At 39.9% G+C, this 144,179-nt stretch overlaps 1 protein-coding gene across 3 annotated transcripts; it reads left to right on the top strand.

The window, feature by feature from the left end:
• Positions 1 to 24,354: 24,354 nt before the first annotated feature.
• On the top strand, positions 24,355 to 113,946 carry NR3C1 (nuclear receptor subfamily 3 group C member 1). 3 transcript variants are annotated; one of them, XM_080920092.1, is made up of 9 exons: positions 24,355 to 24,468; positions 27,731 to 28,942; positions 86,709 to 86,875; positions 90,915 to 91,031; positions 93,353 to 93,628; positions 94,502 to 94,646; positions 98,221 to 98,351; positions 101,325 to 101,482; positions 109,857 to 113,946. In XM_080920092.1, the coding sequence occupies exons 2-9, from the start codon at positions 27,744 to 27,746 to the stop codon at positions 110,007 to 110,009; spliced, it is 2,346 nt and encodes a 781-aa protein (XP_080776218.1). In that variant the 5' UTR covers positions 24,355 to 24,468; positions 27,731 to 27,743; the 3' UTR covers positions 110,010 to 113,946. The 3 variants fall into 3 exon arrangements, with proteins under 3 accessions (XP_080776218.1, XP_080776219.1, XP_080776217.1); XM_080920093.1 differs by lacking the exon at positions 24,355 to 24,468 and adding an exon at positions 25,207 to 25,525 and having other exon boundaries at positions 86,709 to 86,872; XM_080920091.1 differs by lacking the exon at positions 24,355 to 24,468 and adding an exon at positions 25,207 to 25,525.
• The last annotated feature ends 30,233 nt before the right edge of the window (positions 113,947 to 144,179 follow it).

The following is a 144,179-nucleotide window of genomic DNA, read 5'->3' as shown; positions in this document are numbered from 1 at the left end:
AAATACATGTGCAGTCTAGAACATCCACAATAGTGTACTCTAATTTAACACTCGGGAGGTTCCAGAATCATAGATGTTCCATTACAAAGAAGTTGCATGTGGTTCCATTTCACCTCCATTTGCAATAGGAAGACTGAAGAGACACAACCCCTGATAGTCTTCTGCCTCACAAATGTGTCCTTGACACTGGCAAATTACTTAACTTTTTGTGCCTTCATTTAGTAGTCTGCAAAACAAGGATCTCTCACTTAACTGTAAATTTCTACCCAAGGATGAGGCATTAGCTTGACCATATGATGGAGATGTATCACTAAGCCAAATGAATCAGTGCTATGCTGTCAGAACTGCTGTTTAACCCTAAAACTGTCGTTATTCATGACTACACATCTTGGACAAATTAAATCACTCCTCTTTTCCTTAGTTTTCTCATCTGTGATGTAAATAACAAATGCTTCCCATCTCAGCGAGCATTACATAGAGCAATGTGAGTAGCATGCACCAGCTGCAATAACCATTCTTTATGATTTAGAAGTGGATTGGGTACAACATTAAATGGTTGAGAGTCATTGGCTCCCCACTGAATGTTCTTTAAGAACTGTGGTAGGACAATGTCTGCAGCATGTAAGTGTAAGAACAATCAAAAATACAGAAGTCACCTTAGCCAAAATGCCAAATCAAAGTAGTGAAGTCAGTGTTTTGTAAAATGTGTACCCCAAAGTCACAAGCCCTGCAAAAGTGAGTTCCAAGCATCTTCAGTGGTCATGGGAGTATGATAGTCAGGATGGTTAGGGAATTGAGGATTTCAGTGCACACACACACACACACACACACACACACACACACACACACACACACCAACACAGCTTTTATTTTTCAGCAAAAGTTCTTAGCTAAGGAACAAAGCCATTCCTTCTTCTTGGACCCTCAACCAGACCTCATTTCCTGGGTTTCATTAAATGTTACCATGTGCTCATGTTGTGGGCCATATGGTTTCTGTCTATATGGACTAGTTCTGCCATTCCAGTTTGAGAGCAGCCACCTGAGATGGATAAACACATGAGTGTGCTATGTCCCAATAAAACTAAAAATCTTGGCTGTGGTTTGCCAACTCCTGGGTGAGAGAATAGTAAGCCAAGGGTTGCACAGTGAAGCTGAAAGACATACAGGAGCCAATCAGGAGGCATCAGTGGGATCAGAGCACCCCTTCAATTTTATCCCCAGAGCCAAAAGAAGCCTTTTAGAAAGGGGTGTTACTCAACCTGCAGCTTTCACTCACCACGTGGCCACTTGTTGTTCCTTCCTGTGTGGAATCCCCTCCGAAAGTTCATGAGATACCAGCCTAAAGGGGCTTCACAATGTGACATTTGTCCCTTTGGTGAACTTGCCATGGCTGAGGCTTTCACCCACAGTAAACTAGGAACCCTAATCTGTGGACATACAATTCCTGTTCTCTGCCAGACTTATACTCCAAATTCAAGTGACTCTATCTTAGGTTAAAAGCCCAATTTACTAATTCTCTCTCTAATTTATTTTATAGTTAGTTGTTGTGGCTTTATTATGATGCTTTATATATATATATATATATATGTGTGTGTGTGTGTGTGTGTGTGTGTGTGTGTGTGTGTGTGTACATCATTGTACTTTGCTCAAATAATTTTCTATGACAAACACAGATGCCAAATTGGAGCTGTCTATTTTCTTATTTATAGCATAAACTCCTTAGAGAAACACTAAAAGCAACTATGGTGGTTAATTTTTATTATTATTTGTAGTACTAAGCCCAGTATAAATCTATCTATGCAATTACTTTCTTTAAACCTTTAAATAAGTCTAATGAGTCAAAACTATAGCTAAGTCCTTTTCATAATTAAAGAAAGAGACTACATAACTTCAGAGCACAAAGCTAAGAGCTGGAGGCATATGGTAATTAACCAGAGTCTGGCATTTAACCAGTATAACACAGCATCTTATAAGAAAAAGTTCAAGCAGCTAGGGAGGTAAGGAGAAGGCAGGTGAATCCCTTTCTGGTGTCTTAAGGACATAGCCTGTTAGATCCATTTCTGCTGTGAATGGTACGCCTGCAGATCATTGGCTCATAGCATCCTTTAGTTATAATGCTATTCACTGCCATATTGATCATAACTTCCTCACTAGCAGAGGCATTCCCAGATAGCTAGGTACATAGCTCTGTGGTAGAGGCTATTCCTAGCCAGCTCTGCATCCAAACCAAGCCCTGCATAGGAACAAAAGAAAAAAAAAAGAAAAAAAAAGGAGTGCCAAAATTCTATAATCACCCATCTGGTGCTGAAAGGCAGCTAGAATCAGGCAGTATATGGTCATTTATGTTTGTTTGTCTTTATCACTTAGAACAGTGGTTCTCACCCCTCCCAATGCTGTGACCCTTTAATATAGTTCTTTATGTGTGGTGACCCCAAACCATAAAATTATTTCTGTTGGTACTTCATAACTGTAATATTGCTATGGTTATGAATTGTATGGTAAATATGTGATATTCAGGACATCTGATATGTGATATGTAAAAGGATAGTTCAACCCCTAAAGTGGTCGAGACCCACAGGTTGAGAACCACTCACTTAGAACAGTATATTAAAGACTTGTCTCTGCATCTATGGATCTAGAGCATCTTGCTATATGAACATTTGTTTTCTCAGTCATCACCTAACAGATATTTAAGTTATAACCATTTGACTGAAAGGAATAATGTCATCGGGGACATCCAAGTATAATTTTTTTTTGTTTTAAAATGTCTAAGTTTACTCAAGAAACTTTGTTTTTATACTTAAAATTTTTTTTTGAAAATTTTATACATGGGTACTGTAGGTATATCATTTCTACCTTCCCTCTCTCCCTGCCAACTCCTTCCAGCCTTTCACACTCAAATTCATGACCTCTTTAATTATTATTACATATATGCATAATCATACACATATGCATTCTATGCTAGCTAGCCTGATGTCAACTTGACACAAGCTAGAATTATCAGAAAGCAGGGAACCTCAATTGAGAAAACACCTCCCTAAAATCCAGCTGTAAGGCATTTCTTAAATTAGTGGTTGATGAGGGAGGGGAAAGCCCATTGTGGGTGGTGCCATCCCTGGGGAAGCAGACTGGGCAAGCCATGGAGAGCAAGCCAGTAAGCAGCACCCCTCCATGGCCTCTGCATCAGCCCCTGCCTCCAGGTTCCTGCCCTGCTTGAGTTCCTGCCCTGACTTTCTTCAATGGTGAGTGGTGATATGGAAGCCACATAAGCCCTTTCCTCCCCAGTCTGTTTTGGTCATGACATTCCATCACAGCAATAGAAACCCGAAGACACATACATACAATTTTTTTTGTTGAGTTCATTTAGTGCTGTTTATATGTTTGTGTGCTTAGGACTGATCACTTATGATTAGATAACCCATCAATGGTCTTGTTTCTAGAGAAGATTAATTCTCCCTCTCACAACAGCCATTCATTGCCTGTAGCTTTTCATCTAGAGGTGGAGGCATGAGAGAGTTCTGCTGGCAGGTAAGCTAGCATTTGTCATTGTGAAGATCTTGTTTGAGCAACCATATTGTTGAGAGTTTAAGGATGCAGCAGCTTTCCTGTCATGTATGAAAGATGATATCTCACAGCAGATATTCTCATCCCTTTGGATTTCATAATCTTTTAACCTCCCTCTTCTATGGTGTTTCCTGAGCCCTCAGAGTAGGGTCTTTGTTATAGATGTACCAATGGAGTGTGTTATGGATGTACCAATGGGGTATGTTATGGATGTACCACTGGGGTATGTTATGGATGTACCAATGGGGTGTGTTATGGATGTACCACTGGGGTGTGTTATGGATGTACCACTGGGGTGTGTTATGGATGTACCACTGGGGTGTGTTATAGATGTACCAATAGTGTGTGTTATGGATGTATCAATGGGGTATGTTATGGATGTACCAATGGGGTGTGTTATGGATGTACCACTGGGGTGTGTTATGGATGTACCACTGGGGTGTGTTATGGATGTACCACTGGGGTGTGTTATAGATGTACCAATAGTGTGTGTTATGGATGTACTACTGGGGTGTGTTATGGATGTACCAATGGTGTGTGTTATGGATGTACCACTGGGGTGTGTTATGGATGTACCACTGGGGTGTGTTATAGATGTACCAATAGTGTGTGTTATGGATGTACTACTGGGGTGTGTTATGGATGTACCAATGGTGTGTGTTATGGATGTACCACTGGGGTGTGTTATGGATGTACCAATGAGGTATGTAATGGATGTACCAGTGGGGTATATTATAGATGTACCAGCTGGGATTGGGACCCCATGATCAGTTGTTCTTTGTTTTTGACCAGGTTTAGATTTCTGTAATGCTCTCCATCTGCTACAAAAGTAGGTTTTCTGATGAGTGGTGAGAGCTACCCTTATTTATTGATGTAAAAACACATATTTGGTGTGGTCAAAAATTACAACAGCTTGAGAAAGCGTCAGAAGTAGATCAGTCTCTAGGGTCTATGACCTCACTAGCTATGGGTAGTTGGACATGTTTATAATACCAGACACAAATTCTCTCCCACTGAGCAGGTATTGAGTCCAATTAGACAGTTGTTGGTTACCCCAACATATAAATGCCACCATTGTTCCCTTGGGGACATCTGGCATTGTTGTGGTTGGTTGGCTTTGCATCTAGGTAGGACTATTAATTGTTCTCTTCTTGGAAGCTTGTACAGCACCTTCTGATACTATGAGAGGGAATCTTCACAAAGAAGACTTCCAGGTCAGATCTAGCTTAACTCCTCCAAGTCCTGTTTATGGAGTATATGTGTCTTTAGGAGTAAGGCCTTACCTTTTTGTTCTGGGAGGCAAAGAAGGGCAATGGCACTAACCGATATTGTTCTGGAGTTTCTCAAACTCTTCTTGAGATCATATAGTGACTCTGTTTAACTTTTTGAGGGAACTATACCATGAGTTCCACAAGACTGAGCCATTTTGGAACTCTGTTATGACCATGGGAGAGTTGTATTTCTCCATATCCTTACCAACACATTATATTCCTTTTCTAAAACTATGCCTAGCCTCCTGGATATAGAATAATACCTCTTGTGTTCAAAGCTAATAAAGTTATACATCCTTTAACATTTTTATATGATTGTTAGTCATTTGTTTCCTTTAAGGAACTTTATGCAGGGCATTTGTTGTCCTTTTACAATTGAGTAGCAACAGTTATATCTAAGCTATATCAGGTATATGGTGTGCAATAGTTCCCTCATTCCGTTGGCCAACATTTTATTTTTCTTCATGATATCCTTTGAAGTAGAAAAAAATCTTTAATTTTAATAAAATTTAGTTTGGCTATTCCCTTGTTTTTCTGTGCTTTGGTATCAGTTCTAACCATTATTTGATTCAAGATCAAAGAGATTTGTCCATATGTTTCCTCCTAAAAGATTTTACAATTTCATCTGATCACTTAAGCCTGCAACCCACTTTGAGTTTACCCTTGACTGCTCTATTTTCCACGTGCTTGTCTAATTATTCCAGCATTGTTTATTGGGAAAGATTGTGTGTCTTAGCATATTTGTCAAAAGTCAGTTGAGCCAAGACATATATTTCTGGACTATAATTCTGCTCTATCATCTAAGCACCTGTTCTCATGCCACACTATTTTGACCTGTGTAGCTTTGTAAAAAAAAAATTTACAAAAATTAAAAGTTGTTAAGTATCAGTTCTCCATTTTTTCTCTTCAAATATTATTTATTGTTTTGATGTAATAACATATTAAGCCAATAAGTCAAAAATGAAGCTGCAACTTAATAAAAAAGGCGATGTTAGGAAGACACAGGGACCCCTACTTGCTTTGTAGTGATTTATTTTGTGAAATGGATTGGTTTCCTCTCCCTCTAGCTCTGAAAGCCAAAGTAGCTTCTCTTTCAGAGTCATCTTAAAAGTGAGATTGGGACAAGAGGCAATCAAACACTTGGTCACCCATCTAGTGAATAGTTTCTACAACCTGATCTCTCAGGCATGTTCTTAGACAGTAAATCACACAACCTCAGAAAATGACTCCTGGACTCTGCCCTTTGGCAGGAAGTTTGAGGTGGAGCTTGGATAGCTACACTTTAAGCCAACTCTCAGGAAATCAGTGTTTAAGGGATGGTTATGAAAAGTCACACAAAAGTTAAAGCAAATCAGGGAAGAGGGAAGGACTTGAGATCCTTCGAGAGATCTTGGGGATCTTGAAGAGAAATGATAGTGAGGTGAAGAGAAGACTGTACTGGTTAAGGGGAGGGGTGAAGAAAAACACAGGGTTTTGGCAGCTGACAAAGAGCCAGGCCATTAGTGACTACTTCAGTTCCCTACCGTGTCCTTTCTAATGTTACCTGAAACCATGTCACCTGCCCTGCAGGAGCATGAACGTCTTCCAAGTTAACATCACTGCTACAGTTTAGGGAAGGCTGGGAGTCCTATGAGCACGTCAGTGATCCCTCAAAGCAAACAACAAAGACCTAAGAGTGACCATTGACAGTGTTCTGTGTCAGGATTCATACTAACCCCATCTTCAAACAACCCCAGGTATATAAAATATGTGTACAGGCCAAACATGTGTGGATTTGAGATCATAAAGAAAATTTCAATTCTCTGTATATACACATTTCTGTATTTTATCAAAGTAAGCAAATTTGTATGCTAATGAGATGAGTGAGCTTGTTTCTACATAAATAATTTAACCTTATCTTAGTATTTGATACTGTTGACTATAGAACATCTTCAACTTTTAGAGCTGATCAATATTTGGATTTTATATTCATCAGTGCTAGAAGAACCACTTTGCATAAATGTAACACAAAGTATGTTTAGTACCACTTCAAAAATTTTTGGAAAAACCTGTCCCAATCCCAAGTTGAAACTCACTGGATACTTTCTGTGAAATTCGAGTAAGTAGTGTAAGCAGCAAGCTTAAAAACCAAATATACAGAATACAACCCAAAATTAGACTGATTAATTATACATTATACGTGCTGAGGCATTATGGTAGAGAAATAGTAAAAGTCTTTGCTTTAACTAGATTATTATGTTATACAAAAAGATAAAAGTTGAATAATAAGGGCAGTCTGATGTAGAATGCAGCATTGTCTCAAAACTTTAGCCAGGATGCTTTAGATAGTATTGTCCCTATGTGTGGTATGTTTAGAAGCAAGGCTTTGGTGAAGTCATGAGACACAGTATGGGTAGGTGCCAGCATGTTGCATAGATTCATTGCGAACTTGATTTTGAGTTTTTGGTCTTCAAGCAATCAGAAATTTTTCACTTTTGCTGAATTTTCATGGCCTCCCACTCAATTACAGGACTGCATGCAGGACTGGGATACAGTTTGAAAAGCTCAGTTGTAAGCACTCTACGGTTGGGGAGCTGACTGGATCCTGACTGTGCACATCTGAGACAGACGCTCTGTTTTCCCTTTCTTGCTTTTTGAGCTAAAGACCTACATTTGAGCAGAAAATGGCCACATGCTCCTGTATCCTAGCACTATGGGTGACAGAGGCAAGAGGATCCTTGTGGCTTGCTAAATACTATCTTAGCTCCAGAGAGATTCTGTCTCAAAGGAGTAAAGTTGATAGTGATAGAGTAGGAAATGTGGCCTCTGAAGCCATTTGCACAAGTTCCCACACTTACCCACACACATGTACAGTCAAGGCACACAGACACATACACACACATGCACACGCACACATACATTTCCATTCTTTTGACAAGACCATTTGAATAACTGTACCAAAAATTCTAGAAAACTTTCTTTTTCAAAGATGGTAAAATGGGTAAAATGCCAGGAGGAAATGTTTTTTCAGGTCAATGAGAATGCTCCTGATGGTTCTTATTTCTTGACGGTTATTGGTAAATGACTGATGAATAGCTTATTTCCAAGGCAGGACTCTACCTCAGGACTGGCTGACACTTGGATAGTTCCTCGTGTTAATGAACTACCCTGTGTACTTGGGACACTTAGCAGCATCCCTGCTGTATTAGTCACTTTTCTGTCTCCATGATGAAATTCCATAACAGACTACAAGCAACTTGGAAAGGAAAGGGTTTACATTAGGCCACACTTAGTAACTGTGGAAAGTCAGGGCAGGAACTCAAGGCAGAACCTTGGAATTGAAGCAGAGGCCATGATGTAGTTTTGCATACTGACTTGATCCTCCAGTTTCCCTCTGATTTCTCATACAACTCAAAGCCTCTTCCCCAAGATTGCCAATACTCACAGTGAGCTGGACTCCCCCTCCCCCAATAATCACTAGCTAGGAAAATGCCCCACTCATAGGTTTGCCTATAGGGCAGTCTTGTTAAGGAATTTTCTCAATTGTGGGTCCCTCTTCTCAGATAAGTCTAATTGGGAAAGATGAACATACATGTGGCAAGGACTTTTCTGCTGAGTCATTTTTCACTTTTAAGCTGAGTCATCTCATATTTTTCTGCTGAATCATCCATGTTTCTTTGCTGAATCATCTTGCTGGCCTTTTTTTTTTTTTTTTTTTTCCTATTTTCTTTTTACTCATATTGCTTCAAGTCCTTTGGTGTTATTAAAAATGTTCTTAGGGACTATTGAAATAGTTCTGCTGTTAAAATTTCTTGCAGAGGATTCAGATTCAGTTACCAGAATCCACATGACTACCCTGAACTGCTAGTAACTTCAGTTCTAGGGAATCTGACACTATCTTCTCTGTGAGTACTTGCACAAACACAGTGCACAGAGATACAAGCAGTACATACACACACACACACACACACACACACACACACACACACACACACAATCTTTAAATACAACAAAGTGTGTTACCAAGATATGAATATGTCCTTGTCCTTGGAAGAAAGAAAAAGAGACAATAGGTCTGGTAGAAGAAAACTAGTAATACTACTACTGTTACTTTAACAAGTTGTTTCTGAGTGTCCTACTAACATCAGCAATGTCACTTATAGGTCACAACAGCCCAAAAGAGAACTGATGCAGAAGCTGAGGTAACTAGGCACAGGTCATACCTGGAGAAATATGGGAAACCTGGTTCCTTCTAAGTTTACTCTCATCAGAGACAGCTCTGTGGGAAATATTCTGCCTTTCCACCTGAGCTTTCCTACCTTTAGCTTCAGACTGTGGTTGCCCCTTTCCATCCAATGAATAATGGTCATCTCATTGATGTCCTCTGTCTTCCTCCTCCCACCCTAGTCTCCTTGTTTCTCTGACTATTCTATTCTAAGATGGTCTCAAGAATAGGGATGTACTTTACTTATCTTCATCTTCAGTGCCTTCATGAGGCAAATGGTAGGAAGTAATTGGATACTAACCAAAGCTCTCCACCAGAGGTAGGAAAAGGGCATCATTATAGTTGGTTCTTTGTATCAATAAGTTCGGAATCTATGGATTCAACTAAACAGGCACCAAGGAAAGTGATGGTGTTTAGGAATACAGGAGATTGTTCAGTTGTAAAGTGCTTGCTTCCTGTGCTCAGGACCCACTGGTTTAAACCCTTACAGCCCATATCAAAGAACTGGGCATGGGGCCTGTAATCCCTGCAGGAGAGAGAAAACCAGCATGGCAGAATCAGCCAGTCCCATGTTCAATGAGAAACCCTTTTTAAAAAAATAAGGAAGACACTCAATATCGACCTTCAGACTCCACACACATGTGCACACGTACACATACACACAAATACACATGTGTACACACACATTTTTACATACTTATAAACCCATATACACATACATAAGAAAAAAGTACCAGACATACATATTGTTTTGTTGTTATTCCCTAAGCAGTGTCTTATAACAATCCCAAAATATCCCCATTTAGTTTCATAGTAGTACTTTGTAGAAAGGACTTGAACATTTGGGGATCCACAGAGAGCCCTAGGGCCCATCTTGTATGGATACAGGAGGCCAACTGGACTGGCTGGTTTTGTGTCAACTTGACACAAGCTGGAGTTATCACAGAGAAAGGAGCCTCAGTTGAGGAAATGCTTCCATGAGATCCAGCTGTCAGACATTTTCTCAACTAGTGATCAAATGGGGAGGGCCCAGCCCATTGTGGGTGGTGCCATCTCTGGGCTGGTAGACCTGGGTTCTATAAGAAAGCAGGCTGAGCAAGCCAGTAAGTAATATCCCTTCATGGCCTCTGCATCAGCTCCTGCTTCCTGACCTGCTTGAGTCCAGTCCTGACTTCCTTTGGTGATGAACAGCAATGTGGAAGTGTGAGCTGAATAAACCCTTTCCTCCACAACTTGCTTTTTGGTTATGATGTTTTGTTCAGGAATACAAACCCTGACTAAAACAGCAACCGTACCTCTAGATGGGTTAAGGACAATAAGAAGGGAAAGTCCAGAGACCTAAGCAGAAGAGAAAAGTCAACCATCAGAAGAAGGAAACATGACTTAGGATCATGCAGTGAGTGGACAGTCAGAAGAAGCACAGAGACCTGTCTTCACATCCAGTGCAGTGTCCACGCCACTGTCCAAACTTGGACTTTGCAGTTAAAGCTTTTGAAGCCACTGATAAAAGTAAACAAGTGAATCTGTGGATTAACAAGTCATCAACAATAAATTCATACAGGTAAATATTGATGTCTGAAGATATATCACTATGTATCGTGTGTAACCATTTAATGAGGAATTAGAAATGTTGTTCATTTTAGTCTTTTAGTTTCATTCTCTGTGCTTTTATTTCTTTTAGCTGTAGAATTTTGACGAACTTGCATTTTTTTTAAGATATCTGTTTTTATTTGCTCATGCTCAGTTGGATGGTGAGATCTATAGTAATTGTAGGTTTCATAATGATCAAACTGCACAGAGATGTCACATGTGTAGCTTGTAGACTTACTGGGCTGTATGGTTCTGACTGGCTTGGGAAAATCATATAGGGAGAATTACAATTCCTAGTCAGTGTCTGGCTTTCTTTTATGGAATCCTCAGCAGGTGCTCAGTAGCTTCACATCACAGCCCATGATATGAAGAGGGAAGGCTTAGTGTGAAGGAAGCTGATGATGTGCACGTGTGTACTTATCTAAGATATGTGGTGCTGGTCATTGCCCATTTTGTAGGGATAACAGTGGCTTTACTCTACATTGGGCAGAACCAACAACTGCTAAAGGCTTTGTAGGAAATTTCTTATTTATTCTGCTACAAGTATCTTTTAAGGCAAATACTCTTGCTACATGTATGATAAGATAAGGAAACAAAACACTCAAGGAAGTGAAATGATTTGTCAAGGATACACGTTTACTAGGATGAATAGTCTGGAGTCTTCAGATTGAATTGGAGCTGTTCATAAGCAAATAAATGTTGAGTGATTATAACTACCTTATCATTCATACCATAAACTTCTGTTAGAGATATAAGGAAATATAAAGTTTATGTAAATAAAGTATGAATGGTGTTTGCATAGAGATTGCAGATAGAATTAAACTGTGGTATTGATTTTCATATCAGTGGAGATTTCAAGCTTTGGTTTGAAGTAAACAAATGCTACTGTTTTATTATATAATTCCTGTAGATCAAATCTACAGATAAAGTATAAGTCAATGTGTTATCAAGTCCTCTGCAAACAAAGCGATAAAAGATAATCCTGGAAGGACACATACAGAAGAAGAATAACTTGAGGGTTTTACAGAAGCTAAAGAATCCATTGGCATGAATTACAATGGGTTCGTTTCTCCTTTTTTTACTTGAAACAGGCCCCTAATGAAGGAATGTTACCTGTATGATTTCTGTTTAAAAGTGAAACTTTGAGACAATTGAAGCCAGAATCAGAAATTTAACTTCAGAATGAAAGCTCCCCATTGGTATATGTTCTAAATAAAGGAGCTTACCCATCTCACTCAATTAATCATTAAGAGGAAACTCTATACAACCTGAGGTCATCTTCAATGCCCAGTAACCTTGGCCTGCCTCTCTGCTCCGGTGGTAGTGGAATGCTTGTGTTCTACACCACTGGTCTCTGCAAACAGCACTTGTTTAGAGGTAAAAATTTAGATTTAACTCCAATTGGCTGGGAAAAACAAAAATTGCTTACAGGAAGAAAAAGAGAAGAAACAAGATAAAGGGAAAGGGGAAAGAATAAAAGCGAGGAAGCATATACTTTTATTCATTGAAGTATGTGACACTCACTCACGTCAGAGATATCTGGACTCAGGATACAGATATTCAAACTAGATGATGAGGATGGTATCTGTCTTCCATATTTCCCTTTCTTCTCTCTCTTTTCCTATTTATTCCAATGGTGTCTCTAGGTGGTGACTCCAGATGGTCCAAGCTTGCAGTCTATCTTTTGTTTTTATTTTTGTTTCACTTGCAATTTTTTTAAAGATAAATTTCTAAGTAGTCCCAGAAGGCATAGAATAAAGGTTGATTTGCCCCTACCTTGTACCCATCTCTGCACCAATGTCCTGAGAAGCCAAGTACTACTCACATTTGAAAGATGGTCATAATACCTCAAACACATGGAATGAAGTTATGATGCTTTACAATGAAAATTTTGGATCAGATGCCATATGTAGAAAGTAGATTCTTGGCAGTAAAGCAAAACCATCTCATCATGTAACAATGGTACCCTGGCAGGTTAAAGTTTGCTTAGCAGAACCATTATGCTGTTCTTAAATGATCTCTCATATTTTTTTTCTTAACCAAACTCAATAAACTAATTTTCTAGAACTTATTTTTAATGTAAGGTAGATTTAGGAAAGACATGACTAAAGCAGGCACAGGAATGTTCAGGTAGAGCTTGTTCCACTCTATTAAAGACTGTCCAATGGAAGATTCCAGTAACAACAACAAAAATCTGGAATGGACAAGTTTTTCCCTAAGTGTGGCACATTGGCTACTTAGTCATTGCATGAGCCATAGACTAGTTATTTACTACAGAAGTACTTACATAATGAGGTAAAAGTATAAAAACAAGGATATTCATCTTAGTATGGCTTGTAATCATGAAACTTGAAAATAATTTACATGTATAGTAATAATGCATTATAATACACTATGCCACAGTTACCTAGAAATATTGACATAAAACCCCAAGACATTTAATAAAGTTAAAAATTCATGTAATAAAACTTCACTTTTCTTCAAAAGAAAAACAGGTTAATCAGGTAAACACTCTTGCTAGGCAAACCAGGTAAACTGAGTTCAATACCCCTAATCTGTCCATATAAATATGGTAGAGAGCCACTTCACAGAGTTGTATACACTCATACATGCACATGGGCACACATACGCACAAGCACACACACCCATCATGGCACATATGCCTACACTTACACACATTCTCTCTCTCTCTCTCTCACACACACACATATACACAGTAATATTCTTTAATTAAACTATGGAGGTACATATGTATGAATTCATGCAAGACAAAAGGCTTAAAGAAGTATTAACTGTACACTATTTATGCCTGTAAATTGGGACTAGAGAGGGGAGCAAGTTTATGTGTTATTCTCTTCTACATGTCTGGGCTCTTACAATAAGTTTTTATCACTCACTAGTACCCATTACTTTAAACATTTTAAGACAAAAATGACACCTAATGTGATAGTTTGTCCTCCTAAGGTACCACTTTGCTTAGGTGCCCCTCGTCTGCATTCTAGACAGTTATTTTCATAACTCAGACCACCAGCCCCACTCTCTATTTCCTCCACAGATCAAGTCTAGCAAGAGATTACAGGAGAAAAGATATTGCACATCATTTGTAATAAAAAAATACCAACTTATAAACCAGATATGGATCTACTAATACAGCAGCAAGAACACAAGAACTATTGAGTCACCTCTCTTATCTCCTCAGACATATAATGTAGTCTCCTACCATTTCCAGAGAGGATTCAAGCCATCTCATAATAAAGGTGATGTCAGTATATAAGTGATAGATAGATAGATAGACAGATAGACAGACAGAAAGATAATCTACAGATACATGTTATATAAATAATCTTTGTAGGAGGAATATAACTGAGTCCCTACCCACTGATCACAGGAGGCTGTTGGCCTGATAAACAGAAATATGTGTGATGAACTCACACTGAGAGGTAAAATAGAAAAGGAAAATCAGGGCCAAAGAAAGAATAAAAATATGCTGGACATCATTCAATAACTATTTGCTGATGATAATTATAGGGATGGAAAACCCATCAAGCCTATGGAGCTAAAATTAATCAGCAAGTATTCACAGACTGCCTCCTGCTTCTATTACTGGTTCTGGCTTCCTGCCTGTCTAGTGCCAAGGCTGGAGACATTTGCATGACATTCAACTTATCAAGACAGAGGAGCAGAATGGGCTAGCCGAGACTCATAGCAGCATCTGAACCCCTTAGGTCTGTTGAAACCACAGTCAATCAAGACAAATTCTTTCTGTAGAAGACTATAACGCTAGTTTAAAATATCACTGTGTGACTTGAAAAAAGCCCAGTTAAATGAAAGCACTACTGTCTAAAAGCAACAGCTCATTTGTGTAATACCTGAAATTTCAGAGTACAAATGAACATCTGATTTTTTTTTCCTTAAAATCAGGATGAAATTGATAGCACTTATAACTACAACTTTCCTTAGTATTTAGGGTTTTATTTACATTGTGGCAAACATTTTAGGTAAAATGTTAAGTGTGGTGTTTATGTCACTGTTTTATTTGTATATAAACAACAATAACTGCAAACTGCAAAGATGAACATCTGTTGCTTTCTGCATGCGCAGCATCCTTTTATTCCTACTTTTAAAGTTCCAATGATTATGAGATACCTCTGTTTGCTTTCCTGTATGTATGTATATATTGTATGTATTTATGTATGTATGTATGTCTCTATCTCTTTCCTCCCTGTCTTCTTCCTTCCTCCCTCCCACTAACCCCTCAGGAACTGGTACCTGACGGTTTTGCCATGCAGAATATACATGCTGTTTGTTCCTTGGTCATGGTTATTGGCTCATGTGGCCCAACAAAACAATAAAGACTCTTTTCAGGAAGAGGACAAGAGAGATCATTGCTAGAGAGGAGAACTCTTTGCTGCTGTAGAACACATTAATATAGGTGTTACTATCCACCAGGTAGAGAAAACCCTTCCCAAGAATAAAACCACAATAGGAAAATGAAGCTAAGAGATAGAATTCAAGTGCTTTTGACATGATGTAAGCTCTTGGCTCATATCTAGCCATGCTTGAAAATAAATTTTGTATGTAAACTATACATACAACTCTTGCTTAAATAGTTGTGTGTCTTATAAATATATATGAAAATGTCCTCATCGAATACTAATGGAAATCTTCTATTATGAGTGTCTCTCAATGAGAAATAGCCAAGCCACTTGAATGAGATCCATCTCTCAAGCCAGTGATGTCTGCAGGCAACCCTGCCTGTTCCATTTCTGTGTTCACACCAACTCTCCTACCTCTGACACTCTGGTGACTTCTTGCATATCATAGTGCCCACGCTTCTACTTCCACATTCCTACAAGTCCACAGTGCAGGACAACAACTTGTCAATCTCTCAACCTCCATTTTCTCTATTTTAGTGATTATAGTACAATATTTTAAATTGATGAGTATTTACATACATTGGTTTTGTAGACATAATAATTGAACCCATAATCATTTTTATGTTTCTGCAGCCTTAATATTTAATATTTGTTACTTTATTGAAGCAATGAGTACAAGCATGAATGGAAGAGAAAATTAGCTGAGAAACCCTCTTCCTTTTATTAGATTAGTTGAAAAGAAATTTAATTATGCATTGTTGAAGATTAAGCCTTGGTCTTACATGTGATAGGAAAGTGCTCAACCACTACATTACTCTCATGGTCTGGCCTTCTTCCACTAATATTCTGTGATTCATTGAAGTCCCCTATAAAGTATCTAATTACCAGAAAACTGAAGTAAACAAATTAACATATCCAAAGGAATCTTCAAAGTGCCAGCCTTTGCTGATAAATAACTGAAACTCTTTCTTAGGCCCTTAGAGTCTTAAGGTGGGTGAGTGAGCAGTCAGTTTTTATGTGAAATATTTGTACATCTTAAAATGCCATAAAGTCAATAAATTTTCTTATGTATGCTAAAATGGAAACAAACAACCTATAGTTTAGTTAAAATGAATAAACCAAGGAACATCATGACAGGCTGCCAGAAGTTTGTACAGAACTGTAAGGTACAATAACCATGTAGCTTCTGGCAGGGTCTTTTTTTTTTTTTTTTTTCTTTTGTTTGTTTGCCTTATCTCATAGTTAAGAAAAACTGGGAATAACTACAAACAGCTTAAAGATATAGCACTGTCTGTGCATTCCCTGGAGACTTTACAGCCACAACACGCCAATGCTAGACCAGAGATCTGAAATCTGAAGCAGGATCAAAGCACGGGGTGAATTAATAACTCCCCAATATATGCAGAAATCAATGAATTTCTAGAGGAGAAAGAAAATAAATATGTGAGTCCCAGTTTTGACAAATTGAGCTTCCCCTTCCTACCCATATGTTAAGACAATTTTACAACTAAGAAACAAACCTTTCTCTATGCGTGTATGAAATTCCAGAGCTTCCAATGTTCCTTCCTAATTGCATGCCTTCCTTGGACTTCTTTCCTATGCCATCCCCCACCTGCCCTTCTTAGATGTTGACAGACAGCACCCATCCCGTCCCTCAATACAAACTGTTTTTCTGGTTTCTTTTCTTTTTTTTTTTTTTATTAAAAATAGATTTTTATACAATATATTCTGATTACGGTCTTCCCTCCCCCATCTCCTCTGAGTCCCTCCCCACCTCCATTCCCATCCAGATGTTTCTTTTATAGTGACGAGTTTGCCCTATGTTCATCTTTTAAAGGCTTTCTTATTTTAGCCATTCATATCTGTTTTCACTTCCACTGCCATTTTGGTGAGAGTGGGGAATCTGTTTTTATAAACTCATTGATATAAAGGACGTGCATCACACAATTTATAACACATAAGGTACAGAGTATTCTTTAAGGGAAACTTCTGTATGGCTAACTGATTTTCAAAAAATGATCTCAACAATCTTTTCCTTACTTGTGTTGAGAGCCAGCCTATGGTTCAATACAACGTTTTTTGGTAAAGTCAGTCTACAAATAAACATTTCATTAATATTCAGTTCAGCAAAACAGATAGATACTGTTAAACTTCTAACCTGATTGCCAGCTGATATTTTTGTGCTAGTGAATGTGCCAACAGTAAAGCAACAAATATATGTATTAAGGCTAAAATCCTCCGTGAATATGAAGCAGAGAATGGTTTTTAAGAACTGGAAAAAATATTCATAAAATTACATATTTTTGAATTTTATCTTCATTGTCAAAATACCTTCTAGCACTGACATCTGGATATCAATTAAACAAAGAGCTGGTTTATAGTTTTTCCAGTCTTTAGGGTACAAAAAACTTCACCATGGTTGACTCCAAACTACCAAAATAACACTTCTGAATGCTGAGGCTAAAAGTTAATATACTATAACACACCAGAAGATGCCTATTATATTACAAACATATCAATAATAGTGAAATAATCAGAGAGCAAACCTTTCCTGAGCATTTAACATTGCTGTTGAAAAGTTTATCTGTAAATTTAGAAATTATTTTTAATAATGATGATGATGATTAGTAACTAACAAAATCTTTGAAAAGTTAACAGGCAGCTTTCACAAGCTTGTATAGCCAGTCCTAACACAAGTTGGTACTCCCTTGCCTAAAACTCTATTGTCCTGTGCACTGGAGATCACACACCACAAATAAAGAGGGGTAAAGATAATTGGTTTCTTTTGTTGCAACTTACTGATGATCCAAAACTTATGTCTCTCCTGTTTTCTGAATAATTCTTGCAGTTTGAAGTCTTTCAACATGACTTCCTGTGAGATGCATGGGTAGATATTACCTTCTGCTACAAACTGAAAGGTTAAAGGACTGGCTGAAGCTCATTCAAGTATGTAAATTGTGTTAGGTTTCAAATGCAAACCTTAGGCTGAAAATTAAGCAAGGGGAAAGAAAAAAATCTAATATTTATACTATTTTATAAAATGTAGCAAATGCCCCCTGCACGAGCTTAGAATATGATATGAAGAACTTACAGATTCTGCCCCTTTAGAAGAGCTCAACTGCCTGTGCTTGTTTTAAAGTACCCTCTTACCGTGTCTTTTTTAAAATCACCCATGCTTAAATATAGTTTAAAACACTTTAATAAACCTCAGCTTTGCTTTTAAGATAATGAAGTGTGTATAAATCTGTCCTCCAATTTAGCTTTAAATAAAACAAATATATACATTAACTAAGTAAAGGAGGTGTAAGAACCAAAACGGAAGCAACACCTCTTAAAACTGAGCTGAGTAATGCCACCAACAAATGGGGCAGACTGAGACACTGTCTATTAAAGGAGCATGGGACAGAAGAGATTAAATCAGAAAAGGAAGAAACCTAATGACATAATGGCCAGCCACAAATGCCACAAATGACAAACAATGTACGTAATAATCGTTGCAATTATTCGGTGTGCTAGCTGTAATGTCTCCAAGCATTGAAAACATTAGATCTCTTTATGGCAACATGTATCTAATTTGTCAGCTGATGCTTTACCTCCTCTTTAATCCCTTATTGCTTCAACCCAGTTCTGCTAATATAAAGGACATAACTTTGATGAAGACAACCACAAGCACTTAATATACAGGAACAGAATATGGTATCTTAAGTTGTTTATGATGAAAGCAAAAAAGACAAAACAATTTTAAAAAGAGGAAAAATGTAGCTTTTTCATGCAGCATTTTCAAATTCCCACGTTAATTGTAACAAGGAAAAGAAACATATACCAAAGCAGAACTGATTATAACAGTTTGATATATTTGTGTGAGGTTTTTTTTATATGTATATTTCTTGTAAATGGAAATGATAAAGCACACAGAAATGGAACATTTTAATTTACCCGGGTTTCCCTGGAACCGCTTCCCTGTAAAGCCTAAAGATTGTGTTTCTCAAAGTCATGCTGCTGCAGAGGCATTTAGTAGCTAAGATTGATTCAGGAAGTTCTGACGCCAACAAAAAAAGTTGTATCAGATTGCCATATTTTCAAAACTATTCATTAACAAGAAAATTTATTTGGCTCCAACTTACATTTAATATCATAGTTAAGGGAATGAGTGAAAATCCCAAAACAAAAATACAAGCTGAGCCATGAAAGGGATCATAGTATAGAAAAATGAATTTGAAAGAAGTGTCTCTTTGTAAGAGAATATACATGGCAACCAATAGCACAGGTGGCCCTGGAGTTGCTGTGTGGAGTCTTTCCTTGAGTCAGATTTTTTCAGTCAAAGGTCACATCAATTCATCCCAATAAGTAAAAGTTATGTAGTCTTCAGGCGACACTTAGCCCTGGTGTCCAGGCCGTGGTGAACACAGAGCCCAGGTTACTCCAGACCTTTCTCCTGAGACCCCTCAAGTGTGTTTTCATACTGAGGATGAAACATGAGTCTGAAAAGGAGTCATTCTTTTATACCATCTAAATGCAAAGATGCTACAAGCAATTTCAGCCAAGTGGTGTGCATTGAAGATACTTCAAAAGACTGAAGAATCACAAGCAAGTAAAAATCTAGTTAATTCTATAAATGCCTTTGATATCATTCTCTACATTTTTTAAGAACCAGAGAAATTTGAAATTAAAATGACTAATAATCATTAGGGAAATTTGAAATTAAAATAACTAATAGTCCTTAAGGATAATTGAGCACATAATATGCCTCATGAATTTATATACTTCATATATAGCAAACTTGCTTAATCTTTGTAATTTAAATTGCTATTATTTTATTCCCACGTTACAAATCGTCATAACTAAGGTATAGTGAGTTAGGGAGCTTGCTCAAGGTTATAGACCTTATATAGAATCTATATTAGTCTATATTAGTTCCAGTACATTGTGAGACTATACCACACAGGAAAAATGAAATGGTACTCATAAAAATGTTAGACAGTCATTCTAAGGTGAGGTAAATAAATGTTCAATGATGGATTTTTAGTTTCCAGAAACAAAATGTTTGCAAGTTATCTATTTTGATGATTCTCTTGCATTCAATTTTAAATAATTGACCTTATTAACTTTAAATTCAAGATCAAGACTAATCACAACTTCTAGAAGGCTTTGCCTTCTATAAAGGACAGACAAAAGATGGTAGGCTTAACAGCAAAATTGGACTTGTATATATACTAGAGAGCCACTGAATATGCTGGATCAGGATCTTTGTATGATTTGGTTAATGTTTGAGGTACTGACTTGACACTACCGTTTGGATTGTTTCACTGAGAATGGAGATAATCAAACAGGCAGAAATGAAAATCTTAATACATCAAGTGCTATACAAACGCTTTCCTTGTTCCCCTCCTCCTTTTCTTTCTTTATTGCTGCTGCTTCTTCTTCCTCTTCTTCTCCACTTCCACCCCGTGTGTGTGTGTCAGGTGTATGCATCTGTGGGGGTCCATGGGGACCAGAGGAGAACTTTGGGTGTCCTGCTCTATCTTTCTCTATCTTACTCCATTAACAAGGTCTCTCATTGTATCTTGAACTTAGCTAGAAACCAGCAAACCCCAGTGATTTTTTTTTCCCTGTCTATGTGCAAAGGGTTGGGGAGGGGTGGGAGAAATTACAAGTACCTGATGCCGTAACAAAATTTTTATGTGGGTTCTGTATGACCAAAATGAGTTTTCACTTTCTGAGCAATATCTGCAGCCCAAATGCTATAGAGATGTAAATGGTGATTTGGTTGCAGCTCAGGCTTATTAATATTTTGTTTGTCATAGGGCACAATAGTTGATACATATTCATTAATTCATTCAATTAGCACCCACTGAGCATCAATTATGCACTGGCTAAAAAGTGCTGAATAGGAAGGCCGAGTCTCTGTCTTCCAGGCTCATATTCTAGTAGAGAGAAAGAATATAACAATATGCACACAACAAATGAGCTATCATTGTAACATATTGTGCAGGATATTGTAAAAATACAATGTGTTCTAGCCATTTATGGGTAAAGTGTGCTTGGAAATTAAAATCCTTGAAAATAAGTATAAAGATTTTGAGCTATGTTCATAAACTTTTTATTAAGTCTCTTAACTAAGTCAACCCGAAGTAATATTATGCCCAATATATGTTGATTAATTGACTCAGAACTTTTATTATAATTCTGTAAAATATTACCTTAAGCCTGCTAGATATGGGCCTCTGTTCCAAGGATATAACATAGTGAAAAGGGTATATCAGGTTTTTGTTGGATAAAGTCTGAATATATCAGTTTTATTCCTACCTCTTCTTATGAGACAATAAAATACATTCTCTCTGAGGTGGGGATTTATCCTGTTTCTCACCTGGATGCAATATTACCTTCCTAGGGCTATAGATGAGTAATCACTGTGTGAATGAATTAAGAGTAATGTATAAAAATACTGAATAGTGTCTGGTAGACAGTAGATGCTTAATAGCTATCAACTATAATAAGAATTGTGTCATCAGAATTTTAAATTTCAGCTGTGCACAATGAATATTCCTTAAAAAAACAAAAAGACATAATTTTGTTGAAGTTTACCACTTAAATTCCATGAGTGCTTAAGTCTTTCAAGAATTGGTAATGCTCCTTTATGTAAACTATAAGCTCAATGAGGAAAATCTCTTTTAACATTAGCATTCCATCCTTAACACTGAGGGGCTGTGTGACACTGGATCAAGCTCTGTATGCTTCAGTTCCTTGTACTGACAAATCAAGTAGGGATAACATGTCGGACAAATTTATGTCAACTTGACACAAGTTAAGGTAAAGTAAGAGAAGGAAAGTTCAGTAAAGAAACAGCCTCCATAAAATTGGGCTATAGGCTAACCTATAGGACATTTTCGTAATTAGTGATTGATGGGGGAGGGGTGAGTTCATTGTGGATGGTGCTATCCCTAAGCTGGTAATCCTGGGGTTTATAAGAAAGACGGCAGAGCAAGTCAGTAAGCAATGTTTCTTCATGGCGTCTATATTAGCTCCTGCCTACAGTTTCCTGCCATTTGAAGTCCTGTTCTGACTACTTTTGATAATGAATCGTTTATATAGAACTGGGGATGAAATAAACCATTTCTTCCCCATGTTGCTTTTGGTTATGGTGTTTCATCACAGTAATAGTAACCTTAACTAAGATAACTAGTGACATAGCTCATTGGCCTTGTGAGCACTAGGCCATGTGATCCTAGAATGTGGGATCCCCAGAATTTCCCAAGAAGTAAAATAAAATATCTATTTTTATTCAACACTTCCAGAAAACTGGGAAGAAGTGTCAATGGATGTTAAGCAAATCCTTTTTGTAATTATTTTTCTTACTGTGTAGATATAATTAATTATTGAGAGTTTTACCATATCTTAAAATAAATGTGATGGATTAATGCGTGAAATGTTTTTCTATTGAACTAACAGACTAAGGCAGAGTTAGACCACTAAACAGAAAAAAACAGGGGGGAAAATCTTATTATTGTTCAATTTAAAATACTTGTAACAGAAATTTAAAGCTTTAAATGAAGTATTCTCCCACATTAAGAATTATTGAGCATGCAAATAAAAGGGTGGGGGACAAGTGAGAATTCTTGTAAAGTCACAAATTATTCAAAAATTAAAGAACACCTACTATTTACAATTCAAACGTTCAAGAAAAAATGAAGTAGATTCTTTCGATGAGTAATTCAGCTATTTAGGTCTGTGGTATGAAAGTATACATAAGAATATGAATATATATGTATGTATGTGTATGTATGTATATATGCACAATTCTTAGTTCTTTTTAAAAGGCGATCATCTGGTTTAAGTTTTATTGTAGGATTGAGTACCCCCCCCCCAACATGCACACACATACAAACAGAAGAATCTGTTAGAAGTCTGGGACCAAATTCATCTCGTATCCCAGTACTTGAGTCACAGAAGGTGGGAAATTAGCCAGCAAGAAAAGCCGAGTCATAGGACTAAGTTCTCAGTGTCCACTATGAGCCTGGTTGGCTCTCTTCTCAACTTCAAAGGTTTATTTTTTGTTTGCTTTCTTTTCTTTTCTTTTTTCAACACCAAGTGGCTCAAGGACTCTTCATAAACCCTCTCCTGAGGAGGAGGTCTACACTGGTACAGGTTTTCCTTCTTGAGGTATCAAGCTTCTGCTCCTTTGCCAAAATGGTGGCCCCGGATTCCGATGGAGGTAGCGACTGTGCAGCATCTCTGCCCAAGGGGCTCGCTTACAGCCACGTTCTCCCCGTGCAAAACGGACGATACACTGGGTGGCCTTTAAGCTTTCCATCCAAGAAAGGGCGACTTGCGTTTGACGCCAAAGACCACCTTTGCCAAGATGGTGACCGCGCGGCGTCACTGCTCTTTACCAAGATGGCGGCGAGGGACTTCCGGCACGCGCTTCCCCAATCAGGGATCTCCGAGAGGTCAGGCAGAGGAGACCGCCCTTGGAGTCGAAGCGCTGCGCGAGCGGCTGCAGCGGAGCGCCGGGGGAGGGGGTGAGGTGGAGTCACGGCCACCTCCGCTCTTATCAGAAGTGCCAAGCGCTGGCACCTGCGGGGGAGCAAAAGTTACTTCCTCATACCCCAAAGCAACACCGCAACACCTTTCCCCAAGTCCCCCAAACTCTATGGCGCGAGGTTGGGGGCATGGTCCTGGCGTCGCCCCAGTCTGCCCAATGCAATGGGCACCCGAGGGGCAGGTATGACAAGGTGGCAGAGTCATCACACGCCCCTCTCCTGTCCTAGGGAGATCGGACACGTGTTTCTTTTGGAGACCCGGGGACTTGTATTGGGCATAGCTGGAGGGAGCTAAACGCTGACGTTTTAAAGATACACGTTTTGTTTTATTTGGAGGGGCAGAGGGGTCCCTGGAACTCAGAAGGCTGAGCAAGGCACAGAGCCCGGAGCAGCAAATGTCAAGATTCGGGGGAGGGGCCTCCGCGAGGAGCTTGGATGCTGGCCCCGAAGGGGGTGGAAGGAGAGGTCAGGAGTTTGGGGTAAGAGGAGGTCGGACTTTGCCAGCAACTTACTATTCCGTCTGCAACTTGCTTCTAGGCCTACACACACCCCCTCCCGCCCCGCAAGGCTTCCTTAATCACATTTTTTTTTTTTTAAGTGCAAAGAAACCCAGCTCGCTAAGAGGGTTTTGCATTCGGCGTGCAACTTCCTCCGAGTGTGAGCGCGCTGGCAGGCAGGGAGGGAGCGGTGGGGGTTGAACTTGGCAGGCGGCGCCTCCTGCTGCCGCCGCCGCCGCCGCCTCCTCTCAGACTCGGGGAAGAGGGTGGGGGACGATCGGGGCGCGGGGGAGGGTGGGTTCTGCTTTGCAACTTCTCCCGGTTGCGAGCGAGCGCGCGCGCGGCGGCGGCGGCTGTAGACGGGGGCCGCCCAGACGATGCGGGGGTGGGGGACCTGGCAGCACGCGAGTCCCCCCCGGGCTCACAGTATGTATGCGCTGACCCTCTCCTCTACCCTCCCCTCCCCAAACCTCCCCAGAGGGCGTGTCTGCCGTCCTGTCCCCGAGAGCGGCCAGGGCTCTGCGGCACCGTTTCCGTGCCGTCCCGGAGCCCCTCTGCTAGTGTGACACACTTCGCGCAACTCCGCAGTTGGCGGGCGCGGACCACCCCTGCGGCTCGGCCGGCTGGCTGTCACCCTCGGGGGCTCTGGCGGCGGACCCACGGGGCGGGCTCCCGAGCGGTTCCAAGCCGCGGAGCCGGGCGGGGGCGGGAAGGAGCCCGGGGAGAAGAGAAACTAAAGAAACTCGGTTTCCCTCCCAGGCCAGGTCGGCGGCACCCGCTGCCGCACTTTTTCCCGTCCCTTGGGTGGGGAAAGGCGAAGCCGCGCGCGCCCCGGCGGAGGCGATGCCCTGAGCCGCCGGCTTGCGGGCGCCGTCGGGGCCGGGCTGGCGGGCCCGCGCGCTCGGCGAAAAGAGGGCGAGGGCCGCGGGCGCCCTTGCAGTTGCCGACAGTCGCCAACAGGTTGCACCGTTCCCCGCGGCCGCCGCGCGGCCCCTCGGGCGGGGAGCGGCCGGGGGTGGAGTGGGAGCGCGTGTGTGCGAGTGTGTGCGCGCCGTGGCGCCGCCTCCGCCCGCCCCTCGCTCGGTCCCGCTCGCCTGCCGCGGCCGGGCGGCCCTTTCGCGTGTCCGCGCTCCCCCCCCCCCCTCCGCCTCCTCCATTTTGCGAGCTCGAGTCTGTGCCTGGAGCCCGAGTCGCCGCCCGCCCGTCGGGGACGGATTCTAAGTGGGTGGAACAAGACGCCGCAGCCGGGCGGCGCGGCGCCGGGACAGGGGACGCGCGCGGGAGACGGGAACGGCGCGGGGGCCCGGCTTGTCAGCCGGGAACGGGTGACTTTCCGCACTAGGGGCTCTCCCCTCCCCCATGGAGAAGAGGGGGCGACTGTTGACTTCCTTCTCAGTGACACGCGCGCCTCCCGCGTCCGCACGCCGACTTGTTTATCTGGCTGTGGTGGGAGCCGCGGGCGGGCGAGCGCGCGGGTGCTGAGGTGAGCGGGGGCTGGGCGAGCGGGCGCCCTCGCCGAGGTGAGCCGGACTGGGCGCGCTCCCCGAGGGGCTCGGCAGCCGGGGCGGCCGGACTTGGCAAACTTTTGCCAGCCCGGGGTTGGGGGTGGAGGCTGGCGAGGGCAGGGTGACGGTGACGAAAGGGCCTCGGCGGTGACAGCGCTGGCGCTTCCTCTCCCCGCACCGCCATCCCTGGCCCAGCGCGCTGCCCCGCCGTGGAGCCTCGCGCGCCCCGGCGGGAGTCTGGCGTCCTTTTTGGTTTTGCTTTTGCCGCAAGCCCTCCGGTCTTCGCTGTCCTCGGGGCGGCCGGGACACCCGCTTTTCCTGGGGGGGAAGGCAGAGAGGCGTCTGCGACCCGCGGGCTCAGGGAGCGCGGCTGTGGGCTGCGGGCTTGTGGGGTGGATTCGGGGCTCGCAGCCTGCAGCCCAGACTTCGCCCGCCCGGCCTTATCTGCTAGAAGTGGGCGTGCCGCAGAGAACTCAACAGGTCTGGACACATTTCTCCCTTCACCTAGCACCTTTCTCCCTCCTTCTCCCCCAACCCCACCCCGACAACTTGGGCACTAGCTTTGGGGCATGATTTCGCGCCTGACTTTTTCTGAGTGGTTCCCCTTTAGAAAGAGACCCTCCCTAGCCGCAGCTTTTGATGCAGCGATTTTTTTTTGACAAGTGCTACTTTGACATTTGAGGTTGGAGGCTCCGTAATTGCGGCCTTACCACTTAAGACCCTGGGCATGGTTCCTGCGACTAATGTCACTGGGTTATTTACAGTTTTAACTGGAGGATAAATGTCGCTTAAGGGAGCATCTTGTTTTATGAAATGTTGTTATGGTTTCGGACTGGAAAGGGCAGCTGTCAAAACCGGTATGAAAATTCACTAAGGTCTATTATGAATGTTTAGAGATCCCTATCAGAGGCATAGGACCCCGGTTCTGAGAGAGAAGCCCTGTACAGGGAAGAATCCTAGGGCAGGTTCCACCCCCTCTCCACGTTCCTCGAATTTTCCTTTCAGAGAAGATGGCCATACTTAGTGTCTTGGTACAGGAAAAGTTTACCATTTTATGGGAGAGGATCCCAAATATATTTGTCTTTGCCAGCCTCTCAAAACAGTTTGATTATTAATAATGTACTAGTAATCTGGAGGAATACAATAAATGTTTAAAACTGCAGAGAAAATTATTCTGAGCATTTTCTCGAATGGGCTTTATTTGACTTTATATGTAATTCACAGTCCAGTTGTTTGTGGGGTTTTTTGTTTGTTTTTCCCGGTATTTACATATTTGGAAAGAAAAAAAATCTTCAGCTTATAGATAAAATATTTTGTATTGAATATATTAAACAATTTTTTAAAAAAGGAATATAATTTGGCAAATCTTGGTGTTAGGAATTTTAATAAGCTCTGCTCTATTAAGCTATTTAAATAGGCTAAACTTGTAGTGAAGAAGCCAGTACAAATTCTACTCTGCTTTTAAAGACGTACATTTTAGGCTATATTATTTCTTATATCCAAAGTTGGGAGATAGGTGATAGTAGACAGGCATATTTAATTGGAAATGGAGTTTCAAAGTAAGAGCCTTTCCCTAGCCCTACAAGACAAGCAGCTCGGCACTGTTCCCACCCCCAGCCACCAAATAAAATGTGCATAATTCTTCAAGGTTTAAACCTGGAAAGGTTTAGATGAGTGGGGATTAGCACAGGTGAAATTGTGAATTATGTAGTGTGTAAACAATTATATGGTAGCATTTATTAAATGGTTTATGTATTGGTTTCCAGAAAGGCATTCACTCTTAATTGAAAAGGGTCGGAAATGTAAGGATCATGCCTTTTAAAAAAGTTAAATACTTTGACATCAATTTTGAACCTTTACAATAATCACATATAACAAATTACAATCCCCATGGTTACCAAATGCGTGCATTTAGCGAGTGGCAGGATAAACAGTCAAATTCAATTTGATTCAGTGTAACTTTGTCATAGCTGTGTGTGCAAATGAGCTGCCTTGTAGCTGGGAGCGGGGGTGGTATAGCTTTATTTTAGAAGACAGGAACCATTCTTCTGATAATGGAGACTTTGATTTGGGAGTTACCTAAAGGGTTTATTTAATAGGCTGTTTCTTACTAATCGGATCAGCGATAATGTGGTTTTATAGCTTATTATGTCTTTTTTTTTTTTTTTTTTTTTTTTTTGTAGTTAATATTTGCCAATGGACTCCAAAGAATCCTTAGCTCCCTCTGGTAGAGAAGAAGTCCCCAGCAGTTTGCTTGGCCGGGGGAGGGGAGGCTTGATGGACCTTTATAAGAGCCTGAGGGGAGGAGCTACAGTCAAGGTTTCTGCGGCTTCGCCCTCAGTGGCTGCTGCTTCTCAGGCAGATTCCAAGCAGCAGAGGATTCTCCTTGATTTTTCAAAAGGCTCAACAAGCAATGCGCAGCAGCAGCAGCAGCAACAACCAGATTTATCCAAAGCCGTTTCACTGTCCATGGGACTGTATATGGGAGAGACAGAAACAAAAGTAATGGGGAATGACTTGGGCTACTCACAGCAGGGCCAACTTGGCCTTTCCTCTGGGGAAACAGACTTTCGGCTTCTGGAAGAAAGCATTGCAAACCTCAGCAGGTCGACCAGCGTTCCAGAGAACCCCAAGAGTTCAACATCTGCAACGGGGTGTGCTACCCCTACAGAGAAGGAGTTTCCCAAATCTCACTCTGATCCATCTTCAGAACATCAAAATCGAAAAAGCCAGACTGGCACCAACGGTGGCAGTGTGAAATTGTATACCACAGACCAAAGCACCTTTGACATCTTGCAGGATTTGGAGTTTTCTGCTGGGTCCCCAGGTAAAGAGACAAACCAGAGTCCTTGGAGGTCAGACCTGTTGATAGATGAGAACTTGCTTTCTCCTTTGGCGGGAGAAGATGATCCATTCCTTCTGGAAGGGGACGTGAATGAGGATTGTAAGCCTCTTATTTTACCGGACACTAAACCTAAAATTAAGGATACTGGAGATACAATCTTATCAAGCCCCAGCAGTGTGGCGCTGCCCCAAGTGAAAACAGAAAAAGATGATTTCATTGAACTTTGCACCCCCGGGGTAATTAAGCAAGAGAAACTGGGCCCAGTGTATTGTCAGGCAAGCTTTTCTGGGACAAATATAATTGGTAATAAAATGTCTGCCATTTCTGTTCATGGCGTGAGCACCTCCGGAGGACAGATATACCACTATGACATGAACACAGCATCCCTTTCTCAGCAGCAGGATCAGAAGCCTGTCTTTAATGTCATTCCACCAATTCCTGTTGGTTCTGAAAACTGGAATCGGTGCCAGGGATCTGGAGAGGACAGCCTGACTTCCTTGGGGACTATGAACTTCCCAGGCCGATCAGTGTTTTCTAATGGATATTCAAGGTAAGCTAGCCCTTTTCTGTTTCATAAGAGTAAATACATTTAAGATAGTTTGATGGACTTTAGAATTCTTTTATCAGTATGTGTTCTCTAGAGGTTCGTATCCTTTTGCAAATAACTCGGTACAAATGGTCTTTTGAGTGTATAGGCATGTTAGACCATCACTGCAAAAGTACTTTCGGTGTTTGGTTAAATGCTAATCGTCTTTCATTAGTCAGTATTATTTGAAAATTAAATCAGAATCTGTTGAAGTAACATTCATCTGCACGTGTCTAAAGTAAAACTAATATGAAATCAAGAAAATAAGATGTCTAGACATATAATACGTTTACTGTGCATATTAATTGAGCTGTTTTAGAATATATTAGTACAAGAAAATGCTTGAAGTGTTTCCTTTCAGTTAGAGGGTTAAGAACTGGAAGTAACAGTGAGTATTCGACCTGAACTTTCTGTGTTTGGAAACTGTTAGAGCAATGCAGTGCATAGGAACCTAGACCATGGCATTAGAGTTGCCTAAAGCAGACAGTTGGTGTCTGCTCTCTGGCCTCTGTAAGGACGGAGCTGGTGCATGACACTTTTGAATACTCCTGCAAATGCTCCAGTAGGTAATCATGATTAGATTTTTCAGGCTTCGATTAACAAGTGCCCCATGTCTCTCCTTTTTTCTCAGTCAGTTATAAAGGACACTGGCATTTCTGTCTTACCTCACAAAGGTCCGTTAGAATGGAAATACTGGGGGGAAAATGTGTAAGTTAAGATAAATGTGCTGGTAGGCTTAGGTTCTTCCCTGTACCCTCATGTACAAGTCATAGAAATGCTGGCTTCTGTATCTATTTTAGGTGTGAAAAAAGAAAGCGTGGATTGTAGTGATGTAAGACAGATTGATCACTAGGGTTTCGTTTTGTTTTTGTAGAAAACAGAGTCTTTCCTCATATGTAATCCCGTCAACTTTTTCCTATTCGTGTATTCACTTCCCTACTAACCAGTCCTTTGAGAAGATTTTACTTAAATTTCGTAATCCTTATAACTCCTTAAACTTACTTTTTTTCTGAAGGTTATCCACACACTGACATACAAAAAGGTATCTCTTTCCTCCACATGTACAAAGCTTTTATTGGGAAAAATTAGATTTAGGCTATGATCTGTTTTTTTAAATAGCATAATTATATCTTCTCAAAAGGGAAGAAAAGTCACCTTTTCTGTAATGTGTCCTAGGGAGGGAAAGTTAATATTTATACTACCTATCAGTTAGTGACTATTACTCTTTTCCTTGATAATTAGTTGTCCCTTCTGGGGGAAAACTATTGCAACATTTTAACTTTCTGAATTAGGGGTTTAAAATACTCTCAATAAGGAAATTTAAATAGCTTCTTATTGCATAAAATGCGTTTTTCAAATATTAAGAGACAGTCCGTGTTTTATATTTTCTAATCTTAAATTTTTGACAGATTTCATGTGGTTAACTTTCATAAAAGGATAATTATAATTACTTGATTATCTATAGAGAGCTGTTAAATTGATTTATAAACATGTGATTACACAGGAAAAATAATACATTTAGAAAATTTCTTGCCCTGAAAACTACCATAAAACTTCACCTTTTATTATAAGAAAAAGTAATGGAACCCAAATGTAACTTGCATGCACTATGAATTTTCATTAAGCCTTCTAACTTCTGGGATGTGAATAATAAATCTTACCCTTAGATCATTAAATTATCTTAATGCTTTAACTTTCACACTTAATGACATCTAAAATGTTCATGTTCTCGTTGGGTCTCTGCCCTTCCAGAGATAGGCAAGTCCATGATGATGCGCCACTTGAGAGATTCTTTCATGTCCAGGAAGTGATTAATTTCATACTGACATATGATTTGGATTCTGATCACTAACTCTCTTCTCCAGGCAGAATACCTTAACGGGACTGTGGGCGGTGCTTGCAGTTTTACACTTACACGGAGAAAGGCCATTACCCAGAACAAAGCCTCACCCAAATAAATTTAGACAATGTTTCCTTTCTGACCATTATTGAATTCTTCTATTGTTTCCAAGCTCTGGCAGAACTGAAATTGGTTGCTCTCTATATATGATGCAGTGTAGTTGCCAAACATTAGCTATGGTCAGTGACCCTGAGTCATCAGCCACTAAGTCAACATGCTGAGGCCACAGCTTGATTGAATACTCTCTGACTTCAGAGAACCAGGAATACCACTAGGAACATTGCTTGGAATTTTTAAAGAAAGCACACATTTCTATTTGAATTCTTAAATAACTAAAGTGTTTTCTCCCAAGAACATTAATAAAAACTATTTTATATTATATTTGAGGGAGAGGGCAATTTCTACAGCTGTGTCAGTATACCATGATATCAGGCTAGCATATTAAATTGTGAAGTTAGGACTATCATGATTAAGAACTTTGTTTTGTTTTTAAGGTTTGCATTCATTAATTGGTGGTAAAAACAAGGTAATGGTTACTGATTCTCAGATCCATTCTTAGTCAAATGAACTTCCAAGTCTAAGGGTACAAATTAAAATTCAGTGAGCTTAACATAAACATAACTAAAGCAGACACATTTCTGTGCCATTTGACTTTCTGCATTAATTGTGTACATTGCAGAAAATAAGGAAGAGAACAGAAGGGTGTCCAGTGGAATTAGAGTTTTTAGGGACACTGTTGAAATTCTGTTTGCAAGTTGACCCTATCCTGAAAGGTGGAGTGATTAGAGAAAGGACTAATGCAAGATGGACGTGTATGTTCAGTCTCGGGGGGGGGGGGGGGGGGCTTTGGTGATTGGGATTTAATGAAGATGTTAACACTGGAGTCACTTTGGACTTCTCTCATTATTGGTCAGATCTGTGTCAAGTTTTATAAAAGTAGTGAGGTTGAAAAATTCTAGGAGTATGGGCTAAGTGAAACACATTTTGCCCATCTCTCATTTTGCTTATTAACCACAGGCTGAGTGTTTTCTGCGGAGACATTGTATAGGGAAGAGGGAAACTAGCCTTTTACTTTGAGAGAAACTCATTTAATGTCTTACCTTGTTCCCTGCCTTCTAAAGGTTCTGACAGTGGGTGTTCCAGTAGTGTTTTGAGCTTACTGTTTCTTGATATACACTTATATAAATGATTTCTGGATGTGATTTGCTTTTGAGTATATACTTATTTGCTTATATATTGTTATCTTTATGGTAGAATCACATCCTCTTTTTAATGATCTGTATGACTGATTTTAAGAGAAATTGTGTAAGCTGTTGTGTATTCAGGTGTGTCAGATTAGTATTGGAATGACTAATATAGGGATATAATAAGGCTTAAGTCAGCTCTTAATGAAATTCCTGTAATATTTCTTTGGCTAATCCTTGTATATTTTTAATTAACTATTTAACTTGTATTCATAATGCTATTTTATTTTTGTCTATTTCTGCCTATAAATTTATTTGCCCATTTCCATGTATTATTGAATGTTTATGTTTATGAAGCTTGTAACCTGTTCTGAAATATACTTTATTCAAATGAGGATGAAACACAGGTTGCAGTAGATGGACGAACAGGAAAGCTCACTGTAGAGGCCTCTGAGACTTCCTGAGGAGAGAGATTGTATTAAGTGGTATTTTTTTCCATGAATGCCAGTGTGAAAGGCTAAGAATTAAATTCTTGGTGAGTTATGTAACCCTCAGTGCACTCTAGCCTGGTTATATTGAGAAGCCTTCATTTAGATTTTGGTTAGATCTACAGCATAATTCTTCAAATATACTTTTCTCCTTAATAGTTGTACATATTTAATTATTATGAGGTTTTAGACTCTACTGTGTCATTAAACAGGCTTAATTGGTTCATGTTGAGCAGTGCTTACTGTTCTGAAGCCATCTTGGTAATATTTTTGCCTGAAGTGATTGTCTAATACAGTATGGATAGTTACCAAATTAATAAGAATTTGTTTCTGTAGTTCTGAGGTGTGCAGAATATAACTTGGTAAATTCTATTTTATAAAGAACTTTTAAAGGACTTTTTTGTTGTTGGAGTAAGCTATACCCAGAAAAAAACAAAAATCAAACCCTCACTCCTTGGTCTTTACAGAAGAGATCAATTAATTATTTCTGTGTGTAGCTTCGTTAAGCCAACTGCTCTCATTTCTCCTACCTTGGTTTTGTATTTGTCAAGTTCTCCTAAGAGGGGACATATTTTAAAACAAATCTCTAAAGTGTTTCCTTGCTTTCTTTCGCATTATGTGATGACTATTGTATTTGGGTGTAACCTTTAATGATTAAAATTTTTTATACAAGGTTAAAGGAAGCTAGTGGATTCAACCCCTTGTCAGTGGGGGAGGGACAAAGAGAGAAGCAACAGAGGCCTGTAATAGAAGGAGAAACATAATTTCAAGGACAATTTCAAAAAAGCCATTTGGATCAACTGTTGCTCTTCATCTGTTAAAAGCCAGTGCAGGATCAGGAATGATGGCAGTGATGCTGTCTCTGGAAGAGCTAAGAGCAACAAAGAAGCAAACGTTCTGGTTACCATGCTTCTTGTGATGTTTTATCACCGAAGTAAAGCCACAGTGTACAGTATGCTTTGACTGATGCCAAGATTAATATTCTTCCATTTAAGTGGTTACTAAAGAAAATGTAATGACTTGAACTTAGTTAAAATAATCACTGTGCCTTATGTTGCTGTAACCAACCATTTCATAGGTCATAGTGCACTTTTACGTATACCTTCCATGCCATAGCCACTTCCTATTTCATAGTGTACTTTTACTTTTAATTACTTCTTTATGAACTATTAATGACTATGCAGTACAACTCTTTCCATGTGTTACATGCTTTTCTGTTAGTATAAATTACTAGATTCTGTAAGTACTAGATAGCCACTTAAACTATTTATATTGCAATAGAATCCTTAAAACCAGTTATTTTAAATGAAAGGGTGTCATTCTTTAACTTACTCTCTGAGCCTATTTGAATATTAATAGTCTATTTTGGTTGAGCTATGTGCTTAAACGTACTTATTTAGAGTAAGCCAGCTATTAATTTTAAGTACTTCAGAATACTTTTCTTAATTTAGCAAGCTTCAGCAAGATTTATAGTGTCTGTAAGGCAATGTGTTTAATTAGGTACCACTTATTTTAGATTTTTACCATTCACATATGGGGGCACACATATTGGGGTGGGGGAGAAAGATTGAATTATATGATTTACATGCTTATACATTTTCCCTTGAATTTTTATTTTTGTTAGTAATTTGAGAGTTTAATAAATATTTTGTATTTGAAACTTACAGACTCAAAGCTTTACTATGTTTACTTTTAAAATAAAAAATTAGCCTTTATTCTAGTTTATTTCATAAGTTTCCATAATAATATTTAGCCATGGCTATTATGAAAGTATATTTGATAGCCAAATTTTGAAAGCTATTGTGAAATGATATCCAGTTTAGTACATGATTTATTATCTTCTATTGGGGCAATGCAGCGACTTATGACCTTATGATTGTCACATGAACATTAATGCTTAACTGGTGTGTTATGGACACTTTTATGTTGTCTTATTTTTAGGTTTTGTTTTATAATTGGGATTTCAACATTCTTTAATTTTAATTTGTAAAATTTGGTTCCTTTTCCCTGCATCTCTTCTAAACAATTTGATTTGGATATTCAATAACTGTAATAGTAGTAAAAAACAACCTGGGTTCTAAAGCTAAACTGAACCAATTTATGATTTTGGGTAGCAGTGTGTTTTGAAATCAAAGATTCTTTCCCTATGTCAATTTTTATCAAAACATCATTGGGTCTGTGTGTCTGTCTAAAGATTTGCAGTTCTCATATTAATTTGATAGGTCATGGTATACCAAAGACTGCTTCTTGACATTTCATCAAGTACAAGACAAAAAATGAACTTAGAGTTGAACTTTTATTAGATAGGACTTAAAATTATATTCTTAATAGCACATAAAATGTAAGTGTTGTGGTAGTTGGACCCTTGAGTTCTCAAAGCTTGTTTTATGTGTTAGGGAAAAGATCATCTGTTCCCATCCCCACACTTTCCAATGAGAAATGGAGACTATGGCGGTACTTAGAAAGACCACACACTTCATTAGCCGTGCAACCAGCTGGAAGCACCCTGTTGGCAGCTGTTTGAACCCTAGCATCCAGGGCTCTTCTAGGGTCTAAAAGCAATAATTATTGGCATAATACTGACCAAGCAGGTACTTCATAAAAGTCACTGATTCTTTCTTTCCTAGTTTAGTAGGATCTCTGGTGCTTGAGCTCTAATTACATGGCAGCACTGTGTTATATACACTATGTTACATACACTACGCTACATATACTGTGTTACACTGTAGTACATACACTATGCTATATACACTGTGTTACATACACTGTGTTACATACACTATACTACATATACTCTGTTATATACACTGTGTTACATACACTATGTTACATACACTACTCTACATATACTGTGTTATATACACTGTTACACACACTGTATTACATACACTATGTTACACACACTGTATTACATACACTGTATTACATACCCTATGTTACACACACTGTGTTACACACACTGTTACATACACCATGCTGTATACTTCTCATACAGTCATCTCATGTAATGTCTTAATTCTTTGGCATTTTTTATTCTATTTGTTACATTAAGTTTCTGAGTCTGTCAGGGTTCATGTAGGACAAAAACAGCTGTTACCTGAATTTTACATGTGTGAAATCTAAGACATTTAAAGAAAGAAAGAAAAAAAAAAAAACCAGGAAACCATATGCTGACCTGAGAGGAATTAATTACTATTTGGTATGTTAGAAATCCTTCAACAATCTTTAACACTAATTGTCCAATAGTATATGAGAGAGAGAGAGATATACATATAGCCTCTGCTATAATATATGTATGTGTACAGTGACTCACCGATTCCTGTAAGTTTCAGTAGAGTAGCCAGCACTCCTGAGAGAATATGCCAGGCTATCAATGGTTCTGCAGGTAGAGGGCTTCTGTGCAAGCCTGGTGCCCTAAGTTAGACAGCAGAGCCCACATAACCATGGAAAATGAGATTCTACTCCATAAAGTCTTCCTCTGACTTTCACAGGTATGCTGTGGCAAACCATAACAGGCACATATACATGCACAATAAAAAGGATAATACTTACAACTGTAAAAGAATCTGTAGATGTGAGTTTACTTTGGTGGCGGTTTTAAAGCTCTGGCAGTTCTGTTCAGCTAGGAGCAGGATGGTTCTCATTTGCTAATAATAGTTCAAGTATCTGCATCTCTAGTGTAGGTATTCCTACCAAGAAAAAGCACTGGAAGCTTTTTTAGTATCTACTCTGTATAGTTCCCCAAAGGGTCATGAATCTATTTTATTTAGATTACTATCTTTCTAAAACAGATAATTATTTTAATATTAATTTTTTCAAGTTTTTTTTTTTTTTTGTCTTTTTGCAGGGGAGTACCTCTATCAGTAACCTTTTCCCATGAATTCTATTACACATCGAATATACCATCTAAATTTAGTAGCTATAGTGATAAACCACATTTCTGATAAACTCGAGGCTATCCCATTTATTTCTAGTGTCTGATATTCTTAAGTAGTCATGCATGCAAAGATAGTTTGTTATTAAGCTTTCAGTTTTTAAGAAACATAAATACTATCACTTTTTCTAGGCGCATAAGTTTGGAAGGATTATGTAGCTTGCTTAAAGAAACTTACTAAATTTGTCTTTGATGGTTAAAGCAGCAAGAGCTGGAGAGAAGGCTTAAAAGTTCAGGGCACTTACTGCTCTGCAGAGGGCATGAGTTCTGTTCCCAGCACCCACATCAGGCAGCTTCAACTGCCTAAGTCCAGTTTCAGTGGGATCTGACACCTCTGGTATCTTTGGGCATCTTCACAGGTGTGTAACTACCCACAGATATGTATGTATATATGCATGTATGTACACACAAATACACTTACATACATTCATGTGTGTAGATTTATGTTAAGGCATTACGTGATTGGACAGGGAGAGGTAGGCAGAGAAGAGGGAGGAAAAGGGGAGAGGAAGAGAGAGAGAAGGGGGAGATCAAGATGGAGTTCGAGAAGGCTGAGCTGGATCCAGGTGGACTTGATTGGCGATAGGTAGCTATGAATATTTTAAGGATTTTATAAGTCGTATATCTTACATGGAAGGGCAGTTTGTATCTTTGTCTATTGGATGCAATCTTATTGTATAGGTTTGTGGATTGAGAATTGAATATATAAGCCTATAAGAAAAGCTTTTGGGCTTTAAAGTCATGTTTGTGCTGGGGGACAGTGAGGTAAAGAAACACACAGGGGCAGAAGCACCAGGGTGAGCAGGGGAGTGAACCGCCTGGGGAGGGAATCTCAGAGTGTAACTCCTGGAGCAAGTGACAGAGTCCCTGCATGTCTCTCCATTTTAAGCACCGCCCAAGGGTGAGACCCCGGAGGCCAATACAGACTCAGACCAGTTTTGTATTTAATATTTATGGCAACACATGTGTATGTGTGTTTTCATTGTGTTATCAAGTATGGAAAATGGCAATTTAAATAGATGACTATATTATTGTAAAGCCTGATTTTGCAAATAGAAATATTGAAAAAGTTCAATTAGAACATTATATGAAACATCTCATCTGAATCCCAGCTGGGTTTATGAAGGACAAACTATGAGAGTATAATAGTTTTTAAAAACGTTTTCTCCCAAATAGAAAAACCCAGAATGTCTTTTTGATTTCTGAGCCCCCACCTTGAGAGGCTGTGTTGTTGCCACTCTTCTTTTGAAGCCACCTTGAGACACCTTGTAAACCATAAAAAGAAAACGAACTTACTGAACTGTAATAACGCAGCAATATTCTTAACCAGAAAATGTTATTTATTTCTTTGTTTGATTATTTATGTGTAAACTTTCAGAAATTTAACCAGTCTTGAGTTATAATATTTGTTTCTGTTGAGGATTATTTATGAGTTCAGCTAGGGTGTTCCCTTCCCCTTCTTTTCCTTGTCCCCCTCTCCCTCTTCCTCTATAAAATAGGCTATTGTGTAGTGAGGCTGCCACCAAGCTTGCCTTAACCTTCCACATGCCAGGCCCATGTGGTCCCTCATAGCAAAGGTGGGTATGCTTCCTTTCCCCTACCCTCAAGCAGGTGGGACTCCGTGGTTAAATCCTGGTTTGTGCTTTCTTTTAAGTTATAAAGGAATTTAAGTAAATAGCCTACATACTTATTTTTTAGTATCTTGCAGAAAAAGTAAAACTTACTTACTTCTAAGCCTGATTTTTTTTTCTCTCTCATGTTTATTTTATGTTCAAGAAGGAAGGCCTATCTTTGGCTTCAACTTGAAGGGAATTTGGTGACTGCAGATATGGAGTAAATACAGTGTGAATTCCTACAGTAACTTTCAACGTATTTGAGGTCCTTATTTCAGCTTCTCCATGTCCTAGAGAATTAACCATTTGTCACAAAAGCCAACAGTCCAAATACACTAAAGTTATTTATACTAATAAAATAGTCTTGAGTTATAGGCTCAATGTGAAATTCAAATATTTTCTACTTTTAGTTCTCAAAATGTAAAAAGGAAACTTAACATCTACTGACAGCCATTTAGGAACTACACAACAATTTTCACTTCAAGTCCTACGTGCATTTATTTCTCTGTTTATTGTTGACAGCCTTTGAAATCATGCCTCATACTGCAGCATCCAAGTAGAATGCCTTTTGTGTAACCATTGCATTAGAACTGAAATTCTTTTGACAGAACTTTTTTATTGAGAAGAGTCTATGAACATTTTTATATCTGTATTAAAAACAAGCTAGTTTCTTAAATACTTACTATTCTTCCCTAAAACATGTCAGATTTTTAGTGGCTAAGAATTAGGGATAAAGAGCCAATATCATGATTTGACAGTATTAAAGTCTCTGGTCACTAGAGCCTAATACAATCTAAGGAGAAATGTTGTTGAAAAAGAGGAGAAATATGCATAGTAATTCCTATGCTTAACTTACTGATGACAAATGACCATTTGATCAATAGCATCATTAGACAGAGAGAGCCACAGTGCTCTAATAATACCAGACAAAGAAACTAAGGAAGCCAGAGGAAAAGTTAGAAAGCCATGGGGGGGTAGGGAGAATGAAAAATTTAACTTTCTGTCTGGTGACTGGCTAAGTTTGATTTCTGTATGCCTCAGCTTCTGTATGGGCAAGGGGACATCCCTAAGAAGCCTAGTGATGTCATTATGGTTGTAAAAGAAAGAGCTACAAAGACATTCTAGGAAGCAGTTCTTGAGAAGGGGGTGGGAGTTGCACCTGCAGGGGCAAATGCATGCTGGGCAGGAGTGAGTGAGCCCCTGTAAAGAAGATAGTGATCAGAGCCTGCTGGAGAGCAGTGTGGATGAAGTTCATACCTGTTCCTCCTTCCTCTCACTTTTCTTTATTAAGAGTCTGCCTGAAGAAGATGTACTGGAAACGGAGGACTCATTGAAAGGGTTGTAGGGATAAATCGGGAGTGAAGGCCCATTCAGCGATTGGCAGTGAGAAAGGGTGAGAAGGCTTACTAGGAAGAGGTTGAGAACTGAAAGCCGATCCATTTGTTCAGAGTGAGCCAAATACAGACTTAAGTCATCATGAGATAAAGTAGCATGACCACACTTGTTACCTCACACTGCATGCAAGACAGTTCCCTGGCCTAAGACCGATCTTCTTAACACCCGTGTGGGGATGTCTCCGTATTCTCTAAGAGGAACATGGTTGTCATTCTAGGTCTCCTGACACATGGTCTAAGCCTGGAGAAGTTTCATATGAAATACTTTCCCCAAATATCCATGTGTTTCCCTGCCCTTCTTTATTTAGGTCACTCATAAATGTCACTTGCATAAGAGAGACCTCTATCTCAAACTGAGCATCTTTCATGCCTTGCTTCCTCCTCTTTGATGTATTTAGGAACCTTACATCCTCTCCATTATAGTTTGTTCCACTCCTAAGGCCTAGCATCTGAAGAGAAGAACAAAGATGCTGAGTACGCAGAGGAGCAAACATGGCACAGAAATCAGGAAGAAAGCTCAGACTTCGGTCTAAAAGAAGCATCCTTAAGACAGTGGTTGATGCAGATAGAACATACAGAAAATTCAATGGTTTTAATTGTTACCTGCTTCTAAATTTACACTAAAGCTTTAAGGAGGATTGATTCTTGTCATTTCTTAACAAATTAGGGCCATCAAAGCTTGTAAAGGTTGTTTTTGAGGGTGTTTGGTTTGTTTGTTTGTTTCTTCCACTATATAATCTTCTGCTTCAGAACTTTACATTTATTATTTATTTTTTAAAAATTTTATAAATGTATACAATACATCTTAGTCATAGCTGACCCTACTTCATCTCTCTACCAATTCTGGCCCCTTTCCCCAATGCACCTCCCATCTTTATAAAAGCAGCCACTGTGTGCACAAGGAGATTCCCATATGTACACGGCCATCGGGATTCAAGTGTCCTATTGAGAACAGATTATTCCAGCAGATGAGCCAAATGTGCTCATTTATATAGACTTACCTTGAAAGGTAAACAAGAGAGAGTAGGGTTTTTTGTTTTGTTTTTTGTTTCTTTTGTTTCAGATAGATAGTTTGTAACACTGAATATTCTAGAAGAGGAAGAGTGGCCTGTTTTCTCTCAATTACTAAATTGTCTTTCTTCAGCTTATGTGTGTTTTGGGTTCGATTTATTGTACAATAGTACCATCAGCCTAAAAGGTTAGCAGAAGGGTCTGTCTTCTAAGTATTTTAGAAAACTAATTTGGCAAAGGCAGACAACAACAACAATAATGATGATGCCAAGCCACATGGGGCTTAACTATTGAAAGAGAATTAGGTGTCTTTTAAGAGTGAACTTCTCTAGTGTTGAAGGAAAAATTGGGGATGGATCAAGGACAGGGCTTTGGAGGGCATCCAGAAAGCAGACACCCCCCGCCACACACACACACATACAAACCTCTTAGTGAATGAATGTATGGAGAATTAAGAGACAAGAGTCTTAAAATGGGATTAGGAGAAAGTATTTCATGTTGTATCTACTTGGTCTAAAGATGGTGCAGAATTTGATGTTATGTTATATGAATGGCCGATGTCCTTAAATCATATAAATGTTCTCAAAAATTAAGTCCTAGATGGTTCAGCAAAGCTAATGGTTAGTTTATAGTTTACATGCCATTTTAATTTGAAATATAGGCTAACACATCTCATGGCAAACACCATTTGTCTGAGGCCATGAAAGCTGAGATTCATTAGAAGGAAGGGCAGATGCTAGGGATCCAGAAGGCTACATGGTCTCGCTCTCTGGGAAGCTAGCAACACAGGACAAACTGACAGACTCTCTCCCTTCAAACTTGTATTACTTATCAGTCCTAACCAAACTGTTTCCCTGGTCATCTCTTTTCTCTTTAGTCCATTATGCATCTTCCTACCAGATAATCTTCCTAGAAGACTGTTTCAGTATCACTCCCCTGGTCAGTGGTGTGTTACTCAGAGATGAAGAGTACACAGCAAGCCTTCCCTAGTCTCTTCCAAGTAAAAGCCATTCGGGCTTGCGTGTTAAGTAAAAGTAGAATCGTCATCTACCCATTTCTCTGCAGCTCTCTTTTGTTACATAGCACATACACCCTGGACTTCCTTCCAGGTCAGCAGATGTGGATGCCATTAATAATTGTACAATATTCTATTCAGGTTGTTTGATTTTTTTTTTTTTTTTTTGCCATTGTAGGCTCCAGTAAATACCCTCTCCAAAGCTTCCCTGCAGATCAAAGATTAGATTCCAAAACTGGGTTATTGTCAGAGTTCTGTGCAATTAAAAATCTTAACAGTTGTAGACAAGTAATGTTGTTTTCTATGTGGGCCAGGCTGGCATTAAATAAAGTCTTGATTTTCCTGTATCCACCTCTATTCCTTATGCTGGGACTGCAGGTGTGTGCCACCACACCCAGGTTCCAATTTAACTTTTGACAAGGAATCAAGTGTCACTTGGTGTTTCTTCTTTTCTTTATAATAAAAACACATACTTTATAATTACAAATTAATTTCTTGCAATAAGTTCCAATGTTTATTATATAGTATATCATATGACACATTGCCGTCTGCAACCCAGGCTCTTCGCTGCTTTGGACATTACCTAGCTGTTTAGATTAGTCTAATGAAGCAGTCTGTACCTTTCTCTTGTATTGTTCAGCCCCAATAATCTACTCTCACCCCGTAGTAATGTTCCTGGAAAATAGATTTACTTTATAGATGCCAGGTGATGTGGAGGAAACCAGAGGCCCCTGTTGGGGTTCTTAGTCTAATTAATAAAGTAATTATAGAATGGACTCAAGTCAAGGATGATTTTATTGAGTTTAAAAGAACCTGCACAGACACACGGTAAGTCTCTGCAGCTTCCTGGAGGAGAATGGAGGAGAGCCATGCCCTTTGAGTCAGCTCGGAGAACAGAAGTGTGAGAGGGAGAATAAGCCTGGAGAACAGGAAGAAGAGAAGTTACACTTGTTAGTGACCTCATGGGCAGACTCAGGAAATTGTATGGTATAGAAACTACTGTGCCAGCGGTGGGATTTCATGGAAGGAAATGCACAGTATTTCATTAAAGAAAAAAAAATGTCTCCTGTCTCTTTGACATAATAAGGTAAGCCTACCCTCCTGGCATAGGTAGCCCAGATGATTGTCTAGGTCTTACTGGATGTTAATCCACCCAGGTCAGAGATTGTATTCTCCTGACTACGTGGGACTCTTTCCTTAACAGGCCTTTATTGATGCTCTCACAATGCAGTTTTGTGGGTTTTTTTTTTTTTTTTTCACCCACCTCCATGATTAGTGCATAGTAAGTGCATAGTAGATGTATTTTCAGATACTGTTTCCTTATATACAGGGATATGGGTGTGTCTGTGGAAGTCTATTGTTTATTTTTAACATGTGCTTTGTTTTGGTTTTTGGTTGTTGTTTTCTGGGTTCAAGTAATCTTTCTCTGCCTTAGTTTGCTGAGTAGCTGGTACGACAGATGTGTGCCTCCAAAACTGGATCTGTGTGTATGTGGGGGGCGGGGCAGTGCCTGTGTCTGACCTCTCTTTTTTTAATAGCATCCAATCTTAAGGACAAAGAATATTTTCACTGTAGCACCTTAGCATGTAAAATACCCAATTTAGATTAGTTGTTTGAACAAGATCCACAGTAAGGAGGAAGCAAATAGCATGGCTTAGCTTTAACTATATTTCTAGCACTTTTAGGGAAAATTGGAATTCTAAGACTCACTATCAACAGGACAACAAAGAGTTCCCACGTGGACTACTTCCTGTTTTCCAGGCACCATTCTAACACTGAGCGCATGTCAGCCTTGTGTCTCCCCTCCACTGGTTGTGTTCTATTGATGTTATATTTAAAGCTTATGTAGAAAGCAGATTTTTAAAGGTACCTAGTTTCATTGTCTTTTCAATGGAGACTATGTACCATTTTGCTTAGTGTTTATTGTGCCAGGAAAGTTGAAAAGTTCTAGCCCGAGAGGCGGAAAACTGACCAAGAGAAACTGCTGATGGGCAAACCAACCTCCTGACACCTCCTCTGCATTTAGAAGACAATAGATAGTGATTTGAATGTGGTGAGGAGAGGTTCCTTTTCATCTGTATGCCCAGTGCACACCCACTAAGGAGTTTTCTATCACTGTTGTGCAGAACATGTGGCAGCAACATGGGATTCCAGCTGGAGCTAGGCTCTGTGCCTCATCATTTTGTAGGAGGAAACCTAGACCTGGCCCAATTAGTATCATATTGTAGGTCAAACTTCCTTGGCTTGAATCTATTAAAATCTGTGTGACCTTGATGGAATTTACAGTCTAGAAACCTCAGTTTCTTCATGTGTGATATGGACACAAGGAAACACTGCTGGTGAGTCATGCAGTTCAGTCTGGCACACAGCTCTCATGAGACGTTAGCACTCACTCTTAGTGCTGTCTCTTCAGACTGGAGAGAGCTTCTCCTGACTTAAATGCTGCATGAGCACTCTGAGTGGCCACTGCTCATAAGTGGGTCTTAGAGATAATTCTGATGGGTTCATTATGATTTTAAATTTCAGAGTAAGTATTATACTTAAGTAACAGAGGCTGGTAGTCTTATCAGATGTATGTTTTGATTTAAATATGAAAGGGAACTAAGAAATATACTCCTGATAGATAGATGTTAAAAGGAGTGCTTCCTGTTGGGCTCTCTCTGTTTTACCCCATCCTTCTTCCCACTCAACCACATGAGCTGTGGAGAGTCACTCAGAACTACTGCCCTTCTTAGACGGTGAATAGGGATCACAATCTGAAGAATAGGAGTCTCTCTCTTCACACATTCTTACAGTATGCAAAATAACCTCACCTCTTGTTGTGGAATTCCCTTCATAGCTTCAGTTTCCTCTAAAGATAATAATTCTTTTAAAGTCTTATGGTACAACCTTATTAAAAGACTTTCCTATGCTACAATATAAATTAAATCCCACAGTTAAAAAAGATATTGACCTCCTGGGGGAATAGTGGTTAAGAGCACTTGGTGCTCTTACAGAGGACCTCAGTTTTGATTCTCAGCAATTATATAGTGATGCACACACGCACACACACAAATACACACGCAAAACCTTTACTTTCTTCATGTAGGTTTTCTAATATGTAACAGTTCATGCTGTTTCATAAATTTATTATATTCATTGAAACATTTGTGACATTCTGTGTTTCAGCCTTAATTCGATTAAGTCAAAGATTTATCAAACATTTCTTCAATGTCAAGGTTTTCTAGTGTTGGAGACTTTCAGAAGTAACTTTTGTTTACCAGGTTGCTTGAAGCAGAATTGTCTGATAACTTGTATAAGCTGATACTTGCTTTGTATGAAATCTGCTAAAAACATAGTGGCTTTCACATAACATTCATTTATTATTTTTTATGGATATTTAAGTTCGCTGGTCAGTTCCAGTTCTAGCCAGGCTCAACTGATCTCCACTTGTTTCAGTCAGTGGTTTGATTTGCTTTAGCAATAAATGGCAACTGCCAGTCCACTTGCCCTAGCTTTCCCTAACAGGAGAATTCCCAAAGAGCCTGAAGAAACGTATAAAAATTAGTTGGTTGTTTGGTTTAAAGGAAGCCTTGGGGACTGGATTCAGGACATGGAAGAACTGTCAGGATGTTGCAAAGAGGAATGCCAGTAAGAAGCAGGGCTCTTAGGACTGTTTTATTCCCCCTTCTAAGTGAGATTCAAGCTCCCTTGTTTGGGTCCTCCTTCTTGTTTAGCACCTGGAACGGTGGCTGTCCTAAAATCTGTTGCCTGTGTGTAGGATATGTTCTTCCAGTTGAGCTTTCGTGTCTGGTCTCAGTGGAAAAGGAAGCACCGAGCCTCAAAGAGTTCCAGGGGTTTGGGGATACCCAGGAAGCTACCACCTTCTCAGAGAAGGGGAATGGGAAATGGGGGAAAGCCTGAGTGTGTGGAGTGTGGCAGTGAGAGGGATGCAAAGTGAATAAGTAAAAAGAATTAAATTAGAAAGAGAAGGGGGCATTTTATTATTTTGTTTGGTTTCAGTTTTTCCCAGTTTGTTATAATAGTTACAGGATTTGGTTGCATTAAGAAAAGTCTCATTTTTTAGTTTATAAGATTCTGATCATTCCTGACTTAAAGCAAATCATTGATCAAAAAGGTGAAAGGGCATCAAAGTTAGAGACTGACTGCAGCTGAGATTGCAGCTTTATCATGGTTCAGACAGCTTGCCCTGCTTGTTATGTATGACGGTTGCCAAAAGAATCTAGTCTCCTCAGATCTTAACCAGACAGTCATCAAAGGAATCTGACTAACTCAGTGATGTGACAGTGTTTCTGAATGCGTCGATATTTGTTTGCTATATGTTGATCTCAAGCTGATCACAAACTAATGATCCTCCTGCCTCAACTTCCCAAATTCTGGGATCACAGGTAATTGCCACAGTGTGTGTGTATGTGTGTGTGTGATCTTTATGTGTACATATTTTGGGGGTGCAGAAGTCTATACACACAAGTTTCCTTTTACTATTTTACATCTTGATATAGTTTTAAATTTATAAGAGCTTTAAAATTGACAAGTATCACCAGAAGCATCTATCATAAATTTATCCTGTTTGTTAAATTAAACTATATCACCTGGTTAATTTTTTAACAGAGAGCCTGATGGTTTTGTTTGTTGGTTTTTTTAAACATTATGTTCCTGAGATCCATTCATGTAAACAGAAACACATTTATGCAGATATTTTTAATTGAATATAGTAGTCTGTTCTCAGTGGACTCTTGGATTGTTACCAGGGAATTTGTTTGTTTGTTGTTTTTTGGTATGTTATTTTGAACAATGATGCTACAGAAACATCTGATATCTGTTGAGTTTTTATCTAAAAACGGAATACCTAGGCCATAGGGTAAACATAACAGCAACCCAAGCCTGAAACTGCAAAGCTGCTCTCTGGCAGAGTGTGGGCTGCAGAACTGCAATACCAGTTCTCACCATTAGTCCTTTCCCCTTGTGGTAGTATCAGAGGTATAAAATATGCATGCTCCTTCTCCATGTTACAATTTAAATAGCACTTTTAAAAGTTTACAAATAAAGTTGAACCATTCCTTCATTCCCCATTTCCTTTCTCATTCTACTTTAGTGAAGAAATTGAGAGTAGACTTTAGGATAAACATTGTTGCAAAGTGCCTACTTGGTGGGATAAATATTGGTGTAAAATGCCCTTTGGTGGGAGGCAGGGAGGATGGAAAGAAGATGGATTCTGGAACTTTTGTCTCACTGAGTAAAACCTAATGTGCCAGAAACTGCTCGGAACAGAATGAGAGCAGGCAGCTTTGGGATGGTCGCACACACTTATATGTCAGTTTTAATTTAATCCAATTTCTATAAAATTTGTGAGAAAGGTTAAGGGTTCATTCATGTCAGAAGCACCAATGACCAAAGGATTGTAAACTCTACAATTTAGTCCTAAGTAAGAATAAAGGAACAGAAGTGGGAAAAGAGATGGAGTCAGCAGGTTGGGTAAAGCAAACAGTGTTTGCTTTGGCAGCAATGGCAAAAATAAATGCTAAAGTTTAAGTTGTGAGGAATTCCTGCCATTTGTAGAGCGTTCACTGTTACACTTTTCAGTGATGACTTGAAAAGATCTCATTACACTAGATCACGGACAGAGGGAAGAGACGTAGATCACGTCATTTCTGCTTCCCTGATAGCTTGCCTTCTACTTTTAAGGTAACTTTTTAAAGTGTCCTTATATGATGAAAAAGCACACTTGATTTTATCTGTTTTATTTTGATTAACCTGTTTTCTAGTTCTATCAGTTTTTCGGCAAATGACATGGTTATATTTTTCTTATACCTGAATAAGGCTCCATTATGGAGATACACCATATGTAGATACACTGTATCCTTTTATCCATTCACCTGTTGATGGACACCTAGGCTGATCCTACAGCTCTGCTGTTCTGAATTGTACAACACTATACTGAAGTATAAAAGCATCTCTTGATATTCTTTGTATAGATGCCCAGGAGTGGTACGGTTTGATCGTGTAGTCATTCTGCCTTAGGGAGATATGCACACTGTTTACTCACACTCTTGCCTTTACTATATAAGGATGCCCCTTTTTCCACGCCTTCTTGAGTTGATAGCCATTCTGAATCTCAGTGTGGTTTTAATTTCGATTTTCCTGCTGGGTAAATAATGTTGAACATTTTTTTTTTATGTTGAATTTGTACTGTGGAGGGGTGACTGTTGAGATGGTTATTATTTCTGGCTAGTTATTGCTTTGTTCCTTTGATATTAAGTTTTTCTGAGATCTTTATATAGACTGGATATTAATCCTTTGTCATACAAATGGTTGGCAAGGAGTTTTCTCTCATGCTGTGAGTGTTCTCTACTTAGTTAATTATTTCCTAGACTGGGCATAGCCTTTTTAATCTAATTTTTCAATTCTCTTGTTTCCTGTGCTACTGGAGGCCTATTCAGGAATCATCTCTGTTGTGGTAAATAAGTAAATAATAAACAAATAAACAAACCACGACCGGTTTCCGTGCCTACGGCTCTGTGATGCCCTGGCTCTCTCTGACCCAAGTGTCGCTTCCACGCTAGGTCCCGGCACCATAGGGCCATATGGAACTTGCACTAATTTATCTCAGCAGCTCCACGCTGGCCCCCAGAGTACTCCCTGACACGAGGTGTCCGCGAGCCATTCCAGCGCGGCACCTTGCAATGCTGCTCTTACTCACAAATCCCACAGCAGATTGTTACCACGCCAGTTGATCCAATTGATATAATTTTCTCATTTAGATGGCACAAAATCTTGTACACACCCACTCCTTAAAAACATTGATAACAACCTGTATCTATGCGCAGAGAAAAATCTTTACATCTGCTTCCATGTTGCTCCCAGCTCCTTCTCTTCGCTCTCGCTCCTCCCTTTTTCCGAAACTTTGTTCCCGCCCATTCTTCCTTCTCGTCCAATGATAGGCCTCGCTCCATCCTGTGCCTGCTTTCCTGCATAAAGACATCATCTTACACATCTCAGTGGAACTCTTGAAGTATTTCCCTATCTGTGCTTCTATTTGAGTTGATTTTTTTTAATAAAAGGTGTGCAATATAGTAGTCTTCCTGCCTGTGCCTATCCAGTGTCTCTTGTTAGAGAATCCTTTCTCCTAAGTGTGTTTCTAGCATTTTGCTAGGAATCCATTCGCTGGAGCAACTTGGGCTTATTCCCGGGTCTTCTGTTCTCTTCTTTTCTTCCATGTGCTTGTTTTGTACCAGTGCTGTACTGTTCTTGTTACTATGGCCTGTGTAATTTATTTTGAAGTCATCTATGTAATGGCTGTATCATTACATTTATTGATTAATGATAAATACTGCTTTGGCAGACCTGTTTGGTGACACACACACCTGAAATCCCAACACTCAGAAGAAGCCCATTAAAACTTTGAGGCCTGCTTGGTTGTAAAGGTATTTTTTACCTTCTTACTTGGGCTTTTCTGAATTTCATTCACTTATTTTCTCCCTCCTCCTCCCTTCTTTCCCCTTCCTTCCTTAATTTGTTCCCACATTCTGTCAGCTGTATCACATTTCTTCCTCAGCAGATTCACTATTGCTATATAGGAAAAGTATTTTCTGTTGCTTTGCTGAATTTGTGTATCAGTTTCAAGAGCCTCTTGGAGTCTCTGGAGTCTTTCAGTTAGGTTCATAGCAGGGCAGTTGAACTTACTTCTTTCTTCTGTACATCCATGTTATTTTTCTAGCCCAAAGGGTCTGGTGAAAATTCCAAGTACTACATAGTGGTGAGACTGGACACCCTTGTCTTATTCCTAATTTAAGGGGAAATTTTTTTCTCTATTTCCCCATTCAGCAAGATATTGGCTATGAGTTTGTCATATATAGTCTTTATTATTTCTGACCATCAATGTTCCTATATCATATTTATTTGGTTTTCTACTGTAGAGGGTGTTGATTTTATCAAAGTCCCTTCTGCATCTTTCAATGACTATACACATTTTATTCTTGATTATATATATGTTCTGTAAGGTATTTGTGTGTGTTAAATAATTCTCACGTTCCTGGAATGAAACCAAATTAATAATGGTATTTGATCATTTTAGTGTGCTATTGAATTCACTTTGCAAGTGTTTTATTAAAGGTTTTTGTAGGCACTTCAGAAAGAGTACAGTCTATAGGGTTTTGTTCTGCCTTGTCAGTTTGGTTGCATGGTAACATAACTTCATAGAATAAGGTTTGAAAAGGGTTAGTGGTCCGTTTATTGAACCATATTGATGAGCACTGACATTTGGCTCCTTGTAGAAGTCTGGTAAATCTTAGCAGAAGCTTTTATTTCTGAGGTGATTTTACTCTCTTCTTACTGTGTATTGTTACTTTACTTATATGTTTACATCTTCTTGGTTCTGTTTTATTAGGTCGTATGTATCTAGAAAATCTATCATTTCTTTAAGATTTCTCAATCTATTTGCATAAACTTTCCCAAAACATTTTCTAATAACACTGGTATATATTGTTACATTTTCATTTCTGTCTGTAAATTTTTAAGTGTCTTTCAGTGAAATTGGCTCAAGAACTTTCAAGAGTTGCCTTTTGGGGGAAAGTAGGAGGTTTGGAGCTCTCAGTCTTTTTTCTAGATTCAGTTTGTTGTTCTAAAAAGCGTGTGGGTGTATGTGCATGCATGTACACGTAGGTATGTGCACAAGTGCAGTGCACCAGATTTCCCTGGAGCTGCAGGTAAAGGCAGTTTTGAGCTGTCCAGCATGGGTGCGGGGCATCAAACTCAGGTCCTCTGCAAGAGCAGTATGCATTCTTAACCACTCAACTGTGCCTCCAGTTCTGAGACTCAGTCTTCGCTTCATTTTTTGCTTTGGATTATTTTCCTAGGTTCTCTGTCTCTTATACTGATGCACTCATCTTACATTTTTATTCACTTTTATTGATTTTGAGTTGTTTGTGATGTGTTATTTGTTGTACCCGTATCCTTAATGCATGACAGGTAGCTGTAAACGTTCCTGGGTGCCGGTCCTATACTGTCCCACGTGGCACTCGGGATGTTACAGTTCTAGCATTCAGACACTTTCCTCTTGTGTCTCCAGTGCCTCACAGTTTGATCACAAGTAGACTGCAGTCCCCCAGGCTTGTCATTTGCTTTTCTCCTTCCCGCCGCCACCGTTGGGCCTTCCTAGTGAACACTGGCCTAACTCGTCCCTGCTTTAACATTTGTTTGGTTCTAGTCCATCTTTTTCACCTCTGTTAATATTTTGAATATAAGGAGATAACAGTTTTGTGTTTCAGTTCTTCAGACATGGTTTTCTTTATGCCAGTGTGTATATTTGAGATACTGTAGGACATACACTTTCCAAAGCAGTATTTCTCTGTTGACTTCTTTTCTCCTGTTCATTTTTTATCCTTTGTGTTTTAGTATCTTTTATTTTTATTATTGTTGATATGAGACATTTTAATACGGATTGATCCCTAAACTGAAATCCAAAATGTAAATGTTTTGAGTGCTAACATGACGGTTTTGGACTTTGGAGTACTTGAGATTCCATATTTTTGTTTTAGAGGTTTTGAGCTAGCGTACCTGTATACGTGTTTCACAGTTTAGAAAAACTGAAATGTGAAATGCTTCTGGATCCAAGAAACTCAATAAGGGCCACTCTGCAGTGTAGTGATGGCAGATGGCAGTTGGCATGCTCCTCCCTCCCCAGCATTAGCTGTTGATAAACATTACAACATTTAGTGTCTATTCTCAGTTCTTCTATAAAGCTTATATTCCTGTACATTGTAAGTATCCTGACCCCCCCCAACTCTCCCGGTGGTTACCTAATAGTTGTACCTTTCATTGAATCCCTAGGAGAAAAGTAGCTTCCAGTCTGTCAAGGGGTCCTTTGTTACAGAGAGCAACACTTTCTGCTTTACCCCACTTGGAGGGCTTTAGGGTCTCAGCGTCAATAGAGATCCATAGGAATCCATAGCTGAGGGCTGATCCAGCCTTTCTGCCTGTGAAACACATTTCTACTCATGCTTGCTGCCTTCTAGATCTCTGGGAATTTAAAGCCAAACGCGCCAGCTTTTTCCCCAAGGGTTTTAGCTAGTTTACTTACTGTTCATTGCAGCTGCAACTGTCACCTCAAGGTGCACAAACTAAGACACTTCAATAGATGCTTTCAATAGCTCTCCTATCCAAGTATAGCACTTTACACCGAGCCAGCTTTATGGGAAGCAAGATAAAGGTAGTCCTTTTGAGGGATCTTCCATAGAGCAGCCACATACAATCCTTTGTGGCCGCAGCCTATTCTACTGCCCTCCGATATCAGAAAAATTGTGGGATATTTTAATGTTTGCTGCTGAATTTAGTTAGAGGATGGGACCACACACTTACTGATTCTTAAGAAGAATCAGGGTCCAGTGGGGTACTTCAGCAGGGAGAGGTGCCTGCCCCCATGCCTGACCATGACCTGAGTTTCATTTGCTGATCTTGAGTGGGGGCGGAGGGAGTGGACATATTCTATGGGGTTGCCTTCTGATGCCTTTCCTATTATCCAGCGCAACGGTGGAGGAGTCTCTTTAATTCTGCTCAACTTTTTAACAATTGCCTTGTCACCCTGCCTTGTCTGCAACTTAAAGTCACTCAGAAGCCTTTCCTCACCAAACTGCATATATAAAAGCAGACACAAACAAGCTGCTTCTGCTTGTTCCCACTGTAGATTTGGAAAAGAACAAGGAGTAGTGACTGTCATGGCCTGAGTGCTACACCATTTCAAATTCATCCTTGTCAGATGAACTACCCATTATTTTACCATTGTGCCTCATTCCAGTGCTCAGGATACTAGCAGGGTACAGCTAGATTCTTTGCCAGAATGTAACATGGATGACCACTTCCCCAGGGTCTGTGTTCCCCTCTGAAACCTAAGGGACCCCTGCTAGTCATCTCTCTGGGCATCCTGCTTTTCTGACCTCCCACAAGAATGGTTTATCAAGCTTCGTTTACAGCATTCCAGCGCCATTTCCATCCACAGCCCCAAACTCTTCCACATTTATCTTGCAAACCAGTTCCACGAGGTAGTGCCATTTCTTGGTGCCAGTTTACTCCATTAATTTTTCTAGTTATTGGGACCAAAAATACCTGGCAAAGGCAACTTAAAGATGGAAAGGTCCATCATGGTGTGAGATGTATAGTGGTCAGAGGATGGGGTGGCTGGCCCATGTGTCCAGAGAGAGGGGAGAGATGAGTGTTAGGGCTCAGACTCTCCTTATTTAGCTGGGACCCCTACCCATGGGAGTCTACTCACATTCGGCCTTCCCACCTCAGTTAAACCGCTAGAAGCGCCCTCTCACACGTGCCCCAGAAGTAGGTTTTGGAGTGATTTTTAAATGCAATGAAATTGGCACAAAGAAGACGCACAACCAGCACAAGGGCCTTTCTAATGTATTTTTTCACAGACCATCTGGAAGTTTCTTAGAGTAGCTGACACACATCATTTTAATACCTGTGCTGTCATTTTCTCTGGTGGTATAGCAGTTACTCTGTGGCGTTCTCCAGACTGCTCTGAAGAACTGGCCTAGGAACTGTAGCTCAGAAATTCCTGAGAAAACACTGTCTGTGGGAAGGTTTTTGTTGTTGCTGCTGTTATTGTTTGATTGTTTTAAGGAATATCTAAAATAAAATGCACAGTCCTGGAGCCAAGGACAAGATGTAGGCACAGTAGCACGGGTGAGTCCCAGTGACTTGGGAGGATCAGAGGCTGGGGCTCATGGGACAGCCTAAGCAGCCTAGTGAGAGTATCAGTGTTGTTCTAAAAAACAAGAATTTCTGTATTTTCACTGAAGGGTGAAAATCTGTGAAATGTAAAAATATATCACTGAATATTATTATATCTAAACAAAGCATAAGGAGGAATTCTGGAAATCTGTATTATACTTAAGACTTTGGAAAAAGGAGCATTCTCTACCAGTCACAAATGATTGTAAGAATGTGTTCCGTTTAGGAGTAGAGAATTTCTTTGGGACTAAATCAAGATTCTTTATAAAGAATTCAACTTGTAGAAAATAAGTTGCAGAAAGCTTCCAGAATTATATCTTTTTTTTCATTTTCTTTTGTGACTCTTTTAAGATGTAATGGTGTCTGTCCTATGGTGCCATCAGACTGTGAGTTTAACTGACTCGAGCTGCCCCCTATGTTGTCTGCATGGTGATATTCCCTTTGCTGATAAAAATAGATTAGTCCTGCAATCAACAAAGAAAAAAGTCTGCACTTAGGAAAACAGATCTAAAGCACTTCTGGGTTTAAAGTACAATATTCTGTTCACTGCCCAGTAAAGTGTCCATCCAGAGTTGCCTTTCAACCTGGTCATTGTACTTCACCCTTCCCGGTGGAGGCCATGTTACTTTAGACTGCTGGTTTTTGCTTTGTTTCTGGTTCACTAGAGTTCAGGGTGAACATTGTCAGGTTCCCCACAACAGTGGCTTTCAGCCTGTGGGAGAGACCAGTGGTCACGGGCCACGTTTTCTGTTATCTCACTTGCAGATAACTGCTGACTACTGTTAGCTGAAGAGCCCCTGAGGAGGTACCGGAGGACTTTGAGCCATGCATAGATGGTCAGCTTTCACTAAGTATTGACCATTTTGACATCTAGTTTGACTAAAAATGCTTCTTATTGTCTTGTTAAAAGTGTTATTCTATGTGGCAACAAAAAGTTTAGGTGAGGCTTAATTTTAGTGAACTGGTCAACAAAGGAAGCTCAAGGTTTGAGACTTAAGCCTGGCCTTGTGGCTTGAAACAGGAAGTTCACACATTTAAAACCTGCCTGGGCTATAGAGAAAATTCAGGGACAGCATGGACTATGGTCTCTTAAAAAATTAAAGTATTAAGGGCTTAACCAGTAGTAGATGCACGGATAAGCCACTTAGTTTAATCCTGAGAACCAAAAAGAAGTTGGAAATGATCATGTTTATTCAAAATAGTTTGTTGTTTATATTTGAGGTTTATAACATTCTTAACAATACTTATAAAAATAAAATGTTTACCATCTTCCATAGTATTGTATCTCGCAGTGGCAATAAAATCTGTGTTAAACAAAAATCTAATGAAGAAAATCTTGATATAGATTTCATGTACACAAAATCTTAACTTGTTAATTCTAGCATTGCTTCACGCCCTTGACCTTTGCCCTTATTCCCTTTATATATTTGAAACCTCTTTCTTCTCATCGTGTGATCCTGTAAAATTTTAACGTCTCATCTGCCTGTCTTATTTAGTATAAATGTCTCCTTGGTCCACCCATGATGTAGTCATCAACAGCCTCTGTTTTGTGTGGCTGAACGGTGGTCTGGGAGTGTGTAGTAGGTTTTCTTTATCATTTATCAGTTGATGGGCACTTGGGCTATTTTCCCATCTAGTCTGTATGATGATGCTGAGAAAATGGCAGTACAGACATCTTCCCAAGGGGTTAACCGTCACCCAGAAATTATTGCTGGATTTTACGGAAGTCTATGAGTAAGTAACATTAGGAACCTTTGTAGTGTTCTCCATGTGTCTATGCCCTGACCCACTAAGAGGTCCTTCTCTCTACATGGTCACTAGTATTTGACCATCTCTTACTATGGCAGCCATTCTTAGCTATAAGGTAATATCTCTTAGTCTGTTTTGTCCTGGTTTTCTCTCTCTTCTCTCCCACCCCAATTTTGAGACTAGATCTCATTCCATATCCCAGGCTGATTTAAACTCTGCAGTCCTCCTGCTTCTCAAGAGAATTTTGTCCTTTGTGGGGAGGCGTTTTCTTAGGGTTTGCTCATTGTTGGTACTGGGTTGTTCTACTATTGAGTTGTCAAGATTTTCTTTTGAAGATGATAATTATGTCTTCCCTCCAAATCCCTTCCCACTGTCCTTCGAATCCATGGCTTTTTTTTTTCTTTGATTGCTATTGCATGCAAAAATGCATGTACATATTTTTTCCTAAATATAATCTGTTCAGTGGCATTGTACAAGCATTTGTGTGCTTTTCCCCAGGAAGACAAACTTCTAACCCCCCCCCAGCTGTACTCAGTTGCAGATACTATTTTGTGTAGGGTTGAGGCCTCCTGGGCTTTTCTATGTCCACTTTAGCATGTCCATTGGTACAGCCTTTGTTTAGTTCATGCTCAGGCAGTCATGTTGGTAAAACTTTGTGGGCGTAGTTTCTGACATTACTAGGAGACACATCTCATAGCAAACCCTGTGATCCTCTGGCTCTTACATCCTGTGGCCCCCTCTTCCACAATGTTCCTTGAGCCTTAGGTGCATGAGTGTTTTGTAGATGTATCCCTCCTATAACTCTACAATTTAATTGGCTGTGGTTTTCTGCGGTGGTTTCTGTCTGTTGCAGAGAGGTGTCTTTGATTAGGGATAAAGACACTTATCTTTGAGTAGAAGGACAAATACATTGTTAGAGACTGTGCTGGTTTGGATGTTGTAACTGTGATATTATCATAGATGCGATCTGCAAATATTTTTTGCTAGTCTATGGGCTGCCTTTTTCCCTCCTGCATTATACATAAACTTAAGTTTAATGGAGTTATGTTTATGTACTTTTGCTTTTGTAATAGGAACATTTGATGGCATACTCAAGCAATAACTACAAAGACCAATGTCAAAGACTTTTTCCTCTGTATTCTTTATAAGTTTATGGTTTCTGGTCATAGGACTTTTGTCCTATTTTAAGTTAACTTTCATATATCATGTAAAGATACATCTCAAATTCCCCTTTTCCCCTCATGTGGAAAGCGGGTGTCCCCGGATCTTGTTTCTATGTTTGGTTGCTGTTGCCAACAGTTCCTTTCTTTCTAGGCTCATTCTGTTTGTCAGTGAGCCCCTCTTTTTATCTCAGTGCTGGGTTGTTTATGCAATGAAGTCTCAATGAGGGAGCTTCTAGCTTAGCTTCTTGGTATTGATTTAAGTGTGCATTCTTTTCTTTGTAAGAACTTTAGGGTTGTTGTCTTCTTCTATGGCTATAGACCGTTGAAATTTTGATTGACTGCCCCATATCTTTATTGATTACACCCCATCCATGAATATACTCAGTCTTTGTATTATCTATCTCATTTCTGTCCTCAGCGCCTTATAGTTTCCAGTGTACATACATTTTAACTTCATTGGTTAAATTTATTCCCATTTTTTAACTGCAAATATAATTTTGCTTTGTTTTTTTTTTTAATCAGGCTGTTGCTTTAGTTTAAAAAGTTCTGTAGATTTTTGTATGCTTAAAAAAAGCAAGTTTCAGAACTTTTTTAATATAGTATTATAGCACTCACCTCTAAGGTAAAAGGTGTCTGTCCTCTTCTGACCAGTCTACTAATGGGAACTATCAGGAGGTTCACTAGATAGGATTAAGGGGTAGGGCAGGAATGTCTGGTAAGAGAATTTGTATAGTGCAAGTATTTTAGAACGTTGATCCAGAAAGTCAGCAAGGGCTGGAGAGATGGCTCTGTGGTTAAGAGCATTGGATGCTCTTCAAGAAGATTCAGTTTCCAGCACTTACATGGCAGCTCACAACTGTCTGTAATTCTCGTTCCATTGGTTCTGACCTATTCTTCTGGCCTTTGTGGGTACCAGGCACACCACACACAAACATGCAAGCAAAATGTCCATATACATAAAACAATTTTTTTAAAAAGGTTTTAAGCATCAGCAATAAGTTTGGGAGGATTAATGAAAAGACAGGACAGAACGTAAGTGTGTAAACATTTCCTCCCCTGAGGTGATAAATGGGACAGGTAGTGCTGCTTGCAAGAGATACAGACCCGCCTCTCAGTATGGTGCGTGAATACGAGCACCCGAAAGGGAGAAGGCTCAGCTGTTTGCAGAGGGCAACACTGTTCATTTTGCTTGGTCAGATGTTTGGTCAACACAGCATCTGCTGGTTTCTGTTATAGTCTTGAGGTTTTTAGTCAGCTATTAACCAAGGTTTCGGAGTCAGTTTTGATTCTGGAAGTCTTAACTGTCAACAGAAGCTGGCGACCAGAGAAGAGGAGAAGGCCTGAGGAGGCCTCAGAGACTCCTGGCTGCTGTACTACTTAAGTTCTTTATAACAGAACTGTGAAAGTATATATTTTTTCAGTGACGATAACTAAGATGTCAGCACGGCATTTTCTGCTCTGTTGAGTGTTAGGAATGCTATTTTCGAGGTGGTATTCTGCAAAACTATAAAAGGAAAACCGTGGGTGGCGAGAGGAGGATGGGGGCACGGCATCCCCGTTTGTAGTTTAGGAGATGGGGTTAAGTTGCCTTTTGATAATTCAGCTAAATTTGAAGATTATAGAACTCTGGTCAAATTGTTTAGAATTTCGCACTTATTGAATAAATACTTTATCCATTTTTAGCTTTTCATACTGTGATTCACAATTTTATAGAAAGTATATTCTTTCATTCAACTACCAAAGTGATTCTTTATTGTGTAAAGTTCAAAAGTAGAAGCTAAAAAGTGTGTGTAAAGAAGTGGAATTACTGCTATAATTATTATATTTACTGAGTCAAATTTCAATTTCCTTTGTGAAAATTCAAGTATGCAACCGCTTTGCTTTCCTGTAGCAGATACACTGATAATACATTATAGATAGAAAACTTTGAGCTCATTTAATGAATAATAGATGCTTATGTAGTCCTCTGGCTCTGAGTAAGCACCTCTGCTGCTGTAGTAGTATTTTTAATTTTATTATTTATTGTGTTTGGATCTTTTGCCTGCATGTGTGCCTGTGCACCACTTACATGCTTGGAGGCCGGAAGAGAGTCTGGATCCTCTAGAACTAGAGGAGTAGACAGCTGAGAGCTGATACGGGGGTTCTGGGGATCAAACCCAAGTCCTCTAGAAGAGTATGCAGTGTTCTTCACCACTGAGCTACCTCTCCAGTCCTGCCATGAAAGTATATTTTCCCATCTTGTTTATAAATTATAGCATTTTTAGGGTCCCTATCCAATTAATAAATGTTGTTCCTACCCAATCACTATTAGAAATTGATCAAACTCTAATTTAAATTTTATGCCATGAGTTGTAGGTTACAATTAATCCAGCACGTTAGGTGTGTGTTTATTTTTAAGCTCTTGAAAGGAATAGGCCATGGATCAATGTGGAATGCAGGCTTGCCTAGTAGGTACAGCTTTGGAATCCATTCTAGGATCAGGAGTGGTAAGGGAAATGGAAAATGGAGGAGAGAGAAAGGGGGTGGGGGAAGGAAGGATAAAAATTTAACCTAAATATGATAATTAGCTATAAGCTTTTTCAGAAAACAACTATTTGGAAAATAGTTTTCTACAATTTAGTAATAAGCAGACCACATTCACATGTGATCTCTATTTGAAAGAACACAAAAGTAAAAGCAGAAAAAGAAACACCGATCCAAGTACTGCAGAGCCTGAACCAGCAGATCACTGAAGAGAATTCAGGAATCAGCATGCTGAGGGCAAGGCAGCCTGGATACCAACTAGCTCTGAGGCTCAAAAATTAAAACTCAACAGCCTTGTTTTGCTGGTAGAGTAATTTGCTTTGCCATTTTAACTTGGTTATTATTAAATATCACTGCTTATGTGTGACAACAGAGATGTCATGGTTTGTTTATAGTATAGTAAGAGGTATGTAAGTTTTAGGAAACTTGATGGGGAGAAAATAAACAGGAAAGAAACTGGAAAAGGTAAATGCTACGGAGCAGTGCTTTCTGCCTGCCTTCCATTAGCAGGCTGTGGTGCCTCAGGTTAGAAGCGTCTTCCTTCAGGATCATGGTGTTCCTCATTTCTGTAGTTCCTCACCTTTTCACTGCATACAAGTGGCTTGAAATAATTTTGACTGCTAATATTAGTGTGGAATTGTTTGTATTTGTTGATTTGATCCTAGGATTAAACTATAAACAATCAAGGCATAACCTGCCTTTCACTCATGGTAGTATTCACTAGATTCTGAGTCAGGTATATTAATGTTGACCATACATATAGTGGATAAAGGGTTCTTATTACCTGCTTACCTCTGAATTAAACCAGACAATGAGGGATGAAAAAGGCCCTACACGGGCTGAATATGGATCACTGTAGCTCCTGGCATAGACCTGAGGCATTCAGTTTTTCTTACCTATTTCTTTTTTGATATTCAGAGTTTTTCTGTTTTCTAAATATTCTGCTCTTCAGTTTCTTGCTGCTGTGTTTATGATAAGTAGTATGAAGACCAATTTCAATTAAATTATTTAACGTTAAAATCTATTTTAAGGTAGATGTTGCGGTCTTTAAAAATTATAGTTAACACTTACATAAAATGTAAAAAACATAACTATTCAGCTGTTGAGCTCAGTTAAAGATTGTTTATTGCGAATGTCTTTTCAATGTTGGGTTATAAAAGGTGGATTCAAAGATTTTGGAGTTTTCAAAATAATACCTACAAGGTTTAATAAAGCTCCTTTTCCTCTCTCTATTCTGGAAAGCATTCAGACTGTGCCTGTAAGTCTTTTTCTCTGTGATGATTGGTAGGCAGGGAGTAAACAGCCTACTGTAAATGGGCCCCATGCCAGCTGGCTCCAGGCAGCATCAAGCTTGTGACTTACAGTCAGGGTTAGGAAAATGCTTTTTAACTTGTTCATTTCCGTTTCTTTTAAATATGTGGGAGGGGAGGCACAACTGTACTCATTTAGCAAATACCATACAAGATCTTGTAAAGCTTACAAAGTATTTGGGAATGTCATAGAAGTTATCAGTAATATTACTGAATCAGAAATCCTCTAACAGGGAAATGCAGAGTTTTTTAAACCTACTTAACCTTCTCCTCATTAAATGTATTTGGGGTCATATTTGGGAGCTTCTCTGACCTGTTTTCAATATATTCAGTTTACTGCCTAAAAGTATTTTGGGGAGAAATAATGTGATATTTAAGAAATGAGGACTTTTTTTCATTTTGTTTGTGTGATAAACAGCTAATTTAAACTAATTACTTTCATATTTAAAATATGAAAAAGAGGAAATACTTCATTTGTTTTCAAAGACATACCATACATAAAACTTGGTGAGAGCTAATAAACCACTTCTAACTACCTAACTAGCCGAGTATCACTCCCATGATATAAAAATGAAAGTGAGGATTCCAGATAGCTGTTTGTTCTTGTTGAAAATCCAGTCACAGAGTAATGCTCTTCCTGAATATCCTGTCAATTAGTTCGCAACTCAGGAAATGTTATACTTGAGAGAAGTATCATGTAACCAAATTATTGACTCAAAATTCTCTAAGATTGCTGTAGATATTTTTAAAGGAATAAGAAATATATATATATATACATATACTGGAATTTTTCAACATTGAAGTTTCCAAATATATGTAGCCTAAAATCTAAGAAAGTACTTTATTTTTACAATAAGATTTTAAACATGATGTAATATAGTCATTTATATGTCTCTTACTTTTAAATGCTGGGTTCCATATAGTAAAACTATAAAAGGCCAAGTTGTATTATTAGGAGCAATTAAAGTACCATGTGTGAGTGTACGTTTTAGTGACTCCAAACTAATACAGTTTCTAGATGCACATGAAGTTTACTGGGTATTATGGTTATTTTTCTCCTCCGTATTAAAATATGAAATCAAATTTTAGAGGATATAGTATCTTTTAATGAGCTGTTTATTTCTGCTTTCTGAACTAATATTTGCAAGCATTCTTAGGTGGTAAAGCTCCATCTTCTCCCTGGGAGGGCAGTAGAAATGTATGAAATATAGGTCAAATTTTAGATTATCGCTTGTCATTTCATATGCTAATGTATTATTTATTAAGATTAAAATATATGATGATGTAATGATTCTAAGAAACCGGTTGACAATATAAGGACAGAAGGTATTGAGCTTGAGTGGTTTACACTAACTCTGACAGAGACTCCATCCAGACCTTATTTCAGTAGTCTGTGCCAAGTACGTAGCATATAAAGTACATGTTCTGTCACCTCAGGGTGTGTGAGAGACCATGGTGAGTGCACAGTGGGTCCCACAGCTAGTCACCCATTCAAAATCCCTCACTCCCCAAAGCAGAGTCTGGGAGTCTGGCTCCCAGAAAGCTCTCAAAATGTTCTGTGACTAGGATCTGAAACTAAGATCTTTGACAACAGAAATCTGTACTGTTTATTTGTGACCTTAAAGAACACTTTAATAAAAACAAACATTAGAAGTTAAGATTTCTAAAATATGAATGGAAGTAACTTTTCTCTAATTGGAACATGACAAATTCTAATTAGGAAAAGAACAAGTCTCTTGGCATTGTTTTATAAACCAATAAAATACATTTGGGATACAGTTCTGGGTGCACTATGATAAAATTTCAAAGTATCAGTGTTGGCAAGGTAGTTTCTTTCTTCATAGCTGTTACAAGTGCAGAGTCATCTTTTTATGACTGATTCTAGGATTCCTTTGCAACCGTCTGCCATATAGAGTAATTCAGTACCGAGACAGAGAGATTAAGTGGGGATGAGGAGCGTCTTTGCTAAGTGTACTCTGTCATCATTGCTTGATACAAAGTTTATATAACATACACATGATTATGCAAAATACTGAAAAGCAATAGCTAAAATCGTGGAGTATGTTATATGATTATACCACATATCCTTCTTTGCCTGTGACCTGTATCACTCTCAGATTTGTTAGATGCCTCTGATCTGTCTGGTGTTAAACTGCCTCGTGTGTAACAATTACAAGTGGGAAGTCTTGGGACTAGCCAGTTCAGTGCAGTATGTTAGACTTCCAATTAGGAAGCACCAAATACTTATAAAGTGTGTGTGCCTTTTCCCTCTTTCTTGTCATTGTAGTCAACTGAGAATTGAGAACCAGCGGTTATACGATGGAAGTGTTTTCAGTAACAGATTATTATCATGAAATCCATTATTAAAGCCTTAAAACACCTCCCCCTTTGTTAGCCATGTGTTTCACAGCACAGCAAGGAATACATTTTAGGACAGATTTTTTTTTTTTTTTTTTTGTTAGTTGTTGTTTATCTAGCATTAGACTAAATAAGGACCCAGATCTTAAGAAAATTATTTTCATCTGAGTGCCCATAATTTACATCTTGACTCTTTAAATGTGGTTAATCTTTTAAAGCTATTATTTTGAAGCAGATTTTTTGAATTGCAGGCTATATGAATGGTCTTGAAGACTGAGACGAGTAATGAGGGTTCAGTATCATGTAGAGGGGTTGGATTTTACCAATATGGTTAGACCTTAAGAGCCATATAAAATCTTCTAGCAGAACCGAGGGGCAGTGAGTGCTTTAGTGTTGCAAACAGCAATGGTCTGCTCCTATGTGTATGTGTGGATAATAAGGTTGAGAATAAAGACCACACTGAAGTTGAGTGGGATGGTGCACACGTTATAAAGGCAGTGAAGAATGATTAGGCTTCTGAGCTAGACTGTTTCGCTCCATGCTGTGCCTTATAAATTCTACTCTGGATGTAGGATAAGCTGTGTGTTTGGAGCAAGGTGACAGTGCTTTTATAAAGAGACGATACAGCAAGGTGACTGTTAAGAGTGACTGCCAGAGTGCCAAAGATCTGGTAAGAAATAAGGAGAGCATGGGCTGGAGTGGCCACCAAGAAACGGGAAGCAGTTTTGAAAAGCTTTAGGAGGCAGTTGGTTGGAGGACCACTGGTTTCTCTCTCTACTCATTGACAGTGGCCTTTCTAAAACTACATCCTTTTGCCAAGGAATTCAGTAAACACTCTGGTGACCTACTGTGCAGAAGCTCCAGGCTACATAGCAGGGTCCCCTTTATAAAGATGTTAAGGTTTTTGTGGTACAAATCTCTGGGTCTCCTCTCTGCCAGTTCCTCTGCTCTTTGGTGTTTGCAGAGTTTTTTCCTAGTAGACCCTTTTGTCATTTCATTCCTCTTCCTGACAAATACCACCAGGTGCTTCAGAGGCGAGGACATCTTTATCTACCGTCTCCCCAGCTCAAACCTAGTCTCTTCCTCCTGACCTATATGTACAACTCCCTACTGGTATCTTACTAACAGGCCTCTCAAACACAACATGTCCAAAATGCACTTCCTACCCACGGTATGTTCTAGTTCCTCTTGCTCCTATGTCCAATGCTGACCAGGTGCATTGTGTCTTCTTAGACCCTTCCTGAAGCTGAGAACTGGACTCGGGCTCCCTTGTCTCCTCCCTGTCTATAGTCTTTAAGATATGAATAATTCCTCCATGGAGTGTGTGCCTGCATGCCTGGGTGGTGGGGTGGGGGATCAAACCCCAGGCCTTAGAAAGGAAAGGAGGACTCTACAACTGAGACACACTGAGCTCCTTTATGACCACTTGCTGTCTCAATTGATCTACCTTGAGTTAAGGCAGACTGCGGTGATTTCTAAGTGGATTGCTGAGACATTTTGATGGACTCCATCTCCTCTTCAGTGGTCTCCCTATTCTGTACCTAAGGTCACTACTGTTCATAAGGGACAACTCAACTGTTCACTACCCTCAGGCTGTATGTGCCTTATAAGATACTGTCTTAGTTAGGTTTACGTTGCTGAGATAAAGACCTTGATCACAACCGTGATGGTGGCAGAGCCATGGGATGTGCTGCTGATGGGTTGTCCCCTCTGGCTTGCTCACTTTGCTTTCTTAAATAGATCAAGACCACCTGCTCGGGGGTGGCACCACATATGGTGCTAAGTGGGCTCTTTCACATCACATCATGCAGGCTTCCTTCTTCCCAGGTAACTCTCTTTGTAGTAAATTGAAAAGAAAAAAACCTGCCATGTGGGGTTCAGGGAGTGGAGGGAGGGAGACACTATCCAAAAGGAAAAAAAAAAAAAAAAGAAAAGAAAAATCAAAACACAACAGGTGTCATGATTTGGTAAGGTTTTTATTGGATACATTTTTTTCATTTTTCTCCTCCTCCTCCTTCCTCACTCCCTCCCTCCCTCTCTCTTTCTTTCTGTTTTTGTTTTTTGTTTTTACTGTAGCTCTCAGGGCTATGTAGACTCTGGTTCTTAGTCAGACAAGCAGCGTCAGGTAAAGGTTCCATTTCATGGAGTCAAGTCAGAGTCAAATCAGACATTGGCTAGTTACGGCCACAAGGTGTGTGTCACCGGTGTCCTAGCACATTAGATACATGCTAAGCCACTTTTAATTCTTTCTTTTCTGCCACAGTGCTTTTCCGAAATACCAATCTTGCACTTAGCACTCGGCCTCCCACTTCTTTCCATTCCATTCCTTCTTCATTCTCCAAAACCTAACTAAACACCACATCCATCACATCGTCGGGCACCTGATGCCCCCTTATCTGCACCATCACAACACGAGGCATCTCACCTATCCTAGCATTTATCTTACTGTTTTACAACTAAAGAAAGAAGTGTAAAGAGGCTTTAGTCTGCACAGCTCCAATTGCGAAGTAACTAGGAATTCGCATGACATGTCACTAAGGGTGGAGCGCACCGGGAGATGCATGGAGATTCTGTTTCCTATCAACCATACAATGAGTCTTCAGGGGAAATACATATTAATACGTAGAGCCTTTCTGTATACATAAAACAGTCTTAAGTTGTCAGCAGAAGAAATTCCACTTTTTCTTGCTTATTTGTTTGCAGTATTGGAGCTGGAACTCAGGGCCTCCTGCACTCTAGACAAGTGCCTGACCAGTAAGCTACAGCCCAGCCCTGTCAATGCATTTGATGGTTTATTCAAGCTATCAGTACTTTAACAAGAAGGACATGTTTACAAAATCTTCGTTAAATGAAGAGCCAGTTAAATAAATAGGTGAATACATGAATATGTTCTTGGGAAAAACTTTTAGCAAAGTTTTCTTTTAGAGTTAAATGTACTACCTTTTTAAATAGTATTTTTAAAAGGAAATAAAATTTGATGTAAAATGCACAAAGAAAGAGCTGGGGAGATGGCTCAGTGGTAAGACTGTGTGTTACTACAAGCATGCGGACTTGAGTCTAGGCCAGCTGGTGGTCCTGCAGCACATGTAACCCCGGTGCTTTGGTGCGCAGAGGTGGGAGAATCGCTAGGTTTTAATGGCTGCTAGCCTAACCCAGGTTCAGTGAGAGACCCGACTCAAGGAGAAAAGGTGGAAAGTGATAAAACGGGACACTTGACTCTTTTAGTCTCAGCACATGCATGGACCTGTATTCCCCCCTGCCCCAACCCCTCCTGTGCATGTGTGTCTGTGTGTCTGTGTGTGTGTGTGTGTGTGTGTGTGTGTGTGTGTACATTAAAAATAATAATAACATCAAAGTCAAATCCCTTCTATTGTGATAAAACATCATCACCAAAAGCCACTTGGGAGGGAAGGTGTTTATCTGTCTTACACTTGCAGTCCATCACTGAGGGACAGCAGGGCAGGACAGAGCCGGCATCTGGAAGCAGGGGCTGGTACAGAGGTCATGATGGCTTCTGCTCACGGGCTTGTCCCTCTTGGCTTACTCAGCCTGCATTCTTATAGAACCCGGGACCACCAGGGGTGGCACCATCCACAGTGAGCTGGGCCCTCCCACATTCACCATCAATCAAGAAATGCTCTACAGTGTTGCCCACAGGCTAGCCTTAACGGGGGTTTCCTTTTCCCAAAAGACACAGCCTGAGTTGGGCTGATATAAACCCTGCCAGTACAACCTCTCATTTCACTGATTTTCTCATAACTTTGTACAATCACCTTAGACATTGTTTATTTGTCTGCACACACACATTCATAAGATGTCTACCTGCAAATGAAGGAATCATTCTACCTACATATGAAGCTCTTGAACTTCATTTATTCTTGTAGTATTTTTGTGGTGATTCCTCATAGAACTGAAGCTATGTCTAGATCAGGAGCTGGCAGGCTATAGTCCTAGATCCATCTGGCCCCTAAATTACCCTGAACTAAGAATGATCTTTTTTTAAGGATTATAAAACACAACAAGGAAGTATAGTCCTTTTCTGACAGATGTGGATTGATTGAGAGCTATATCATCTTTTAAGTAGGTGTCTTACATTAGCTTCCATTATCTGTGGTAATTAAATTTTAAATGTGGTACTGGGTGTATAAGAAAGACATTTATAGTATATGAGCCTGAACACAGGAAGGCTGTACATCACTATTCTCTTTGGAATGTGCTTTTCAGTAAAGTTACATTTTTATCACTGCACTTATCAGCAGATGGTCAGGATGACACTGCATTTTGGGTATTACAAATAAATTTTAACATATAAACTTGAGAATATGAAGTCAAGATATGACTAAAATAAGTTGTAATCACTGTATTAGTGTCTAAAAGTAAAACTGTCCCACTTTAAGAACTTGTCATCCTCTTTTTCCTTTCTTCTTCTTCTTCTTTTTTTTTTTTTTTTTTTTTTTTTTTTTTTTTTTTTTTTTTGAGACAGTGTCTCATGTACCACCGTATACACTAACTTCAAACTCACTGTGTGGCTGAGGTTGACTTGTATTGCTGACACTCCTGCAGGCATTCACCAACTACCTGGCTTCAACCTTACTCCACTGTTTTAGTCATTGAATGGTAAAGTTTATACTTTCAGTGGGCATTTATCTTAAAATTATTAGAGCTCTAAAGTATGCTAGCAGAGAGGTTGGCTTATGCCTGAGGAAAAGTCAACAGATAATCCGGCAGCCAGGCACTGTCCTGTACATGTGTAATCTCAGGACTCAAAGGCTGAAACGGGAGAGACACTTTAAGAGTTCAAGGCTTGCCTGGGCTAGTGAGAGACTATCTTGAAAACACCATTAGAGGAAATGTTGTTAACTGGAATGGTTAAGAAACCTTGAAAGCCCAGACCTGTGGTGAGCAATAAAGAACCGCAGGTTTAACAACTCTCAGTTACCCATGGTAGAGCACAAGGCTTCAGACACAATCAACAATAGGAAGAGTTCAAAAAGCCTCACGGCATATGTGCTGAAAAGACAGCTCTTCTGAAAAGGTAGACAGGACATGGAGCTGTACTGTGAACTGGGGGACTTCATTTTCTACCTAAAAAAAAGTCTGAGAGATTGCGTAAAGCAACATATTAGCTCTATCAAATATACACGGTTACCTATTTGAATTTATTAGTCTTTCCACAGTAATAGCTTGTAGTCTTTGAGGTTTAGCCTAAATTTCTAAATGGGAATGTAATTATAGAAAACAGCTTTTCGAAGCTGTTCCCTGAATACCAAAGGATGGAATGCCAGCAGCTGTGTTAGATATTATTTGTTTGAAAACTGAAATGAATTTCCAGAAGAGCCACTGTGTATCCTCTAATAGACATAAGACATGACACTTAACATAATGGTATTTAAAAGTAAAGACAACTAGTAGCTCTCTTTCACTGTGATACTCTTTAAAATAATTCTCAGAGTTGGGGCTTCAAACTTAGGGCACTGGTTTATGGTGTGAGTTTGCAGGTGCAAATGTTATGTGTTTTTAAAATAGAAATAAGAAGGAAACATAGCATCACTTCCAGTTTCAGTTCTTTCAGATCTGCAGGCTGAGACTGTAGAGGGGTCCTCTGCCCTCAGCTTCCCTCGCTCAACATGAAGCTGCATACAGCAGGCAGCACATTGTCTGATTGCATTAGCATCCCTCAGTGCTACAGGGCATCCTGCTTTGCTGACCCGAGCTCATGCTAACCATGGAGTATGAAGGGGGTGTGATAGTTGAGCAATTAATCAGCAAATGCAGAGGTGAGCACACCAAGTAGAGAAATGTAATCAGAGATGCTGGGAGTACTGAATGAAATACTGTATCACTGAAAGATGTCCACAGATTTGATGCAAGCAATCCCATAAAACCTCTATTTTAAATGACTGGACCTTGAAAAAGTCCAGCAACATGGCTCCTATGTACCATGGTGTCAAGAATGGAATGTCATTCCGTAGCATCCATGTGAAACAAAAAGCAAGCGTTGTGGCCTGTGCCTGTGATCTCAGGGCTGCAGAGGTAGATACAGGAAAGCTCTGGTACTGGCTGGTCATACATATTAGCCAATTGGTGAGTCTGAAATCCATTGGGAGGCCTCAAAACATAAGCTGAGGAGTTACTGAGGAAGATGCCCAACTCAGGGCATGTGTATCTGTTTGTATACATAGTGTCCCAGAGCAGATGGTAGCAAGGATGGCAGATCGGGTGCCCCCTATATACTGTTATATTTTGGTGAGTATTTATTTCTTTTAAGATACTTTGCTAACTTTTTGAGAATGTCATACAGTGTATTTTGATCATTCCACTCACTCATTCTTCTAAGTCCTCTAAGATTCCCCTTTTTATTTAGGTTAACCACGACAGAAATCTTAACAAGGCAGTAAACAGGACTGCTATAAGATCTAACTAGAGCATTCTTCAGTGTATGCTCACAGGAATTGTTCCATGTACAGTAAAGGTTCCTACAAGCCCACGTTTATTTTAGTGCTACTTAAAATAGTCAAGTCATGGAATCACCCATCAGTGTAAGGAAAAAGAATATGTAGTATATATATTCTATGACTAAGCACAGCCACTAAAAAATACAAAGTTGTTAAGCAAAATAAATCAAACTTGGGAAGACAAATGTCATGATGAAACCTATTATTTTGTGCCATTAATACAAATCAATTAAAATATATATAAAATTATCTTAAAGTCTGCAACTTGAAAAATGTTACAAATTATATCCCCTTTTGTAACAGATTTTGAACTTCATACTATTTACCTTGGTAAGACAATTCAAATAAACCACAATTATTATGAAATACTTTTATATCTTTAAATATGTAAGTATTTATAGTTTAAGTAATACCATATTTTGAGGGAGGAAACTGCTCATTATGAAGAACTTTGCTCTCTAGAAGGTTGTTAATCATAGCCTATACTGTAAATCATAGAAAGATATCACATACAAAGGCACCTCTTAATCCTTCCTCCTATTTTTCCATAAGAGGTCCCAAGCTTCATCCACTGTTTGACCATGGGTATCTACATTTTTCTGAGTCAGCTCCTGGGTGGAGCCTCTCAGAGGACAACATGCTCCTATCTGTCTGCAAGAATAACAGAGTATCATTAATAGAGTCAGGGATTGGTGCTTGCCCATGGGATGGGTCTCAAGTTGGGCTGGTTATTGGTTGGCCATTTCCTCAGTCTCTGCTCCATCCCATGTACCTGCATTTCTTGCATGCAGGATACATTCTGGGTCGAAAGTTCTGAGTGAGTTGGTGTCTCTGTGCCTCCCCCAGGGGTATTCCTGCCTGGCTACAGGAGGTGCCTCTTCAAGTTTCCTGGATCCAATGCTGTGAGTCACAGCTAAGGTCATCCTCATTGATTCTTGGGTACCTCCATTATCACAGGTCTCTGTCTAGTTCTGGAGATGTGCTCTACCTTCCCACCCCCACTAGTTGCAGATCTCCATGCATTCTGATAGCCATCTCTCCTGTCACTCCCCATAGTTGATCCTGACCTCTCCCCCAATCCCTTCCCCATCCAGTTCCCTCACTCCATCTATCTCTTATGACTATTCCCTCTTCTAAGTGAAATTCAAGCATCCTTGTATAAGCCTTCCTTCTTGTTTAGTTTCCTTGGGTCTGTGGAATATAGCATGGGTATCCTGTAATTTATGGCTAATAACCAGTTATAAGTGAATACATACCATGATGCCCTTTTGATGGTGGGAGTGAAAACTTTTACCATTCTGGAAACCAATTTTGACAGTTTCTCAGAAAACTAGGAATAGTTATACCTCAAGACTCGGCCATACCACTCCTGGACATCTAAGATGTTCCACCGTCCCATAAAGGTGCCTGCTCAACTATGTTCATAGCAGCTTTATTCAACAGCCAGAAACTGAAACAACCTAGATGTCCTTCAGCTGAAGAATGGATAAAGAAAATGTGGTACATCTACATAATGGAACAATATCTAGCTGTTACAAACAAAGACATCATGAATTTTCTAGGCAAATGGATGAAACTTGAGACCATCATCCTGTTGACATATTTTAAGACTATTTCATTTTAGTCTAGTGTGATGGTGTATGCCTTTAATCCCAGCAGTTAGGAGGCAGAGACAGTCAAATCTCTGTGAGTTTGAGGCCATCTTTGTCTCCTGTACATAGGGAGACCCTGTCACCTCTCCCCTCTCTCTGTCTCTCTTACACAGAGAGTTACACTGGGTTTTCCTCTCTTAATCCAGAGAATGTCAGTATTTAGAATGTTTTAATTTTCTACATTTATAGACTGTGCTAGTGTCTGGTTATTAAGGCCCCTTTCTTTCATGGTGTATGTAACTTAGCATTTCCTTGTATCTTCTATAATGAACTACAGATCCTTCATAAAAATAGATTCTTTGTCTTTCTAGTTACACTGCGGTCCTAAGCTCACAGCCTGTTTCCTGGCTTCTGATTCCAAGCTTGATCTGTTTTCCTTGTGCCTTTGCTCAGGACTTTCTGATTCCATCCTAAGCAACTTGAGGGATCTTTCATTGTTACTGTTTTGCTAATATACTGCTATAAAACCTTTACCTGCTATTTCCAACTTATCTTCGAACGTGATTATCAAATATGTGCCCATGGTAACTTTTATATCCATATGACAGCAACACGGAGAACACCAGTAGAAAGCAACAAACTCCTGGGCCTTCAACTAATCTATGTCCCCACAGTGGTGATATTAATATAACCCATTCTCAAAGACATATGAGAATAAGATGGTGAAGTCACTGATGCAGAGAGCATCTCTGCCCTGCCAGCCCACCAGGTTAGAGATAGCATCAAAAGGGAAGTCAATGGAGATTCTTAAGGCATAGTGTATTTCTGCCTACCTGATATCTTTGTTGTTCCTGCTGTTTTGAGCATGTTTGTACTTTTGAACATGGCATCAGTGCGAGCACTTATGACTCAACCATTGCACCATCCCAGGCAAACATCAGCTGGATGTGTGCCAAGATACGTGATAAAATACAGTTCCTCTGCTTCTTCATTTTCTTTGCTATGAAACTCTGCTTAAGTTCAGGTCATAGCACTGTATTTCAGTTGACTTCATAATAAACATTTGCCCTATTTATTTACTGTAAACTGAATAATTCTAGATTCTGCAACAATTTAGTTTTGTTTTTCCTAACAATTGTACTTTTTGAATAATACTCAAAATATTTAATAGCATGTTAATATTGAATAGTGGCATCATAATTTCAACTCTTTGGTTAGAAATATACAGTGCAGAATACATATTCTATTAGAACAACCTGCAGTTGGAAGACTTACCTCATTTTTAAAAGCTAAGATTTGTGGTGTTTGTAACCCTTATATATAGATGTCTCTTGAAAAGACTAGTGATGAATATTTATTTTTATATTATTATTGGCATTCATATTTAAAAGTATTTAATATAAAAAAACTTTGTAAGTTAAGGGCCATTTCTAATTACTGAGTTAACAAAGCTAGCTAAGGCTTAGGTAAAGCACTGTTAGTTTACTTCCTTTAGCATTGCATCATCCTCTTGCTCATTGTTTGAAGATGTCTCTTAATACATCCCAAGTCTTTACCTTCAGCAAGGAGTACAGCTCGACTTCCTATGTTGTGGGCCTTCACTGCTGCTCCTTATATTTTCATAGAAAAAGCCCAAGTTTCCTGCCCACACAGAAGGGATTTGGGGTACAATGTGGATGGGTAAGTGACAAAAGGAGAGCTTCGGGTTTTGCAACAGAGTTCAAAGAAAAAAACCATCCATCTGGGAAAATAGAAAACATGTAGGGAAAAGGAAACTTCCCCCAAACTATCATTTTTATGTTTCGACATAAGAACAGTAGTCATCAAATAATAGTGTGCTGCTTTTTAAAGAAACCTTGAGAGACTGCAACTGAGACCTTGGAAACTGCAAGGCACGGACACAATTGAAAATCTCAACAGAACAAGTGAAACAGAAAAATAAGATGACCCAGAAATAAAACCAACAGGAAAGAATATAAGAAAATAAGACCAGTCTAAGAATTCAAAAAAGAAAATGGAAAACAGAAGACTTAAAACAATAGAAGAAAGGAAGTCATCAAAACTAGGGTAGACTGGATAATGTAGAGATTTCTGCCTATGTATTTTAAATTTTTAAAGTTAAGCGAAGGCCAATGTGGTGGTGATATGCCTTTAATCTCAGTTCTTGGGAGGCAGGCAGATCTCAGAGTTCCAGACCAACTAGGGCAATACAGTGATACCCTGTCTCAGATAAATAAATACCCAAAACAAAACAAAATACTACTACTAATAATAAAGGATATTGTGAACCAAAACATGTTATTATATAAGAATAGTTAAGAAGCTTGCAGTTTTGGAATTCCTCAGTAGAGCAAAGAAACAGCACATTCACTGGAGGATCGCAGAATGGCTGTGTAAGATCTCAACACACTCTGCTCTTCCTCTGTGAAAATAACCACCACCCTGACAAATATGATACTTATTTCTCTTGCTTTTTAACTACCCTTTATTTATATTCAAATCTCTGTTTGTGGATTTCATGTGAAGTCTTATAGATACAATGTCATTTTCTTTTCTTTGTCTCAACAGTGTAGACTATGGGGGTTGTTCCTGTAAGGATAGAACTTTATCCTCAGACATAGAACAGGCAGATGTGTGGATGTCTATCCACAGTTGTGAGCATCTGCCTAGTTTCCAGTTTTTAGTCTACAGTGAAACATGCTGCTGCCAGCACCCTTACATGTTTTGTGATACATGGCTTTTTTGTGGCTACTTATCCATTGATAGAGGTGCTGGATCACCAGACTTGACAAGACAATGCCAAACTGTCTTCCAAACTAATTGTACCTTTAAACTTCTTTCCTTCTTATTGTTTCTTTTCTACCAAAGTGCTGGGTATACAGTGGACTTTCAGTGTGGCTTAAATTGAAACTTCATAATTACAAATGAAGTGGACTAAGGTTTTCCCTTTGTTCATTAGCTGTTTAGAGTCCCTGTTTGATAAGTATTTATATATGTGTTGTGTTGTTTGGGTTTGTTTGGGTTAGGAGAAAAAGTGTCCATTCTTCAAGTGAGTTTTCTCTTTATTTGAAATTCGTATTTGACTAAACCTAAAAATATTTCTGTGTGATTAGAGTGCTTTCTTTCCCTCAGACATAGCTTACTTATTTTTATCTGTTCACAGGTCCCTTTTAGGGTAAGTAAACATATTTTACTGAACATTTTAATTTTTCACGTAAGAGTTGGACCTCTTTTCATCAGAGTTGTGATCCAGCCTATTGTTTCTCTAATAGAAGCCTGTTCTAGCAAACTCTGGATCCAGCTTCCTGATGTTGATAATTAGGTTCTTCCTAGCTATTCTGACTATTTAAAACATGCCAGAAGTCTAGTTTCTACCCTAGTGTAGACTCTTGCTTATGTCTTCTTATCTTTGAAACCATAAACCTCAAAGAATAAGAATAAATGGCATAGCTCTTCCAAGAACCTAGTAAAGTGGGAGTAAGTTATTAGCACATGTTATCGTTTTTAGTTGGAGCAGTATGTACTCAGTCATTTTACTTTAAAAATTACTGCACTTCAAATAATAATATAGCTAACAAATACTGGTATCATGCATTCAATATCGGTACTAAGAGCTCCTCTAAGCATTAGAGATCCATCATTAGACTTAAAATATTTTAAAATTTAAGATGAAACTTTATAGACATATCCTTAACAGACTAAATTCTAACTGACCCAATTCTTTACAAGTGAAGGCAAGCATCACAAAATGAAAACGAGGCAATTTTTATCAACTAAACACTCAACAGACTCTTTTGAGGAGCAAATGTGTGTGAAGGCCTGTATATATTCATGCTTCTCTAGGGTCACGAGACAGGCAGCTTAGTAATGCTATGCTGTTATAGCAGACTATAGTGGCAGAGGCAGGAGGATATTGAGTGAGTAAATTCAAGGTGTGCATAGGACTGCACTAGGGAGAAGACCCTGTATAAAAGAAACAAGAAAAAAAATACTATTACGGTACATACAGAAAATCCTATGCTGATTCATTGGATTTCCTTACCTTTCTAGAAATTTAACTTAAGCAAATTAAAATTAAAGTATGGCCAGTAGCTGGAGAATGATTAAACTGTAGCTAAAGCCCTTACTATCATGATCTGAAAGTGGGGTACTTGTCTGTAGCATTGATGAGGCCCTGAGTTTTATTCCCAGCAACACAGGAACTACGGATGATAGTGCATACCTGCAATCCTAGCACGTGGGAGGTAGAAGCAGGAGGATCAAAAGTTTGATCCTTGGATACCTAGGGAATTCAATGCCAACTTGGGTTAGACACCCTGAAAAAATAAGATTATCTATAGATAGAAGTTTTCTTAATATGTTAACTAAGCAAATAAACAGTGCCCCATATGTAAAAAAAAAAAAAAAAGAAAAGAAAAGAAAAGGTACATAGCCCTAGTTTTATATGAAACAAGTACATGCAAATTTGTAGAAAGATGAAAATGATGTTGTCTTAGTTAGGGCTTTACTACTGTAAACAGACACCAGGACATAAGGACAACATTTAATTGGGGGTGGCTTACAGGTTCAGAAGTTCAGTCCATTATCATCAAGGCAGGAACATGGCAGCATCCAGATAGGCATGGTACAGGCAGAGCTGAGAGTTGTACATGTTCATATGAAGTCTACTAGTAGAAGACTGACTTCCAGGCAGCTAGAGTGAGGGTCTTATATCCCACACCCACAGCAACACACCTACTCCAACAGGGCCACACCTCATAATAGTGCCACTCCCTGAGCAGAACATATACAAACCATCGCAGGTGTGTATAAGTATCTGCTGGTCTTCTGACAGATGAATAGAGATGGCTTTATTTTCTAAATCTTTAACCTATAATTTTAATTTAGCTTAGGTAATTTCATTATTTCTTGTTTATTTCTAAGTGGATCTGAAGCAATATTCTTGGAGTGGATTTGGATTGGGTACAAAGAAACAAGGCAAAAAGGTTTTAGGTTTTCTGTATTCAGTAATGAGGATAATATGTAGAGTTTTATCCATTTTTTTCTTCCTAACTGGATGAAAATTGCAATCACATGTACAATTCTATAGTATATGATGCTATTTATTATTAGCAAGAAGCAAAAGCAAACCGTCTCCTATTCAAAATGTAATCCTGTAACCCAGCTAATTTCAACTTCCCACTGCAGTACATGTGGAACCTTTACTTCCTCTCCTGAGGCTTTCCTCAAATTACTGTTCCCATTCTTTTTGGCTTCAGGGTTTTTTTCCATTTAAGCAATTACAGTAACTTTTTCTTCCATTGTTTTATGTTCTTGAGCACTCTGAGGAAAACCAACATTTCAAAAAAGGATGGTCCTCAGCAGGATTCCTGCCCTCTTCCCTGTTCATAGAACAGGAACAGGCAGGTTCCCTCCTAATGCTAATTAGGGGGACATTTCCTAATCACCTCATTGTAGTTTCATTTCATTACTCTCTGAGCTCTCAGCTGTAAAGGTTCAGATGTTACAATATAAATAAAGGCCATGATTCTGCAGTGAAGACCAGCCTCATATTCAATTCAACCACCCTGTCTCGGCCTTCCAGATACTGGTGTTACAGCCTTATGCCACCAAGTCTGCGTTTGTCTGTGATTCTTATCAAAAATCTTGGGTATGTTAAAAGCAAACAAACAAAACCCATTTGACTGTTGCAAAAGTGGTCTTGGTAAAGCCTAGCTCCCACGGGAATGTCCACCTAACAGTTCGCAGTCCACCTGGTGTTTTCATGTTCTAAACAGCTGCCAGTTTTCAATGTTAAAGATATGATGAAGAATCACTTTATCAACATTTAGTGTAAGGTTATTAATGATTTAAGCTCTAAATTAATGACTTGTCCTTCATAAACCAACTTATGATCCATGTTTTAGCAACTGGTTTTATATTCTGTCTTAAACTACAAATAAAAGTTTTAGAACAGCCATTGTTGTTTTGGTAGTTCTCCCATTACCTCTATCACCAAGAAAACCTCTGCAATGTTGTTATAGCACAATGCAGTACTTTTTGCATGAACACATTTACATGCAATTGCACAGAAACAACTATATAGCTTGACAAGAAAAAAACGGGCTATAATTCAAAAGTTCACTGAGTTGTTTTGATAAACTCAAAAGTACTTTCTCTGTAGAAAGCAGATAAAATTATAACATTTCCCAGAAATTTAAGACAAAGAATAGCTGAAATTATATATATATATATGGCCGTGTTTTACTTAAGTTCTATAGATGAAGTCTCATCTATGGCAGACTTTTTCTGTAGGCTAATCCATGATCCCACAAGGCATTTTAACTTTGCTTGCCTATGGCATTAGTTCGTTGTTATTAAATCTATTATTTCTAATTTCACATTGTGACTTTAAGTGGTGATTTAATTTAAAGTTTTGATTTTAAACATTACTTTAGATTTTCTTTTTAATAGCAGAACATACTTTAAGAAAGTCCCAGGTTTGGGAGCTTCTGTTGGCAAAAATATCTTCTCTTCAGTGCAGTGTCCAGTAGCTTTCTTTCCTGTGCACAGAGCCAACCGCTCACATGAGAACAGAATCTGAGAGGCATTCTCATGGCTAATATTTACATCCTTACACTTTTAAGTGCAAGGATTTTAAAACTATTTCAGTGCTTATATGAAGTAAAACTTTTGAGCTTTAAGTTTTGTTTCAGACAATATACTATTCCATTTACTTTTTAAATTAGAATATTTTGCCTGCATGTATGTATGGTGCCACGGAGGTGAAGAGGGTGTTAGATCACACTACAACTGGAGTTACAGTTGGTTGTGAGCCACCATTGCGGACGAAGGGAACTGAACTTGGGTCCTCTGCAAGAGCATCCAGTGGCCTTAATTCCTGAGCCAACTCTTCAGCCCCTGGGTTTACTCTTAAATATTCAAAGTAGCTTAGAGAGGGGAAAGGAAAAGAAAAGTTAAAAGTAAGTAGAATTACTGTTACTTGATAATAAATGCTTATCACAGTTAAAGCTGCCAGACAGCACATTTCCATTGCTCTACCAGGCACAAGGCCTTCTCAGAAAATCATCTCTGCTCAAGCAACTTTTACATTTAGAAAAATTTCTCTAAAACAAAAAGCACACACACACCTATTTTTAAGTTTTTCCTCTTCCTATGTTGTTTCTAAAATGGTAGTGAATTCAGTTTTAGAAGAAACACAAGTTACTTTTGTAGGAATATTCTAATTTGAACTATAGCAATTTTAACATTTTTTTTTTTTACTCTGAAACAAAAAAAAAACCTTGTTTTCTTTTTTCAAATTTATAGAAGTAAAAACTACATGGTAGGTTACATTACTAATTTTCTGAATTATTGAAAATATGTGTGGGTAAATTAGTACATGTATATAACACACAACATGTATATGCTGTAATATTAGCCTCTGCAAATTGTGATGTTTACATACTGCACCACAAGGACTTTAGCAGTAAAGTATCTATTTTAGAGCCTGAAACGGTTTCTTTGGCTGTCATTTCATCTTCATTTTTGTGAAGTAGGAGATTTCCACCCTGCAGTACCACTGTATTGTACATCGTCTAATTGCCACAGCTAGCCAAAAGTGTGCACACATCCCATTTTACTCTTCTGTAGTTAGCCAAAGGTTTGTTATTGGTATGTGCTAAAAATGAAACAGCAATCAACTTGAAATCTTGAATTCCAATTCAGACATCCCTCCTCTGAGAGCAAGTATGGTGTTGAGCACACAAGAAGCACATGTCTCTGCTTCTGTGCCTTTGATGCGTCGTCTCCATGACTACAGTGTTTTAATGACTCATGAGTTTTCAAATAATGTACAAACAAATGTACCAAATTAATTCAGGATAATAAAGATCTAAGGAAAATGTAAACACCACAAGATGCTTTTATAAAACTAATTTGTTCTTGATTCACAGATAGGGGAGGATGCATTAGAACTGAATTTTCATACTTAACTTTAGTATATCTCTTTGGTGCCCACATAATCTTAAAAACTTCATCAACCTTAAAGGCTACTACCGTCCAGATCCAGACCCCTACTAGGCAATTGTCAGGCATAGCTGAATTCAGATCCAGATAGTATTTTATGATACAACTTTGATTTATTGTATTTTTTGATTTTCTTTATTTTCACTCTGTAAATTAAACTTAGAACTATTTATGTAAGTTACTTTTATGGAGCCTGGCATTCAGAATTACCATCTATAATTTGTAACATGGTTATTACTGTGTTGGGACATTTTGTTTAGATTTTTGTTTATAAGCTATTGAAAATCTCTTTAGCCTTTAAGTAGCTTTTCCATCCATTCTAAAGGCCCCTTGTTTACTTCTTGATCTAGTAGTGGTAATGTGTCACTCCTCTTTGTTAAATATGTATATTGCATCTGTGAATATTCCAATCAGACTTCTGAGACTCATTGGCACACAGAATTTTATTTAGTATATTTATACATTTTTATCTTTATTAGAACCACCTTACTGTAACATGAGAATTGAACTTTAGCCTTTGATGAGATAAAGAAGATGGTCTCAAAGGTGAAGCCTGTTCAGAGGGATTTTTCCTTTGATTTGTGCTGAATATAGACATACTATTCTGGGTTGGCTTTTTTGTTGTTATTAAAAATACCTGTAGAAAATTTAACACAGTAGTAAGATAACTCTTTGCCTTTCAATTGATAGAAACAAGCTCAGGAAATTTCCTGCTTTTACTTTGTGTTACTGAGACACAGTAGAGAGACCATGATTTTGTCAGCTTATAGTGGGAGTGCTGGATCAAGGGTTAATGTAAGAAAGACCACACAGGTGTGTGGGGAGCAAGAAAATATGATTTAACTTTGATAAGTTAATTGTCTAACTACATCTATAATGTTGACAACAGTGTCCATGTTGTAAGATTATAGGTTATTCTACTTAGTCCTTTAATAAAAAATGCTGGGCAGTACTTAGCTACAGGGTTACCTCTGTATTGGACATAATCTTATAAACACCTATCATATTAGGTGCTTCAAATTCTTTCCAAGGCCAGATAGGATATTCTATTTAGTCTATTTATATATTTTTTATCTTTAGTAGGACCACATGAAGGAGGCCCATGTGTGAAGAGGCGCAAGCCTTGGTCCTGTGCCTCTTCAAAGGAGTTACTCATAGAAAGAACACACATAGACATCCAAAGGCACAGAGGCCACTGAGTAAACTGTTACATGCCAATGTTTGAGTCCCATAATCTTATGGTTCAGAAATGCCACAGTAGATGCATCAGGATAGGGGAACAGGTCTTAGCAAACAAAGACTCCCAGGAGAAACATGGTGCATACTAGGCACTTGGTAAATATTTATACAACACAGGTTCTCTGAAGTGACACACCAAATGGTTTATGTTTGTAGAAAGACACATGATTGGAAAAATGAAAGGGGCCAGACTGTGAGCCATATTGTGCTTATACTGTACACTGGAGAAGCCCCTAGACTTTTAATTAGGACAGGAATGACTGTGTCAACAGTACGGGCTGGTTGGAATGGAAAGAAGAAAAGCTAAGGATGGGAAATTTAGGATAAATCCCTGCGGTGGTGAAAGATAAATATATTTAAGGTGGTCATAGAAAGGACAAAAAAGAATATTGGCATAGTGTATAATGACAAAAAATAGAACTTGGGTTATAAGGCTATGTCCCCAAAATAAACAAACAAACAAAATAGTAATAGGTAAGATATGAGAAATGTCCAAAATGGCAAAATCTTTGTGTTTATATGTAGGCTACTGAGCATAGTAGATGCATTCACATCTCTCTCTAGGAATCAATCCATAAGAAAGTTGAATGTGATGGCATATACCTATATTCCTATCATCCAGGAGGAATCTGGATTAGGATTGAAAGTTCACAGCCTGCCTTGGCCAAACATGTTAGTTGAAAGATGATAACTGCATTCTTTTTATGATTTCACAGACCTGTAGACTATTAGCTACTTCAAATTATTGTACAGATTAAACATAGTGAAACCAAGTTACCATCCTATTTCAAGTGGAAGTGCGAGGTATATATTTAAAGCCAGTAATAACTCACATTCCTTCCAACAGAGTCTTACCTTCTGTTAAGACACCATGCTCCTAATTCTGTATGAATCTTCTATAGTTCAGGTAACTAGCAAAACATTTATTATCCTGTGTGTTCCTGATAGTGCGGAAACATCAAACATAAGTAAAAGCACGTCTTCATTCTAGAATAAACATTTTCATTCTTTGTCCTTACCAGTCTCCCTTCATCGTGTACATTGTTGCTCCTTAAAACGCATGTGTCTTAACAAAAATTAAGTTGGCAGAACTGGGAACGCAGCCTGAGAAAGAGTGTGCACAGAATTTACAAGATTTATAATCGCTTCTCCTCTATAAAAGATGGCACAGTTGTTAAGACAAAAAGTACTTAGCATAAGATCCAGGCTCAGGATCGACTGTTCCTAAAGAAAAAAATGCATTATTTTTCTCAGTGAAGTCTACTAGACTTTAGGTGACCATTTATTCTCAAATATAAATATAGAAATGACCCAGAGTCATTTAAAGATCTAACTTTATTCTTTCTCACTGAAACCCTTGGAAAGGGTAGCCTGCTTATATGGAGCATATGAGCAGAAGACTTTGATTTTTTATGGCCAAGCAAATTACGCTCAGAGAACCGACATGAGGAGCCCTTGGTGTGTTAGTGTTCAGAGCGGAAACTTCACCTTTGCCCATCCTTCCTGAAAATCCTATGGCCTGTTTGTTAATCTAGCTTCTGACTTATGTGAGTGTAAATGATGCATAATGTGGAGTTAAGACCTTCATTTGTTTCAGTATTTTATTCCTGTTAATAACATTTTACATTAACAATGGAGATCTAACTGGCTCATTTGATAAATGAACACAGTATCATTCCACATATACTATCATTTCTTAGCTTAAATAGAAAGATTCATGGAGAAATTTTTATCTCATTCCTTTTTATTTGTGGGTACAAATTATTTAATTTTAAAAATCCTGATTAGAGAAAGATTTTTTATGTACGCCTAAAAGTGAAACCTTTCTTCATAAATGCAAAGCAAAGAGAACAGCAACAAGTCTTTCTTGCATTACTACGATGAGGTAAAATATGTCCTATTGAAAACAGGACAGAAATGTGGTGAAAGTCTTCCCTTTAAGTACTCATATTTGGTTTGAAAGCTAATACATAGTGTATTATTAAACAAATCAGTAATCTTTTAGCTAAAGCAAAGATAAACAGAGTCAGAAAATATAGTCACCTGGTGTGTGCAGCTGAGTGTTTACATTTTTCCTAATGAACAGATAAGAAAAGTACAGGTGACTTTAATGTGTAAAATCCACATTTACTGCTAGCCCTAGAGGGGAAAATTAAATTACTGACTCAAGCTAATTCTATCGTTGATAACCAGGCCTGTATAGTCTCTGGCTTCAACTCCATTTTGAACCTCTCTTTAGACTTATCTTAACTCAAAACTACAGTGTCAGCCTCAATAAAGCAATCATTTCTTTAACATTTTCATTAGGCCTTTTTTTTTTTTTTTTTTTTTTTTTGCAAATTTCATATATGACTACTATATAATATTAGACTTCTCTCCAACTTCACCATGACAGGTCCTGGCTGAATTCCCTCTCGAATTCATGATCTCTTTTTCTTTAGTTATTAGTGGTATATGTGTGTGTGTGAAATATAACCTGCTGAGTACATTAGCATTGCTCAGATGTATGCTTTTTAGGGATGACTACTTGGTATGTGTTGTCCAATTAGAGGACACGTGCCATCACTGACAGACACTGATTTGCTCTTTCAGCACCCACAGCCTGTAGCTTTTCATCTAGGGATGAGACCCTGTGAGATTTCCTCCTTCCACATTGGCTTGTCAACTGGTATTGCCATTACTCTGCTCTTATTTAGACAACCATACCATTGAAATTTCATGGGTACAACTTTCCTGTCCATGTAGAAGATACTATCTCAGGGCAGGTCCTGTCCTCTCCCTCTTTCTAGATTCTCTCTGAATCTTACCTGTAGGGATTGTGTTCTACATTTATCACTCCAAAATGGGCACTACACACTTTACAAATGTTTCAGGTTCTTGTCCAGTTTTATTTATTTATATTAGTTTATGTGCTAGAAGCTTTGACCAAGTGTCCTGCATCTCACCACTGCAGACACCTAAACTAGGACATTCTAGTAGGAGGCTGTCTTGTGCACCAGAGACACATCTTAGGCCTATTATCCCTTGGGGAAGTATCTTTCTTCCCCCTTATGAGGAATTAAAAACATCTTCAGACATTACCAGATATCCCCTAGGAACAAAAATTTCCCCTATTGAGAACTACAGCTGTGTAGCATTTGTATAAAACTTACAAGCCAGTGAGAACACACCTACCCCATTAGTCATTGTCACAATTAACTCAGGGATGGCAACTATATTTCCAGTGTTTCCCGTGGTAGTTAATGCTTGCTTTCTGAGGTGGATCCTTACACTGCACTGAAAAATTAGGTTACTCAATCAAAACACATGGGTTTATAAAAGGTTAACATCTTATCCTGTTCAGGAAAGCTTCAAGGTTAGTACACAATAACATTTCCTTTTGCTCAGTTCATTAATATCCCATTTGGAAACAGAGCACTTGAGAATTTGTAGATACTAAATGATGACCACACTATTGTGTTATCACAATCCCATGTTCTTTGTGACTGCAATTCTCACCTGAGAATCTCCAAGGCCTTATCAGAATATTTTTCTGATGATACTAGCACTGATGAACTTAACATACAGTGTCACTTCATAGTTAAAGGGTTGTCAAGTCCACTGAGCATCCTTGAGAAAGCAAGAAGTTGGTATCTTTAGTATGTGATAAAATAGAAAGAGATGTAAATGCTTGCACGGTTATCACTTGATAGTGCTCATAAGGAATATGCAGTTACTGTTAAGTAACTAGTTATAACCATAGCTTTTTATGAAAGATGTCTATTACTTTTTTGGAGAAAAAGTCATTTTGTTGGGCCCTAACCCTGCTTAGAAAAATCCTAGCAAACAGAATTTGCAGCTGTATTCATCTATTTCTTATTAAAAAAAATGGTCACTTTAGCCCAGCCAGTTCCCTTTTGTGTGACAAAAGCCAGTTTTCCCACACTGATGTCCATGGCACACAGCCTTCCACATACTGAGTTCTTATGCCGCTCATCTAAATGGCTCCCGGAAGCCTGGCTTGGGCTCTAGATTCTTCCCTCGCTTAGTTTTAACTCTGTTTTCCATCTATATACATCTCACTTCAGTGACCAGAATATATTTTGCATATATCATAATTTCTATGTGATAATTTGGGGACTGCTTTCCTTGATTTTAGACTTAAGTTTTGTTTTTTTTTTTTAAGAAAATAATAAACATGTATGGCTCAATTCCTTGCTGCAAGTAAAAATCATGTACTGAACATACCCACAGGTGATACTTCTCAGCTTACGGATGAAAAACTAAATCCCAGCATAGTAGACACTTCCCAAAGCTATACAGGCTGTTGAGTGGAACTGCCCAGATCTGAAACAAATCAGTATTCTCCCTGGTCAGCCACTTGCCACTGTTTACATGACCTCATCTAGGGATGGTGACATCTTATCACAAGATTGTTTAGAGGATAAATGAGATTTGCTTCATGGATTTGTTCTGAAACCATGGTGTACCATAAATGCTGTTTAAATTCAAGTGTGTGTGTGTGAGAGAGAGAGAGAGAGAGAGAGAGAGAGAGAGAGAGAGAGAGAGAGAGAGAGAGAGAGAGAGAGAGTATTATATTTAAAACAGGTAAAGGAAGCATTATAGAATTGACCTTAAAATCTTTAAACAATGTGCTCATTTTCTATAAACTAAATATACAAGCAACTTGCTGGTCCCTAAAAATAGATGTCAGATGAGAAGAGATTGGCTGAGCAGGAATAGGAGCATTGACAGAACAGAAGCTCGGAGGTTTTGCTCCCCCAGAGCATTGCTACTTTCTGTGCACCCCAGGACCATCCTACTTCAATGTAGAACTCTGACCCAAAGCACCAACGTTGCCTCGCAAGTCTGCGTTAACAGAGGCTGTGCCCAACCACAGCAGTCATGTCCAGAGACTCTCCTATTAGGAGCTCTCATTTTTCACTCAGTCCACTTCCCAAACCTAGCAAGGAATTGATCGATACCTTGTGATATGGAAACAAGCAGAAAGTCTATTGACAGTGCACAGAGAACAATGTGAAACCCTAGACCAATTCCCAGAACTAGATGGTGGGAGTGCTGCCCTATGGACTAAGCAACAGGATAAACAGACAGTTGGCAACATGCAGGAGGATTCATTTGAGGATTAAATTTAGGGTGAACCTTGGGTTTAATCACTTACTTAATTGCATTCTAACACATTTTTGTTTGTTTCTGTCTTTCTTGAGACAGGATCTCACAGGGTTTCCCAAAACTGGCCAATCCCAGACTGGGCTCAATTTGATAGCAGTCTTTCTGCTTCAGGCTCTTTTAGTACTATGCTGGGCTGAAATAGAAGCATGCATAGAGGATGAAAAGGGAGACAAGCTACACCCCTTCCAGCTTATTCCCCAATACCATGTCTTAGACAGCAAAGTTCATAAAGACAGTGTTGATGTGTGTGAACTCTCTCATATAGGTGATAAGCAACACAATTAACACAGGAGCTCCACACCCAGTGAATAGATACCATCCACGGTTTTTAAAGTCTGTTCGGAGGACATAACAGGACAGGAATAGGCAGTGTAATCTGAAGCAAAGGGCTAGAGATCCTCTTCAGCAGTATATATGTCTTTGTTCCAGAGACGACAATGCTTGACAAGAGCTCCTTAGGGCAGTTCAGTATTGAAAAGTCAGTATCACTTACACAGATGTAATAGTTAATCTGTCGTCTGCCTTCATTTATTCAGGTAAAAGATAAATATCCACTGTTCTCTCAAATTCTCTGAACATTTAAAGACTTTCAATAAGAAATGTAAACTAATAATAAACACCATCCCTTGCTCATTTCCGTGATGGTAAGAAGTGTGCAGAATGGAACGTGAGCCCTGGTCAGAGCAGCAGATTCATAGTTTTCATTGTTTTCCCAGAGCATTCTGACTGAGAGAGAAAACTAGAGGGGTTTTTCCAATATACACGGTAATGTTTCTGGAATAATTGTTTCCAAGTCATAAGAAACTATTGTTTCAGCTAGGATCAAACTCTTAAGCTGATATGGAATTTCTTTTTGTTTTAAATTAATCTTTTTAGGATTCATTTTTATTTATATGACATACCAGAAGAGGGCATCAGATCCCATTACAGATGGTTGTGAGCCACCATGTGGGTGCTGCGAATTGAACTCAGGACCTCTGGAAGAGCAGTCAGAGCTCTTAACTGATGAGCCGTCTCTCCAGCCCGTATTTGGGGTTTTTTGTTTTGTTTTGTTTTGTTTTGTCTATAGTAGAGAGCACAGATAGAATGGTAATGAAATTAATGTCAGAACTTAAAATTAAAAGAAAAAGAAGATTATTGGTCTAAGCAATTAAAGGGTTAAAAGGAATTTAGGGGTGTAGTAGAGCTATCCCTTCTTGGTTTTTTTATGGTAATTATGGGTTTAATCCAATTTTTTAATCTTGGCAATCACACACTTAGCATGCATTGTTTTCTAAGTAAATCACAACATCACTCTGTGTAGAAGTCAGGAAACTAATGGGCTATTGAGCTTCATATTTTATTTACTGCCTTGTGTACATGTTTCACATGCATGGGAGTATGCAGGTATATAGACCTACATGTTTCACATGCATGGGAGTATGCAGGTATATAGACCAGGCAGTACACAGGGTATCTTCTCTCTCTCTCCACCTTTCTGGCTAGAGACAGACATTGACTGGGAACCTCAGTGTTTGGGTTAGGCTGTCTGTTTGGGGAGTCCTTCAGATCCACCTGACTCTCTTCCACAATACTAGGATTCTAGGCATGCACAATTATGGCCTGCTTTTTAAGAAGGTGGTAAGGATTTGAACTCAGTTCCTCATGCCTGCTGGGCAAATGATCTTAACCACTGTACCACCTTGCCAGTTTAATGCATTTCATATTTCATATAGAAAAATGGTGTGTTTCAATTCATTGAAATTGGGTACTTTAGTGCTTGTTAGCACTTAAAAGACAGAATTCAGGGTGAACATGCTGACTTGGAATAAGGAGGGAAAGGAAATTTATCCTGACATTCCTTTTATTATCATGACAACCATAACTCTGTTTATCCTCTTTCCCTAGCCCTGGAATGAGACCAGATGTAAGCTCTCCTCCGTCTAGCTCCTCAGCAGCGGCGGGACCACCTCCCAAGCTCTGCCTCGTGTGCTCCGATGAAGCTTCAGGGTGTCATTACGGGGTGCTCACATGTGGAAGCTGTAAAGTATTCTTTAAAAGAGCAGTGGAAGGTAGTGTGTGTTTTGAAGAGTTTCATTTTTGTTTCTATTTTTCACAATAAATTTTTAACTGTTTGTTGTATACAAAGTCCACTAATAAGAGACATGAATTCAGGGGCAAGCTTGGTAGCCCTCCATTGGGAAGGGACCAGAATAAGAAGAATTGGAATAAGTCAGTTAAGTTCAATCTGAGAAACAACTAAAGAAAGCATTGGAAGGAATACTGCTGTGTGGACTGGGAGTGTGCTAAGTCTGGGCTGTCTGAGAATGGTGGGTTGTCCTTCCGCATGAGCAAGTTGGTTTCAAAGCTACTGGCTGTACCAGTCTGACAAAATCGGTGACCCTGGGAAGGAACAGTCACCGATTGTTTTTTTAATTTTTTTGTTTTATTTTTTCCTGTTAAATAAATAAGAGGTCATGTTAAGTATCACAATAACTGAGGTCACAATATACTAAAGTACAGGCCAAATTAACAATATTAACATTATAAGTACCCAAGTTAACAAGTACAGGTACAGAGATTATCACATGGGGAAGTCAGAAAGATGGCATTGCAAAGAAGGTGGCTGCACTGTAGGAGTGATACAGGAGGTCATGTGTTGGTTCACACACCAGAGTAACCAGTTAATATTAGTGATATTCTTTATACCCCACCCAAAAGCATCTTATCGGAATTAAACCAGAAAATAAAGCTACATTTATCTTTTGATATAATACCATTCACAGCCCACTGTGAACTCTCTCCCTTATTTTTATGTGAAAATAAGTATTATGTACACTATTTTTTAAATATCTATCATTTAATTCATCAAAGCATGGTGGCTAGGTTACATTAGTAAGAAAACCGTTAAATGTGTAAGATGTTAATGAGAAGGTCTCATGGCTCTGTTTCCTTTTATTTGAGCGTCAGTGTTCTCAAAGGCATTTTCCAGCTCTACAATTCTGTAAACCTTGGTACTCTAATTCAAAGAAATATTCCATCTAGACTTGTAAAATATATAACATAGTTTGTAGCTTTCATTTTTAAAAGACGGGAATATTACATATTTAACATCACATTTTTAACACATACTGGAAATTATACTTAAGCCTTATATTGGCATTATAAATACCCAAACATAAATCAGAGTTAAGTTTTACACATTTGTTATTTATATATGATGAATTTATTTTTTAATCCAAGATCCTAGGACTTCTCCATGCCCTATGCCCTGCTGATCCTCTTGTCTTGTGTTCATTTTTCCTACAAGTATCTATACCTGTAATGGTAGATTATAAGGTATAGTTACCAATGACTCTTCATTTGCCATGTGTGAAGTACAGACATAAAAAATCAATTAGTGGACCTGTGAACTCTTAGATCCCATTAGGATCTGTGTCTGCCAGACTAGCAAACAGATTCAGGAAGGTAAAGTGGCAAAGCTGGGATTCCAAGAAAGTGGTCTCCAAGAAAGGTCTTATTGTCAATACAGACCCACAAAGACATATCTGACAAGCCCTGGATACCTGCTAGATTATAATACAGGTAGATGCTGAAATAAATGTAACCATAAGAGATTTTACTATTAGCTACCATATACTGAGTAGTTCTGGTGTGTTGAACACAGATTCATCTGCATAATTACTTCTAAGCTTGGCAAAATTTCCAGCAGTTCATAAGAGAACAAACTCCAAAAAGTTAGTGTTTCCAGGATCAGTTTCTTGGCATGTCACTATACCATTGCTACTAAGAACAGCCATAGAAGCTTGAGCTGATGTTAGTTTATGTTTAACCCTCGGATACTCCTAGTACAGTTTGTAGTCTGCATCTTCTACATACCCAGGTTCTGTTTCCCATTCCCTGTACCACTTTGTTCCATGCAGCATTTGATTGATCATAGCAGCCAGTGTTGGTGTGGTTTCAGAAGGGACTACCCTACACTGTATTAGGAGACAGATATCACTGGGGTATCTTGTAGGCTGGCTACTACCCTGTCATAAATGGCAAGCCACCGCCAAGTGTTAAAAGTAGATTTAGCCAAAAGTACCAATAAACAACAGTATTAAAGAAGCCTCAGATGATCTGAAGACTCTTTCCTTGACATCAAAAAGTTAGAAAACAAAGGAATTCCAGATGTGTGTCTTTTAAGGGCAGCTGGGAAATTCCTATTAGTATTTAGAAGTACACGGCCATTCTTTGTGAACTAATGAACGCTAGCTCAAATCTCCTTTTGTCATAAGGAAGGAATCTATTAGTGGATCATTCTAGCACAGTAACCTGAGCCATAGCTAAGATCCTCAGTTACAGTACACACTGGATAAATAAGTCAGTATAAATATAACACACACAGTCCAATCTTTTTAGTTAGACATAAATAAAAGTAATTTTCCCCCATTTTTCCAGCAACACTGATATAGGGCTACTCTGTAAGATGTAGGGGTTTGCTTAGTGGGTAAAATGTAACTGCTTTAACTGCAGACACAATCTATTCTTTCTCTTTCGCTGCATGTTAGAATTGTTTAGAGAATTTAGTTAGTCCTATTTTATATGTATAAGTGTTTACTTCTGTGAGCACCATGTGTATGCCTGGTACCTGCAGAGGCTAGAAGGCATCTGATTTCCTAGCGTTGGGGTCATAGACAGGGTGCTAGAAACTGAACCCAGGTCTTCTGCAGGAGCAGCCAGCGCTCTTAACGCTAGGCCATCTGTCCAATCCCATATAATGAGATCTTATTAAGCTAGTTCTTCTATTTTGTGTTTAAGAAAACTGAAGGCTTACAAAACACAGAAAGGATTTGAAAGAGCTAGCAGAGAGATTAGGCATGGGAAAGTAACCCTGAAATAAAGCCGCTATATAACTATGTAGCTAATGTGTATATGAGTAAACTATTACCTTCACAGAATATCAAACTTATAAACAAAATATTAAACTTTGTACTCCAAGTGCATATTTAAACATCATGATTTAACATATCAGAAAAAACTAAATGTTTTTTTAATCCAGGTCTTAGATTGCCCTATGCAATAAAGAAAAAAAGTCTCTTCTTAGAAATCAGGTCTATATATGTTCTACCTGGTGACCTGATCATACAGTTCTTTCTAATCTCTTTGCATATGATTTATTCCTGAGAAATGTCTAACATTACTCAGTGTCTTTCCATCTCATCTCATATAAGTAACGCAGACTGGTGATTATTGGAATCTATGTAGACAAGTCTTGTGTAGTAAATTTCTATACCCGTCCCCAGTCAAATAGATCCTTCAGTTGTTTTCATAAACATTTCATACTCAGATTAAAGAAGACAGTGCATGTGGGAAACTGAAACACTTTTAGCCTTTTCCTTTTTAACATTCTTAGAATTTTTGCCAGGAGAGAACTGAAGTTCATAATACATTCTTTAATACTGGGTACCAGAAAATGGAGACCCTAGCACTCATTAAATCAGTATTCAAGGCTACAGGTGATGCCAAACATCCTCATATCCTAAAAGCATATTAAATATTTATCTTTGCTAGTTTGCCAAGTTTGTGATTTACCTTACCAGTTGCTGGGAGTTGGTAAGATTTTACTTCATTTAAAATTGCGACAAACTCATTTTATTTACACATGATAATATTGAATGATGAGTTAAAGTCAGTCTTTTCCTTAGGGATTCCCAAAATTTTTTAAGCCTGCTTCCTTTTAGTCACTTCAGCAATAGATTAGAATTTATAATTTAAAAAACAATGATCGCAAACACCATCTATAACTGTTAAAGAACTATATACAGCAGTTTTTAAAGTGCTGACTTCTGGCCCAGGGCGTTTAATAGCACACCATTCTGTCTCCTGATCTTATGATTTGTATACATCTATATACAAAGCATTGTAGGAGGATTGTCTTAATTGACATTTAACTTCACTGAACAGAACAAGTCCTCTCAACACTGTAATTCATGTAGACAAGCACACTGTTAACTTCTTGTGTCTTGATGATAATCTGCTCAAAACAAAAACAGAAAGAGGCTAGGCCCTTTCATTAAATATATCCTTACAGATCTGTGAAGTTTTAACAACACTCTTAATCTCTTATAGGGCAGCACAATTACCTTTGTGCTGGAAGGAATGATTGCATCATTGATAAAATTCGAAGAAAGAACTGTCCAGCATGCCGCTATCGAAAATGTCTTCAAGCTGGAATGAACCTCGAAGGTAATGGAACCTTAAAGGAACTGTCTGCCTCTCACATGAGAACTGATCACTTTACTTCATAAGAGAGCAAGCATATGGAATCATATAATGAACTCTATATATGCTTAGTTAGCAAAATATTATATTAAATAGGATTTTTCCATGATTATATCATTTTATGTGTTAATCCATCTACTTTTGTTATATACATTGAATTTGGGACAGCCAGGGTATATATTAAGTAAAGAAATTACATAATATTGAAAATTATATAACTTGGAGCAATTTTGTTTTCATCCTTCTTATTTCTTTTTTAAATTTCAAAACCATTTCTTAAGACTGGAAAAGTATTGTGCATGAGATCTATTTCGTGTTCCTTTCTCTCTTTTGCACTTCAAAACCCACCAAACCTTTTACTTGAAAATGTATGTTTTATTACAACTCTGCTAACAACATTAGATGGGTTGTATTATAGTTTAAGTATAAAAAGAAAACTAAAAACTACTTGTAAGTTATAATTTGATATCCCTGCTTATATAAAAAGTTATATAATTAACATTTATTTAAAAACTTTCCTCTGGAAAAGTCAGGATTTTGCTGTAATTGAAATAGCCAGCTCTTTGAAAGTAGCATTCTTACTAACTCATGTTGTTAATATTTACTGTTACTATGGTACATCATTTAGCAAATACTCACCAAACATAAAGAGAATGTGAATTTAGTACCTGAGTCTGAGCAGCTTACTTTCTTTCTGTTTATACTACAACATCAATCACAAAATAGTATGGCATGCCACAAAAGAAACACTACTACAGGATCAAGAGAGAAGGGCATCTGAGTCTATCCCGAGTGTCAGAGAAGTCATCGTGGAAGAAGTAGCACTGAGTTGTAAATAAAGACCCTGAGGAGGAAGCCGATGACCAGTGATGACTGAGACATGGTCATATTTGTATAAACAGTAGTCTTTGGGATGGACAAACAGATCAGTGACAGAAGATCCAACTTCACTGCCCAGCACTTACATTTGGCAACTCAAAACTGCCTGTTACTTAGTTCTAGGGGGTCTGATATCTTCTGACCTCTGTATATACCTACAGTATGTACACATACTCCCACAGAGAAAAACATATTCACATAATATAAACAGAGCCTTAAAATGGCATCTTCTATTGAGAAAGTAAGGAAATGAGAGTAGCAGTCATTTGAATAAAAGATGCTGATATTGAGGGAATGGTATTCATCTCATTGACTTGATAGGAGTGTTACTAAATAGAAAGAGTTCAAATCCCAGAGCTTTAAGTCCATCCAGGTTGTTTAAAGTTGACAGCTTGGTCCCACGAGGGACATCTGTTTCACACCTCCTCCTGTCAAGGCTCATGGAAGAGAGGGTGGGAAGACTGTAAGAGCCAGAGGCGCTGGATGACTACAAGAAACATGTTTTCCAGACACAGCAGGAAAGCTGCACATAAAAACTCAACAGCACCTGTGTGCGAGCTCGAGCCAGATAAGATCCCAGAATGGAGGAGGGGAATGGGCGCAAAGTCCCACACCCTAGCTAAGTGTCTACAGAGTGTGGCCCCTGGTAAGTCACACATTTAAGTGGAAGGCCACATATCTAAGAGCATATGTGCTGCACAAATTCTGCATTATGGTTTAGAAAAATAACAGGTGAGAACTCAAAGTGGGGTGAGTTCGGAAGGGGGTACAGATCTAGAGGGAGTTAGAAAAAGGAGTAAATGTATTCAAGATACATTGAGAAATTCTCAAAGAACTGAGAAAAACTGAGAAGAATAAACAGTAACACGGTGTAGCACGTAGGAGGCAGGAGGCTCAGAGGTTTAAGGTGAACAGTAAACTACTACTGGCTCACTGTTAGAGGAAACAAGTCATGGGAGTGAATTCCTATAGATCTTTCCCTTCCATGCCATGTTATCAAATGACTAATAAAAGAATCCTGCAATTGGAGGCTCAATGGGTAAGGCAAGCATGAAAGACCCAAGTTTGAATTCCACTACCCACATTAAAAAAACAGGTATATTAGATATGTCTAGGTCTATACGCCACAGCATTTTGAAGGATCAGGTGGAGACAGGAGGGTTTCTGGGCCTTACTGGCTACTAGCCTAGCTTCAAGTCCAACGAGAGAGCCTGCCTCAAGAAATGGAGATAGACTTAGACACCACACTCATATGTGTACACACATTCACATAGACATGCCAAAAATTTTAAATAGTTTACTTCTTCCAATAATAGTTTCGAAATTAAAGACCTCTTATAATTGGAAGGTTTGGGCTACAAAGTTGATTTAATACATTTCTTTTTTTCTGTTTTCAATATCCACAGCTCGAAAAACAAAGAAAAAAATTAAAGGGATTCAGCAAGCCACTGCAGGAGCCTCACAAGACACTTCTGAGAATCCTAACAAAACAATAGTTCCTGCAGCATTACCACAACTTACCCCTACCCTGGTGTCACTGCTGGAAGTGATTGAACCAGAGGTGTTATATGCAGGGTATGATAGCTCTGTTCCAGATTCAGCATGGAGAATTATGACCACACTCAACATGTTAGGTGGACGCCAAGTGATTGCCGCAGTGAAATGGGCAAAGGCAATACCAGGTAAGGCATGAAAGGCAACGGAGCTACCGCATAAATCTTTGTATTTTCCTGCACAGAAGCACTATGAGTTGGGCTTGGTATATAACTTGGTGGTGTGCCATACACAAACCTTGGGGTCAGTCTGCAGCACCCTCCAAAATAAAGCTGCTCTAAGACTCTTTAGGCTGTCTATCATCCTGATTGATCTCTCAGCAAATCTTGTTTCTCTTACTCACAGTAACAAAAGAGATTCAAAATAAACTGTGGATACTGTTTCCTGACTTCCGGGTTACACATAGCATTTCATTTTATATAAGATCTTGTATTGTCGGAACTAAAAGTTCATCCACAGCAACACCTGGAAGACAACATTCAGGAATGACACTTATTTTCGTTCAGATTGTTTTTGAAGTTGATAAACAGGAGAGGTTTGTTGGCTTTGTCAAAATTTACTAACACCAAATTACTTTAGTTTTTCATTAAACAAAATGCTATGTATTGACAACAAACTTTCTTCTAATTTTAAAGGTAATTTTAAATAAAAGTTTACAGATAGGAAAGTGATTGGTAAGTTTATGGCTACATACACCTAAGCTGCCATCACCGTCCCCCTTTTAGCAAAAGAAGATGGATATCAGGAAATTTTAAAAATCTAAATTCATTAAGAAATATCCTAAGCAAAGACTCTTGGCTTTCTCTTGTACTAGACTACTTTGTGTACACTTAAATAGACAAAATTGACCAAAAATAGCTATTCATAAGTTTTATTAAGGCATTATTAGAGTTCTGAGTGCCCAGGTGCTGATCTGATCAATGGCTATCTATTAATGGCCACACCCAAACAAGGCCAACTGGTCAACTAGAGTGTTCCTTATGCCTTTATTTCCAATCTAGGATTCAGAAACTTACACCTGGATGACCAAATGACCCTTCTACAGTACTCATGGATGTTTCTCATGGCATTTGCCCTGGGTTGGAGATCATACAGACAAGCAAGTGCAAACCTGCTGTGCTTTGCTCCTGATCTGATTATTAATGAGTAAGTTTCATGTTTGTCAGTTGTCCTCCGTACATTCATACAGTATTTTAAGCAGCTGATGTTTTCCCAGTGGGCTATCACAGTCATATGGGTGGGTCTCTGTGAGTTCCAGGATAGCCTGAGCTATGTGCTAAGTTCAGGACAGCCAGAGCTACATAATAGAAGGCCTTGTTTAAAATACAAAACAAAAACCCCCTTTATACCTTAAGCATCTCTGGAGTCTAAGATTAAAAACAATAATCTTATTGTACTGTTACTTTAATTATATAGCCCTAATCTAGAAAACAAAATTAGTCTAATAAAAGTTCATACAGAGTCAAGAGGAACAATGAGGATGTCCCCCGAGTGGGTGTGAGTTGGTACAGACAGGCCAGAAATTTCTGTTTGCATGACAAGGCTTATAACATCTGTGCCTTGGAAAAGCTGTGAGAACTAGAAAAGCTAGGGATGTAGCTCTGTTGGTAGAGTGTTGGTTTAGCCCGTATGATACCTTCCATGATCCTCACACCTGGACTCTAACACTGAAAACGTGGCTAACGGAAGATCACACGTTCTTCATTATCCTTAGCTACATAGCAAATTTGAAGCCAGCCTGGGTTGCATGAGATCATATCTAGAAAAAGAAAAGAATAAATATGAGGAAATACAGTATTATGATCTTTTTGAAGAACTACAATGGCTCAGAGTTTCATAAGTCTACCATTGTCATATTCTGTAAGTCTGTAAGTTGTCGTTTACCCTGGCTCAGGCAGCTGTTTTTCTTCTTCCACTATCAAGTGTCTTTGTGTTGACTAATGCTCTCCTCCTTAGCACTCCTCTGATCCATTTCACTGACCACCCAGTGCATCCTCACTTCCTTTCTGTTTATTCCTTTTAAATGTTCTCTGTCCATACTTAAGTTAGTCATTCTTCAAACGTAACCTCTGAGCTTACAGTGAGACTAAATATATCCTCTTTTCCATCTAGCCCTGGGTTTTCTTACTTTCTGTTTTATATCAATAGCCTTTGTTCCAGTAGCTTATCCATTCCTAAAATGATATGTTCTCATATAGAGTCTGAGGAATAGTCTCTGAATGACAGAGATTATCCTTTACTGTACATAGGTTCTTGGGAGACAGAGACAGGAAGATCTCTGTGAGTTTGAGGCCAGCCTACTCTACAGAGCTAGTTCCTGGGTAGACAGGGCTAAGTTGTGAAACACTGTTTCAAAACCAAGGGGTGGGGGGAACCATAAAACCTCATTGGCATAACACTAGTTCAGTTACACTGCTTATAAGTAACAGTGACCTTCTGAAATGTGCCCAGAATGACAGTCGGTTTGGAAACTAATGATAACTGATGAGCAGCATGCTTAGAGAAAGGGGATTGGAGCGCATTTGGGGTGTCCTAAAGAGGCTGCTGGAAATATTGGAGAGCATTTGGGGTGTCCTAAAGAGGCTGCTGGAAATATTGGAGAGCATTTGGGGTGTCCTAAAGAGGCTGCTGGAAATATTGGAGAGTATTTGGGGTGTCCTAAAGAGGCTGCTGGAAATATTGGAGAGCATTTGGGGTGTCCTAAAGAGGCTGCTGGAAATATTGGAGAGCATTTGGGGTGTCCTAAAGAGGTTGCTGGAAATATAGCAAACATCCTTCTTGTCTATACCAGGATATTTTATTTGTTTTTTATTTTTGTTTTTTGCTTTTTTTGGTTTCTTTTTTATGTCAGAGTTGCAGAAATGCTTCTATTTGAGCTAAAGGTTAAATGGAAGCGGCTAAAGTAATGACACAATTAAGCTCCTTTTCTCTAAGTGTTTAGTGGGGACCAGATGATACAGCCCCAGGTATTTTTAAGGAGAGATTCTTTAGCCTAGAATTAAGTTTGGGGACAGATCTCGGAGGATAGAGCAGAGAGTTCCCACTAGCTGGGAAAGTAGTAGAGAAAATTTCTAACTGGAGCAGTAAATCATCCCAGTTAAAGTTAATATTGTTTCTCCACTGGTGGTACTTATAATTTTCTACTGATATATTTTAAGTGCTATTTACATACTTATCAAAAGCCAAGCACTATTTTGCAAACATGGAATAACATGGTAGGCAAAATAGATGAGGTCCCTTAGAATAGTCTGATGGGGGATTGAATCAAAGACCAAAATTATTTCATAGAGCCATAATAATTCTATAGTATGGTGGTGTGGGGTGGAAATGGTGGGAGTTTCAGTAGCAGTCATTTCACCGTAGAAACAAACAAACACAAAACTGTGAAAATGTCGGCATCCAAGGCGGACAAGACAGGTGTGAAGAACTGAAGCGAGCTTAGCCCCGGTGAGGGACTCAAAGGAAGCCTTCATGACTATGGTACTGTTTAGAGGAATGGAGGAATAAGGGGTAGACTTTAGATTTTGTTCTAAGGCCAAGGAGTAACCAACATAGACTAGAGATAGATAATGATGGATAAAGACTTGGTAGAGGGAAAGGCTAGGCAAGTACTCTACTGATGAAGCTCCACCCCTCACTCAGTCAGAACAGAGAAAGGATCCCTGTTCTTTAGCAGTTTACATGTTAACGTGGAGACACCCACTTTCTGGGGCTTTCTGACCAGACAGTGTAGCCCAAGCTCCAGGTTCAGTAAGAAACGAGAGGAAGGCTGAGAACAGTGCTAATACTGCCCTCAGCACAGCTTTCCCACATCACTGTCTTCAGGGTGAGATGCTATTTTACAGGGAGGGCCTTTGGATTTTTAAATTGTAAGATCAGAAACTGTGTTATAGATCTGATTATATTCAAATGTTAAATGTTGGTTTAAATGAATAACTGGTACCTCTAAATGCTAAAGGAAATAAAATAATATCTAAACTAGTGGTGTCCCTGTCTAAACATTTGCTAAAGGAAGGCCACACACTAGACATGCCAACTGGGATGAGGGAAAGCCCAGAAGGCCTTAACCCTACACAAAGAACTATAGACAACTAAGCAATGCTGACAACAGGAGAAATAGTTTTTCCCAGAAAATTAAACATCAGTTAGTATCTAGTACCAATGGTCATCCCTAGAAACATATATACATTCTGAGCAGGTTGTATTTATGTATTTAGGAATATATATGAATACACATGTATGTATATAACAACAATTAATTCACAAAGAGGCCACCAATGTGAAGGAAAACAAACAGGAGAATGTGGAAATGTTTGGAGAGAAGAAAGGGAAGGGGGAAATGATGGTGTGACTGTAATCTGAGAAAATGAAATAATTTGAAAAGGAATAAGCAGACTAAAAGATCTGTAAAAATAACTAATCCCTAATGTTCCCATAAAAAGTACACTGTAGGGATTCCAGAATTAGGTAGCTTATTGAGTTCTGAGTATATAAAGGATTCACAATTTTGTTATTTCAGAACCACAAAAACCTAGTGTCTCACATAAAGGATTATTATTGAATAGTCTCTCTTTGTTCGCCAAGTTCTGGTTCTATAATAGTATTGGTAACAGCAGTAGATATATTTGCAGCCATGAGTTCATAGATTTTAAAAACCAACCCCAAATTCAGCTATTAGCACTGTTTCTTTCTAATTCACACTTGTATTTGTGTCTCCTAGGCAGAGAATGACTCTACCCTGCATGTATGACCAATGTAAACACATGCTGTTTATCTCCTCTGAATTACAAAGATTGCAGGTATCCTATGAAGAGTATCTCTGTATGAAAACCTTATTGCTTCTCTCCTCAGGTTTGTGGATCACCTACTCACTTTTGAAATTCATATCTAAATATGACAAATACATGTGAAAGCTGTAAAACTAGTTTGTATACTTATTATAATAATTATATCAACTCCATTGTGTTGTCCAAGTAAGATGATTTTCAGAAAGGCAAAATGTAAGAAGAAGATGTGTGTCTGTGTGTGTGTGTGTCTGTGTGTGTGTGTGTGTCTATTATGAGTGATCAATATTAGTAAGATAAAGAAGTACTGTAGATCTAGATATGGGATCTGCCCAAGGATCTCTGCTGATGAGTCTCCATACAGAGTCTTCCTTCCTTTTACCCGTCCATCTTTGGTAGATCACACTATAAGATGGAGGAAGAGTGCCAAGTAATGAGTCTGTCTGTCTCTCTACTGTAGATTATTTGTAGATTAATAGTGACAACTACCATGTGTGGAGAATAGCTGAGAGAAAAACCAACAGTTTGTCTTTCAGAATAACCAAATGTTTAAACATGAACACTTTAGATTTTAGCAAGACCGCTTCATAATAAAAGTAGAAAAAAATAAAAAACTTGAAGTCTTGTCTATATTAGTTAAGTAATAAAAGGAAAATCATACCTGATATTCTCTTAAAATATACAAAGAGCTCTTCAAATCAGCAATTAAAACAACCTGGGTTTTAAGGACTGGGGATGGGCAAAGATGACTTACTAAAAGAGATAGAATAAGGACAGTAAGCCTGTTACATACCATAAGAACCTGTCTAGAATGAACCAGTCCAGAGTAGTGAGGAAACCAAATGCTGGTTGAAGACACCGAGGACAGGGATTCTTCTTCACTGCTAAAAGAATAGCAAAGTGGAACAACCATTTCAGGAGTCAGTTCGGTAGTTCCTATAAAGGCAAACATAGTCTCACCATTTGATGTAGCAATTGCTTGATTGGTACACAAAGGGAAACATATGCAGTAAGGATATTTATAGCCAAGCTGTTCATGTCTGGCTAAACTTAGGTGCAATGAGATATCATCCAGTAGGCAAATCAATAAACTGATATATCCAAATGATGGTATTATTCAACACTGAAAAGAAATGGGCTGTTGTGCCAAGAAAAAATATCATTGAACCTTAAATATATACTATTAAAGAAAGAAAGTATTTTCTTAAAAAAGAATATCATCAATTCCAAGAAACTGATGGAGGCTGATGAGGACTGATTTAAAAGGAAAGTTCAACATGCCCAGTAATCCAGCCTTTCTTCAGAAATTTTACAGGAGCTTGGAGTGAAGATAAGAGAAAAATTCTCTCGTTTTTATGTTGGTTAGAAAGGGAGATAAAGTGTTGGAGCTACATGTAATGTTTCCAAAGCAAAAGCAAGCCCTGCCCTGTAAGAGAGATCGTCTCATCAGGACCTTATCTGACATGGAGAAAAGGCAGATAAAGGATTCTAGACCCTTATAATAGCCCTCCTGACTCACAGGAAAGAAAGGGGGAAAGGGGTTTCTAGGAAACATTCCGGTGCAGTAAAACAGAAATGTAATCATAAAAGAAAGTGTTTAATTGGAGACTTGCTTACAGTTCTGAAGCTTAGCTTAGTCTATTATCGTGACGGCTTGCATAGAGAGAAAGAGAAAGACACTAGGGCTGTCATGGATTTTGAGACCACAAAGCTTATCCCATGGTGACACACTTTCTCCCACAGGTATGGACCTACTCAAGTAAGAATACCTCCTAATCCTTCTAATCCTTTTTCATAGCTCCACTCCCTGGTGACTAAGCCTATGGGGGCATTTCTTATTCAAACCACCACAGTGCCCATAACCAACATTAAAAACAATCCAGAGCCTAGCCAGATTAACATGCCATCTTCCACAAAATGTCTTAATTTCATCAGTTCTGATACTTCTTGTCTAGCTAAACAAAAAGCAAGCAAACAAACAAACAAACAAAGAATAAAAACCAAAGCCAGCATTAAATCTGTTCCAAACCACTGACATTATCTATCACATAGGAATTTAAAGTAACTACAGTGTTTTTGCTAAGGACACTACAGGAAAAATATAGACTACATGAGAATTCTGAATGAAGATTCACAGCCAACTGAGGAATTTCCTCTAAGGGACCACTAGAAATCACAGATGCTGAAATGAAAAGGCAGGATGCTCCTTGCAGGCATGCTGTTAGTGGTCATACAACCAAGAAAGAGTGAACATAGGGCAACAAAAACTCCTAGACTCAAATAGAAAGAAGAAAAATAATAAAAAGGGTATGGGAAAACTGTAAGAAATATTTTAAGTAATAAAGGTTCAGAAATTTCTATCAAAATGTAGATTTTGGAAGCCTAGAGATAAGCAAGCAAAGAAAAAACCCAAAAATAAAAATCTGTATTTTGGTATATCCTCTTCAAATTACAGAAACCAAAAAGGGGGGGGGGGTAAAAAATCTTGAGTTAGGTTTTATGACAACAGTGACAATAAGCAACCTTTTATAACTTACACCAGAGTTCTTAATCAGAAATCCTGCAAGTAAACAGCTCCCTTCAAAGAAAAAGATTGAAATCAAAGGATGTATAAATTTGCTTTAAACTGTCCAGCCCTTTGCTTTGTAATAGTTTGTCATATGCCTATAGTCACCCTGTCCTGGAGGTACTGACCTTACCTGGTACAGTATAAAGGTTGTAAAATGGAAGCTTTTTTAAAGCGTTTCTCATTGGTGTATATCACAGATTAGCTATACACAAAGTGATGCTGTTTGTATCCTCAGGTGTTATCATCAGCTCCCATTTATAAGTGGGCAACAGTTGGCTTTCCCATGGTTATAAACCCCAATTCTCAGCCTATACTTTCACATAGACATAGTCCCACAGTCCTTTGAAAATGTATGGATTTTAGACTATATTGAACGTACATTGTAACGATGAAATATGTGTGTGCTACTTACTTAGTATAGGACTAGTTACAGAAAGGAAAAATTTTAACTGACTTCATATTACCTTTTAGTTCCTAAGGATGGTCTGAAGAGCCAAGAGTTATTTGATGAGATTCGAATGACTTATATCAAAGAGCTGGGAAAAGCCATTGTCAAAAGGGAAGGAAACTCCAGTCAGAACTGGCAGCGGTTTTATCAACTGACAAAACTTTTGGACTCCATGCATGACGTAAGTACCAAACATAAAGCCGAAACAATAGCAAAAAAGAAATAACAGGTTGTGGGCGGTGGCGCATACTTTTAATCACAGCAGTCTCAGAAGTAGACCAAGTGGATGTCTATAGCTTGAGGCTAGGCTAGTCTACATAGGGATGCCAGGACAGCCAGGGTACATAAGGGAAAGCCCGCCTCAAAAGCCCAAAGACAGAGAGACAAAGAAAGAAACAAAAACATACAGATTTTGTAGGTCCTAAGGTTATGTTTTAATTATTATATATACTATATATAATTATATACTAATTAGTCATCCCTCGGTTTATATGTTAGATTATTTAAAATAAATAATTGTGTACACCTTTCTCCTAAGTATTTCTTGTTGTTGTATACAAATAAGCTATCAAATGACACCAGTTTCACCTACTACATATCAGTACTACTCCAGGATCCTGATGCCTCAGTTTCCCAAATGCTGGGATCGCAGGCATACCAGGCTTTCATTCTACATACAGTTTAAGACATTTAAAAGTCCTTTGTTTGTAAGTGCTTATTTTATTTAAATTATTCTTATCTGAGGAATTCCAACAAAGATTGGTGTATTTTTGATTGAATATCCTTAAAAATATATATGGAATGTATTTACTCCAATTCCTCCTTAACTTCTCTTCAGACTCACCTCCTCCTTATACTTTTTCTATTCTTTTTTAAAAATCTAGTAACTCATCAACTCCACCTTCTCTTTTTCTTTAGTGTTGAGCTTTTCTTTTTTATTGTTGGATATTTTACTTATTTACATTTCAAATGTTAGCCCCTTTCCCAGTTTCCCCTCTAGAAACTCCCTATCCCATCCTCCCTCCCCCTGCTTCTATGAGGGTGCTCACCCACCTACCCATCCACCCACTCCTGCTTCCCTGCCTAGGCATTTCCCTACAATAAGGCATCGAGCCTTCCCATGACTAAGGGCTTCTCCTCCCATTGATGCATCACAAGGCCATCCTCTGCTACATATGTGGCTGGAGCCATGGGTCGCTCCATGTGTACTTATTGGTTGGTGGTTTAGTCCCTAAGAGTTCTGGGGTGTCTGGTTGGTTGATATAGTTGTGTTTCCTGTAGGCCTACAACCCCCTCCAGCTCCTTCAGAGACCTTTCTCTAACTCCTTCATTGGGGACCCTGTGCTCAGTCCAATGATTGGTTAAGAGCATCTACCTCTGTATTTCTCAGGCTCCGGCAGCAAGTACTTCTTGGCATCCACAATAGTGTCCAGGTTTTCGGTCTGTATACAGGCTCAAAACTTTTTAAAGGCCAATAGAGCATGAATATAGAATCTATAACAGGCCTTCTGTGTATGTATTATGACTTCCAGTTTAGTGTTTTTGTGGGATTCCTGAATATGTAAACCAGTAGGTTCCTGAATCTTGTTCCTTCTCCTGGGTTCTCCCTCTTCTGTGTGTCTTGTCCAACAATATGATGGTTTATATTTTATTTTGTTATGTTTCATTTTATTATTACCTCCTAGAAGCATAATCTTTTCACCGAGAGAAGATGTTGGGAGGAACTAGGAAGAGTAGAAGGACAAGCCATAATCAGGATAGATTACATGAGAAAAGAATTTTTTATTAGATACTCTTTATATTTACATTTGAAATGTTAACCTTTTTCCCCACCCTGCTCCCACCCCACCCCCTTCACTTGTCTCCACAAAAGTGCACTCACTCCTAATCTCCCTCTCCACCTCAGTGACTTGGCATTCCCCTATACTGGGAAAACGTGCCCTCCCTGGACCAAAGGCCTCTTCTCACATTGATGCCAGACACTGCTATCTTCTGCTACATATGCAACTAGAAGCACAGTTCTAGCACACATAGGTTTTGATATGTGCTTAGTGATTGGTGCTTTAGTCCTTAGGAGTTTTACAGGATTTGGTTGATAATGTTGTTCTTCCCATGAGGTTGCAACCCCTTTCAGCTCCTTCAGGCCTTTCTTTAGCACCTTCATTGGGGTCCCCATGTTCAGTCTGATGGTTAGCTGCAAACATGCTCAGCTGTATCTCTATGACTCTGGCAAGAGCCCCTATGGAGGGGTCAATATCTGGTTCCTGCCAGTAAGTACATCTTGGTATCACCAATAGTGGCCACATATGGGGTGGATCCCCAAGTGAGGCAGCCTTTGAATGATCTTTTCTTCAATCCCTGCTCCTCTATTTGACCTTGTATTTCCTCCTGTGAGTGTTTTGTTCTCCCTTCTAAGAAGGACTGGGCTATCCACATTTTGTTTTCTTTCTTTTTGAGCTTCATAAGATCTATGAATTGTTTCTTGGGTATTGAGAGCTTTCTGAAGCTACTATCTGCTTATCAGTGAGTGCATACCATGGTGTTCTTTTGTGACTGGGTTACCTCACTCAGGATGATAGTCTCTAGTTTCATCCATTTGCCTAGGAATTTCATAAAGCCATTGTTTCTAATAGCTGAGTAGTACTTAATTGTTTAAATGTACCACAATTTCTGTATCCATTCCTCTGTTGAAGGACATCTGGGTTCTTTCCACCTTCTGGCTATTATAAATAAGGCTGCTATGAACATGGTGGTGCACGTGTCCTTGTTAGATGTTGGAGCATTTTGGGGGTATATGCTCAGGAATGTAATAGCTGGGTCTTCAGGTTATGTTCAGTACTATATTCAATTTTCTGAGCAACCTTCAGACTGATTTCCAGAGTGGTTATACCAGCTTACATCTCCACCAATAGTGGAGGAGTGTTCCTCTTTCTCCACATCCTCACCAGCATCTGCTGTCATCTGAGTTTTAGATCTTAGCCAGTCTGACTGGTGTGAGGTGGAAATTCAGGGTTATTTTGATTTGTATTTCCCTGGTGACTAGGAAATGATACCTATAGAAATGTTAAGCATTTCTTTAGGTATTCCTCAGTTTAAAATCCTGTTTAGCTCTATATCTCATGTTTTAAAATAGGATTGTTTGATTCTCTGGAGCTTAATTTCTTGAGTTCTTTGTATATATTGGATACTAGCCCTCTATCAGATGTAGGATTGGTAAAAATCTGTTCCCAATCTGATGGCTGCCACTTTTTCTTCTTAACAGTGTCCTTAGCCTTACAGAAACTTTACAATTTCATGAGGTCCCATTTGTTGATTCTTGATATTAGAGCATAAGCCATTGATGTTGTGTTTAGGAAAATTTCCCCTGTGCCTATATGTTCTAAGCTCTTCTCACTTTCTCTTCTGATACTTTCAGTATACCTGGTTTAATGTGGAGGTCTTTGATCCATTTGCACTTGAGCTTTGTACAAAGAGATAAGAATAAATTGATTTGCATTTTTCTGCATTCTGACTGCCAGGTGAAGCAACACCATTTGTTGAAGAGGCTGTCTTTTTACATTGAGTGTTTTTCGATCCTTTGTCAAAGATCAAGTGACCATAAGCATGAGGGTACATTTCTGGGTCTTCTGTTCTGTTCCATTGATCTACCTGCCTATCTCTGTACCAATACCATGCAATTTTTATCATGATTGATTTGTAATATAGCTTGAGGTCAGAGATGGTGATTCCCCCTGAAGTTCTTTTATTATTGAGAATAGATTTTGTTTAGCTCTGTACTCCATTTTTTAATAGGATTGTTTGATTCTCTGGCGTCTAACTTCTTGGGTTCTTTGTATATATTGGATATTAGACCTCTATCAGATGTGGGTTGGTAAAGATCTTTTCCCAATCTGTTGGCTGCTGTTTTGTTTTCTTGACAGTGTCCTTAGCCTTACAGAAACTTTGCAATCTCATTAAGTCCCATTTCTCCATCCTTGGTCTTAGAGCACAAGCCATTGGTGTTCTGTTCAGGAAATTTTCCCCTGTGCCTATGTGTTCTGAGGTTTTCCCTACTTTCTCATCTAATAGTTTCAGTGTACCTGGTTTAATGTGGAGATCTTTGATCCACTTGCACTTGAGCCTTGTATGAAGAGATAAGAAAGGGTCTATTTTTATTTTTCTGCATGCTGAGTGCCAGTTGAGCCAACCCCATTTGTTGAAGATGTTGTCCTTTTTCCATTGAATGTTTTCAATTCCTTTGTCAAAAATCAGTATGAGAGCTCATTTCTGGATCTTCTATTCTGTTCCATTGATCAACCTGCCTATCTCTGTACGAGTACCATGTGGTTTTTAACACAATTACCTTGTAATATAGCTTGAGGTCAGGGATGGTGATTCCCGCAGATGTTTTCTTGTTGTTAAGGATGGATTTCGATATTCTAGGTTTGTTAATCCAGATGAATTTGCAAATTGCTCTTTTCAACTTAGAATTGAGTTGGAATTTTGATGGGGATTGCATTGAATCTGTAGATTGCTTTTAGTAAGATGGCCATTTTTACAATGTTGATCCTTCCAATTCATGAGCATGAGAGATCTTTTCATCTTCTGAGATCTTCTTCAATATTCTTCTTCAGAGATTTGAAGTTCTTATCATACAGACCTTTCACTTCCTTAGTTAGGGTCACAACAAGGTATTTCATAATGTTTTTGACTATTGTGAAGGGTGTCATTTCCCTAATTTCTTTCTCAGTATGTTTATTCTTTGAGTAGAGGAAGGCTACTAATTTGAGTTAATTTTATAACCAGCCACTTTGCTGAAGTTGTTTATCAGCTGTAGGAGTTCTCTGGTGGAATTTTTGGGGTCAGTTAAATATACTATTATATCATCAGCAAATAGTGATATTTAGACTTCTTCCTTTCTGATATGTATCCCTTTGACTTCCTTTTGCTGTCTAATTACTCTGGCCAGGACTTCCAGTACTATATTTAATAGGTATGGTGAGAGTGGGCAGCCTTGTCTATTCCCTGATTTTAGTGGGGATGCTTTAAGTTTCTCGCCATTTAGTTGGTTTTGGCTACTGGTTTGCCATATATTGCTTTTACTATGTTTAGGTATGGGCCTTGGATTCCTGCTCTTTCCAAGACTTTTAACATGAAGGGGTGTTCAATTTTGTCAAATGCTTTCTCAGCATCCAGTGAGATGATCATGTGTTTTTTTTTCTTTGAGTTTGTTTATATGGTGGATTTCCGTTTATTGAACCATCTCTGGGATGAAGCCTACGTGATCATGGTGAATGATCATTTTGATGTGTTCTTGGATTTGGTTTGCAGGAATTTTATTGAGTATTTTTGCATCAATGTTCATGAGGGAAATTGGTCTAAAGTACTCTTTCTTTGTAGGGTCTTCGTGTGGTTTAGTTATGACAGTTATTGTGGCTTCAAAGAATGAATGAGTAGTGTTCCTTCTGTTTCTATTTTGTGGAATAGTTTGTAGAGTATTGGTATTAGGTCTTCTATGAAGGTCTGATAGAATTCTGCACAGGACCCATCTGGTCCTGGGCTTTTTTGCTTGGGAGGCTTTGGATGACTGCCTTTTTAGGTGTTTTTTTTAGGTGTTACAGGACTGTTTATATGGTTTATCTGATCATGATTTAACTTTGGTATCTGGTATCTGTCTAGAAATTTGTCTATTTCCTCCAGATTTTCCAGATTTGTTGAGTATAGGCTTTTGTAGTAGGATCTGATGATTTCTTGAATTTCTGCAGTTTCTATTATTATGTCTCCACTCTCATTTGATTTTGTTAATTTGGATACTCTGTGTGTGCCCTGTAGTTAGTCTGGCTAAGGGCTTATAGATCTTGTGGATTTTCTCAAAAAAAACAGCTCTTGGTTTTGTTGATTCTTTGTATAGTTCTTTTTTATCTACTCAGTTGATTTCTTCTCTGAGTTTGATTATTTCCTGCCATCTCAGGTATATCTGCTTCTTTTTGTTCGAAAGCTTTCAGTTGTTCTGTCAAGCTGCTAGTGTATGCTCTCTCCAGTTTCTTTTTGGGGGCACTTAGATCTATGAGTTTTACACTTAGTACTGCTTTCATTACATCCCATAAGTTTGGGTATGTTGTGCCTTCATTTTCGTTAGATTCTGAAAGATCCTTAACTTCTTCATTTTTCTTGACCATGTTATCATTGAGTAGAGCATTGTTCAGCTTCCATGTGTATGTGGGCCTTTTGTTGACTTTGTTGTTATTAAAGATAAGCCTTAGTTCGTGGTGATCTGATAGGATGCATGGGAGTATTTTGATCTTCTTATATCTGGTGAGGCCTATTTTGTTTCAGGGTATATGGTCAGTTTGGAGAAGGTGCTGTGAGGTGCTGAGAAGGTGTGTTGTTTTAGGATGAAATGTTCTGTAGATGATTGTCAAGTCCAAATTGGTTCATAACCTCTGCTAGTTTCCCTGTGTCTTTGTTCAGTTTCTGCTTTCATGATCTGTCTGTCCATTGAGGAGAGTAGCGTGTTGAAGTCCCCACTATTATTGTGTGTGGTGAAATATATCCTTTGAGCTTTAGTAGGGTTTTTTTTTTTTTTTTTTTTTTTAATGAATGTGGGTGCCCTTGTATTTGGAGCATAGATGTTCACAATTGAGAGTTCATCTTAAAATTTTTTCTTGTAATGAGTAAAAAGTGTCCTTCCTTATCTTTTTTAATAACTTTTGGTTAAAAATCTATTTTATTCAATATTAGAATGGCTACTCCAGCTTGCTTGTTTCTTAGGACTATTTGCTTGAAAGTTTTTTTCCCAGCCTTTTAGTCTGAGATAGTATCTGTCTTTGTCTCTGAGATAGGTTTCCTTTATGCAACAAAATGCTGGATCCTGTTTAGTAGCCAGTCTGATAGTCTGTGTCTTTTTTATTGGGGAATTGAGTCCATTGATGTTAAGTGATATTAAGGAATAGTGGTTGTTGTTTCCTGTTATTTTTATTGTTAGGGGTAGAAGTATGTTTGTGTGCTTTTCTTCCTGTGGTTTTCTTGCAGGATTATTTTCTTGCTTTTTCTAGGGTATAGTTTCCCTCCTTGTGTTGGAGTTTTCCATCTATTGTCCTTTGTAGGGCTGGATTTGTGGACAGATATTTTGTTACTTTGGTTTTGTTCTGGAATATCTTGGTCTCACCATCTATGGTAATTGAAAGTATTGCTGGATATAGTAGCCTGGGATGGCATTTTTGTTCTCTTAGTGTCTGTATGACATCTGTCCAGGATCTTCTAGCTTTCATAGTCTCAGTTGAGAAGGCAGGTGTAATTCTTAGCTGTCTACCTTTATATGTTACTTGTCCTTTTTCCCTTACTGCTTTTAGTATTCTTTCTTTTGAACAATTGATGTTTTGACTATTATGTGTTGGGAGGAATTTCTTTTCTGGTTCAATCTATTTGGAGTTCTATAGGCTTCTTGTATGTTCATGGTCATATTGTTCTTAAGGGAAGTTTTCTTCTATGATTTTGTTGAAGATATTTACTGGGCCTTTTATTTGGGCATTTTTACCTTCTTCTACTCCTATTATCCATAGGTTTGGTCTTCTCATTGTGTCCTGGATATCTTGAATGTTTTGGGTTAGGAGCTTTTTGATCTTTGCATTTGCTCTGACTGGTGTGTCAATGTTTTCTATGTTGTCTTCTGTCCCTGAGATCCTCTCTTCCATCTCTTATAGTCTGTTGGTGATGCTTGCATCTGTGACTCTTTCCTAGGTTTTCTATCTCCAGGGTTGACTCTTTTTGTGATTTCTTTATTGTTTCTATTTCCATTTTCAATTCCTTCACCTGTTTGCTTGTGTTTTCTTGTAGCTCTTTGAGTGATTTTTGTGTTTCCTTTTTAAGGGCTTCTACTTGTTTACGTGTGTTCTGGTTTTCCTGTAATTGTTTAAGGGAGTTATTCATGCACTTTTCAAAGACCTCCATCATCATCATGAAGTACAATTTGAAATCTAAATCTTGTTTTTCTGGTGTGTTGGGAAACCCAATACTTGCTGTGGTGGGAGAACTTGTTGCCATGTTGTCTTGGTTTCCATTGCTTAGGTTCTTGTGCTTCCTCTTGCCATCTTGTTATCTGTGATTATAGGTGATCTTGTTGTCTCTGACTGGAGCATGTCTCTCCTGTGGATCTGAGGGCCTGTGGGCTCAGGAGGGAGATTTCTCCTGAGTGTTTTGCTCTTTGTGGTTATGTAGTGAGTTCTGATGGTGGTGGCTGGGCTCTGTCTCCGTGGGCTCAGGTGGGAGAGTCCTTCTGAGGCTCTTCTGGTTGCTTAGCCATCTGCAGGCAGGTCCTGAGTCCCGATGGTGGAGTTTGGCTCTCAGTCTGGGTTGGAACAGACCCATTCCCAGAGAGCACCATGCTACCTGTGCCCTGAGAGTTCCTGGCAGGTCTTGAATACTGATGGAGGTGACCCAGCTCTCTCTCTCAGTCAGAAAGGAAGAATTTATTTTCGATAAAAATAAATATGACAAGACTTGGTGGGGAAGCCAAGAGATATGACCCATTCACAGTTATGCTGTGAAGCCTCACTCTACCGTATCTTCTCTTACAGGTGGTTGAAAATCTCCTTACCTACTGCTTCCAAACATTTTTGGATAAGAACATGAGTATTGAATTTCCAGAGATGTTAGCTGAAATCATCACTAATCAGATACCAAAATATTCAAATGGAAATATCAAAAAGCTTCTGTTTCATCAAAAATGACTGCCTTACTAAGAAAGGTTGCCTTAAAGAAAGTTGAATTTATAGCTTTTACTGTACAAACTTATCAATTTGTCTTGTAGATGTTTTGTTGTTCTTTTTGTTTCTGTCTTGTTTTTGTTTTAAATACGCACTACATGTGGTTTATAGAGGGCCAAGACTTGGCAACAGAAGAAGTTGAGTCATCACTTTTAAGTGACAGGAAAGCAGACAGTAAAGTGCATTGGTTGGTGGGTCACAGAATCTAAAAACAGTTGTGTGGAGGCATGTCCACTACCAGAGAAGTACCGCACCTAAACCACCAGTGCCCAAAGTCCATTTGATCCACTTTCTGCTCATACTTTCAGTTGGCTGGATAAAACTTTCTAGACTTTCTGTTGGTGTATTTTTCCCATGTATAGTTAGGATAGCATTTTGATTTATGCATGGAAACCTGAAAAAAGTTTACAAGTGTATATCAGAAAAGGGAAGTTGTGCCTTTTATAGCTATTACTGTCTGGTTTTAACAATTTCCTTTATATTCAGTGAACTATGCTTGCTCGTTTTCCTTAAATAATTTTTGTATTCCAGTTATTGTACAGCTGTTTAAGACGGGCAGCTGCTTCACAGCTCTCCTAGACGCTAACATTAATTTCCGTGTGAAAATGGGTCGGTGCTTCTACCCTGATGGCACTAAGCTATCAGAAGACCACAGAAATTGACTCAGATCTCCAGTATTCTTGTCAAAAGCTCTTACTCTGTATATATCTGCTTCCATGGAGAATTACATAGGTTGTGCAGATTAACCGTCCTAACTGGTATAGAACAAGCACCTAGTCCAGTGACCTGCTGGGTAAACTGTGGATGATGGTTTCAAAAGACTAATTGTAAAACAGTAACTACCAAAAGGCCCCATTTGCACCTAATGCACCATCTCTTCAGTGGTGGGATAGCAACAGAGTTCGTAAATCAGCTCTTTCAGGACCTTCTGGAGTGGTTTGTATAACATTTTTAATTGTATTATTCCAGATAACCAGCTCTGATAAAGCCGAGAGATTGTTTTAATCAGACCAAGTAACTTCCCTCATTAAACTTTACCCCCAACTAAATCTCTAATATGGCAAGAATGGCTAGACACCCATTTTCACATCCCACCCGTCACCAATTTGGTCTAGCGTTCCTGGTGGTACAGGAAAATCAGCTACTGATTTTTGTTATTAAAAATGAATGTAAGGCATCTGTGTTTGTCCAACTACACATCCCTACATGTGCCATAGAATTTAACACAAGTCTTGTGAACTTCTTCACACTGAGAATTATCATTAAAAACAAAACAAAAAACAACAAAAAAAAGGAAGCTGTAGTAGCCCTTTCTGTGTGCACCTTACCAACTTTCTGTGACTCAAAGCTTAACACACTTACTAAGCCACAAGAAATCTGATTTCTGTTTAAGGTGGCCAAATTATTGTGTAATAGAAAACTGAAAATCTAATATTAAAATATGAAACTTCTAATATATTTTTATATTTAGTTATAGTTTCAGATATATATCATATTGGTATTCACTAATCTGGGAAGGGAAGGGCTACTGCAGCTTTACATGCAATTTATTAAAATGATTGTAAAATAGCTGTATAGTGTAAAATAAGAATGATTTTTAGATGAGATTGCTTTATCATGACATGTTATATATATTTTTTGTAGGGGTCAAAGAAATGTTGATGGATATCCTATATGATCTATAGTGTGCAAGAGCATCCATACAGGCCTCAGCACTCTTGGAAATTAAAACAGGTTTCTCTAAGCTAGGGAGAGGGAACTGGAGACTGGCCCTGTGTGCACTGGAGGTTCTGAGGCTTTGACCCAATCAGATCACAAGGGAACTAGTTCCCGCCTCCCATTCTAACCATCCTCATCCAACCATGACCCTGTCAGTGCAGGTTTGGTCTATTAAACTCCCCCTTGCGCTAACATACATAAACAGGACAGAAAGGTGGCGCTTCTGTAGTTATAGGCACCATCCAGTAACAGGGTTATTTTCACATGCAGCCTCCCCACATGGTAACAGAAACAGAGGCTTTAGAAGTTTGGCAATAATGCGCAGAGGAGCCAGCAATATGTAAATACTAAAGAATCGCATAGGACGCCAGTAATACACTAACCCTTTCCATCCTTTCCAAGAAAGATGAGGACATGTTTGTTTTCTTTGAATGCTTTTTGAATGTTGTTATTTTCAGTATTTTGCAGAAATTATTTAATAAAAAGTGTAATCATTTGCTTTTTGAATTATCTCTAAAAGGGAATGTTCAGTTTGTAATGGTTTAAATTGGTCTCAAAGTACTTTAAAATAATTGTAACCCAGCTGGATGTGAAATTTATGGTGCCTAAGAAATACCACTTGAATATTATCAATGACAGTGTTAAGTTTCAAAATGAGCTTCTCAAAAATAGATTATTGTACATTTATGGAATGTTATATGGTTAAACCCAAAAAAAGCACATCACACATAAATCTGCTTTCAGTCCCAACCAGCTTGGCTTTCAAAAATAGAGCTCCAAAAAAGAAAAAAAAGGAAAAGATATATATGCTTTGTTATTAACAGAAGGCAACAGACATTCATAAAACTACTATCTGAAGCTTTCCGTTAGCTGTATAAAGAGCTATGCTCCTTGGCTGTCGTAACTGAGCATAGGTGAGAAAGATACGGTACTGTTGGAGAGCAGCTTCTTTCCTGTGTGTGACGTCATACCGTTCCAAACTATTTAGATTTTATAATCACTTCAGTGAGTTGGTGACATGCCTGTATGACTCACAACAGATCTTGAAAACTATCTTTAATTACTGGTAGGACAAAAAAGGGACATTCTGGTTATTTTAGGCATTGGCTTGGGATTCTGTATATGCAACAGAAAGGAGACAGGAAACTTAGGGAAGAGAACCTAGGAAGCACTGCCTTCTTTAAGGAAAGACAAACCAATAAGTGAGACTACCCCAAAGGAACAAGGGCCACATAGTGTGGAGTCCTTAATGATGAGTCAGGGTGAGCTCTGGTGAGCATGGAAAAGCCAGCACCGCCAGCACTGCTGAGTAGGGCAGAACAGGGATGGGACAAGAAGGGACGAGAATCCCAGCTGGACACTGGTCCCAGGATTTTGCTCCCTCTTATGTACCATGAAGAAATATCACCATGGGATAAACCATGATGGTATGTTTTGATCTGTTAGCATTCAAGAATCATGGTAGCCTTCAGGAGCTTTAGATTTTGGTTGGTCACCCCAACGATAAGCTGTAGTTGAATGTGTTTCTTATGTGCCTGGTTTCAGTGTTAGAAGGTGGGATAGGGTGTGCAGACACTGCAAACCACTTCAGATGGAAGTTTTCTCATTTTCCAGACTATTTTCAGTCAGCCTGGTCTATCAGGATTGGTGATCAGGTTTTCAGGAAAGGGTTGGCTTCTATCTAAAACATGCCTGAAAGGATTTTATTTTCTGATAAATGGCTGTATGAAAATACCCTCCTAAATAACCTGCTTAACTACATATAGATTTCAGTGTGTCAATATTCTATTTTGTATATTAAACAAATGCTATATAATGGGGACAAATCTATATTATACTGTGTATGGCATTATTAAGAAGCTTTTTCATTATTTTTTATCACAGTAATTTTTAAATGTGTAAAAATTAAAAACCAGTGACTCCTGTTTAAAAATAAAAGTTGTAGTTTTTTATTCATGCTGAATAACCTGTAGTTTAAAAAACTGTCTTTTTACCTACACAGTGAAATGTCAGACTGTAAAATTTTGTGTGGAAATGTTTAACTTTTATTTTTCATTTAAATTTGCTGTTCTGGTATTACCAAACCACACATTTGTACTGAATTGGCAGTAAATGTTAGTCAGCCATTTACAGCAATGCCAAATATGGATAAACATCATAATAAAAATATCTGCTTTTTCATTATGTGACTCCCAACATGCTTTCATGGAACTTGTGCAGTTACAACCAACCTGCTTTTTTTGTTGTTGTTTGTTTTGTTTTGTTTTTCTCATCACACAGCAAATTCCCACTTTAGGAAGTGGAAGATGCCAAGGTGAGCACGTAAATGCCAGTGTGACAGCTAGTGTGTGCAGAGAGGTGACATTTATTCCAAAGGAGCTTGCCCTGATGCCAACAGCTCTAAGTCTCCTCTCCCGTCTCTGGTGGTCACATGCGTATGATTTCCCAGGACACTAAGCACAGGAGAGAATCCGATGCCTGTAACTGCATCAGATGTAACGGTCTTTATCCCAAAGATAACATTTCTGTAAACAAATGCTATAACAAAATTAACAGCTTAATTTAAAATCCACAGTGCTCTTAGTAGAAATAAGTAAGCACAGCAAATGTTTGTTACGGAAGATAAAGGTGCGAGAAGTAAGCATTGGTCTGCATACTGTTTCCACAACACAGTGCTACCACTATGAAAAAAGCCACTCTAATTTAAAAAGTAAATTTGCCTTATCTGATGTACTCCAGCTACTGGCTGCATGCCTACTACATAAATGTAAGGAAATGTCAGTACTTGGATACTTGAGACTATGAGATTGGGATGTCCGGAACGACTCTCAGTGCCTTAAAGTACAACAGATGCCCCAGATCCAGCTCAATGGCCTACAGTTTGCATATGCAGAGCCCAGAGGAGAACATCAGTGTCTTCCCCTACTGCTCTGCCTTATTCTCTTGAGACAAGGTCTCCTACTGAATCACTAGTTGAGCTACACCAACTAGCTAGTGAGCTCCTAGGATCTGCCTGTCTGCCCTACAGTGCTGGGATTACAGACATTTGTGGCCATATCCACTTTGTTTATATGGATTCTGGGTATTCAAATTCAGATACCCTTGCTTGAAGAACAAAGTTCTCACTGAGCCACACAGTTCACCCATACCTATTCTTTCTGTGTACCATTTACCCTCAAGTACGAACCTGTTTGTGTAAAGTACCTTCACATGCACTATGCTAGTTTATCTCCACTCAATGAGTAGATAAAATGAGGACATTGATTGCTGGTAACTCAGTTACTAAAATTACAGTGGAAACCTGTGTGATGAAGCCATTTAGTTACCACATATGAGACAGCAAGTCTCTGGCAGCATCTCAGACAACTGATATTTTCTGCTTTTGTCTACTACTTCACTGAGCACTTACTATGTGTCAGATACTATGGCTTTTACTATATTTCCTTATTTAATCTTTGCAGCCCTTTAAAGCAGTATTCTTATTCTTGTGTATATGAGGACAGTGTGGCTTGAAAATCTGAGTAATCTTCTGAGGCTTAACAAAGCTTGGAAGCAGCTAAGTAGAACTTGACACTGGGCATTTGGCTCAGAAGTTCAGTTTTAACCACTTCCGGACAGAGGAATGTGAAACTTCTATGTGGAGAAGCTGAGCCTCGTGAGTCCTTGTCCTCTGACATGATCTCACTTAATCCCACTTGCCACAACATCAGTTTTTTAATTATTCATTTTGGGATTATAGTTGCATCCTTTCCCCTTCCCTTTCTTCCCACACACCCTCTTTACTTCTCTTCAGACTCAGTGTGTGTGTGTGTGTGTGTGTGTGTGTGTGTGAGGGCAGGGCCTACCATCCTTACATATGTAAGCACAACCTGCTCAGTTATACAAATGACTTGTATGTTTGTTTTCAGGGCTAGCCATATTTGGACACCTGGGAGACTGGGGGTGAAAAACTAACTCCAGAGAGATAAACAAGGAATCTGTGTGTCATTTAGCAGTGCTCACAGAAAGTCAACTCAAGCAGAAGAAGGTAAAGAGCTTAGAGTTAGGCTCAGGTGAAAAGATGTTAGCAAATGAAAACTCTGATGTAAGTCAAATCTGATCCCACTGTAACAACAAAACCCAGCTAAACCTTGGATATAAAAAAACAAAAACCACTTGAGAGGCTGAAAATACAGAGCCATTCTGCACCGGCTGTAGACTTTGCTCATCTTGTGAGTGGCACCAAACAGCTTTTGTAGTATCTTCTCACTATTAAAACTCTTGTAAAGTAATTAATTTTTTAAAAGTCTCTTGCCTGCATCAAGCTTCCTGTTTCTTAAAGTGAGAGAATACTTGAGTAGGGGAAATACTTTACTCTGTTTCTAAAACTGAGTAAAGGCGTTCATCTAGACCCTGTCAGAAGCCTAAACAAGTTCTACATTCTACCCTGCCCACTGGAGCGAGGGAGACTCACTCCGTCCATTCCATTGCCCTCACAGGAAAGAGTTACTGTAGGAAGCTCTGGGCAATGTCCAGGCAGCTTTGAAATGGCAGGGTCAGGAATGTGCACAGCTACAAAGGGAATCAAAAATTCTAGTTTTAGTTCATGTGTTTCCTTCTTTTATTGGGAAATATTTCTCTTTCTTTGATTCCTCCTTAGCTTTTTGTGAGTTTATAGCAAATATACACACTCCATAAGTAACAGGAACAATGACAAAAGATGGACACACAACTACTAGTGCCACCACTATGTCCTGCTGTCTGCCATTTATCCCTAGAAATGATTTTTACATTCCATCATTCTGGGGGGGGAGGTGACGTGTACACATGCCACAGGGCACTTATGAAAGTCTGGAGGACAAGTAATGGGAGTTGATTCTCTTCCTCCACTATGTAGATCCCAGGGATCAAACTCAGGTTGGCAGGCGTGGCAGAAGTATCTTTACCTGTTGAGTCGTCATGCTGGCCCTGATTTTTGCTTTTAATTTTGTTTCTGTTGCTCAGTCAATTCCAGACACCTGCTCCTAGATGTAAGAACAAAAGAACTAAAACCCAGTGCTCAAACAGTGTATGTGCACACACACTTTCACAGCAGCACTGCTAACAAGAGCCAAGGTAAATAAGGCTTTGTCTTAGTAAGTACTGTCTGAAGATACCCATGAGGTTCTGATGAAAATATGAATGTAGGCCATGTAAAAATCTCCAAGGTTGATAAGACTGCATGGAATAAAGAAAAAATTCATTTGAAGGGGGAGGACAGTTTTTATAAAAATCAGTGGTCACATGAGACATCTCACAAAGAGCTTTTGATCAATTTAGTGACCTGTCATGTTGGCAAGCATGCAGCTGATCCAACTCAAAGACCAACAAGGCACTACTAAACCCACGAACACAGTCCTGCCCTCCAGGAACTCAGTATGAAGGACAATTGGCTCAGCATGGCCACTTCTGCTTGTCCATTCCAATAGGAACACTTGACCATTCAATGACCTACATGTCAGTGTGCACAGCAGCAAAACAGCCAAAAAGTGAAAGCAATCTAATGTCTTCCAGTTGATGAGCAAGAAAACAAAAGGCTGTTATGTATGGCCATTAAAATTAAAATATAGGTTCATTCCATAAAAACACATAAGCCTCAAGAACATGCAAAAAGCTAAAAGAATGTAGACACATACATGATTTTTCTTAGGTGCCCAGAAAAGGCAAATCTATACAGCCAGACAGCTCATCAGTGGTTACCTATGGCTAGGGATAGCATCAGGACCCAATGTATGTGACTTAGTGAAGCTTTAAGGGGTTGTAGAGTATTCTCAAACTTATTACAGTGATGACTGCACAGCTTGCTGAATTTAATATAATCCTAAAACTCCATCAGAAATTACAAAAAACCATGGGCATTAATATCCCTGACAAACACAGGCAGCAAAAAGTCTAAACAAAGCCTTGACAATACAATCTAATATTAAAGGAGTAGGTTTACCACAAATGCAGTGTTAAATTAACATTAAAAGTCTGTCAGGACTGGCAAGATGGCTCAGGAGATAAAGGTGCTCGGGTACTAACCTTGACCATCTGAGTTCCAAGCATGCGACATAGATAATAAAATCAATTCCAGCAAGTTCTCCTCTGACCTCCACACATGCTAACAATGGCATACACGGGAGTTTAAAACATATACAAAAAGACATCTATTATAAAAAATTTTTTCATAGTCACCAATATGTGGGAACATTGATATGGCTTCCATGGGTGAAATAGTAAACCAGAACATTCAAACGGCTATCAGCGATGAAAAGGCATAGAGGGGCCCTTAAGTATACATTACAAAGGAGGAGAGCTGATCTGAAAGAAGTGCATTATGTATGATCCCCAATGCAGAATAGTCTGTAAAGGAAAAAACTAGAAAGAAAGGCATTTAGTGCTTTTAGAAGCAGAAGTTGGAGGTAGAGAGGAATACAGAGAACAAAGAATATAAGGGCAGTAAAAGTATCTCCACATCGCATGGTAGACGCAACTCTATTTGTCCAACTATATAGCACCAAGATAGATCCTAACATTACCAATAAACTAAAAGCAATGGTGTCAATATACGGGTCTTCTACTACAATACATGAATTTTTAAGGAGGGGTGTTGATTCTAGGTGTGCTATTCATGAGTGAGTTATGGGAGTATAGAAAACTGTCTTATGTGAACAGTTCCTACAGTAACTTTCTCACAGTTTTATATCAATCTTAATTTATAACATTAGGCTGACTTGGTAATACATGCCTTTAACCCTAGCACCAGGGAGTCAGAGACAGGCAGACCTCCGAGTCTCAGGCCAGCCAGAGCTATACACCAAGACCCTGGTTCAAACAAAACAACAACAAAAACAAACAAAAAAAAAAAAAAAACCAAAAGAGCAACATCAAGTTTGGGGAAGATTGGTCACTCAACCATCCAAGGGCTTCCAACATAAGCAGAACAGCCTGAGGCAAGTGAGATGTGGCGGGACAGATGTGAAATCGTAATGCTGGAGAAGCAGCCAGGAGGAAAACTGATGATAATTGGCCATCCAGCCTAACCTCATCACTGAGCCCCAGGTCACAGAAAACAAGGTGTATGCAGAGAAGCAGGCAAAGCGGACCTCTGGCCTGTATATTTACGTTCATTTCCACATACAAACACACCTGCATGCATACACACACACACACATGCACACACACAGAGAGAGAGAGAGGGAGAGAGAGGGGGGGACGAGAGAGAGAGAACTCTAATATCTTTTTTAAATGCAATGTAAAAGACATTTGTTCAAATCATTCAACAATTTGTAGAATTGTCCAAATATGCTGAAAAAATAATCTTAGTACATGCTACCTTCATTTCATGGGCTTCTGTCAAGATGTATATTCTGCACACCAGCCCAAGCCCACCTCCCACCAAGTGGTTCCACCCTGAATGCAGCCTGTACCACATCTAACCCCTAGACCCAGCATGTCCTTGCATTGTGTGCCAGAACCTTGCCTGGCACATCCATGTCTCACTGCAAAAATACAAACAACAGGAAAGATCAAATCTACCACCCCCCCCCCCCAATGAGAATTACAGAATTACCAAGATGATCCCCAAGGGCACAAAATTTAAAAGAACAAAATTTCATCAAAGACTTCAGGTTTTCAGAAAGCCAAAAGAAACAACTCAATGAACTTAAAGAGAATAAAACCTGAGCAATGCCCAGGAAAACACAAGCATAAGGTTGAATGAAATAGCAAAGACAATCAATCACTAGAAAACTGAATTCAATAAAGAGCTAAACTTTGAAAAGACAGAAGCTAAAATGAAGATGGACTTGAAAAACTCAAAGGGGGGAAAAAGTCTTACAAGTAGATCGATCAAGTAGGAGATAAAGTATAGATTATCAGGACTCAGAGATAAAGTAAATGAATTAGGCTATACAAGCAAAAATGAAAAAATATTGAAACACACAAGAAGGGCTGGAGAGATGCTCAGAGGCCAAGAGCACTGGGTCTCCTGCAGAGAATTCCGTTCCACCCGTGCTGCTGCTTACAACCTGGAACCAGCAGTTCCGAAGCATCTGACAGACCTCTTCTGGCTTCCAAGGGCATCAAGCACACACATCACACATAGACCTGCATTTAAGCAAACACTCACACACCTAATAGAAAATTAACACACACCCTGGGGGGAGGAGCACTCATTCAGAAACTGTGGAGCACCGTGAAAAGACCAAATTTTTTCATTATCAGCACAGATGAGGGAGAAGAATCCCAGGTCAGTGTTATAGGCCAATGTATGTCTTCCACACTGTAGAATAAAAGCTCTTCAAAAGAAGAACACTCACAGGCATACAAGAAACACACAGAATCGTAGAACTACAAAAGAGATCAACTAGCCAAAGCAATTGTCAACAAAACAGAAAGCTGGAGGCTTGCCATTCCAGACATATTACAGAGTCATAGTAAAAACACAGTATGACACCAAAGCAAAAGCAGAGAAGTAGAGAAATGGAACAAAACAGAAAACCCAAACATTAGTACATGTTAATTACAGCAATTTGATAACTGGCAAAAATGTCAACACTACACTGGAGAAAAGATATCAGATGGTGCTGATAAACTTAGATGTCCATAGGTAGAAGATGGAGATTAAATGCTCATCTAGCACCTTGCATAAAACTAATTCCAAAAAGATCAAAGATCTCAATGCAAAGCTCAAACTGCCACAAGGAAACAGCTGGAACCCTACAAGAGAGAGGTTTGAGCAAGGACTTTCTTAATAAGACTATTGTCCCAGGAATAAAGCCAAAAATTGGTAAGTAGAATCCCAACCTAAAAACCTTTTATACAGATAAGAAAAGTATCAACTGCCTAAAGTGGGACAGAATCTTTGCCAGGTTAACATCTTAAAGAAAATAAATATTCAGAATATGTAAAGCAAAACCAAACAAACAAAAACCCAAGAACCATGAAAACAGGCTTTGTTGCCTGGAGGGGTGGTTCAGCGGCTGAAAGCACTGGCAGTTCTTCCTGATGACCTGGGTTCCATTCCCAGCACCCACATGGCTGCTCACCCTCTTCTGTATCTACATTTCAGGGGGATTAGGCACCTTCTTCTAGCTTCCTTGGGCACTGTATGTATATGATGTACAGATATGCATGCATATACACACAGACACAACAGACACACACACACACACACACACACTCACACACACACAATCATACTCAGGAAATAAAATAGCTTTTTACTGTTCTGAGCAAAGAGTTTTTAAAAGAGGAAATAAAAATTGCTCAGAAATAGCTCTAAAAATACTCAATATTTTTCTGAATTAAGGAAATGAAGATTAACACAACATTGACCTTTCATCTTACCCCGTGCAGAATACAAAGGTCAACAAAACAACTGACAGTATGTGCTGAAGAGGATGTGGGAAAGAAACTCGGTCATTGTTGGTAGGGCTTCAAACTGGCCAGATATTCTGGAAATTTGCATGGAAAACCCTCTAATTGTAAAGGTAAAGCTACCATGTAACCCAGCTATACCACTCCTCAGTAGATGCCCTAAGGACTCAGCATCCTACTCCACTGAGCCTGGCTCAACCATGTTTATTGCCACCTTATTGACAGTAGCTAAGAAATGGAAACAACCCAAATGTCCTACTGATGAATGGATGAAGAAAATAGGAATACCTATGTTATCTCTGTACATACACAATGACTGCTATCAGATATAGAATAAAAACATTGAAGTCTGTTTGTAAATGGATCTGAACTAGAAAATATTATACTGGGTGAGGTTACACAGACCCTGAAAACAAAAACTTCATGTTCTTTCCTATCCGTGGTTCCTAGCTCCTTATCTTCAGAGGTATGGACACAGACTGGAATGACTGCAGAAGCCAGGAAAGTAAAAAGGTATTGTGAGGGGGTGTGGGAGGAGTGCAAGAGAGGAGAATAGCAGAATACAGATTGTATGGAGGAGAAAATAAGAAAACTGAGGATGGGTTATTGAAGAATAGGGAAGGAGATCAGAGAGAGAAAGGGGAAATTAACATGGAAGATGGCTGAAAATGCCATAAGGAATAATATTTTTATCTAGTTAAAACTACATATAATACATGTCTATGTGAATACACATACCTATTTTAAAATCATACACCTTGGCTTGACACTAAAATATTGACTATTTAACAAAACCCCAGTATAAGACTTAAGAAACCCCCTTCAAGTTGCTAGTCAGGGTTGTCCAAGAGATTCACAAAATGATATAGGCTATTGCCACTGCCCATGGTTGTCTCCCAAAGGTTAAGGGTAAGTCCCTATTACGGAAGACAACATGTATTTTGGACACAGGACTCAGGGGTTCATGCTGGGTCAGATGAGAACTATCTTTCATGTTACTAGAAGGTGCGATTCAAAGTTTGAAGTGAGAGAATAACCAATAGTTCTACACTATTATTCATAGCTATAACACCTATGAACCAGAACAACTCCCAGCATGCTACATGCACCCTAAGGGTACAATAGTGGCTCCCATGTCTTGATGGTAACCAACAGCTGCCCAATTGGATGGAAAGCTGATCAACAGGAAGGAAGCCATGCCTGGTACTAGGAACCTAGTCAACTATTACATGAAGAAATCTCAAAACACAGAAAACCATAAAAAGATGATTATTAGTCACTAGAAAAAATGTAGGCCACATTAAATAATAAACCATTTCGTATATATTAAATTCTAAATGTAAAAGACTGACAGCACCTAGTGTCAGGATGTGCAGGACCCTCATTCACCACTGATTGGAATGCACAGCAGTAAATCACTCTGGGAAAACCTATGACAGGGTTTTATTTTTAATTGTTTTCTGGGAATAAAATAATGGGTTTCTTTATGACATCACTGTACCGTGCTCAAATTTGCCTTTTGTGACGGCTGTTCTTGGTTGTCAATTTGACTACATCTAAAATTAACTAAAACCCAAGCAGCTGGGTACACCTATGGGGGATTTTTCTTGATTGAATCATTTGAGGGAGGCAGACCCACCCTAAACTAGGATCGTTTGAGGTGGGAAGATCCAACTTAAATCTGGACCACACCTTGTTATAACAGCCTATATAAAGTACAATAGAGAAGGAAGCTTTTTCTCTTTGCCTGCTTGTCCTCACACTTCCCAGAAGTCCATTCCTTCACTGGCATTAGAGCCTACTTCTTCAGGATTCCAGCCTACACTAAAGACGAGCTGAGACAACCAGCCTGGTGTACTGAATAACTACTAGATTCTAGGTTCTTTGTCTTTCCATTGGGAGGCAGTCATTGTCCAAACAGTTGGACTATAACCTATAAGCCACTATATATATATATATATATATAGTGTGTGTGTGTGTGTGTGCATGAGTGAGCATGTGTGTATTCACACTATCAGTTCTGTTCCTCTAGAGAACCCTAAACAATACACCCTCCACCAGAGTAGACCTACCCCTCCCCCACCTTCAGTTGCCTCCCTTGCTCTACTTGAATAGTCATTTATATCATAAATATAAACATGCATGTACATACATATGTATTTCAATTCAGACTCAACATAAAAGAGAAAACATGAGCTAATTTGACTTCCCCCATTCTCCCCTTTTTCCTCTCCTCCCTTTAAACTTTTTTTCTCCCCACACAAGGATCCTTCTACCTCCATGTAATGTGTGTGTGAGCATATTTTTCATATCTATATTACATATTATATATTTATTCAGTATGGTATTTTCCTTAATATATATATTTTCATATATATATATATATATATATATATATATGTTGATTTCAACTAACACAAAAGAAAGTGTTAATATATCCATACATTCATGTTAGCTTGCATATGAATACTTATTTTAATATCATTGCTTAAAACAAAAATTGTACATAATAACAGCAGCAACAGCAGCAACCCACCAGCAAATGAAAGAATAAATTGTGGCATATTCATGCAAAGGAATAATACTATAAAACTTCAGGATATAGAATGTTTCCAATTATTTCTCAATAAGTTGTGGGAGAATGATTTTTCCATTTTAGGCCAAAATGATTTTAATCAGTGTATGATAAAAACCACAACCTGACCTACATCCTGCCACTGTAAAACGTGAATCCAGAAAACTATTACGAATCTACCGTCTACACCTGGCTATGAAATATTAGGAGACTTTTTAAGATTTCTCAAGCTTCAGTCTTAAAGCACTAGTTCTGGGACCTTACGTTGCTTGGGCTCTAGGGACTTGCATCTATAAAACAGGACTGTTCGCTGTGGCTGTCTTTGGGAACCGGCACAGGAAGAGATGGATTTATGTGTGTGAGAATACACCCATTGTACAATGGGGCAAATCCTCTCCCTGGGCTACCAATTCTTTGAGGAAGCCCAGGATGCTAAAGGACAGTCACCTGGTGAGGCTGGTCTTGTCGCCAGGGCCCTGAGCAGCCGCAAATGCTGGAAATCCCACTCAGACTATACATAAAAACGAGAAGCTGTACCTCAGGCTATGGCAGCAGCAGAAGGCAGGACTCATTGCCTAAATCTCCCCTTCCCAGGCAGGTCAAGGCTTCGTCAAGGCTTCGAGCTGGTGCCTCTTCTGGCAGCAAAATGGCCGCATCAAGATGGCACCGCATAGAGGGGCGGGCTCCTTCCCAGAAGGCCTTGCGAGCCTTCTGATTGCATAAACTGGTTTGCAGCCACTGCTACTGCTGCTGCGCTCCCTCAGCTAATTGGTAGCTAATTCTGGCGGACTTTCCCTCCTCCCTAGGCTCAAATCACTGCCTCTTAGAGGTAGATGGGAGGCTTCCCGCAGTGTCTGCCACAAAGCACTCAGTAAATATTTGCTGAGGGCGGGATGGAGCCATGTGTGGCTGGGTCTATGGCATACTGGAAACCATGTCCATGTAGAAAGATTTTTCTTTTACTCTCTAAGGCAGGCAAGGGGGCCGACGAAGGGTTGCTTTTGACGAGTTCTATATAATTAAGCACTGAATAGTCTGAGTATGCTCCCAAGTAACTCTTGGATAGCTTTCAGCAATTAACCATAGGCCTCCGCGAAGACTGCCAGGTGAAAGGTGTGCGTCAGACTAGGTGGCTCGCATACTTGCAGTGAAGGCAGAGGGACTCCGCATGAAACACGTCTGGGCCCAAGAGCTTTCAAATGCTACCTCTACTGTTTACTAGCAAGCCATCTTAGGCAGGTTGCCTAGCCACTCCAGGTTTCTGCCAAATGGGGAAAAACAGTTCCTACTTTATAGTGTTCAGCACCTAGAGTGTTTAATAAATCTTAACCAATATTCTCACTCATAATAAATCCATCCTGAATCATCTTAGCTTCCTGTAAATAGTATGTGTCTTTTCTCTGACTCATACAACACAATAAATAAAACAGCAGCCATTAAAATAGTTCTTGTAAGAGCTGAGAGGTTCTGGGTGGGCGGGCCACTCTCAGATCAAGGCTGCCCATCTTGGGAGTTGGTCAGGTTCTACAACAACGCCACCGTAAACTCCTTGAATTTGCCAACATTCTCCAGTTTCTATATAACAAGTTGCCGATAGATAACTGTTTTAAAGCTGTGTGTTTAGTCAAGAGAAACGAAACCATTTGCCCTCACAATGACATTACCATAAAAATGTTCATAGTAGCTTTGATCATGGTAATAAATGGAGTACTACTCAGCCATCAGAAACAATGGCTTTATGAAATTTCTAAGAAAATGGATGCATCTAGAGAATATCTTCCTGAATGAGGTAACCCAGTCACAAAAGAATAGACATAATATGCAGTCACTGATAATTGGATAATAACCCCAGAAAGCTCTGAACACCCCAGAAATAACTCATAGGCTATATGAAGCTCAAGAAAATCAAAGGCCAAAAAATGAAAGCCTCAGTCCTGCTTAGGAAAAAAATAAATGTATAGTAAATCATTACTAATCCAAGAGCTAAGATAATAGCCTTGTGGCAATTTTTGTTATTCAGATCATTATGCTTAATCTATACTCACCAAGAAATCTGTTTCCATGTTACATTCTGTCCTACATGTATTTTATGCTTATGGTAACTAGTGGGATTTCAGTGCATGCTATTAAACTTCTAAAAGAATTAAGTACTGAAAAAAATATTCATATAGTATTATACCAAAATGCCTTTAAAAATCTGTATATGTATCCGTCTTTTTAAAAAAAATAAAGTTGTAAGAAAAAAATACAGCAAACAACCAAATGTTCATAAGTGGCACACTACAGTTTATTCATAAAATGAAATAGTGGGTGATTAAACTAGATGAAGTCTAGTATGTAAATCCCCAAAATGCATCTCGAAACAAAACACAAAGGGCATGTACTGTGTGTGATTCCGTTTACTTAACCATGCTAGATAAGACAAACGCATCTGCATTTGCAGAAAGTAGATCGGTGGTTACCTGGGGCCAGGGCTCGGGGCAGGGATTGGTGAGAATGGAGCAGGAGAGCATCTTGAGGCATGCTAGAAAGATGTGCATTCTGCCTGTGGACGTGATAAGCTACAAGCATGGGACTTCGTCAGAACTCATTAGACTGTTTTAATGAAAATGAGTCCAAGGGTAAGCTATGCTTCAATAAAGTTGATGTTTTAGAAACAATAATGAAAGTCTGTAATTAATGTCTTTAAATAAAGGAAGTTATCCCAGGAAGTCTCAGAAGTGTGTTGGAGGGGTGTCAATACTTTGAAAGGCCTGGAAAGTAGAGCATTGATTTGAGAAAGAAACCCCACCTATGAGCCGCAGGGTCCCCTTGTGTCTGATTTCTAGTCTACCCTGTGGATTGCAGACTGCTCTGGCCAGTGCCAAAAACCTTATCCACAAAAGATTAATTTGCAGCAAAAAAAGCAATCATTAACTAAACTATGGTAACTTTTGATATAAGATCATGCAACAACTAAAAGTATATTTACAAAGAACTAAGAATGATAGAAATTTTCCCCAAGTTTTTCTTAAAGTAAAAGAGCAACCCTGTCTCATGATTTTGTTTTTTAAAAGTATTCATCTATGAAAATAGATGACAAGTTAATCTAGCTCTAGAATTAAAAGTCAGACAGCACAGGTGTCCTGGCACATGCCTTTAATCGCAGCACCGGAGAGGCAGGTGGATTTCTGCGACTTCAAGCCCCACCTGGTACCTGGTTTACTTTACAAGCTCCGGGTTGGCCAGAGGGACACTGATGACCCTGCTGCAAACAACCAAACAGCCAAGATGGCGGCTTGCTTCAGAGAGTTAAAATAACTGGAAGGATGTGGAAACTTCTGAGCCTTGACAGCATTTGACTTCTTTCGTTTCACTTTGTTTTGAAAGCAATGAGGTAAAGCAGCAGTTTGTGCAGCAGTCAGCAGAGATGCACACTGTGCTAAAACAGAAACCAGAGTGGGCTGGGGATGTCTGCCCTCAAGCCCTTTGCAACCCACAGAATCTGGGTTTAATGGTGGATTTCACCAGTTTCTGCTTCCGGGCCCAAGGATGTTGTCACATCAGGGCATGCGCAATGACTGTTCTATCGTCTGCCATAGAGGCTCCGGTACACCTGCTGGGGCCTTTCCCAAACACAGTTGGAAAAGTGGCAACTTTAGCCAATGCTTATTGTCTGAGCAAGGACAAGGCCTCCAGAAGGAGTTGTGACTGAGCAAAGCAGGTTCACACACGGTCCTCCAGGCAGAGGCAGCTTCACAGGTGTTTCCAGGTCTAAGACTGTAGACCAGCCTCTCTGTAGTCACTAACGTAGAGTCTGGGAAAATAAAATAAATGATCCCCCCGCCCCAATATTTTCCCCTTAGTCACCCTTACACTTGGTTAGCTGTAAAATAAACAAAAGGATCCTTACTGTCTGCCATAGCCTCTGCTTTGTCTTTCTGGGCTACAAACAAAAACGTTGCCCTGACCATGAAAGAAGAAATGGAGAGGGAAGTGTGCAGGTTAGTCTGTTCTCCGCTGAACTGTGGGCCTTAGATGCTACTTGCAGGCAAGGACCCCTGTCGGTTACAGCTCCTGGCCGCGGCCGTTAGCAATGATCATATCAGCTTCATACAGCACCAGAAGGAAATGAAGGCCAGAGAGCTCATGCCTTCCTGCCCCAACTACCACCAGCAGCAATTCTAATCCTTTAAGACAGGGAGGGTCACCAGGTAGCCCTGGATGGCTTTGAACTCAAGATCCTCCTTCTTCAGTCTCCATGGTCTTGGAATGGCAGGCCAGCCTTGGATGATTCTTTACAATGCTTCCCTTCCCATTTCCTACTTGGTAACACAGACCGGTGTACTTTCTCTTGCAGGGCCACTGACCCAGAGGAGGTGCCAGATATTCTGGGTCCCAGATGTGTATTGATATCCTGAATGACTCCAAACTCCACTCTAGGGTATCAGGAATATATCAGCTATTAATTGTGGTTAGTACAAAGCAAATTCTAAGGCAAGTTCCAGGCTAGGGAGAGACCTCATCTCCAGTAAAAGGAACAAAAACTGAGAGGTCCTCTGGACTCTTTGCATATTCCCAAACAACAACAAAAACCCAGTAGGGTGTAAGAAATGTTAGTCTGAAATCACAAAAGTCCTCCGAATGGCCCTGTTTTTGTCCTGGCTGGAGCAGAAGCCAGCAGGGCTCTCTCACTTGCTGGGAGGAGGCAGTGGCTGTACCTGAAGAACTACAGTCAACCTGTCTGCCTTTTGCTTTTTCTTTAAACAATGAAGTACAACAAAGGTATTTGGACCCCTCCCAGAGGAGACAGAAGAGCTGGAGCAGCTGGGGAACATTCCTTTACTCTCCTGAAGAATCTTCCAGAGTGTTCCTCAAGTTCCTCTGCCAGACCTCTTGAGTGGGAGACTGTCCCTCCCTTTCCTCATGCCTTTTCTCCTTCCTGGTTAAGTCTGCAGTGGTGAGTGTGAGGAACAGCTTTTGTCCTACCTCCCTAGTCCAGACAGGGTAACCAGGGGAAAGGTTTCTGTGGGGTGCAGCCTAAGGCTGGAGCAGCCTCTGGCCAACACACTTAGCATCCCACAGGCACCTCCTTCCCAGCTTCCACAGCTCCTAGTTTTTATTAACTTCCTTATTTCTGCATATTCAAATTATCCTCATCATAACTGGCTCGTGTAGAGGGGTGTGTGTGTTCAAGGAGCTGGGCTAGGGTCTGTTGAAATCACCACTTTTGGGCACAACCGATGCCCATGTGTTCTTGAGGGTGAGCCCATGCTGCTGGTCGTCATGCAAACCAGGTCACTTCCCTACTCTGTGCCTTGCCTTCTCCAGTAACCAAAGACTATACTTGAGATTCCCCTGCAACAGATACTCACATGCTGAGAATTGGTGAGAATGGGGCTGGAAAGAGCCAGAAGCAAGAGCAAGTCACTGGTGACCCAACAGTTAGGCTCTAACAACAAACAAGAGCCGAGGAGGTTTGCCCATCTTCAGCTGAGTTGTCTTGAATGTATATTGTTGCCCTCTGACTAGGTACCTTGTTGCCCTCTGTTGACTTCACAGGTATTAGAGCCAGACCAAAGGACCTGCCAAGCTGAATGAGAATTCACATAGGAATAGCATCTGGGAGAAATCATAATGGCAGCTGTGTCCACACTAGGCCTATGTCTGAGGCTCTACTCCATGTATCCCCTACTCTTACCTAACCTTTCTATACAGGCCAGTGTTGTCCTGGCCCCTGGTTTCAGATATGAAGAAGGTTCTAGAATCTTCACACCTAGATCCAGAATACAGATTTAGAGATGAGGACAGAGTCTTTGGTCAACAGATGCAGAGAGGCTGCTCTGGGTGGCATAGACAAAGAAGGTCATTTAAAGAGAGCTTCATGATTATCTAAACCAAAACACTCTTACACAGACATGTGCACAGGGGAGAAAGTCAAAGAAAAGCAAAGGTGGAGGTCAAGGTGATGTTTCTACAAGCCATAGGCCACCCCCAAAGTCTGACAACAGACCACAGAGGGGAGTGGACAGACTGGAGGACAGCCTTTGTCAAGGAACAAGCAATTCTACTTAAGTAAGTATGCTGTGGAAGTTCTCCCTGAAAAGCTCAAAGACACAGATGAAAACGTTTATAGGGAAAGACAGAAAGGCCTTCGTTGTCAGCAGTAGAGACCATTTAATGGTGACACACCATGGTGATCAGTTGCAGTTCAGCAAACAGGCCTCTGTACTAATACAGACAATTGCTAACATACAAGGGGCAGCCTGGGGACCTGTCAACAGAGGAGAGAGTAAAGATGGCTTGGGAGTGCACATACACATACACACACATATACACATATACATATGCAGGTACACAAATGGAGAGACATGCAGACACACACAAACACACACCACATATATGCAGACACAAGAACACATACACTCACTCTGAGGGCCACTGTACTGTAGAGCTGAGCACAGTTTCCTAGGAAGTTACCAAGCCTTACACACACACACACACACACACACACCTCATTCTTCAGGCCCCACGCTGGGTCTGCATACTCCAGCTGTCTCTCAGCCATTGCTTTCACACATTGTCCTTCGAAACCCAGTAAAATCATGACTCAGCAATCAGTAACTTATCAAACAGATTTATATGTTAAATTCTCAATCCACAATCTATCCACACAATAAGTTTACAACCAGTTGACAAAGATATAAACCACCCACCCAGATAAGATAAATTGACCTATAGAAATCCATCCCTAGAAAGAATACATATCCCATGGCTACTCAGAGCTACTCGGAGGAGATGTCATCCTCATCTTCCATGTTGAATCTCTTCTCCTTCTCTTCTAACTTAGCAAAAACTTTGTCCCCAACCCACTCTCTACCATCCATCCAATCATATATTGCCTTGACATAGCTAGTGCCAGCCCTCACCTGCGTATAGACATCAACCTACACACACACACACACACACAGAGAGAGAGAGAGTAAGAGAGAGAGAGAGAGAGAGAGAGAGAGAGAGAGAGAGAGAGAGAGAGAGGGAGGTGGGGGAGAATCTTACTCACAAAGGAGCATAAAATCCTGTCACTTGGATCAAAATGAATAGAACTAGAGAAAAAGCTTGGTATGTGAAATATTCCAGACATGAAAAGACCACACTTCTTCACTTATGTGTGAGACTTAGCAAGTCACTTAACAAGTGACCTTAGGACAGCATTGACTAGGGATGGGGTACAGGGCCTGGGAAGCAAGGATGTCTGGGCATGATGCACACTGTAAGCATGGATGAAAACATTAGAGCAAACCCCACTGGAATGTATAACTAATTGGTGTGACAAAAAAAGGGGGGGCCTTACAGTGAAAGGCGGGAGGTGGAATAGTGTTGAGACAGAACTGGTAAAATCTTGCAGAGACACAAAGCCTTGCATCTTATGTGTTGGGTAGTGCCAACCCCAACCCTAAAGGTTCAAGAGTCACCTGGAGACAGAGTCTTGATAGAGGGAACCTGGTTCAAATGTAGGTGTTATATTGGGTCCAAAAATAGAATGAGTCCTTGCAAAACAGGGAAATTTAGACAGGGATATCAACGCAGAAAGAAAGTCAAAGAAAAGCAAAGGTAGAGGTCAAGGTAATGTTTCTATAAGCCAGAGGTCACCACCAAAGTCTGACAGCAAGGTACAAAATGGAAGGGACAGACTGGAGGATGACCTCTAACAGGCCTCTAGCCTCCAGAGACAGGACAGTAACCTCCCGTTGTTTAAGCCCATTATGATACCAAACCTAGAAAACTGATTTTTTTCCTCTCTCTCTCTCTTTCTCACAAGTGAGAGAGCTGAGGTGGGAAAGGGCGTTGCACTGTTCTGTATGCTCTGGTTTATTCCCTATGAGTGTACTTCCTGTCCCTCACATTCCCAGGTCAGGTAACCAACTGTCTGAGAATACAAATGTAGCCATCTTGAGACCACGGTCCTTAACCTGGAATCAGTCCTACTTCCCACTCTGAGCTCCGCATCTGACTAGCTGTTCATTTTTTGGGCCAAGTCTGAGGCTAAGTTGTGAGGGCTCCTTGCTGCCATGCTGGGGTCTGCACTGGACTCAACTAGGGTGTCCGAAACTACAGGAGGCTCTGCAACCTTATCTCTGCATTGGTGGGAATTTGGAGCTGGCTTGAGGGTGGAGGAAAGTAGACAAGTACCGTTCATCTCCATGTAGCAGGACACCCAACTATCACTGCGCTTCGCTACTGTCTGAGTCGGCAGGTGGCTTGACTCATACATCATAGGATGACTCATTGCGTGCGAAGAAGCCCTTTTTCCTTTCTGGAGTAAATGGGCAGATGGATAGCCACTGTGTGACTCACAGGGCCTGGAGCCCAAATGGCTGTGCAGATGGAGAAAGAATGAGAGCCCGTGCAGGAGGTGCCTGCCTACCTCATCAGAACGAGAGACCTGCCCCCTCGTGTGCCGCACCTGGCAGACACTAGAATTTCCAGAGCCACCGAAACCCCTGTAGCAAAAGAGGCCTGGGGAGCTGGCATGGTAATGACTGCCACCAGGACCTTGGCCACCTCTCAAAGTAGAAATGATCAGAAACTTGGAAGAAAACTCAGCGTGGAAGAAATTAGAACGAAGGTTGCCTAGTGCCAGGGTCAGTCTAACCCAGGCTCTAAATATCACACAACGATGACCAGGCGTGGGAATGGCCACCTCCGGGGTCAAAGCTATAGATGGTGTTCAGTGACTCCTCTCTCTGGAGACATCAGAGCTGCTGAAGCCACCAGCAGTTAACCTTTACCCTGCCTTTCCAAATCTTCGAATTCAGAATACACTTTTTTTTTTTTCCTGTTTTGCAAAAAAGATATCCCTTGGAGATCTGCTGAGATTATAAGCAATCAGGAAGACACCAAGGAAAAGGATTCAGCTAAAGAGCAAGGCGCCTTGAATCCACCTACCACTGTGTCAACCTTCTAGTTCTTAGACAAACTAGTAAAAGAGTAGTTAGGGTTATGGCAAGTATTTGTACCGCCCCATAGTAATTGGCTTCCTCTCACCCCATTTGGATTTGAAGGTAAGTACGACTTTTCCAGGTTACAGCTGGGAAAAGAAAAGTCCATACAAAGGGAAGACATTACTCAGAAGCTAATAAGAAAGAAAGCAAGAAGCAGTTAGGACCTGTCTTAGTCAGGGTTTCTATTCCTACACAAGCATCATGACCAAGAAGCAAGTTGGGGAGGAAAGGGTTTATTCAGCTCACACTTCCACATTGCTGTTCAACACCAGAGGAAGTCAGGACTGGAACTCAAGCAGGTCAGGAAGCAGGAGCTGATGCAGAGGCCATGAAGGGATGTCACTTACTGGCTTGCCTCCCCTGGCTTGCTCAGCTTGCTTCCTTATAGAACCCAGATCTACCAGCCCAGGGATGGCACCACCCAAAATGGGCTGCCTCCCCCCACCTCATCCCCTGTGATCACTAGTTGAGAAAATGACTTACAGCTGGATCTCATGGAGGCATTTCCCCAACTGAGGCTCCTTTCTCTGTGATAACTTCAGCTTGTGTCAAGTTGACACAAAACCAGCCGGTACAGGGCCCTAGTGAAAAGACTGGGTTGCTTGAAGGGATGGATGTTCAGGGCAAGAGGAAGCCAAGGAGGTGGCTGAATGGACAGAACTATGTAGTGCAGCCATGGTAGGAGACAGTTATAACATAGAGAAAGTGCTCACAGGCATAAACTGGAGGAAGGAAGACTAGTTTGGAATCACTAGGAATTCAGTGAGGGATGCCGAGGCCCCAACAGTCAACATGTGAGGTTCGAAAAGGAGGGTAAGAGCTGCATCCCTGTGGATTCTCAGTGGGTAGGACCTGTCAACTGAAGGACCAGATGGGGTAGAGGGAGCAGGTTTCAGGGTTTCGAACTTGGCTGGCAAAGAAGGTGGGAGGAAGGGTCAGCTATCACTGGTGACATGCTGTTTTGGTGAAGGGATCATCAAGGGTCATCTAACTAGAGATGTACAACAGGCTGGCAGCAATGCGGGCGTGGAACTTGAGAGAGAGGGCTTGGAAGGCATATTTTTCCTCTGACACATTTTTGTTCAGCTTCCATTCCTGAGGTTTGGCTCAGGCCACTGTGGACTGGTGGGGGAAGTGCCGCTCTGAGATCCTGGGTGTGTTTACACAGCCACAGCAGCAAAGCCACTGCCTCCCCGGGTTCCCACGTAGGGAGCAGAATTTGTGCAGACTCAAGGGTCCCTGGAAAGATGTCAGATTGAGAACGCAGGTCTGGGGTGGCACTAAAGGTCTCTCTAGCTGTATATCCTCCAGGTGAGCTTTCCAGTTAAGCTGGGTTCCTTTAGGATTACAGAAACTCCAGAGTTCTCAGGGTTCAGCTATCAACTGGTGACCTAAGGTGGGAGAGGAAGATGGGAGACAGATCTGTTCCCTGAGATCCCAGAAGGTCTTAGTGCCAGGAGGAAACAATGGAACTCTCAAAGTAATTAATGGTGTGTGTTGTGAGATGGCAGGCTAGCCAAGACATCGAAAGGAGGGTGCCAGGAGGTCACCACAGAGCTTATGGACCTGTTCTGACATGGGGTCATTTCAGGATGCCATTACAGTAGAGCCACATGGGCATAAAACCTGTCGCTTGCAGGAGCTGCACCATCTGTCTGAGCTGAATTCCACATGACAGTTCCTATCCCCATTTTGTAGATAAGAAAAGTAGAGGGCAGAGGGATCAGAATGGCTCTTCCCAAATCACCTATCAGTCAGTAGTGATTCTGGGATTTGGAAGTGGTCTGGCTGATTCCGGAGCCTGCCTTCTTAACCACAAAGTGGAAGACTCCACCACAAGGCACACAGCACATGGCTGATGTATTCACGGGGCACTTTGTGCTGCTAAAAGCACTCTCTTACGCTTCTGTCCTCAAATCGACAGAGACAGACGGAGCCAAGATTAAACCCTTAGCCTGGAATAGCTTCCTACAGTCCTCTTTGGGACTAGAAGCTAGACCATGTGTCTGGTGCACTGCAAGACAGTGTCGGGAGAGCTGAACACACTGCACAGGGCCACACTGTCTACCTGGACCAGTCTCAGAACCATGGGGAGGAACTACTCAAGATGAATGATGGTAGCTGATGCAGACCTACACTTTGTCTTAGACAACCTTGAAGTCAAAAATGTCTTCCACTGAGTCCCCATGTTAGCTTTGTGGCCATTTTTTGTTTTGGCCTTTCATACAGTATATGTCTATACCCAACACTGATTGATAGAATAACGTGTTGGTTGCTTGGCATGTGCTGCATACTTCTCTAAGCATGATATTGGGCTTCCAAAAGAGGCAATAAATCAGAATCATTAATTCCTAGATCCAGATATGGCTGTCCAGTGTTTGTTTCTGATTACAGTTACTCAATGCACCATCTGTCTCTCTAAGACTTTTAAAGGATTTCTTTTATTTTTAAGTATGTGTGTCTGTGTGGGGGTACAGGACTGGAGGTCCACCCCCAGGTCAGGGGCATTGGATTCCCTGGTGTTGGGGTCACAGGCTGTTGTGAGCTGCAGGGCATGGGTGCTGGGAAGGAAACTCAGTCCTCTATAAGAGCAACACAAGCGCTGAGCTTCTGAGCTGTCTCTTCAGCCCCTTGGGCCTCTGTTTGCTTTGTCACTTAAGACTTTAGGTGATGTCTTTTCCTATCACACATATTCTCTAAGGGTCTGTCTAAAAATTCTGCCCTCTCAAAGCAGAGTACAATTCTTCTCGTCACAGGACAAGCGTGTACACAATATAACCCTCTGCTCTCCCCCTTTCTCAGATGTTTGCCAGTCGTCTCTACGAAATCAGGCTTAAATATTACATCTCTTTGTCCTGTCCTAAGGCATTGGAATCCTTCTGAAGTCAGACATCATATTTTAGAAGCAAACACCTCAGTTTAATTTGCTGAATACCTCTATACTGATTTGTCTTCATTGGGTTCAATTCAGATTACACACTATTGGGAGTTGTTTTTTTTTTTTTTTTTTTAAGTCCCACTCAGTGCCTCCTAAGAAGAACACACACTACTGGTTTGTCTCATTAAAGTCTGCGTTAGGTCCAGTGAGGACAACCTCAGCCAGAGCCCTTCCACCCACATGGTGGATGGAGAAAAGGGACTCACAGAAGCCTTCCTCTGGTTCGCACCTGTACGTGCACAGAGGGAAAAATTACTGTAAAAGTTAGGCTTAGCCTCAGCATGCAGTGCACAAACATAGTCCTAGGTGTTTGCAGGACTAAGGCAGGAGGACCTCTTGAGCCCAGGAGTATAGACCAGCCTGCCTGCAAATCACAATTCACATAATAAAAAGCCAGGACCTGCTAGGTTCCACTACAAAGTTACTACTTTATCCATTGGGCTGGAAAGGTACTCTGTGAAGAGATACTTTGAGATCGTGTGGATATCTGACATGAATCACCCATTGATAACTGGTGAGTCACGGAGGCACTGCCAGCCTATGGGTGGGGATGGCAGCATCAGCATCCTGTTCTCTACACACGCAGCTGCCTTCCAACTGCTGTACGAGAGAGAAAAATCTCCCTTGCGTGTCATCACTATTAGGACTCAGAAATTTTGATTTAGTTATCGACAGCTTTTTCTTACCGTGTTTGATAATCACCGGTTCCAGTTGCTAGCCAAGTACTTTCGGTAAATCCTTTCATTTCATTCTTGGGGGGGAATATCTGCTTTTCTGATCACGACTATCCTTGGTTTGCAGACAAAAGGCAAGAAGCTCATCAAGATTAGTGCTTACAAAAGTTGACTGGTAGTCCCCACACATTTTATGTCACATGCTTGAGAGTGTGTGTGTGTGGGGGGGGTGCTTATGTGTGTGTTCGCGTGTGCATGTATGTGTGTGCATGTGTGTACTTGAGAGTGCATATGTGTGGTTGTTTCTAATCCTCCTGACCTCTCTATAATTAGGAACTCCCTTCCCACCTCCATGACTTTAAAATAATGGTTCAGAGGTTAGACAGGGAAACGATGGTAAGAACCTGCAGAGCTCACCACCATCCCCACCATTTTCAACCCCCACAGCCCTTCCCTTTCAGATGCAGGATGTGAACATCTGAGCTTTGTTGCTTAGCTAAGTCCATCTGGGACAGGTGAAAGCAGAGTAGGCGACAGCCTGTGTCTGTGATGGTTTCAGCTTTGACCAAAAGCTGCCTGGACCCAAGTCAGCTGCAGTGTGAGAACTGTGTTCCTGCAGATCCTGCTGGAGCCCTGGTGAACTTCAGCCACTTTATGGTGATTGAGTTACTGGAAAGTCAATTTCTTTCAGTGGGTAGATCCATTTCATCGTGCTGAGGAAACTCTGGGGAGGTCTTTCATCACATGGTTAACCTCTGATTTATCATCCAGGTAAATATGGATTTTTCCATTCTCTCCATTCTGCTAATCGCCGTAAAGAAACTTCTCACGCATACATCTGTGAACCACAGAAACTTTCTAATAATGTCGGAAAACAAATTAGAAGGTCTCAATATTTAATTGTAGGAAAAAAACATGTGTTAACATACCAAACATGTCTGGCTTTCACTCACTCACTCACACACACATCATACACAGAGAGAAAGGGGGCAGACACACACACACACACAGAGAGAGAACACAGACAGAGAGACAGAGAGAGACAGAGAGACAGAGAGAGAGAGACAGAGACAGAGCCTGCAAGTGACTTTAGGATTACTTTTGAGGAGTTATACTCACCTCAGAGGCCTGCCAAAAACACAGAATCTGAGCACCATTCTACACACTAAATCTAAGTCCTTTGCTTTTAAAGAGGGACCAGAGAATGCCGATACTCCCTACAGTGGCAGGGTGTGCTTGGGCCTCTGACAAGCCTGGCTTCCCTGGACACTGGACCATGCTGGAGTTACATCATCCATCCTCCTCTTGCCTACAGCAGTCACCAAGGGAAAGAATGGTTCCTCCACCCGCAGAGAAGCCTTGAATGGCCACCACTGATAGTTGCACTGGCCTTAGGGAAGTTTCCATCTGGCTGGGCTCCCAAACAACTCTCTGCTGTGGAGAGGGAACCCATTTCACTCTAGTTCCGGTGTACAGGATCTGCACGAAGTTCCTTGTAACTCTAACAAAGTTCTAAGAAACTGCCTTGGGGGATGGGGAATAAATCCCTTATTCTAGGTCCTGCTAAATCTGATGCAAATAAACACAAGCCAGCTGTTGATGCCTTTCAGGGAAGAGGGCACATTTTTATCTCCACAGTAAGTCAGCTAAGGAGTTCTGCTCTACTCTATATGAGGTTTCTTTCTGGTTCTATGAGTTACCTCCATCCCTCCATCCCCCCCCCCCTTGGGTTAAAACCATCTAGGCTGTAGACCAAACCAAGTTCAAGTACTACCAATCTGGTCAGCACTCAGCAATTCAACAAACAACTCCAAGATTCCTGCACATCTACCAACTGGTTGTAGAGAGCCAGATGAGCTGGCTCCAGTGGTCCAAGGATAAGTTTCATCAGCTTTGTTTGGTGCCTGAACAGGGAAGGGCAGAGCTGGCTCTGCAGTTAGGATGGATGGCCAGCTAGGCTTCTGGGGAATGACATTCCCTGTCCCTCCTCTAGAGATATACCTTTCTCCCCAGGATCCTGAAACATGAATGTAGTGGCTTGAGATTTTTCCAGAGTGTTCAAGTGCTCAAGTTTTATATGTTTTGAAAGAGGAATCTGTAATGTTAACAATGAAAATAGTTGTTTGTGGGAACCATGGGTTCAGTTCATGTGCATTTCTAAGCCTATCCTTCCCATTGCTGCTTGGAAAACTGTTCACTCATGTGAAAGCCCCACCCTGGATGTCTAAATTCAACCCCCAAAATTCAAAGGCTCTACAACCCTGCATTGCCACATGATCTTGGGCCAACCCTACAGCTACCCAGAAGCTCTCTGCTGCCAGTTGAGACCCATCCAGGTTCTAGGGTGAACCCTTTTAGTCTTAGGAAACAAGTCACTCAAATTCACATGACATGTGGACATGATAATTTTCAGTTCAGAGTGATCGTTTGGGATTCTAGATCCTAAGCTCAATGCATAACTGGTCCCTCTAGGGGACTGCAAAGTAGGTCAGGACTTTCCTCTCTTCCCATGGTTCAGTCTGTTGTCTTTGCAAAGCCTCCCACTTGGCACACAAGGTTCCTTGTGTCTTCAGGTACATTGCATGACATGGCTATCAGCCCCAAATCCATCCCAAGAACTCTCTGTCTTTTGTCCCTATTTTGAAGGGTTGCTTCCATCTTTCAGGAGCCAGTGTCTGGCTGGCCCCATGCCCTGTGTTTAGGCTAAACCATGTAGGCTTCAGAACACTGGCATTTTGTCAGCCTTCAGCTTAGATGTCTGCTCACATCTAGTCCTTTTGACCATGGCCAGGGAATCAGGTGGAGAAATACATGATGGTGGATGGTAGCAGGGTCCTTCAAGAGGCAATGGGCAGGACTCACACAGTCCAGATGCCTCCTAGCTCAGATTTGCCAGGCACAGTCCTGGCCGTGGATAATATAAGAATGATCTAGACATTCCCAACTTTTTCAGAGAATTCCAAACTACAACACCCAAATCTGAGAACACATTATGTAACACATTAGTGCTACTTCACTGACTCAGCTCAACCTCAGGTGGCAAACATACTTATATCCCCTTCAAAGATGAGGAAGCTAATACTTGAGGAAGATATAGACATGTCTGATGGTCCCATAGTTGGGGAACAGCCACGTGTCCTGTCCTCACCACAAGAGAGCTATGGACATCACCATAGTATTTTACCTAAATATTTGGCTACAAGAGGAAGAAGCCACAGCAAACGTGCTGAGGAAAATGAGTATTTACTGGCTGATGTACTGATACGGCTGGGGAGTGTCTGGCCCAGTGATGATGAGCGCTCTTCTTGCTTCTCACAGCTTCATGCACAGGCTGTCTGGTTTATGGGCAGGCTCACCCTCAAAAGGTCAAGATGACTGCCAAGCGTCCTGCTGATTCAAATTACTCAGAGAAAGTCTTCTGTTACTGCTCATCTTAACCCCCTTGACTCTCCTCATGCTTCCTTAGCCTCATGCCCATTCCTAAGCCAACCAGCGTGCTTTGACCAGGTAGGTGGATGATCTCAGAGGCCTGACCAGCCACATGGGAACTGACTGTGGATCCAGGGTTGATCTTGTGAAGGTATTCTTGGTTGTCAACATGATGACATCTGAATTTAATTAGAATCCAAAAAATGGAGAGCACCCCAAAGACATCTTTTTCTTAATTTAAAACAGGAAGAATCACTTCTAATCTGAATCTTGAGGTGGGAAGACACATGCCTTTGATCTAGAGCTTGAGGTTGGGAAGACATACCTTTAAGGGGGAGCAGAAGGCTACAACTTCTGCTGAAAGACTATGAAAGGACATGGAAGTAGGAGGCTACCCTTGCCTGGGCAGCAAGCCCACTGGCATTAGAGCCTACCCTTTCAGCATTCCAGCATCTACTGAAAACCAGCTGAGACACACAGCCTCATGAACTGAGCAACCACAGAGTTCTGGGACTTTCAATTTATAGAAAGCCATTGTTAGAGTAGCTGGTTCATAGTCTGTAAATCATTCTAATAAACCCAAATATATATATATATATATATATATATATATATATATATATATATATATATATATGTGTGTGTGTGTGTGTGTGTGTGTGTGTGTGTGTGTGTGTGTGCATGTAATATATATATATATATATATATATGTGCATGTAATATATATATATATATATATATGTGTGTGTGTGTGTGTGTGTGCATGTAATATATATAGAGAGAGAAAGAGAAAGAGATATTCATTGTATAAATTCTGTTAGTCTAGAGAACTTTGACTAATAAAGATAACAGTCCATACAACTTATGGGCTCCAGGGGCAGGAGGGGATTTCCCCACAGGAAAACAGATGCTTCTAGTACAAGAAAGAATATGTTAACAGAACAGGTAGGCAGTGGCTGATGATATTTCCCTGGAGTGGGAAACATGAAGGGCACTCAGACCTAGTTTAACCTCAAGAACACAAGTGGGAGACAGCACCTAGCCCTTGGACATGGACACCACAGGTGCCTAATAAAGCCACCCACATGAAAAAGTGACATGCTAAAGACTGATGACACTGGAGCAATCTTAAAAAAACAGTCAGGGCCAGTTTGGGAAGAACCCTCGAATGATACAGCAGAGAGCTAGGATTCTCATTTCTTTTTTCTCTTCCCTCCCACACAGAGCTTGTGAAGTTTGCATCTCTTCCCTGCTCCTCCCTCTTGTCTCCTGCTTTCAAATCCCTTTCCCTTCCTGTTCTGTTCACTCCCCCAACTTCCTCACACACACAGAGAGAAACCACACACACACACACACACACACACACACATACACACACAGAGAGAGAGAGAGAGAGAGAGAGAGAGAGAGAGAGAAACCACACACAGAGAGATACCACACACACACACACTCTCTGAAACATAGACACACACACAGACATACCACACACAGATACTCTCTCAAATACGTACATACACAGAGACACCACACACACACACATTCACACACTCTCTCAAACACACATATACACACACAAATATCATATACAAACACACATAGAGAGAGACCACACACATTCACTCTCTCTCAAACATACACACACACACACACACACACACACACACACACACACACACACACTCACACACACAGGGGCGGGGGCAGGGAGAATCACTAAGTAGGCTCCTAGGTGTCTTCCTAGCCTGTAGGCCTCCTGTCAAGGTTGGAATTCTCACTTTTATCTGGCAGCTTACTGTGAGCACATCACAGACACAGCATCACAGCAGGGCCTCCAAGGGAATCGAAGATACACCTACCCATGTCCCTCTAGAGGCCCAGCTATGCCACCCCACCCAAGGAAAGGTGAAAGTCTGAACTGGGCGTCTGGTGTTTCTCAGGCCTGTGTTCATGGGACTGCTGAGCAGGTCTGGGTGCGGCCTCGAGGTGTGCTCAGCTCTGGGATGAGAGCTCTGTGGGCACCCAATTCCATCTCACGGTTAGACAGGATTTACTGCCATTCCTGTTTAGAGCTGCCCTGGGGATCCTTTGTGGGAGCTCTGGGGTGAAGCCAGCTCAACACTAAAGTATTACTGTAGGGCCAGTCAGCCAGTGACAGGGTGAATCAGCAGGGGCTGGAGAGTCTTCTTGTAGAGGACTTTGACAGACATAATTCCTCCCCGTCCTTAGGAGATATAGTCATGGATTCTCCTGGCTCGGAAAGGAGAGCAAAAGTCAGTATGGTAAAAATGAGGTTTGCTGGCTCTGTGGAGGCAGGCATTAGGCTTTTCTTTGTGCGAGCCAGTTCCAGCATTGCTCAAGGCAGGACAGTGTTTGTCCACTTTATATCACAACACACACAGGTTTCTGTTTGCTATCTGAGGCAACTCTTCTAACTGATGCTCCCTTCAGTCTCAACAACCAGTCCTCATAAAGGAAGGGGCCTCATCCTGGCCTTTAGATAAGATGTGGAGGAGAAAGAAGGGGCAGAGAAGCCACTGGAGGGTGGGTTACAGAGCTTACGCTTCTTCACAGGTCTTACGCTGTCCTAAGCTGGGTTTGTGTACATTGCTCCAGGTCAACGCGGTGGCACTGTAGACTGTGGGTTTATTCCTGAAGCAATCAAACACTTGATCTGACACCAGGCCAGAACACAGGGTCACCACTGGAGGTAGGGTTGATGACAGACCATACAAGTCCTTGGGGCTGGAGGGTAAGGGTCCTGTGGTTTTCTGAAGCAAAAGCGAAGCACTCTCCCCAGTGGAAAACTGTTGGCTGTGGGCAGATAAGAACAACAGCTATCCTCTCCGGGTGGGGATTGAAGAACATGGGGCTGTGGAGCCTCTTGGGCCTTGCCCAGGGTGACAGTTGTGGATGGTGTGAACAGTGGGGTTAGCTGGGGTTAGCTCGGCCTTGTTACTCATTAACTCCGTGACTTTGAACCAAGTTGCCTAATCTGGTATTTGACTTCCTCACGGACATAAATGGAATAACATGGACGACCTGTTTCTCAGGGTTGGTTTGAGAACTAAAGAAGCCGGTGCAGGGGGAGGAGTCAGTGTGAGGCCTAACACGTTGCAGTGGGCTCTGTAATACAGACCTGCTCTGTCCTCTGCCATCCTCTTGAACACCTCAGGTTGGCCCCACACCTGAAGTCAGCCCCACCCCTGAGGTAGGCCCGACACATCAGATGGGCCTCTCTGGGACTGGTGAGCTTTTCCCATTAGGAGAGGAGCCAGTACAAGTCAGGTATTCTCTGTGCCCTGGGACCTCAGCTATCATCTACTTTGGGGCCCCCTTCTCCCCCTCCACTAATTCTGACGATTAGGCTCAAGGGGTTTAAATGCCACAAAATGATCTTTTGTGGACACAAGATGACCGAGCTGGAAATACTTCTTGTGTTGGAAGTATTTCTTGCCGTTCTCTCACAAGAAGACACAAGTCTATGGGGTTTCCCTGGCCTGAAGTTATGCCCTCAACAGCTGAGGGAAAAAATGTTTTCAGAATACATTTTTAAAACAGTTTTCACATGCCATATTTCCAGTCAGGCAAACATGGGTGGGCCTCTGCAGGGGCTGCCTCCACAGTGCAGGCTCAAAGGTGCTGGGCCTGCCAATGCTTGCAGCTGGAGTCTGGGGACTCTCCTGAGAACCAAGAACATGTACAGAGTCCAACTGGGGAGCAGACAGCCCAAGATCGGCGAACAAAAGGTTTCAAGAGGAAAGTAGCTCGGACTCACCCAGTTCCCATTCTCTCTGCAGAACTGCAGCTGAGCATCCCCAGAGCAGTGTTCTTTGAGAGGCTCTCTGCTCAGAAGGCCAAGAAGAGGCTGTTGATATCACTTGCAGGGATGGAGAAGACAGGAACAGGGAGAGAGAGAGAGAGAGAGAGAGAGAGAGAGAGAGAGAGAGAGAGAGAGAGAGAGAGAGAGAGAGAGAGAGAGAGAGAGAGAGAGAGAGAGAGAGAGAGAGAGCCAAAGACAAAACAGGGAAGGACAGCCCATTACCAAACCTACAAATGGTCCTGTGTGGGACACGTATGCACTGAGACATGATTGTGTATGAAGGAGTTTCTAAAGAAGTTTTCAGAGAGCATATTGGTGGAAGAACCAGATAGATTTATGTTGGGATTGTAGGTTCGCCTCATTCGTAGCTTGTGTGACTTACCATGAGCAGTTTTATTACCTGTTAGGTAGGATAATTATACTGCTTTATGTGTCTTGAAGATTTGGGGGGGGGCATAGCAATGCGCTGTATATGCCCAGAGAAAGAAAGAATATTGACAACTGAGATTAAAACATAATCATAAGCGCTAAGGTGGGAAAAGCCCAGGGGTAAACCATTTGCAACTTTCAGAACACCCTATCTCCCCGTGGTTCCGTTATACCGAGGTCACACCAGT

The sequence above is a fragment of the Micromys minutus genome (genome assembly GCF_963924665.1).
Source record: "Micromys minutus genome assembly, chromosome: 8".
Taxonomy (NCBI): domain Eukaryota; kingdom Metazoa; phylum Chordata; class Mammalia; order Rodentia; family Muridae; genus Micromys; species Micromys minutus.
This window is presented reverse-complemented; position numbering and strand designations above follow the sequence as displayed.

Excerpts from the sequence above, each read along its gene's own strand:
- NR3C1 (XM_080920092.1), top strand. The coding sequence starts at position 27,744 with ATGGACTCCAAAGAATCCTTAGCTCCCTCTGGTAGAGAAGAAGTCCCC. Across the intron at positions 98,352-101,324 it reads CTTATTGCTTCTCTCCTCAG|TTCCTAAGGATGGTCTGAAG; the intron begins GTTTGTGGATCA and ends ATTACCTTTTAG. Across the intron at positions 101,483-109,856 it reads TTTTGGACTCCATGCATGAC|GTGGTTGAAAATCTCCTTAC; the intron begins GTAAGTACCAAA and ends CTTCTCTTACAG.